Source organism: Ceratotherium simum, chromosome 18, assembly GCF_057802395.1.
Source record: "Ceratotherium simum simum isolate JZ-2026a chromosome 18, ASM5780239v1, whole genome shotgun sequence".
Taxonomy (NCBI): domain Eukaryota; kingdom Metazoa; phylum Chordata; class Mammalia; order Perissodactyla; family Rhinocerotidae; genus Ceratotherium; species Ceratotherium simum.
In genome coordinates, this window is record NC_141917.1 from 35578334 (window position 1) to 35722512 (window position 144179).

At 40.7% G+C, this 144179-nt stretch overlaps 3 protein-coding genes and 1 long non-coding RNA gene across 11 annotated transcripts in view; 2 read left to right on the forward strand and 2 right to left on the reverse strand.

Annotated features, from left to right (window-relative positions):
- Nucleotides 1–19528: 19528 nt before the first annotated feature.
- ZBTB35 (zinc finger and BTB domain containing 35) lies at nucleotides 19529–49265 on the forward strand. Of its 6 annotated transcripts, XM_014781611.2 has the most exons (8): nucleotides 19838–20099; nucleotides 20621–20759; nucleotides 21791–21892; nucleotides 28909–29053; nucleotides 39576–39936; nucleotides 40039–40261; nucleotides 46615–46745; nucleotides 47401–49265. In XM_014781611.2, the coding sequence occupies exons 1-8, from the start codon at nucleotides 20037–20039 to the stop codon at nucleotides 48085–48087; spliced, it is 1851 nt and encodes a 616-aa protein (XP_014637097.1). In that variant the 5' UTR covers nucleotides 19838–20036; the 3' UTR covers nucleotides 48088–49265. The 6 variants fall into 6 exon arrangements, with proteins under 6 accessions (XP_014637096.1, XP_014637094.1, XP_004422837.2 ...); XM_014781610.2 differs by lacking the exon at nucleotides 19838–20099 and adding an exon at nucleotides 19529–19711 and having other exon boundaries at nucleotides 39576–40261; XM_014781608.2 differs by having other exon boundaries at nucleotides 19837–20139; nucleotides 39576–40261.
- A 9374-nt stretch (nucleotides 49266–58639) lies between these two features.
- Nucleotides 58640–118448, forward strand: NIM1K (NIM1 serine/threonine protein kinase). The gene is made up of 4 exons (XM_014781614.2): nucleotides 58640–58764; nucleotides 100451–101485; nucleotides 115228–115496; nucleotides 117586–118448. Exons 2-4 carry the CDS (start codon nucleotides 101194–101196, stop codon nucleotides 118333–118335), a joined length of 1311 nt encoding a protein of 436 aa, XP_014637100.1. The 5' UTR covers nucleotides 58640–58764; nucleotides 100451–101193; the 3' UTR covers nucleotides 118336–118448.
- LOC147914615 (uncharacterized) lies at nucleotides 101660–113330 on the reverse strand. Of its 2 annotated transcripts, none has more exons than XR_015555104.1 (2): nucleotides 108775–113330; nucleotides 101660–103221 (listed from the first exon to the last, which is right to left on the reverse strand). It is a non-coding gene; the product is annotated as an uncharacterized LOC147914615 (long non-coding RNA). The 2 variants fall into 2 exon arrangements; XR_015555103.1 differs by having other exon boundaries at nucleotides 105023–113330.
- A 7868-nt stretch (nucleotides 118449–126316) lies between the features above and the next one.
- The window catches only part of HMGCS1 (3-hydroxy-3-methylglutaryl-CoA synthase 1), a 19779-nt gene continuing 1916 nt past the window's right edge, over nucleotides 126317–144179 (reverse strand). The window contains exons 2-11 of one of the 2 annotated variants that reach the window (XM_004422784.2): nucleotides 140394–140454; nucleotides 134431–134888; nucleotides 133973–134098; nucleotides 133262–133426; nucleotides 131995–132160; nucleotides 131003–131173; nucleotides 130429–130535; nucleotides 129445–129570; nucleotides 129052–129215; nucleotides 126317–128096 (exon numbers count right to left, since the gene is read on the reverse strand). In XM_004422784.2, the coding sequence (XP_004422841.1) occupies nucleotides 128007–128096; nucleotides 129052–129215; nucleotides 129445–129570; nucleotides 130429–130535; nucleotides 131003–131173; nucleotides 131995–132160; nucleotides 133262–133426; nucleotides 133973–134098; nucleotides 134431–134878 (1563 nt within the window). In that variant the 5' untranslated portion in view covers nucleotides 134879–134888; nucleotides 140394–140454 and the 3' untranslated portion in view covers nucleotides 126317–128006. Of the gene's footprint in view, nucleotides 128097–128139; nucleotides 128545–129051; nucleotides 129216–129444; nucleotides 129571–130428; nucleotides 130536–131002; nucleotides 131174–131994; nucleotides 132161–133261; nucleotides 133427–133972; nucleotides 134099–134430; nucleotides 134889–140393; nucleotides 140455–144179 lie in introns of those variants that run through there. The other variant, XM_087443244.1, reaches the window with a different exon arrangement.

Here is a 144179-nt window from a genome sequence, read left to right on the forward strand (position 1 = left end):
AAAAAAAGTAGGTGTTGCCATACTTATATCAGACAAAGCAGATTTCAAGAGGAAAAAGACAATGAGAGACAAAGAGGGGCAGTATATAACGATAAAAGAGACATTCCACCAAGAAGACATAACACTTATCAATATATATGCACTTAACACAGGAGCACCAAAATATATAAAGCAACTGTTAACAGACCTAAAGGGAGAAATTGACATCAACATAATAAGAGTAGGGAATCTTAATACCCCACTTATGTCAATGGATGGATCATCCAGACAGAAAGTCAACAGGCAAACAGTGGCCTTAAATGAAACACTATACCAGATGGACTTAATAAATATATATAGAACATTCCATCCAAAAACAGCAGAATGCACATTCTTCTCAAGTGCACATGGAACATTCTCAAAGATAGACCATATGTTGGGAAACAAGGCAAGCCTCAATAAATTTAAGAAGACTGAAATCACATCAGCATCTTTTCCGACCACAATTCTGTGAAATTAGAAATCAACTACAAGAAAAAAGCTGCGAAAGTCATAAATATGTGGAGACTAAACAACATGCTACTGAACAACCATTGGGTCAATGAAGAAAGCAAAGGAGAAATCAAAAAATACCTGGAGACAAATGAAAATGAAAATACACCATACCAACCCTTATGGGATGCAGCAAAAGTGGTACTAAGAAGAAAATTAATAACAATATAGGCCTACTTCAACAATCAAGAAAAATATCAAATAAACAAACTTACCCTATACCTAACAACTAGAAAAAGAACAAACAATGCTCAAAGTCAGTAGAGGGAAGGAAATAACAAAAAATCAGAGCAGAAATAAACGAAATAGAGACTAAAAAGAACAACACAAAGGATCAATGAAACTAAGAGCTGGTTCTTTGAGAAGATAAACAAAATTGACAAACCCTTAGCCAGACTCACTAAGAAAAAGGAGAGGAGACTCAAATGAATTAAATCAGAAATGAAAGCAGAAATTACAATGGACACCACAAAAATACAAAGGATTATAAGAGAATACTATGAAAAGCTATACGCCAACAAACTGGCTAACCTAGAAGAAATGGAGAAATTCTTAGACTCATACAACCTCCCAAAACTGAATCAAGAAGAAATAGAGAATCTGAATAGACCAATCACAACCAAAGAGATTGAAACAGTAATCAAAAACCTCCCAAAAAACAAAAGTCCGGGACGACCAGATGGCTTCCCCAGTGAGTTCTACCAAACATTCAAAGATGACTTAATACCTATCCTTCTCAAACTCTTCCAAAAACTTGAAGAGGAGGGAAAGCTTACAAACCCATTCTATGAAGCCAACATTACCCTGATACCAAAACCAGACAAGGACAACATAAAAAAAGAAAATTACAGGCCAATATCACTGATGAACATATATGCAAAAATCCTCAACAAATATTGGCAAATCAAAATCAAGAATACATTAAAGGGGCCAGCCCCGTGGCATAGCAGTTAAGTGCGCACGCTCTGCTGTTGGCGGCCTGGGGTTCGGATCCTGGTCGTGCACCGACGTGTCATGCTGTGGCTGTGGCAGCATCCCACATAAAGTAGAGGAAGACCGGCACGGATGTTAGCTCAGGGCCAGTCTTCCTCAGCAAAAAGAGGAGGATTGGCATGGATGTTAGCTCAGGGTGATCTTCCTCACAAAAAAAAAAAGAATACGTTAAAAGGATCATACACCATGATCAAGTGGGATTTGTTCCAGGGATGCAGAGACGGTTCAACATCCACAAATCAAACAACCTGATACACCACATTAACAAAATGAGGAATAAAAATCACACAATCATCTCAATAGATGCAGAGAAAGCATTTGACAAGATCCAACATCCATGTATGATAAAAACTCTTAATAAAATGGATATAAAAGTTTCCTTCTATACCTCAATATAATAAAGGTCTTATATGACAAACCCACAGCCAACATCATACTCAGTAAGAAAAACTGAGAGCTATTCCTCTGAAAAAAAGGAACAAAACCAAGATGCCCATTCTCACCACTCTTATTCAACATGTTACTGGAAGTTTTAGCCAGAGCAATTAGGCAAGAAAAAAGAAATAAAAGGGATCCAAATTAGAAAGGAAGATGTGAAACTCTCACTATTTGCAGATGACATGATTCTACATACAGAAAACCCTAAAGAATCCACCAAAAAACTATTAGAAATAGTCAACAAATATAGTAAAGTTGCAGGCTACAAAATCAACATAGAAAAATCAATTGCACCTTTATGCACTAATAACAAACTAGCAGACAGTGAATTCAAGAATACAATCCGAATTACAATTGTGAGAAAAAGTATAAAATATCTAGGAATAAATTTAACCAAGGAGGTGAAAGACTTAAACAATAAAAACTATAAGACATTATTGAAAGAAATCAAAGAAGACATAAAGAAATGGAAAGATATTCCGTGCTCATGGATTAGAAGAATAAACATAGTTAAAATGTCCATACTACCTAAAGCAATCTATAGATTCAGTGCAATCCCAATCAGAATCCCAATGACAATTTTCACAGAAATAGAACAAAGAATCCTAAAATTTATATGGAAGAACAAATGACCTTGAATAGCCAAAATAATCCTGAGAAAAAAAGAACAAAGTTCAAGGTATCACACTCCCTGAAACTAATTATACTACAAAGATATAGTAATCAAAACAGTATGGTACTGACAGAAAAACAGACACACAGATCAACAGAACAGAATTGAGAATGCAGAAATAAAACCACACGTCTGTGGACAGCTGATCTTTGACAAAGGAGCCAAGAACATACAATGGAGAAAGGAAAGTCTCTTCAATAAACGGTGTTGGAAAAATTGGACAGCCACATAAAAAAGAATGAAAGTAGACCATCATCTTACACCACACAAAAATTAACTCAAAATGGATTAAAGACTTGAATATAAGACCTGAAACTGTAAAACTCCTAGAAGAAAATATAGGCAGTGCACTCTTTGACATCTATCTTAGCAGTATCTTTTCGACTACCATGTCTACTCAGGCAAGGGAAACAAAAGAAAAAATAAACAAATGGGACTTCATCAGACTAAAGAGCTTCTGGAAGGTAAAGGAAACCATCAAAAAAATGAAAAGACAACCCATCAACTGGGGAGAAAATATTTGCAAATCACATATCCAACAAGGGGTTAATTTCCAAAATATATAAACAACCCATACAACTCAACAACAAAAAAATGAACATCAGATCAAAAAATGGGCAGAGGATATGCACGTTTTTCCAAAGATATACAGATGGCCATCAGGTACATGAAAAGATGTTCAACATCACTAATTATTAGGGAAATGCAAATCAAAACTATAATAAGATATCACCTTACACCCATAAGAATGGCTACAACTAACAAGACAAGAAATAACAAGTGTTGGAGAGGATGTGGAGAAAAAGGACCCTCATACACTGCTGGTGGGAATGTAAACTGGTGCAGCCTCTATGAAAAACAGTATGGAGAGTTCTCAAACAATTAAAAATAGAAATAACATATGATTCAGCTATCCCCCTACAGGGTATTTATCCAAAGAACATGAAATCAACAATTCAAAGAGATTTATGCACTTATTATGTTCATCACAACATTATTCACAATAGCCAAGACGTGGAAGCAAACCATGTGCCCAACAATGGATGAATGGATAAAGAAGATGTGGTATACATATACAATGGAATACTAATCAGCCATAAAAAAAGACAAAATTGTGCCATTTGTGACAACATGGATAGATCTTGAGGGTATTATGCTAAGGGAAATAAGTCAGACAGAGAAAGACAAATAGTGCATGATTTCACTGATGTGTGGAAAGAGAAGCTCATAGATAAGGAGAAGAGATTAGTGGTCACTAGAGGAGGAGGGGGTAGATGGAAGACGAAAGGGATAAAGAGGCATGTAGGTATGGTAACTGACAAAAACAGCCTGTTGGTGGTGTACACAATGTAGTCTATACAGAAACTGAAATATGATAATGGATACCTCATATTTACACAATGTTATAAGCCAGTATGACCTCAATAAAAAAAAAAAAGTGAGAGGGAAGGAAACCTTGAGTCAGGAAGCAAAAAGACCTGTAGAATTGAGAGGCAACCACACTCTGTTTGTCCCTAGAGACACTTCCCCCATCACCAGAAGGTCACCTAAATTCATTCGCAAAAAAAAAAAAAAAAGATAGTTCTTCCCTAAGTCCCTGCTGGAAGATTCACTCTGTCCTCTTCCCACATTGCTTCGTTTTGCATCCTTGCAAGCAAAGGAATGGCGCTGACGAGGACAAGCGCTCAGATACCTCACCTGAGTTGAGAAACCACACCTCAGCCCGCCCTCCCAGCGCTGGGCCTAACGATTCCTCCTGCCTGACTCGACTATTTCAGGAGGTTTGAGGGGAGGAGATGAACGGTGGCTGGTTTCAATAGCCCAGCCAATTTGGGTGTTTGATAATCTCCTGGCTGGAAGTTTGGGGCCCCTTCAGGTTGGGAGAAAAGCGGTGGGTCCTGCGCCAGCCGAATCACCACTAGGGGGCAGCAGCAGGCCGGTCTCTAGCGTGACATTGGGGTTCAGTGGCGAACCTGCACCTTGCGGTGGCCAAACGTTGCACGCTGGGTCCTGAGAGGACTGATCAACGTTGCTATTCTCAATTCAGCCACTAGAAGGCGGTGCTGCTTTCCCCAAAAAAATGGAAGTGAAAACTTTTTGTTTTTGCTGGGTTCCTTCCATCTTTATTGAGATACAACTGATATACAATATTGTGTAAGTTTAAGGTGTACAACATGTTGATTTGATACACTTTTGTATTGCAAAATGATTGTCCACCATAGCATTGGCTACTTTTCATCTACTTTATATCACCTTACATAATTACCATTTCTTTTTTGTAGTGAGAACATTGAAGATTTACTCTCAGCAACTTTCAAGTATACAAAACATTTTTGTTAACTATAGTCACCATGCTGTACATTAGATCCCCAGAACTTATGCATTTTCTAACTAGAAGTTTGTACCCTTTGACTGACATCTCTCCATTCTCCCCACCCCAGCACCCCCCCAGCCCCTGGCAACCGTTCTACTCTCTGTTTCTATGAGTTCAGCTTTTTTAGATTCCATGTGTAAGTAGAACCATACAGTATCTGTCTTTCCCTGTCTGACTTATTTCACTTAGGATAATGCCCTCAAGGTTCATCTGTGTTGTTGCAAATGGCAGGATTTCCTTCTTTCTTATGGCTGAATAGAATTCCATTGTGTGTGTGTGTGTATATATATTCATCCATCGATGGACCCTTAGGTTGTTTCCATATCTCAGCTATTGTGAATAATGCTGCAATAAACGTGGGAGTGCAGATATCTCTTCAAGATCTTGATTTCATTTCATTTGGATATATACCCAGAAGTGGGATTGACAGATCATACAATAATTCTATTTTTAATTTTTTGAGGAGTCTTCATACTATTTTCCACAGTGGCTGCACCAATTTACATTCCTACCAACAGTGCACAGCCACATCCTCACAAACACTTGAAGTCTCTTGTCTTTTTGATGATAGCCATTCAAACAGGTGTGAAGTGATATCTCACTATGGTTTTGGTTTGCATTTCCCTGATTGTTAGTGATGTTGAGTATCTGTTCATATACCTGTTGGCCATTTGTATGTCTTCTTAGAAAAAATGTTCTAAACAATGTTCCTCTGACCATTTTATAATGGGGTTGTTGGTTTTCTAGTTTTGTTTTGGTTTTACTATTATGTTGTATGAACTCTTCATATATTTGGATATTAGTCCCTTATAAGACATATGATTTGAACATATTTTCTCACCTTCTGTGGGTTATCTTCTCATTTGTTGACTGTTTCTTTGCTGTGCAGAATTTTTTATTTGATATGGTCTCACTTAATTTTTGCTTTTGTTGCTTGAACTTTTTTTCTTTTTTTTTTTTTTTTTTGTGAGGAAGATCAGCCCTGAGCTAACATCCATGCTAATCCTCCTCTTTTTGCTGAGGAAGACCACCTCTGGCCTAACATCTATTGCCAATTCTCCTCCTTTTTTTTCCCCAAAGGCCCAGTAGATAGTTGTACGTCATAGTTGCACATCCTTCTAGTTGCTGTATGTGGGACGCGGCCTCAGCATGGCCAGACAAGCGGTGCGTCGGTGTGCACCCAGGATCCAAACCCGGGCCAACAGCAGCGGAGCGCGTGCACCCAACCACTAAGCCACGGGGCCGGCCCCATGTGGCTTGCACTTTTGATGTCATATCCAAAAAATCTTTGGCAAGACCAATACCAAGGAGTTTTTCCCCTATGTTTTGTTCTAGGAGTTTTAAGGTTTCAAATCTTACATTTAATCCATTTCAAGTTAATTGTTGTGAGTAGCGTAACATAGGGATCCAATTTCATTTTTCTGAATGTGGCTATCCAGTTTTCCCAGTACCATTTATTGAAAAGACTATCCTTTCTCCATTGAGGATTCTGGACTTCCTTATCAAACATTAGTTGACTATAGAAGCTTGAGTTTATTTCTGGGCTCTCAATTCTGTTCCATTGGTCTATTTTTATGCAAGTACTATACTGTTTTGATTCCTATATCTTTGTAGTATAATTTCAAATCAGGAAGTGTAATGCCTCCAGCTTTGTTTTTCTTTCTCAGGACTGCTTTGGCTATTTAGGAGTCTTTTGTGTTTCCATACAAATTTTAGGATTGTTTTTCTATTTCTGTGAAAAATGCCATTGGAATTTTGATAGAGATTGCATTGAATCTATAGAAGACTTTGGGTAGTATGGACATTTTATCAACATTAATTCTTCTGATCCATGAACATGGGATATCTTTTCATTTATTTGTGTCTTTTTCTTTTTCTGTTTTTTTTTTTTTTTTTTTTTGGTGAGGAAGATTGCCCCTGAGCTAACATCTGTGCCAATCTTCCTTTATTTTGTATATGGGATGCCACTACAGCATGGCTTGATGGGCATGCAGGTCCACGCCTGGGATCTGAACCCAAGAACCCCAGGCCGCCGAAGCGGAGCGTGCAAACTTAACCACTACACCACTGGGCCAGCCCTTTTTCAATTTCTATCATCAACGTTTTATAGTTTTCATTGTACAGAATCTTTCATCTCCTTCATTAAATTTACACCTCAATATTTTATTGTTTTTAATGCTATTGTGAGTAAGGTTGTTTTCTTTATTTCTTTTTCAGATAGTTTATTGTTAGTGTATAGAAATACAACTGATATCTGTATGTCGATTTTGTAAATTTACTGAATTTGTAGATTAGTTCTAACAGTTTTTTGGTGGAGTCTTTAGGATTTTATATATGTAAGATCATATCCTCTGCAAACAAGGACAATTTTACTTCTTCCTTTCCTATTTGGATGCCTTTTCTTTCTTTCTTTTCTTTTTCTTTCTTTTTTTTTTGTGAGGAAGATTGGCCCTGAGCTAACATCTGTTGCCAATCTTCCTCTTTTTTTTTCTTTTTTCTCCCCAAAGCCCCAGTACATAGTTGTGTATCATAGTCATAGAGTTGTAGCTCTTCTATGTGGGATGCTGCCTCAGCACGCCTTGATGAGCAGTGAGTAGGACCACACCCAGAATGCGAACCGATGAAGCCCGGGCCGCTGAAGCGGAATGCACAAACTTAACCGCTACATCACTGGGTCGGCAACAACATTTTATTTCTTTTTCTTGCCTAATTGCTGTGGCTAGGACTCCCAGTACTATGCTGTAGGAGTGATGAGAGTAGACACCCTTGTCTTGTAGCTGATCTTACAGAAAAAGCTTTCAAACTTTCATCGTTGAGTATGATGTTAGCATAGCTTGTCATACATGGTCTCTATTATGTTGAGATATGTTCATTCTATACCCAATTTGTTCAAAGTTTTTATCATGAAAAGATGTTGTCTTTTGTTGATTGCTTTTTCTGAATCTATTAAGATGATTTAACGACTTTTATCTTTCATTCTATTAATGTGGTGTATCACTTTTATTGATTTCTGTATGTTGAACCATCCTTGTATCCCAAGGATAAATCCTACTTGATCATGGTGTATGATCCTTTTAACACGATGTTGAATTCAGTTTGCTAGGATTTTGTTGATAATTTTTGCAACTATATTCATAAGGAATATTGGCTTGTAGTTTTCTTTTCTTGTAGTGTCCTTATCTGTCTTTGGTATCAGAGTAATACTGACTTCATAAAATGAGTTCAGGAATGTTCCCTCCTCTTCAATTTTTTGGAAGAGTTTGAGGAGGATTTGTATTAATTCTTCTTTAAATATTTGGTAGAATTCACTAGTGAAGCCATCCAATCTTGGGCTTTTCTTTGTTGGAGATTTCTGATTACTGATTCCATCTCTTTATCCATTATTGGTCTGTTCATATTTTCTATTTCTTCATGATTCAGTTTGGATAGGTCGTATGTTTCTAGGAATTTATTCATTTCTTCTGTTATCCAATTTGTTGGTGTCCAACTATGTATAGTAGTCTTTCACAATCCTTTATATTTCTGTGATATCAGTTGTAATATCTCCTCTTTCATTTCTGACTTTATTTACTTGAGTCTTCTCTCTTTTTTTCTTAGTTAGGCTAAAACATTTAGCTGTTTTCTAGCTGTTTCTTTACCTTTTCAAAAAACCAGCTCCTAGTTTCCTTGATCTTTTCTACTGTTTTTCTGGTCTCTATTTCATAGTTTCTGCTCTGTTCTTTGTTATTTCCTTTCTTTGCTAACTTTGGGCCTAGTTTGTTCTTTTTCTAGTTCCTTAAGATGTAAAGTAAGATTGCTTATTTGAGATCTTTCTTTTTTCTTAATGTAGGCATTTGTCACTATAAACTTCTCTCTTAGAATGTTTTTGCTGCATCCTGTAAGTTTTGGTATGTTGTGTTTCCATTTTTGTTTGTTTCAAGATTTTTTAAATTTCTCTTTTGACTTCTTTGACCCATCAATTGTTCACTAGTATGCTGTTTAATTTCCACGTATTTGTTAATTTTCTAGCTTCATCCCATTATTGATTTCTAGTTTCTGGATACCATTGTGATCAGGAAAGATACTTGGTATGATTTCAATCTTCTTAATTTTCTAAGTCTTGTTTTGTGACCTATCATATGATCTATTTTGGAAAATGTCCCATGTGTGCTTGAGAAGAATGTGTTGGATGTAATGTACTGTATGTGTTTGTTAGGACTATTTGGTCTAAAGTATAGTTCAAGTCTAATGTTTCCTTGCTGATTTTCTGTCTGGATGATCTCTCCATTGTTGAAAGTGGAGTATTGAAGTCCTCTACTGTTACTGAATTGTTGTCTATTTCTCCCCTCAGATCTGTTAGTATTTGATTAACATATTTAGGTACTCCAATATTGGGGAGATATATATATACACACACAATTGTTATATCTTCTTGATGAATCGACCCCTTCATGATTATATAATGACACTCTTTGTCTTTTGTTACCATTTTTGGCTTAAAATCTATTTTGTCTGATATAAGTATAGCTAGCCCTGCTCTCTTTTGGTTTCCACTTGTATGGAATATTTTTTTCCATCCTTCACTTGAGCTTACGTGTGTCCGTAAAACTGAAGTGAGTCTATTGTAGGCAGCATATAGTTAGGTCTTGCTTTTTTATCCATCCAGCCACTCTATGCCTTTTGATTAGAGAATTCAATCTGTTTACCTATAGAGTAATTATTGATAGGTAAGGACTTACTAATGCAATATTATTAGTTGTTTTCTAGCTGTTTTATTGTTCCCTTGTTCCTTTCTTCCTCTCTTGCTGCCTTCCCTTGTGAATTTGTGATTTTCTATAGTGGTATGCTTTGATTCCCTTGTCTTTATCTTTTGTGACTCTATGTAGGTTTTTGCTTTGTGGTTACCATGAGGCTTACATAAAACATCTTATAGATATAACAGTATTTTATGCTGATAACAACTTAATTTTGATCGCATACAAAAACTACCCTTTTACTTCCCCTTTTTATGTTTTTGATATCACAATTTACCTCTTTTTATACTATGTATTCATTAACAAATTATTGTAGCTATAATTTTTAATACTCTTGTCTTTTAACCTTTATACTAGAGTTAAGTGGTTAACACACCAACATATTACGATATTAGTGTATTCCGAATTTGACTACATACTTACTTTTACCATTGTGTTGTATATTGTTATATGTTTTCACGTCACTCCTTGATTTTTCATGTTCCTTGAAGTTTCACATTGCTGCCTTCTCATTTGAAATAGCAGTTACCTCCACCAGTCTTGACTAACTGCCTTTGGGAGAGAGACGCCTCCTGTCAGCTCTGGTATTGATTCTGAGGCTATCTCAGACCTTCTATAGGTACACCCGCTCCGCGCTTCTTGCTCCCTCTTGCACCTCTTGTGGCAGAATTCTTTTAAACTTGTACGCATGCCTTCTCTGCATCCTGCAATGAACCTCGCCTAGCGCTGACAGCCTCTCTTTGGTTTTCCGAAAGGTGGCGCTGAAGCTCAAGTTTGTGGTTTCTCTCTCCGGCTCGCAGATTTGGGCGGGCTTTCTGCGCATGCTCGGTAGCCATCTGCCAAACTCGCTCTTGCTGCCGCAGCCGAGAGAATGCCTCTTTGTCAGGATCCCGCACAGCTGGGGAAGTGGTGCTCACTCACACACCCTCACTCCCCCACAACCCCTCCCCCCGCTGCCACCCACCCTCACCTCCATCCCCACTTTCCCCCTCGCAAAAGAGAAATCCCCGGCTGAGAAGATCTCTCTTGGCCCTAAGCTGTGCTGCCTTGGGGGAGGGGTGATGCAGGTAAAGTCAAGTTGTTTTTACCTTCTCTGACACATCCAAACTCATATTTTTTGCTCCAACGGTGTGCTAGAACTTCTCTTCTGGAAATCTGGACTTCCACAAAGGCTCTTCTCATCCGTTGGCGATTGTCTAAGACAGTGTTTTTTCCAGGGGCTCCGGACCACAGCCGAGAGGGGCTGGAGCTGGTTCATGGGCCACTGCAGGGTCCACAGCCAGGACCGAGGTCTATATGCCTATTACCTGATGCACAAGTGGGCAAGACTTCTCCCCGGCCCTTGGCATATGGTGCTGGATCCCACAGCTCCCACAAAGGCACTTTTGTCTGTGGCCGGATGCTGAATTAACGTTGTTGAGAAGGCAGACAAAAACCAGGGACGTCTTATTCCACCATGATGATGACGTCACTTCTATGAAAACTCATTTTGTACCAGTCTGCCTAGCAATGTCTGCTGGGGAAGGTGAAAGGAAAGAATAGAGGACAAATTTTTGTAAGGTCGGGCAGAAAAAAAATCAAGAGCCAGGGACGACTTCTGCAGGCATGGCCACTGCTGACCATTTTAGCCATAGGTGGTCTAAAGGAAGAGATGAAGATTGTATTAAAATAAGACACAATCCAGGAAGAGGAAGAAATGGAATTTTAATACATTTGTTCCTTTTCATATTATTTTTTACATTATATTCATTCATTCAACAAATATTTATTAAGCACCTACTATATGTAGACACTGTTCTGGGTACTTCAAATACATAAGTGAACAAAAAAATATATCTATCTTCATGGACCTCACATTTAATGATAGCACTTGCTTGGTGCAAAACATGTAGAAAATACTGAACCTTTTAAGGAAGAAAAGAAAAACATTCTACCACTCCACCATTGAAAAACAGTCAGTGTTAACATTTTGTTTCATTTTTTTGCTCACCTTTTGCTGTGCCTATACTCACACATCTATACAGTTTAAAAATTGGGGATTTTATTGTACAGTTAGTTTACATAATGCTATACAATTTGTGAAAGGATACGAAATTGTCAAACCCTCTTCATAAAAATTGCCAGACGGCTTTCCAGAAATATTGTTAGTCAGTGGTCTAAGAGTTATTAGGGGTTTAAAATCAATAGGAATTGGTAATATATTGATTAGGTGTATGTGTGTGTGAGGGAGGGAAAAGTAGGAGAGAAAAAGAAAAGGAATGCTTCTCAGATATGACTTGTTCTACTAACGGGTAGATATAGGTATCAATAACCAAGAATATAATTTCAATAAAAGGAGTAAATTTGATGTGCAGAAGATGTGGTTTTGAGGTACCCTAGGGGTATCCCAACAAAGCCACCAGCCTGGAGCTGAACATCAGTGTCTAAGCTGGAGATATAGGTCTAGACTGTATATCAAGCAAGACCAAGGGTGAGATCACCTAGCTAGAGTGTGAGAGGATAGAAGCTGAGTTCCAGGGAACTCCCAGACTTGGACTTCCCAGTCTGGGGGAGTCTGGGATGGCTAGGATGTTTCTAGGACATTCTAGAGTTTTCATCTACTCTAGCATGCACCTAAGATGGCTCTAGAGTTCCCTGATTGAGTCAGCCCTTGGGTTTATCCCTAATAAAATGGTTCATGGGGTCAGAAGTTGAGGAATAGATTTTCTGTGTTTACTTCCTCCCCTCCCCTTCTACTCACACATACATCCCATGAATTTAGCTTAGATTTTTCCATTTAAGAATTTTGAATCATGCTAGGAACACATGAAGGAAAATAATGCACTAGAAGTTTAGTAACAGCACTGCAAAGTCTCAAAAGTACGTGTAGAATAGAATTGTAGGAGTCCTAGCAATGGAATAGAAAACTTATATTCTGGTATCTTGACTTTCAGAAGTCAAATGAATCATTCTTAAAAGAGTTTAGTTTAAAAACAGACATCAACAAACATTTGTTGAATATCTGCTATGAACCAACCACTGTGCTAGGTTCATGGTACAAAGATGAATAAGACCAGGGCCAATGGAAGAGTGGGGCCCAGAGGAGGCAGGAGGCCCATCTGAATCAAGGTATCATATACCTGAAAGGCCTCAAATACAGAGCTACAGTGGCAAGAATGAAAGATGGTAATTCTACAACCTTAAATTTTTGTCCCTGTTTGGCACTATAAATATCATTTTTTTAAAAAAATCCTGTCATTTATCTTGGAGAATAACCATATTGTATTATATTTTAATTTGTAAAAAAGCAGAAATTTGTTAAATAGAATATTTAAAATAGGCCACAATTTTTGGAAGCTTATTTTGGGATTTCTTGATTTTTTAATATACCAGGAACCTCCAAATATGAAAGTGGCCATTTGCTGTTGACCTCTGAGAGACCACAGACAAGACATAATCTCAATCCTCAAGAAACTTCCAGTCCAGGAGAGAGAAAGACACATTAACAAGCTGTTTCAGTATTGTGTGCACCTTAAGCTTTCTTAAGCCCTATGCATGAATCTTTCAAGACAAACCAATACAACAACAACAACGATTTGGCCAGAAACAGATAACAAATTGCAGTGCTTAGTGCTGAGGGGGGAAATGCTGAATTTTATTATCATCTAGTCTTTATTTTTCACTAATCCCATGTCCCATTCTGCCGTTGCCATCATTTTATTTCAATTAAGTTTCAAAATGTATCACAACAGTTACTTTGCCTCTTTCCTTCTAATGAATATCATCTTATGAGGTGAGATTATGAGTCATCTCTATTTCAGAAAAAGACAAATTATTTGGTGAGAGGTATATCCAAATTAAGGGTCTGCACTAAAACCATCCTAGATCTCATCCCCACCACAGGTTATAAACACACTGTTCACACAACACAATCCCCAATGTCTCTATCTACAGTCACCATAACGTTATTTTTTTGGACTAACATCAACTGCAGGACTCTATTTGCCTGGTCCCCAGAGAAAACAATAGGAGCTTAAAGGACTCAGAAGAACCCAGTGAACATATAAGAAAGTGCTATCTTTGTCACTAAAAATAAAGTTCTGGACTCTAAATTTTACACAAAAGGGGATACTTCCTGGTGGTGAGAGAGGGAGCCTCACACTAAACCCACAAGCCCTCACTCTGTCTCTGTGGTTTTCACCTAGCCTTGTGAAATAGAATTGTTTATTCTCATTTATTACTATCACTATCAAGTTAGCCTGGGCATGGGCACTGCTTCCACCTTAACTCTGTCTGGCCCAAGTAAGGACAAAATATTGGGTACCAGTTTAGACAATTAAGAAATATTTAAGGGAGTCTTTGGTGGTAACATCCCAGAAATAAACAACAAGAATAAATCCAAACAATCTTAACAAAGAGGAGGCCTTGGATGTGGGTTAAGAACCTACACCCTAGGAATAAAGGAGAACTAAAAACAGATTGGCCTTCAAAGAGGAAGAAATCAATTTTTAAATCATTTCTATTTCTGAAGTTGTATAAGGGTATCTCAATTACCAATGCCCCTAGCTGCCTGCCAAAGGCAAAAATAAATCCTTTATGGAGGAAGATAAAATCGCCCTAGGCCTCAAATTATTTCTAAAATTTTTCACACATAATATCCAGCAGTCAATAAAAAATAATTAAGCAAATAAGGAGATAAAACAATATGATGAAAAACCAAGAGAAGCAAAAAAGACCCAGAGTCTCCAGATAATGAGACATAGACTGTAAAATAACACTCTTAATATGTACAAGAAAATTAAAGACAAGATTGAGAAACTCATTAGAAAATTAGAAATTATAACAAAGAGGCAAAATGAACTAAAATATATGGGAGCCTAATTAGGAACTCAATATATGAGTTTAACAGAAGATTAGACACAGCTGAAGAGAGAATTAATGAACTAGAAGAATGATCAGAAGAAAATGTCCATGAGAAAGCAAAGAGAAAGGCAAGAGATGGAAAATACATAAAGAATACAGCTAGAAAGTCTAATATACAGGTATTTGGAATCTCAATGGATTCTCTGTCTCAAAGGAGATAGAGAATGGAGCAGAAAAAATATTGTGCCACTTCTTTCTGACCTTCATGTTTTCTGATGAGAAATTTGCTGTCATTCAAATTGTTTTTCCCCCATAGGTAAGGTTTTGATTTTTTTTCTGACTGCTTTCAATCATTTTTCTTTGTCTTTAGTTTTCATACGTTTAATTATGATGTATCTTGATACTGATTTTTCTTGGCTTATCCTGATTGGAGTTTGCTCAGCATCTTGAATCCATAGGTTTATGTCTCTTATCAAATTTAGGACTTTTCAGCCATTATTTGTTGGAGTACTTTTTCAGCTTCACTCTTTCCTTTTTCCTTCTGGGTCCTGAAGACGTGAATGTTAAATCTTTTGTTACAGTCTCACAGATTCCTGAGGCTCTGTTCTTTTTTTTTTCCTAGTCTATTTTCTCTCTGTCCTTAAAATTTGGTTATTTTGATTCTTCTATCTTCCAGATCACTGATTCTTTCCTTTGTACCCTCCATTATTTTGTTGAACCCATCCATAGAGCTTTTTATTTCAGTTATTGATTTTTTAGTTCTCAAATTTCCATTTGGTTCTTCTTATATATCTTCTATTACTTTGCTGAGGCTTTGTATTTTTTTGTTTCAAGCATATTCATAGTTACTCCTTGAAGCATTTTTATTATGGCTAATAATCTTTGTCTACTAATTCTAGTATCTCTGTCATCTTGGTGTTGGCATCCATTGATCAAAAATAGTTTGAGATCTTCCTGGTTCTTCCTTGGTAGGATGAGTGATATTTTTTAGGATGATTTTTTTATTGAAACTTGGATATTTCACGTTATGAGACTCAATTTTATTTAAACTTTCTGTTTTAACTTTTTTAACTGACACAAAATCTGCACCACAGAGAACTGTGTTTTAACACTAACTTCATTCTTACATCACCTATCCTTGTAGGTACCTGATTAATGAATGCTCCCAGAGGAAATCACAATGTCCGGGAGACCTGCTATCATATAAATTCCTGGTTACCAACTTCTAGCAGATCCTGTTGATGCTACTGTGATATTACTATGTTCAAGATCCATTTCAAATCTTTTCCATTCCATTCTGTGGTAGGCAGCTTCTAAGATTGCTCCCAATGATCATGCCTCCTAGTATTTTGTACCTTTGACTGTGAGCTGTGCCTGGTGACTTGCTTCTAACAATAGGATACAGCAAAAGTGATGAAATGTCAATTCTGAGATTAGGTTACAAAAGGACTTTGGCTTCTGTCTTGCTCACTCTCTTACTCTCTCCGATGGAATCTAGCTGTCAGTCACTATAGTGAGCCCCAAATGGAGGAAGGTTTTTCAAAGAACTGAAGTCTTCAGTCTAGTAGCCCAGAGGAACTGAATTCTGTCAACAACCACTTAAGTGTCCTTGGAAGCAGATCCTCCCCCAGCCAAGTCTTGAGATGATAGCAGCCCCAGCCGACATCTTGATTGGAACCTTGTGAGAGATACTGAAAACTCAGGTCCTAGACCCTGACCCACGGGAACTGTGAAATACTAATATTGTTTTAAGCCACTACATTTGGGGGCAATTTGTTACACAGCCTTAAATAACTAATATATCTTCTGATCTCAAACTTCTTCTCCCCAACACACACATACCCTTCTTCTCCTAATCTTGGCTTTTAGTAGATGACCTGGTCACTTATTTCATGGAGAAAACAGAAGTTTTCAGTTAGATACGAATTTTCTTAATTTCTTTAAAGCAAATCTACACTCCTAACAGCATCTAATCCATTAATCCTTTCAGTGATAATAGAAGAGATGTCCTTCCTCCTATGTAAGGCTGATTTGCTCACCTATCCTCTCAACTTCACCTTCTTCAGTCTCTTCTTCTCTTGCACAATTAACCCCTTTTCCTCCTGTATTTTTATCATCTTCCTCTGAAGGATCCTTCCCCATCAGCATTTAAATTGCTTAAGTCTCTCCCATCCCAAAACACAAAAACTAAAACTGACTTGACCCATCACCCTCTACAGGTACTCCTTTCTCTCCTCCCTCATTTTTAGTGAGAGTTCTATCACTGTCATCTCAATTTCTTTTCCTAATTATTCCTTAACCTACTTAGATATAGACTTCTCACCCCCCTGCCCCACCTCCCACAGAACTTAACTAAAACTGTTCTTGCTAAGGTCTTCTACCAAAGACATTCATGACGCTAAATCTAATGGACCATTCTTTTTTTTTTAAATCAATTTTATTATGATAAAATTTACATATAACACACTGCACCCATTTCAAGTGTACAATTCAGTGAGTTTTGACAAATGTGTACACCGTGTAACCACTGCACCCATTTCAAGTGTACAATTCAGTGAGTTTTGACAAATGTGTACACCATGTAACCACCACACAATCAAGATACAGAATGTTTCCATCATCCTCAGAAGTTCCCTCGGGCCCCTTTGTAGTCTCTCCTCCCCTTTGTACCTGGCCACGGCAACACTGACGTGTTTCCTGTGACTTTTGGTTAGTTTGCTCTTTCTAGAATTTCGTACAAATAGAATCATACAATATGCTTTCTTTTGTGCCTGGCTTCTTTTATTCAGCAATGTTTTTGAGATTTATCCATGGTGTTGCATTTCAGTAGTCCATTCCATTTTATGGCTAATGGTATTCCATTGGATATATCACTTAGCTTGACCATTTGGCAGCATTTGGCATTGCTGACCACACCCTTTCTTTTGAAATGTTGACCTCCTTGATGTCATACTCCTCTGTTTTCCTCCTTTCTCCAGCTGCCATATTGTCCTTTCAGGTTCTTCCTTTCCTACTCAACCCATAAACATTGATACGTCTCAGGGATAAAGTCCTACACCCTCTTCCATTCTGACCCTATAGACCAAGAGTCCAAACTTAAATGCTTTAGGAACAAGGCAAGTAAAACTGAACGATGTGAGGGGCCGGCCTGGTGGTGAAGTGGTTAAGTTTACGTGCTGCACTTCAGCGGCCTGGGGTTCACAGTTTCGGATCCTGGGCACAGACCTACATATCACTCATCAGGCCATGATGTGGCGGCTCCCACATACAAACTAGAGAAAGACTGGCACAGATGTTAGCACAGCGACAATCTTCCTCAAGCAACAACAGGAAGATTGGCAACAGATATTAGCTCAGGGCCAATCTGCCTCATCAAAAGAAAAAAAAAAAAAAAAAGAATGATGTGAGCTGAGTCTAAGACATTAGAAAGTGATTGGGACTGTGCTGAACTGGATAGCTCAAATCCCATATAGAAAGGGCAGTCTTAATCCAATTGTTGGCTTAATCCAATTGTTGTTGCATAGGAAAGTAGCCTTATATACTGGAATTTCCAAAAAGCCTATTTCTATGAGCAGTTTCTTCATCTTAAAAAACGCTATGTGAATGATGATGATGATGATAATATTAAAACATCAATAGTCCAATTCAACCTACAAACCGCTAGTCTATTAACCCCCCAGATTCTCCTTAAATAATCTCATTTATTTTCATGGCTCAATATCAACTTTATGCTAAAAATTTTCAAATCTCTAAGGTTAGTTTTCTCCCCTAAGCTCTATACAGATCCATATATAAAGTGCCTTGTGGACATAATCTCCATTTAGTTATCTCCTTAAAATTATCCCTCCCCTCCCCATCCTCTATCCCCAAACAGTTCCTCCAGTTGTATTCCCTATTTTGGTAAATGGTACCAATAATCCACCAGCTCAAGCTGGAAATCTAGGAGACATCCTTGACTGTTCTCTTTTGTCATGAATACATCCAACATTATTTATTTAGTACCTATAATATGCTTTCCAGTCAATGTTGATTCTATCTCTAGATTCCATCCAGTTCTCTAATCCCACTTGCCACCACGGTTTCATCTAGATTACTAACGGTCTCCATTTAATCTATTTTCCATATCAGGGCTAGAATTCTGTTTATAAAAGTAAACCTTACATGTCACTATCCTGCTCAACCTTCAAGGCTTCCCTTTGCAATTATAAGAAAATATAACATCTTTAACATTGTTTTCAAGTGCCCTGTGGGTCTGTCCCAGCAACATTCTTTCAGTTCCCGGAATGCTATAATCTTGCTGCCTCTGCACGTGCTGTACCCTCGGCTAAGAATGCTCAGACGTCATATTGCTTCTTATAGGTCACTAGTTTTCCTTGACCCACAGATTACCTTGTTCTTCACATCTCATAACACTCAGCAGTCAGCACCCAGGCAATTACCTGTCCAAAATGTGTATTTACTCTATCAGACTAAGATTTGGAAGGCAGAATCCACAAATGCTTTGTTCACCGCTGGACTTCCCAGTCCCTTAAACAGTGCCTAGCACAGCTCTCAATAAACATCTGTTGAAATAATGATCACATTCACCCTTGCATATAGCTATTTGAATCCTTCCCTCCCCACTCTCTTTATCTCAAGTTAATCTCGACCATCTCATTATCCTCAAAACACATTTTTTTCGGATGAATGAAGGACCCAGTCACGGAAGGCTGATTATGGGTCACTGGCCTTTTTAAGCGCGGGGCGGTTGGGAGTGGAGAGCTGTAGTACTGTAATAGCATCACGTGTAAATAATCGGAGCAGATCCAGGTCCCGAGTCTGGCAAACACGTGCTGCTCGCCCAGCACGGAGAGGGCGGGCACCCAGGAGGAAGATCCCAGGCGGCCGGAACGTGCTCGCGCCCGTGGCCTCGGCAGCCCGCGCCGCGGCCGGCCGGGTCTCGGAGCGAGCGCAGGTGTGCCGGCCGGACCCGAGCAGAGGGAGCGCCCCGGCACTCGCGAGGAAATGGAGGGCGAGGCGCTGTTTAGGGGTAGGGAAAGGTGTGGGGCGAGCTACGCCCTGGGAGGGGAGAGCAAGGAAGGAAAGACTTTGATGGACGGAAAGGAGAGAGGGAGGCTCACGAGCTAGGTAAGGCGGGCCGACTGAGGGCTTGGGAGGAAAGGGGGCGGGGCGGGGCGGAGCCGGAGGAGCCCCGGAATAAAAGCACACCAGGAACGGCTTGCGAGTTTATTCTGAGGGCCAGGTCGGAAGTGCTCACACCTGTAGTCAGGTGGGGGCGAGTGGAAGGTGGAAGAGCGGTGACTTAGGATCCCCGGCACAGCCAGGCCCTGAACTGGCCCAATCCCACCACGGCCTGATTTCCTCCTGTCGCGCGCGGCCTCGCCATCGCTGAGCGCCAAATCCCCTGGGTTGGCTCCGCCCCGCCACTGGGGGGCGGGGCCCGTCCCCTCCGATGTCTGGGCTCGGTAGGCGTCTGCGTCAGCCGGAGCCTGGCGCGGTGACGCAGTACGTCGACGTAAGTGACGCGCAGGCCCGGGCCGCTCCTCCTTCCCTGAGTGAGTGCCGGGCCGGTCGGGGCGGGGGAGAAGAGGGAGGGCGGGGGAGGGAGAGGCGACTGGACCCTGGAGTCGTTGTGGGCCGCGGGCCGGACCGGGTCCCAGGGCGGCGGGAGCCAAGGCCGGGCAGAGGGCTTGGCGGGCCGTTAGAGGGCCGCCGCGGCTGGCGGGCCCCCTCCCCTGCCGGACTTGCGCGCCCAGGCGTCCGGAGCCTCCGGCGCTGTGCCCACCCCGCTCCAGCTCGCGTCTCCCGGCTCCAATTAGGTCAGGCTCGGAGTCCCGCGGCCGCGGCTCCGGCCCCCGACGCGCGGCGGCCACCCGGCTCGCCTTTCTTTCTTCCTCGCCTTCCTCTCCTCTTGCCGCACCCTCCCCCCATTCTTTTCACGTTGCTGGGGTTTTGTTTTTTGTTGTTTTATGTTTTAGGGGTTTTGTTACTCAGCCCGAGCTCATGGGTGTACATTATCATGCTCCTCTTTTATAGAGCAACCCGAAGGCCATGGAGGCCGAAGAGACGATGGAATGCCTCCAGGAGTTCCCTGAACATCATAAGATGATTCTGGACCGATTGAATGAACAGCGAGAGCAGGACCGGTTTACTGACATCACCCTGATTGTCGACGGTGGGTAGGGTGCTGGGCAGAGGAGCGAATTTGTGGCTTCACTTCTTACCTCCCCTTCCTCCACCCGCCTTTTTTACCCACCCTCTCGGGACTCCCTATCACAAGCCTGAGGAGGGTGTGCGCTGGGACCTGAGAGCAGTTGTCAGTGCTCACTCGCATAGACCATGCTGCAGAAGGCTAGTTGGCCAGTCATGCTTTCAACATAATCATCGAATTTTAAGTACTCTTGCAGCCTTTTGAGTTTTCCCATTGCACACTTGAGTGCAAGATGATGGCATGGGGGTAGGGAGGATGTCTCTAAATGTTTGGTTAATAGCCTTCTGTTGCTAAGGTACTTTGAGGAGTCTCTGACAGGAGTCATTTGGGAAGTGTTGATTCTTCCTGGTTTGTCAAATGGTCTGGGAAGGAGAATGTGAGAGGTTCCTTTGCGGCACTGGTACCCCCTTTGAGAACTCCCAAAATAAAATGGGGTCTTTACCAGTCTTCGGAGTTCTCCTTGTAATGAAGGCAAACCCAGCTTAGGTGTCTTTTTTATTTATTGAAAATAGGCTTCTCAAGGCAAACTGTTCTTATTATAGGACTGCTGTAGGTTGAGTTTCTAAATACTAGGCATATTAAAATGTTTCCCATAGCAAATACTTCCAGCTTCCTGTTTGTTCTATGGCTTTTTCTTCTTTCTTTCCAAATGATGTATAACCTTTTGGGTTGTGTTTATGTTTAGCAGTTTCAACTGAATAGGATATGCCTTTCACTCTTTAAGTGGTAGGAGGCTCCTTACCTCCTGAACTGTTGTAAACTGACATTTATAAAACTGACCTAATGAGGTCTTTGAGGTAAAGATCTGGCTTGCTGTCTAATTGAGATTAAAATTTGTTAAGATAGCTGCCAAGAATATTCTGACTTGAGTTCAGTAATTTATATAGTTTTATAATTATGAAGAAAGATTTATTTTATATAATTTTGTAATTTGTTTTATTGTTTTATGTTTGATTTTTGTGAATGTGTATGATTTTATTTTCTTTTTTATCTAGGACACCATTTTAAGGCCCACAAGGCTGTTTTGGCTGCTTGCAGTAAGTTCTTCTACAAGTTCTTTCAAGAGTTTACTCAGGAACCTTTGGTGGAGATAGAAGGTAAGTGCTTGTTTTAACCTAGCAAACATTATAATTGATGAAGTTTTAGACAGTTAATTTAGCAAGATATCATGGGAAACAGGCATCAATGGTTCCTATTAGGTGACTTGATAAATTGTTCTTTTGACACCTGAGAATTCTTACTTGCATTAAAGTGCTTGGTAAAATGATCTGCCGGGAAAAGCTCTTACTTTAGATGGTAGATGTTGGTCTCTTAAAGGAGTCTTTTCCATTGCTAAAACCAGTGGTCACTGTCTTTTGAAAACATGTACAAAAAGTGAATTCCTGTCTTTGTTCAGTGACCTTATGTTTCAGACTGGTGGGAATGCTGCAGGTTGCAGTAGAGGCCTCTGTACCAGCAGAGGTGCAGGTGACGTGTCCGTTGTGAAGTGGGCTGCCATCATATGGAAAAGGCTAGGAAAGATGAACTGAAGTAGCATTCAGAAGAAGTTCTAGTGGCTGTAGAAGGTCTGGGATGGAAGGGGTCATACGGTAGATATTGCCTTAAAGTAGAAAGTGATTTTTATATTTGCTTGATTTTTGTGATAATAGCCTGCCAAGTGCCAGGTATTGTGCTGTGTAGTTTATATGCATTTTCTGAGGTTTACAGCAGTCCTTTGAAGTAAGCGGTATTTTTTCCAGTTTATATGTCAGGGAACAGGCTCTGAAAGGTAACTTTCCCAAGATTGCCCAGCTGGCAAGAGGTTTACTTTGTGCCCTTAATTACCATGCTTTTTTTTTTTTTTTTTAATTGATGTTTTAATGGTTTCTAACATTGTGAAATTTTGGGTTGTACATTTTTGTTTGTCCATCACCACATATATGACTCCCTTCACCCCTTGTGCCCACCCCCACCCCCACCCCCACCCCCACTGCCCTGGTAACCACAGTCCAGTTTTCTCTGTCCATGTGTTGGTTTATATTCCACATATGAGTGAGATCATACAGTGTTTGTCTTTCTCTTTCTGGCTTATTTCACTTAACATAATACGCTCCAGGCCCATCCATGTTGTTGCAAATGGGACGATTTTGTCTTTTTTTATGACTGAGTAGTATTCCATTGTATATATATACCACATTTTCTTAATCCAGTCGTCAGTCGAGGGACACTTAGGTTGCTTCCACTTCTTGGCTATGGTGAATAATGCTGCAATGAACATAGGGGTGCATAAGCCTCTTTGCATTGTTGATTTCAGGTGGGTCTTAATTACCATGCTTTTGTCTTCTGCTACAATACCTACGATGCCCCCTCCTCCATCCAAAAGTAAAAAGTAAATCAACTTACCTACAGAAATACAGAATTTTAGCTACTTTCAGGGTTCTTGAGTTTTGGTTTTGTATCTTTTTCACTGTGTATATATTCTTTGTTATGAATGGGTTGCCTAGAAACACTATTCCCTTGGAAAAGTTTGGTGCCCTGGGGAGTAAGGAAAAGATAGAGAGTCAAGAATATCCTTTTTTTGGGTACATTTCAGTTTATCTAGCATTCTAGCTGATATGTCCATAGATAGTTTACCTTTTGATTATCTGTGATGGACAGAGCACAGGCTTAATGGAAATACACAAAACTTACTAAAATGAGAATCTAGTTGCCTAAATGGTATGGGTTTCTGTTACAAGGCAAGATTTCATTCATTTATTCACCTGAGGTACTGCGTGACCTCAGGCAGGTTACTTTACCTTAATTGAGTATTTGCCCACTCATCTGAAAAATGGGTTTATAGGCTTGTAATAATTAATTGAAATAACATGTAGAGTGCCTAGCATAGTGTTTGGTGCATTGTCAAAGCTTAATAAATTGGGGCTATTTATAGAATTGAATACCTATTACATATTATGTGCTGTGCTAGACCCAGGAAATGAAGAATTGATGAATAAGACAGCCCTTAAAGAATTTGCAGATTTAATCACGAAGAAGCAACAAGTAAAGAAATGAGTGGAAAAAAGTCTTGCGGAGACTTTTATTGGGAAATAGTGTCACTGAGGAGGGAGAATGAGTGGTTTAGTCTGCCTTAGAGAGAGAGGAAAGATTTCGAAGAGGAATTGACTTCAGAGCAGAATCTTAAAAAGTCAAAAGAACAAGTGGCCTAGGCTAGGCTATGCATTGCTGGTGGAGCAAGGAGTACTGAACTTCCTGGAGAAGTAGAGTTTTCTCTTCTGGAGACTGATCAGCTGAGTGTTGTCTCTTGTACCTCTGACTGCTATGTCCATTATACTACAGCACACACAAGCCTTCAGTATTTAAAGTACAGACAGATAAGAAAGTAAAATGTAAGAACACTGTTTTTGTTATTTGCCAGATTCAGGTTTAAAGGATCAATTTGCGTCAGTGTCTTCTTAAGCCTTTAAATTTGGGATTGCTGTACTATCTGGCCAGGTCCCTGGCTGTAGAGAAAACCCTGGGCATGTGATTAGAAAACCTGAGTTGTAGTCCTGGCTTTACTGTTTCAGTAGTGTAACATTGGATATCTTGGCTTCCTTTTTTTTTAATCTGTGAAATATGTCAAGTTATTTTGGATTATGTCATGGACATTTTGAATATTATGTTACGACACTCTGGGTGCTGTTAAAATCCTGTGGAGAATGCTTTTGTTGTTTGGTTTTGATTTTGGTTTGTTTTGTTTTAGCAGGCAGTCAACCTGGTTAGGTTCAGACTGCCTTATGTGGGTTGTGGATCCACTTCCAATTTAGTTTTCAAAACCTTGGTTGTGCTATTCGGGTCCCAGGTGTGCCGACCTGGGTAGTAGTCCAGGCCATAGTGCAGTTCTCAGAGCCTTTGCTGTGCCGCTTGAGGTCAGTTCCACACGTGTGCCCCTCGGTGCTGAGCTCAAGACTGCATACACAGATTTAGAGGATCTTTCTGCAGCTCCCTCTTCTGATTTCCTCTGCATTTTAGCTCCCAGGAGCTCCTTTTCCTGGTCCTCTGGCTAGAAAACTAGGGTTTTAGCCTCCCTGTACTGTCGTATACTTCCCACAATAGGATCCATTTCCTGGACAAAGTGGTGAGAGAAAAATAATAACAAGAATTCTCTGCATGTTCTTCAGATCGTAGTCTCTTTCCTAGTTCTCTGTCAGAGAGAAGAACTTGCTCTTAGAGTTTAGGTGCCTCTTTGGTGGCCACCAGCTGCAGGTATGCAGCATCAGAACTGGGGCTTGCCTTGAGGCAGGGCTGAGAGGAATAAAAAAGTATTCCCCTCCCCACCACCACCACACACACTCTCCGTCCTCTTTCCTGGTTCTCTAGCCAGAATGAGTTTGTCTTGGAGCTTTTTTTGTCTGTACCTGCTGCACAGTTATGGGATTTGGGCTGTCCTCAAGTCTAAGCTGGGATACGTGGGAGGAAAAATAAAAACCAGAAAACTCACTGCTGTTTGGGTTTTGATTTCTCTCCCCAGTCTACTTGCTTCTATTTATTTTTCAGAGTCCTTGTATATTTGCTTTATGTATTCTGTCCAGGATTTTTAGTTGTAATCAGTGGACAAGAGAGAGTGCAGTTATGCTGTCTCCATTTTAGCTAGACCGGGAACCCCCATCTGTAAAATATGAATAATGACCTGTAGTGATGGTTCTCATTCTTAGCTGCACAGTAGAAACACCAGAGGAGCTTTTGCAAGTACCAGTGCCCAGGCTGTATCTCCAGATCAGTTAAATCAGTCTTTGAGGGGTGGGATCCAAGCATCTGTATTTTAAAAGTTCTCTAGGTCATTGTTATCCAGGATGTGGTCTGAGGACCAGTGATGCATGGGCAACACCTGGGAGCTTGTTAGACTGTAGACCCTCAGGCTCCACCCTAGATCTACTGAATCAGAACAAGATCCTCAGATGATTTCTATGCATAGCAAAGTTAGGGCAGAACTGCCCTAGGATGATTCCAGTGTGCAGCCAGTGTTGAGAACCTCTGCCCTAGGGTTTTGTAAAATAGTATGTATGTAAAATAAGATTAAATTGTAATACACTCTGTGAGTATAAACTGTCATTGGATGCAAGCTGAGCTAGCGCTATCCCTGTTTGTTAGGTCCCTGGTGAAATACGTTACCTTTAATTAGAAGCAAAGGTTGGTTCACCTTTGGCTTCAAATCAGAATTGTCTGTAAAGCCAATTGCATCCTAGCTTAGCTTTGTGACTTGGATTCACACCACATAAAATCTTCAACAGACGTTCATTCCCTTGTTCAGAACACGCAGCCTTCTCATAACCTGAGCCTCCAATTTTCTAAATCCATTCTTTGTCTACTCCTCCTGAAACCACAGATCCATAAGCACCTAGTTTCTCTCTCATAGCAGGTCTACTGTTGTGTCCAGAATTTTAGCACTTACTATCAAGGACAAAACATCCAAGTGTGTGTTCTTAACATCCTTTTTGAGTAGGAGTTTGTTACCAGTTAGGGGAATTCCCTAAGACTAGAGAAATTCTAGAATGCTGCCCCCTTTTGCTTCTTCGTAAGCAAAAAAAGAAGACTCAGGATGTGTTCATATTAACGTTTTCCTTAGATACTTACTTAGAAAAATCGTATTCTCCTGCACACTTCTATTCTGAAAGGAGTAAGGGACTGGTGAGAAAATGGGCTGAGATTTGAAAATTACCAAACTAATCCTGATAGAGAACAAAGTATTTTTGCAGCCATACATCATCTGCCACCTCTTTGCCTACCTGGGCGGGTGTTATCAGTTTGGTTCATGTAAGCTAATTAGTCAGGTCACTGGTTTATTCCTAGGACCAATGTCAGACTAGCCACAAAAGAAGCACCTGGGGTGCTTATAAAAAAAAAAAGCTCCTTATCCTATTTGATTCTGGTGATCATGGGCCCATGTGCTTATTAAGTACATAGGTGATTCTTATTAATCAAGATTGGAAACAGTCCACACAATTCCTTATGCAAATCCTTGGAGGCCAGATGTTTCTTGAAATTACAAATTTTTAGAATTTTCTAAAGATAATACAGTACATGTATTATATAATACTCCCAGTGGGGTCTAGGGCAACATCTGTAACCAAATAATATTTCAGCAGCGTAGTGTATTAATATTTAAGTGGGATAAAGACTAAAATAGCCTCACGTCAGTTCAAATCGCATTTTGCTGCCAAATTTATAGGAAAATTTCTGGTTTTAAGAGATTTGAGGGACTTGGGAATTATAAATAAGAGATTGTGGGCCTGTAATGAATGAGAGACCATGGGTTTTCAAACTCTTCCAAGCAGGAGTGTTTCCTGCCATCATCTTATTTAAAAATCTTTATCGTGGACTTTGGAGTCGGGCCATCTGGGTTTGATCCTAGTTTTATCACTTAATAACTATGTGACTTTGGCAAGTTATTTAACATCTCTGTGCCTCAATTTGGTCATCTGTAAAATGGGGATTATAATAGTACTTCATAGGGTTGTTTTGAGAATTAAATGATTTGGTACTTGTAAAGTGTTTTAGAGTTGTGTCTGATACATATAGTAAGCATTTTATATGTGTGTTTGATTAAAAATTAACATCTCGTTCCACTTCAGGAAAAATTTACACATTGTTTTTGGAAGGGACTTTTGTCCTTTTAAACTTTTGGTCAGAACTCCTTAAAAAAAAAAAACAGCAAAATCTAGTCTGTTCCTCAGACAACTCTCGTATAATAAAGAATAACATGGGCAAAAGACAACCAGGAGAAAAAAGATTTAGGGGACCCAAATAAAATTAGCCTTCAGTGGATCCAGTTATTTTTAGTTTGTTTATTTGGTAGCATGTAATTTGATCATATTACATTATATTTTATGGTATTTCTCAATATTTAAATTATTTTCAGACATTTTGAAGATGGATCTGCTGTGGCTCAGAGGTTCTGATTTGCCCAAAATCATACAGGTCATGGAGAGCTGGGACTAAAACTTGAAAGTTCTGACTCCCTGAATATCTTTTCTTTACACAAATCGAGGATGGTGGGTATTCCACCAGTATTCTTATTACTGTCCTGAGGGCCACATTCAGGTGTTTAAAGTGTATGGGAACAACATAAATATATTTTTGTATTTGTAGTTGTGGATATTGTGTGCAGTTTGGACTTGGACATTTCTTAGCATAAAAAATTTATGTTAAAAGTAGTTTTCTCTTTGTTCCCACCAATAGCTTTTTGTAGCCTTGCATTAACAGACTGGAACAATAATATATAACATTGAAGTGCACAAAGAAATAGAGTATCGTTTTCGGCCAAAATTTAAACACAAAACTTGTAAAGAAAAGTTGGAATCAGGGCAGCTTAATTTTGAAAGTTTCTTTAGCCTTTATTCATTTATTCCTACTTCGTGTGCCTGGATTTTAGGAAGCATTGTGTTAGGCACTGTAAGGTGAGTGTACAGAGACAAAATCACTTCCCTTAAGTAGCTTACAGTCAAGAGATGTCTGTGAATTGTGATTACCAGAACAGGTACACAGTTCAGCCTGGGGAATGTATTAAAGAAGGTTTCATTACAGATGTGGCATTAGAATTGGGCCCTCAAGGTTGGCAGGATTGGTACAATCAGAATCAAAGTGACTCCTAAGGCAGGGAAGCTCTTAATGAACGGTTTCTTTGAAGATTAGTATATAGTGTGGGTTTGATATAGTTTAAAATTTGGAAGAGAAAATAGTGGTAAATAGGACAATAATGTGAAGGACCTTGAAATAAAGACAGAGTGATACTGAACTTTATTTGCTAAGCTGTGGAAAGCTATTGAAGATTTTGAAGCTGAGTTGACGCAGACCTCCCTGGCAGGAAACAGCATGTCTGACATGTAATAGTTAGCCAACTCGTATATTTGAGTGATAGATTTTACTGTTCTGTAAGAGCCTTAGGAAATCTTTAGGAAAGATCTTATTTTGCTAGTTATTGCTGGAACTTGGCTACAGTATTACTTAACTGTTAATGAGACTTCTGCCAGGAAATAATCTTAAAAAATAACAAATACTAATCAAGTTTTAAACACTGGGCTTTTTTTTTGCTTTACTATATTATAAGATTTGGATCAACGTAAATACATGCTAATGCACATCTCTTTTACAGGTGTTAGTAAAATGGCCTTTCGTCATTTAATTGAGTTCACGTATACAGCAAAATTAATGATACAAGGAGAAGAAGAAGCCAATGATGTATGGAAAGCAGCAGAGTTTCTACAAATGCTAGAAGCTATCAAAGCCCTTGAAGTCAGGTAATTACTTATTTCTGTAATGAGATGCAGATTGTTATATTCAGTCATGTTCACCCTGTTAGTCAAGAATTTATTGTCTGTGTCATGCCATAAAGAAATGACATTTTGAAATTAAGAATATTTAAGGATCTATAAAATTCTTCTGGATATCGATTGTTCTTTCCCTCACACTTGATTTCTTGTCCTTATGTAAAAACTGTGCTACAGTTTACTACAGTAGTGTTGTTTTATATAATAAAATAAGGAGGACTAGGCAACTTTTAAGGAGTTCTCTGGGTCCTTGTAAACTGTTTTGTTGGATTCAAGTTGTTAATTATTTGTACCAGGACTTACTCTAAAAAGGGCTTGTCTTACAAAGATTAACATAGTACTGTGTAGAAATAAGTGAGGAAATTGGTGAAGATAAAATTAATAGGCCAAGTGAGGACGATAGTCAGTGAAATTAGAAATGTGGTGGCCAAAATGCATGCCATTTAATTCTATATACTTACTAGATGGGCTAAATCTAGCTCTGAAGCACCTAGTGCAACGAAAAAGGAAAAAAAATACTCAGTTACGTTATTCGTGGTTATAAGATGAGAACAGATCAGTTACTTAGGAGCCACTCCTATGCAGATAAACACAAAATTTCTCAAAGAAGGTATTTAAAAAAATGTTAAATGATATAATGAAGGAAGACTTCAACATCTTACGTAATGAATAGTGGGCAGTGTAATATAGTGACTAAGAACAAGAGCTCTGGAGTCAGGCTGCCTGGGTAATAACCCAGCTCTAGCATTATGTGGCCTTAGTGAAGTTACTCAGCCTCCACTCAGCAGCTCAGTTTCCTTATCTGTCAAATGGGGACAATAATGATACTTTGTGTATAGGATTAGTTGTGAGAGTTAAATGAATTAGTGCATGTAAAGTGCTTAGCATATGTCTGGCACATAGGACTTTAAATTGTGAACTGCTATTATTGTTATCTCCAGGCTCTGTTACTTATGATCCTCAATATAGGTCATTGACATAATACTGAAGTGCAATTTGGTAAAATCAGTTTCACAGGGGGCAAAATGATTTAGTCCAACTCACTGGTGTGGTTTAGTTGAAAGACATAATTTAGAATAACTCTAAGAACTAATTGGACTGTAATCATCCATAAATACATTTCTCCTAATGAGCTTTTAATTAGTTTGATGACAGAGTTCAAGATTAAACTTTCCTGACGAGGTGGGTGTGTATATATTATTTGATGCCTAGTGTCGGGCACATAGGAGTGCAGTAAACATTCGTGAATGGATGGATGGGTTCATGTCACTTAAAACCAGGTCTCAGTACTCTGCTGCAGAGAGAGATGTGACATGGGTAGCAAAATAGAGGTGTGTTGAGGATATATACCTGATAAGATCATACCTTCTCAAAATGGAGGTAGACTCAGGGGAATATGTATGGATGGGGCTTTATCATATTTTGTGGTTAAATCCTGGATGAGAACCTTCTGAAAAAATGTTCTGTCTGTGTGGTCCCTTTGCTGCTATGGTAGTGAGTAGTATCTCACTGTGAGGAAAGTCCTTGGCAACAGAGCAGTAGAACATATTCTATAACAGTGGCGTAGGTTGGATTTAGGACGCATTTAATTGAGTTCTTGTGTATAGTCATTGGGAGGTGAAGGTAAGAATAAGTGAGTACAACTGTTTTCCGAATCTTATAAAGGATTTATTATTATAAGACTGGCATCCTTGTAGTAATTACAACCATCGGTGCTTTTCAATATAAGTACAGTAACATATTAAATTATTCCTTGAACCAATCAGACATGCAGTATATTCTGAAGAGCTCTCTGAAAACAAGACAGCAATATTACATGTTGGCTATTTATAATAATACAATTTATGAATAAAAAGTAATTTAGGTGTTAAATTGACTGCTTAAGGCAACTCGATGTTGAAGATTATTATATAACTATCTTACAGGTACAGAAGGTGAATAAGGTCCTCTTTCACATTTGCAGTATGAAAGTATTTTTGAAATATAGTGTAAACTTTTTGAATGACACTAAAAAAAAATACTAGGACTTTATTTGCTTTGCTGCAGTTGCATTGTGTATTTAAAACTGTACGTGAAGGTTCCTGTTATTTGTTAGGCAGCAGCAATAGCCATATAGAATTTTCCTCCCCAGCCTAATGAGGTGTAATTTTCATATAATACAGTTCACCCATTTTAGTGTAGAGTTTGAATTTTGGTAATTGTATACAATGGTGTAACCACCACCACAATCAAGACATAGGAACATTTCCATCACCCTAAGTTTTCTCATGACTCTCTAGTCGACCCTGATCTCCAGCCCCAGGCAACCACTGATCTGATTTTTATCACTGTAGTTTTATCTTACTTAGAATGTCATGTAAATGGACTCCTACAATGTGTAGTCTTGCGTGTTTGACTTTTTTCACTTAGCATTATGCTTTAGAGATTTGTGTTGTTGTGGGTATTGCTATTTCATTCCTTTTTATTGCTTAGTAGTGTTCCATTATATGGATATACCACCTGTTGGTGGATATTTAGGTTGTTTCCAGTTTTGGGCTATTTCAAATAAAATGGCTCTGAATATTTGTATACAGGTCTTTGCACTTATGGTTTCATTTCTCTCAGTAAATACCTAGGAATGGAATACCTGGGTTGTATGGTAGATGTGTTTAATTTTTTTAAGAAACTGCCAAACTGTTTTCCAAGGTGGTGTGCCATTTTACGTTCCAACCTACAGTATATGAGAGTTCCAGCTGCTCCACAGCCTAGCTAATACTTGGTATGATCAGGCTTTTTCATTTTAGCCGTGCTAGTAGGCACATAGTGGTTTTAATTTGCATTTCCCCAATGACTAATAATGTTGAACATTTTTTTATGTGCTTTTTTGCCTTCTGTTTATCTTCTTTGGTGAGGTGTCTGTCCAAACCTTTTGCCCATTTTTAAAATTAGGTTATTGTCAAGAACTGTAAAAGGTCTGAGATTTTATCCTGTTTGCAAGCTAACGTGTTGGCCTGCCACAGTTTTAGGGATGCTGGCAGAAGACATGAGACTCCTGAGTCAGAGAGAAAGGATTTTATTTCTCTCACGGTGTAAGGAGCAACATGAGCTTCATGTTCATCTCAGTTTTTCTTGCCTCCCCTGCCCCACAAAGTTCCACGAGGGTGACATTGTGGCCTAGGTGTGTGCTGTGCTCACAGTGGTTTGCGTCAGTATTGAGGAACCCTGAGCTTTAGGAAACCCAAATCTTTTATAATAAGCTACAAGCAAACCTCCCTGATCTTTGCCCCAGAGGGGCCATTGTCTTTATTATACTGGACAATAAATGAACCTGCCCTCCACTCTGGAGGAAGACAGACTATCTTTGAAGGCTATTTGCTATACAGACAACCTTGGAAAGATAGTCCAGAACAAAAGACTGTCAAGTGTCTTTGTGTACAAGACATGCAGAAACATGAGAGCACCATGGAGTGTTGTCTCCCAACAATATCCTTGTTTCTATATTATTTTAGCTTCTGGTGAATTTTCCCATGAGTATACCACTATGTGACCACTGATTAATCAGACCAATAGGGACTGGGACCTAATCCATTTTGTTTTTCTCACACTGGATTTAATTAAGGCAGCTCTCAACAGAACTCCCAGCAGCAGGATGTGCCCACCCTGCAGTGCTGAGCTTAACTGTGCACCCACTCTCCTAAGGTCCTGGACTCAACCAACTGAACAAATCCATAGAAATCCGGATGGCTTTCTCCTTTAGTTTCTGTCTTGACTTTTCCACTTAGCCCTGTGCATTAATCTAAGTATAATAAGATGTTTTAGCAATTGCTCAGTCTCTGCGTTGGCCCACAGGGAGGAAGTCTAGGGCAAGTCTATCATCCGTAATAACCGTGGCTGGTGATTTGAGGCCAACATGGATGCCTTCCAGAGCCCAAGTGGTGTCAGTGATCACATTGGCTTAAGTCGGGCACAAATTTTGTACCCCCTTTTTATATGGATGACTCCCATTGTAGGAAAAACTGCATAGCACACATGTAAGTAACAAGTTAGTTATTCCTCTAGGAAGCTCCCCCAAGTAACCAAGTGTAGCCTTGTTTTGGAGACATCTCCACAGTCATCTGAGAACTAAACTGATCTACCAGTGGTGTTTCCTTAAACACTGGATGGTGTCTTCTGCCTACCCCTGAGGTGCAAGTCATCATATTTTGGGAGGGAAGGAAGTTAGTACCTGGCTTCCACACAAGAAGTACAGTCCCAGAGGCACTTGGAAAGTGCCTTGGAAAGAAAGTATTGTTTACAATTGTTTGTGCTCGCCAAGTGTGACCTTCATTAGTCAGGGGCACAGGTTGACATGGCCTCCAATGTGGCCTCCCCCTTTCCTAATTCAGTTAGAATGATTGAGCCTAGTCTTTGCTTTTGGCGGGCCTGAGGGCAGTTAGTTCAATCTGTCCTGTTTGTCATGAGCACCTGAATGCCAGGTGAGTGGCAATCATCCAGTTCACAAACTGAGCCTCACCTTTGGGAGTGGTAGTGGAACAAACATCTGGTGTTTTGCATGGGACATGCAGAAGCTTGGCCATCCCCTGCTGCTTTCAGAAGACTACTTGGTAGAATAAGAGAGATGGTGATCAAATCGTGGTCGGAGCCACCTAGCAGGAGATGACAGAACCAGCAGTCAATTTAAAGTTGCTAACAACAGTTGAGGAGAGCTGCATCAGAGCATTTTCTTACCTGGGGAAGGTGCCGGGGGTGGTTTTGAGGGGCAAAGATCATTAATGTCTCTTCCTCTCCCATACCTCCTGGAGTCTAAGATGTTCTCTCCGCAAGTGCCAGGGAACTTTCCCTCCACCTCCACAAAATCAGTGTATCCCATTTTAGTAGCTATAGCTTCACCTCTTTTCCAGTCATCCCCTCCTCTTACCGAGACCTTTCATCCAGAATGATCAGGGACGAGGGCATTTTATAAAACTTAGAGACCCATTGTGTCTCTCACTGTGGCTCACAGGGGCCACTGTAAGTATACTTGGCAAGCAGACTATTCAACCAAGTGGTCATTATTCTTAGGATCTAAGATGATGTCAGTTCAACGAGAGAATCCGGATAGCTGAACTAGACTTCAGTTTGAATCTGGTAGGCCCATTTTTAACCAGCTGTCACCTGGAAGAGATACCAACCAGGCTGTCCCAGGGTTGCCGTTAGGGGGAAAGAAAAGGATCATGTCTTAAGAATGTTCAGGCAGAATCCTAAATTTCCAATTAGGTTTATATAACTTCCTACCCCTTTTGTCTTGATCATTACCCAGGGAGCAGCCGAGAAGAGATGATCCCTTTCTGGGGACAGCTGGGTTCGATGACCAAACTGCCTTACTCAGATTTTTGGACAAGGAGGAGGTGAGGGAAGTAGAGTCAGAAATCTTTTTGATCACTGTTTGAGGAGGCTATTGCATTGCTCTCATGTCAGTATCTGGATGGTAGGGAGCTTGAAAGGTCCATCAGTACCTTGACTATCAGCCAATTATTGAGTAGCTTTTGGCGCACCATTATCACACTGCAGATAGTTCAGAAAGCTAAACATATGACACAGATTAGTCTCAAGGGCCACAGTGGTTTGGCCAGAACCAGCTGATCAGACTGGAACAGAAACAGTGTAACCTGAAAAAACTGTCATCAGTAGTGAGGCACCACTAATACCCTGAGAAGGAGTCAATGGTCCGGTGTAGTCAGTCTGCCAGGAACAGTCGGAGACGACACTACGTGATGTTGTCTCCTTCACTATGAGATAAACAGGCCAACTTTTGGCAGGTGTCGCAAGCCTGGCATGCAGTGGCAACTTCTGCATCAGAAATATGGGGTCCTTTCTGCTCAGTCTGTGATGGTGGATGTGTCACCATGTTCAGAATGTTGGATCTAGGTGTCAGTGATGAAAGTCTGGGCAGTGCAGGCTTGATTCCACTTGGTGTCATCAAAGAACAGGCCATTACCCTGGGCATCAGCATCAGTGATCCAGACAATTTGATCAACAGCTGTTATTTGTTTCTATAGTTGTGACTCCAAAGATGGATGTCTTTAATCTACTGAGATTTTCAAGTCTTCCAAACAGCTAGGCCATTGGCGACAGCCTGAGTCAGTAAAAATAAAACAAGGTTTATCATGGAGAATATTATCCAGAGCTATGAAGACAGACTTGAGTTCTGCCCTCTGAGCAGAGCAACCACGTCCGCTTTTGGTTTTGCATAGTTGGTGCTAAGGCTGAGCATCTGCAGCAGCCCAGTGAACACTTTCAGCTTAGCCAAACCATCAGTGAATCAAAGACCTCTCATTGATGTAGTGGCTTTCTTTGAGCAACAGAGTGGAGGAGCTACTACTTTTTTATGTAAAGCCAAGGGGCCAACTGCTTTCTTGACTATACTATTTCTGTTTGACAAGTGAAACTTGTTGGGCACCTCTTATCTTGCTCATCATGAAGTCTTAGTTGCCACATTCCCAAATGGTAATATCAGGCTAGAGAGCCTCAAAGCCTCCAGGGATCAGGCATCAGTTGCAGCAAGAGCCCAACAGCAAGCTAATTCTTAGTTCTCAAAGGGAGCATACCTTTTAGCTATGTCAGAGAATTGACAAGTCCAAAACCCAAGGAATACCTTTGAGTAGAGGCTGCCTCCCTTTGCCAGAAGCTCCAATCTGCAAAAGCATCAGTCTCAGAGATTTGTAGCTCAAAGGGGTCATAAGGTTTGGGGACCCAAAGACAGAGAATATGCCACAGTTTAATGCAGCCTCTTAGTTGGACCCCTACTTAAAAGATGCTGATTTGCAGATTAGCTGATCTAAAGAAGAACGTAGAATACCTAAGTGAGGCACGTACTCTCTCCAGTACCCAAAAGGTCCAATAACGTGCTAGGCCCCATTTTTGGTAGGAAGAGGGAGGAGGTGAGGCAATAGTAGTTTTTCTTTTGCCACTGGAGGGATAGAGTTTTGTGAATCCACCTGCATGGTCCCAAGAAACTTGACTTGGTGAGCAGGCCCCTGAATTTTGTAGGGGTTTATCAGCAACCACTGCTGGTGGAGGTGTGGTAACACTGCAGTCACAACCTTTGAGACTGAGACTTCTGGCTTGCTAGTCAACAGGATATCATCAATATAGTGTCAACTTTAGACGTAATAAGATAGAGACACTTGAGCTAAATCCTGACCCAGCTACTGGTGGCAAATGTCAGGAGGATTTGTTCCAGTAGCTCTTCTCTTATCTCTGGTACTTATGGGATGGGGAAGTATGAATGCCATACCAATTCCTGCTGTACATTCAGATGTCAAAGCAGCAACAGTATATAGAATCAGCCCCACCCATGGAGTCAGGACAGCCTCCCTTTCCTGCTGTGAACCTTGCCCAGACCCCCTCAGTTGAAAGCAAGTGCCTTCTCTCTCCATGGTGGGATGGTGAGTTGGACACCTGAATCTAACAGAATCATGCAAGTTTGCATCCCACCCATTCCTGAGTTTCTTTCAGCATAACTTGGATGGGTAGATAGTGTCTTCAGTATATACCCTTGGGAACAGGGAGACCTCGGCTCCACCCCTAATTGTCCTTCTCTAAGCTGGTGAAGTCAAGATAGAGGGGAAGGGAAGGTAGAAGAGGAAGAGATGTGAAGGGAGAAAGTGATTGTGCCAGTGAGCGAGGCACATTTACTTTTGGTTTCAAACAGCACGAGAGCTGCATGTGGATCAACTATATAAACCTCCAGTGTTTTCAGCCCACCCAAAGCCCTCTATCAGGCAGCAGGGTTATCATTACTGACACCATCTGTTTCACTGGGGACCTTTTGATTAACAACCTTGTCCACATTGCTTTCCACTTGAGGCCATGAGGTCTATGCCTTTTGGCTGACTCATACTTGACTTGCATGGTGATGGCTTTTTTTTAATCCTGAACATTTGCTGCCCTGTTGTCATGATAACATCTCTTAGGCTTTTGACTGGTTTAACACAAAGGTTAGAGGGGTCAGCAGGCCTGACCACAGAATTATATTGTTTTGGATTCTTTTCTCATTCCTAAAGTGACTCATGTTCATCAGCATTTTAAACCCAATTGGGCAGGAAGACTCTTACTCGTCAATGTTTCGTCATAGGAGTTTGTCTCAGAGAAATCTCCCCAAGAGCACCAAAGCACCCTTATGGCAGCCAGGACCTGCTGCAAAAAAACTCAGACCTTTTACAGTCATCTCCAAGTGGATCTAAGGTGGATATGACAGACTGCACGAGGGCCTGAGCCCTGAGATGTAGCCCAGGTGTTGCCATTCTTCCTTAACAAACATTATGCTGCCGCCTCATTTCCATAAGCCAAAGTTCTGATGGCTCAACTCGGTTCTGTTAGTAGCAGTTGCGAATTTCCCTCCTATCACACTTGGTTTAGGTGCATGTTGCAGTAACTTGTCTGTAAAAGGGTGGCACCTTCTTTCTCCACCCCCTTCACCCACCATGAATCTTAGTGTTAGTTGGTAAGATGGGACAGACTTCAGGCTGACCACCAGATGAGCAGAGAAGACACCTGCCTGCCCCCCAGGGAAGTTTGCAACAACCAGGGCACTGTTCTAGCAGCTGTTGTTGAACTTAACTGCCCAGTATTCATCCTGCAACCACATTCCCAGTTGTTCCTCATTAATAGATGTTTTCATTTCCTGGGGGTGCCATAATAAAGTACCACAAACTGAGTGGCTTAAGACAACAGAAATTTATTGTCTTATAGTTCTGGAAGCTAGAAGTACTAAATCAAGGTGTTGGCAAGGCCATGTTCCCTCATAAGCCTCTAGAGGAGGATCGTTCCTTGCCTCTTCTAGCTTCTGGTAGCCCCAGGCATTCCATGGGTTGTAGCAGCATAACTCCAGACTCTGCGTCCGTCTTTACATTGCCATCTTCCCTCTATGTCTTTGTATGGCTTTCTCCTCTTTATGTGTGTCCAAATGTCCCTCTTATCAGGACATGGTTGTAATAGACTAGGGCCCAGTCTAATAACCACATCTTAATTTGATTACATCTGCAAAGACTTATTTCCAAATAAGGTCACATTCGCAGGTATTGGGGTCAGGACTTCAGCGTATCTTTTTGGGGAACACAGTTCAGCCCTCAGCAATAGGCAATTAAGTGGAGGACCATTTACTGCCCAGTTGACCATACACTTTGGTCAACATGTTTGCTGCCAGCTCCAGTGGACTTCCTCAGATCCCGTTAATTGCTCTGGGAGGCCTCATCCTTCCTCTTCCAGAAAGCGTGGTCTTTTTCAGTATCCTGTCCTTGTTGCCAAAACCTGGCAAGAACTGTGAGGGATCTGAGAGTTTACCCTACTTGCAAGCCAACAGGTTATCATGCTGCAATTTCATGGATGCTAATAGAAGATATGGGACTCTTAGGTCAGAAATAAAAGACTTGATTACTTTCTGCACAGCAAGTAGCATGAGTTCTATATTTGTGCCAGTTTACCTTTCTCCCCTAAGTCCCACAGGGCTGACATAGAGTGGCCCAGGTGATTGCTGTGCATGTGGTTGGTTTACATCACAGCTGAAGAATCTCTAGCTTAGAAACCCAAATCTTTTATAATGGGCTGCAAGCAAACCTACCCGACCTTTGTCCCAGAGGAGGACGTTATCATAATGGACAGTAAGCAAAGCTGCCGTCTGTTTCAGAGGGAGACACACTCTCTATCTTCCCAGGCTGCTGGCTCTGCTGCAGACATCCTTGAAAAGATAGTCCGGAACAAAAGCTGTCAGTTCACAAGATGTGCAAAAACACAAGAGACTCATGGAGAATTGTCTACCAATACTTGTCTTCTCTTATTTAGTGTATTGAATTGTGAGAATTCTTTCTATAGTCTCTGTACAAGACCTTTGACAGAGAGATGTTTGCAAATATTTTCTCCCAGTCTGTGACTTGCCTTTTTGTTAACTGTGTATTTCAAAAGGCAAAAGTTTTTCATTTTGATGAAATCCATTTTATCAGTTTTTGCTGTTAAGGTTTCTGCTTTTTTGTGTGCTATTTAAGAAAAATTTCAGTACCCCACTGTTATAAAGGTTTTCTCCTGTTTTCTTCTAGAAGTTTGGTAGTTTTAGTTCTTATGTTTAAGTTTATGATCTATTTTGAATTAATTTTTTGTGTGTGATAATGAGAGTAAGGGTCAAGGTTTATATTTCCCATATAGATACGAGTTGTTCCAGCACCACTGTTAAAAATTCTTTTCTCCATTGAATTACCTTGAAACTTTTTTTCAAAAATCAATTGACTATATAAGAGTGGGTCTATTTCTGGACTTTATTCTGTTCCATTATTCTTTACATCTGTCCTTTCACCAATATCACATTTTCGTAATTTACTGAAGCTTTACAATAAGTCTTGAACCCAGGTAGTATAAGTCCTGCAGTCTTGTTTTCTGCCTTTCCATATAAATTCTATCATCAGCTATCAATTTCATCCAAAAAGCCTGTTAGGATTTTGATAGATCTTATAGACTTTAATTCATACATTATGTATTTCAGGAACAAAGAAAACTCAGCTCCACTAGAGGAAAATGCCACAGGAAAAAGTGAGGCAAAAAAAAGAAAGATTGCAGAAACTTCAAATGTTATCACTGAGTCGTTGCCATCTGCAGAATCAGAACCTGTTGAAATTGAGGTGGAGATTGCCGAAGGCACAATTGAAGTGGAAGATGAAGGCATCGAAACATTAGAGGAAGTGGCTTCTGCCAAGCAGTCCATAAAGTACATTCAGAGCACAGGTTCCTCTGATGATTCTGCTCTGGCACTGTTGGCGGATATTACCAGCAAGTACCGTCAAGGTGATAGAAAAGGGCAGATTAAAGAAGAAGATGGCTGTGCATCTGACCCCACAAGCAAACAGGTAGAAGGTATTGAAATTGTGGAACTTCAGCTGTCACATGTGAAGGACTTGTTCCATTGTGAGAAATGTAACCGTTCATTTAAATTGTTTTACCATTTTAAGGAACACATGAAATCACACTCCACTGAGAGTTTCAAGTGTGAAATATGCAATAAAAGGTATCTTCGGGAGAGCGCATGGAAACAGCACCTCAATTGTTACCACCTCGAAGAAGGTGGAGTCAGTAAGAAGCAAAGAACTGGGAAAAAAATTCACATATGTCAGTACTGTGAGAAACAGTTTGACCACTTTGGACATTTTAAAGAACATCTTCGAAAACATACAGGTAATTAGTAAATAATTTATGTTAAAAGTATATTTTTTCACATCACTTCAAGTCTAAGTGTCTGAATCCTTTTTTTTTTTTTAGCTAGTACCACAGAAACCATCTGCTCTGTTTTCTAATGAGCAAGCTGAGTTCACACTGTATTTGTAATATTAGTTTGAAATATTGATGCTTTAAAAGCAAAATCAATATCAACTTCACAATTGTCACACTTACACCTTGCCAAATTTTATATTTTTAAAAGAAATAACGTAAAACACAGTTTGTCATTATTTATTAAGAGTAATAAATTATGAAATCCTAATTATAGTGAAACTTCACTGTTATTATTTTTACATTTCCTGTCTCTTGTTAATACATTACATAGATGAGTACATTTACAAACAATCCCTGATGTGTTTATACCTTTGTGTGTGTTTGGTCATCTGTTTTGACCTGGTAGCTAGGTAAGTAGTATATGTCCATTTCCCCTCACCTCTCTAAGGGCAAACATGTCAGGACTGGTGGACAGCCAGGGAGATGAGAAGGGTAAAGTCTTTATACTGTCCTTCTGGGTGCCATCCCAGGCATGAGGGAGATGTCCCAGGGAGTCTACCGTAGAGCCTCTGGCTGTTAGTTCTGCATCCATCCCCTGTGCCTATTTTTTCCTTGACAGATTCCCTGTCCTTGCTCCCACTTCCTAAGCATTCTTTGCTAGGTCTCCTGTGCCACACACAGGAGCTACCACCAATTACTTGAATCTTGGGAAGTCCCTAAACCCACTATAATAAGGGTGTGGGGAGAGCAGTTGCTATGGTATGTTAAGTGTCAGACTTCTGGACACTTATTCCCAAGTTCTTTTTTTTTTTTTTAATTGGTTTATAACATTGTAAAAATTTCAGGTGTACATCATTGTACTTCTATTTCTGCATAGATTACATCATGTTCACCACCAAAATACTAATTACAACCCATCACCACACACATGTACCGAATTATCCCTTTCACCCTCCTCCCTCCCCCCTTCCCCTCTCGTAACCACCAATCCAATCTCTGTCCCTATGTGTTTGTTTATTGTTGTTATTATCTACTACTTAATGAAGGAAATCATACGGTATTTGACCTTCTCCCTCTGACTTATTTCACTTTGCATTATACCCTCAATGTCCTTATTATGTGTGGTGGTTAAGGTTGTTTAGACTGTTAATACAGTAATTATAACATAGGTATCACACACTGTTCAGAATCTTTCTCTTTGCAGAGTTTGGAGAACTGTGGATGAAATTTTTTCATAGATCCCCTGCTGTCCAAAGTCACTCACTACACACTACTTGAAATTGAGAAACTGGATAGATTCAGATAATATGGTATCCCTCACTGTCCTAATGCTTGATATCAATACTCAGGTCCTGAATAAATGCTTAGTGTCAATACTCAGTGGTTGCATGAGTAGCAAGAGAATCTCATACTTTTCTTAAATCTCAGTGTGGATTTAAAAGGCTTTAAAGTACTAGTTTAGCTAACTAGGTGTTTATGAAATCTTTTGGGAAAATACTTTCCGATTTTCTTTTTTTTTTTATTTTGTGAGGAAGATCAGCCCTGAACTAACATCCAATGCCAATCCTCCCCTTTTTGCCGAGGAAGATTGGCAGTGGGCTGACATCCGCACTCATCTTCCTCTACTTTATACGGGACGCCGCCACAGCCTGGCTTGACAAGCGGTTCGTCAGTGCGCACCCAGGATCTGAATCTGCGAACCCTGGGCTGCCGAAGCAGAGCGTGCACGCTTAACTGCTGTGCCACCGGGCCAGCCCCTACTTTCGGATTTTCATACATTGTATACCTGCTGTATATTTGGAAACTGCCCATAGTTATAGTTTTTGGTCCTTAGAAAACAAATATTCATCTATTTTAATGGTCTTTTGATGAACATTTTGTGGTAACTGTGGATTAGTTTTGCAAAAGGATTGATTGACCAGCCGCACGTTAAATTAGTAAATAGACATTAACTTGGTAACTAGCACACTTTGATAGTGGTTTCCAGTACCTCAACAGATAATTAGTCACTTTTATATTATTTCCTAGCAATGTGAAAATAGAAGCAATTGTCTCTTTTATCCAAAACTAGTGACTTACCTATTTGAAAATAGGACAACACAGACCATTTTGAAAGTTTTAAAATGTCCTTTCCAAGTCCTGCACTTTGTGTTTTGGATTAAACAGCAGAATATACAGCCAAAGTACAATGTGTTGTATGTCTTTGTCTTTCCCTTCAAAATGATGTGAGGTAATGTAAGTAACTTAATTAACTTAAGTAGTTATAAATTATAGAACCAGATGCCCACTGGACGAACATTTGAGCACATAAAGCAAACTGAACTTTCGTTGTCTTTTTTAATCTCAATTATTGTACTAGTAATTAGTGACAAAATAGTTGCAGGTGTGATCAATGACTTAGTGAATTCAAGAGAAGCATAAGTAGTTTTAAATTGTGTTTACGTTAACAAAGGATGGATTGTTTTTTACTTATAACAGTTTCATATTTTGCATACTTTTATTTAGTGATTTGGTTTCTTGTATGTTCTTAAAGCATACACTGTAATCTATGGCTTGATTTGCAAAATTTGGCTGTTACTTGTCCTCTGGAATTATTTTGTTTCCATTTGGAAAATAGTAATAATAATGCCAACCTGCTAGGTCATGGAGATAAAGCAATTTTAGAGTCCCTGCCATCAAGGAGCTCAAAGTTATGGTGGGGAGACAAACAGGCACAATCACAGTGTGACAGGCTAGGTTCTGATAGAGGTAAGCACAGAGACTTATGGGAATGCCTGCCTGGGCTGTTTGTTTATGATGGAAAAGGCAAGGATTGCTTCCTAGACGGTTTACCCTATGATGACTCCCAAAGGTAAAGGAGTTAGCCAGAAGATGAGCATTCCAGGCAAAAGAAATGAATCGTACACAGGCAAAGAGGAAAGAGAGGAAGTAACTCATATGGAGCACTGCTAGTAGGTTATTATGGCTCAAGGGTTCGGTCCAAGTAGAGGAATGCCAGGAGATGCAGCTGAAGAGTTAGGAAGGGCTGACCATGTGGCATGCGCTTAGGCATCATGAACAAACTACCGGTGATTCAAGGGCAAGAGAGAGAAAGTGATGATGGGAGATGAGGGCAAGATCATGTAGTTAGTTTCATAAGTGCTGTAAATGAATTCAGAAAAATATAGAAGGGTAAGCACTTTGGGGGTGGGGGGATATATCAGACATACTGACAGAGACACCGAGTATGAAAGAGAACCTAAAGGTGACCTTTAACCATGTTTTCAAATAATTATTCCCTAGTTTCCCAGAGAGGTAGTGTGGAATCATGGAAAGAATGTGGGTCCAGAAATAAGAATTAGATTCTGGCTCTAGTTCTTACGTTTGCCAGCATGATAAACTTGACTGGTAACTTTATCTTCGGGTCTCTTTCCTTGTCGGTATAAATATGAATAATGATACCTACTTTACAGAGTTGTGACAAGAGAAGATGGTAAAAGCATTTTGAAGACTGTGCTTTCCATACATCTAAAGTATAATTAATCTGTTGCTATTTCTGGATTTTATTGGGCTTGTTAAACTAATTTTTTAAATAACAAAAGCTCAAACGATATACAGTGAAAAGTGGATCTCTTTCCTACTTCAGTAGATCTCTCCAGAAACAGCTACTGCCATCATTTTCTTATTTATCCTTCTGGAGGATTTGCATTTTCAAGTAATCACAGAGAGACACACAGAGGTTTTGAGAAAACAAACAGGAACATTCAGTACAGTGTTGTGCTATTTAATTTATCTTGAACTGTTTTTAATGTATGGAACATGCATGAATCTACTTAATTTTTTTCACTGTGGCTGCATATTTCAGTGTATGGGTATGACAATTTACTTAACCACTCCTGTTGATCCACATTTAGGTTGTTGCTAGTCTTTTGCTATACTATAAACTATACTGCAATAAGCATACTTGTACATAGCTTTGTGTACATATTTGAGTAATTTAATTTTTAAGAGCAGAATTGCCAAGTCAAAGAATATGTGCATTTTAAATCTTGGCAGATATTATCAAATTGCTCTTTAAAGAGGCTATGCCAATTTATATTTGTAGGTTTCATTTATATTGAAAAATTACATACTACCAAAATCCAAAACTTAACCGTTTTATTTAACAATAACTCCCAACATTTGGGGATACCAACACTAATTCTAGGTGATTAGGTCTTCTCTATCAAATTAATTTTTTCATCTCATGAAAATTACACAAAAAATAAGCTGTAGTTTTGTCAGGGAAAAAAAAACAGCTCAAAGTTACTTGACTGTGTCTGTTCTGCCTAAGGATGAGAGTCACAACTAGGACCTCATCATCAGTGGGGCCCATTCTCTACAAGCGTCATCCTGTGTCTTGAATTCTCTCTCCTTTCCTTACTCTGACTGTCGGGCTCTGCCTCATTTAGCCTTCCAGTCTTTCCATATCCCATGCCACCTAGCTTATTGCCCCATTTCTGACTTCTCTGTCTTGTCTTGTCCTCATTGTAAACAACTTGAGTCACTTTTTCTTGTACTCTAAGCACATTCCCTTGGCTTCTGAAGTCACTTACTCTAAAAAAACCCTCCATCGTGGAATTATTGCAGTCATTTACTCCTAATCCCTACTGAGCACTGCTGGAAAAAATTCCTGTCAGACTTAAGTCTAACTTAAGGTTAGACCTTTTGGTATCTGATTTATATCTTTGTTTTCCTAATTTCTATTCTAGACCTTCAGTGCAGCACTCAAGACCCCTGCCCCTACTCCACCCCAGCAAATGACATAGCTGTCTTCCTATCCCTAACTTAGCTGTGGGGTAAACTTCGTCTTTGTCTCCTCCTCTCTTATTACAGAGAAAGATATTTCCCTTTTCTTTTTCAAGGCCTGTCCTGGATCCCACACCTTGATGTCTCCTCCAAGACTGTGCTTCCTGTGTCATTCCCACTCCTCCTCTCTTCCTCCACTGGCTTCCCCCTGAGCAAAAAAATAAGTAATGAATCTCTTCTGGCTTAAAGAATCTCTTAATGACTTGTCCCCCTCTAGCCATCTCTCCTCTTTACTTCCAAGCCTTCCTGAAAGAATTTCTGTACTGACTGTTTGCAGTGACTTGCCTCTCACTCACTCTCCCTCATCCCACTGTAGTCTGACTTTTGGTCCCACCACACCACTCGCACTGTTCTTGCTGGAGTTGTTACAGTCCCTTTGTTATCCTGTGTGACATCTCTTTCAGTTTGGCACTGTTTACTACCCTCATCTTCCTGAAATTTCTTCTTTAATTTCCCTCAGTGTCTTTTCCTTCTACTTCTGGCTGTTGTTTCCATTTCCTTTGCTGCTTCATCTACCTGCTGATTTAACTTGGTGTTTGATTGGGTTCTGGCCTTCATTGTGTTATCACATAACATCCTGGGAGTTTTATCCACATTAAAGGTTTTTATTACCACCTAAAATAACTTCTAATCTATATATCAGTCCACCCTCTATTTGTCTCCAGATTTGTCTATACGACTGTCTACCAGAATTTTCCACTTTGCTCTTGAACTCAGCAGACACAAAACTGAATTTATAATCTTTCCCAGCACACCCCACTACAAACCTACTTGGACTTCTGTGTTCTTTATTCTGGTTGGTATTCTAAGCCAGAGAGCTGGGAGTCATTATTGATGTCTCCCTCGTTACTCCTACTCACCGTACTGTTTTACACTCTGTGCCTCTTCCTAGAATAAACTTCTTTCCATTCCTTCTCTCATTCCATTCCAGGCAAAATTAATCACTCTCCTCCTTTGTGCTGCTGTAGTACATTTTCCATGGCCCTCTTTTCTGTAACAGGCCTTCTATACTGTATTGCATTTGTTTATTTTTATGTATTTTACCTTCCTGAAATACCATGGCCTGTGATACGAAGGTTTTAAAAAGAAGGACAGTTTATTTATCTTAGTCACCTAGCACATGGTCTGGTACACAGTAAGTGCTCAAAAAATGCTTACAGAATGGATAGTGATGCATTTCCCTGAAGTAGAGATTGATCTTGATTTTTATCTGAGGGAGAATATACAATTTTTTAAGAAATGCAAAAACATGGGATAGAACTCAGATCTAAATTTTATTTTTTTGTCAGAGCACACGTACAATTATAATAATCACTAAAAACTCATTTCCACTTCTAGAACAATCTTTTGGATGTGGTAGAAACATCTGAATTATAAATTCTTATCTTCCTTTCAAGAAGGTGCTATTAGAATTAACCAAAAACAAAAAAACTTTATTTGCTTTTTCTATTTTTCTTAATTTGTCAATATAATTTTTTCTATTCTAATAGGTGAAAAACCTTTTGAATGTCCAAATTGTCATGAACGATTTGCTAGAAATAGCACACTCAAATGTCACCTGACTGCGTGCCAAACTGGAGTGGGGGCAAAAAAGGGAAGAAAGAAGCTTTATGAATGTCAGGTATGTGTGGGTGTATTCATACCAAAGGCATCTGTGTTTGAAACCGTTAAGAGTGAAGGGTATCAGAGTCTAGAGCAAAGGTACAGAGCTGACCATTTGGAAAGAAATGAGGGCAAAGAACATCATTGTCTTGATTTTATAAGGGGGATTAGAGTAGTGTTTTTTTTACCCAACCTTAGGTGACACCAATGTTAGTAAAATTATGTCCTAAATAACAGGCAGTCTGAGACTATGGTTATTCTTAACCATAGAGCAGTCATTAGAATTCACAAGTGAGGCAGCAGGAGGCCAACCAGCTGTAATTGACTCTTGTTCCATGATTAGTGTTATATTGATCCCAAATAATGTAATCGTTCTAAATGTTGATATTGTGGGAGAAATTATAATATTGCTACTTGACATTCCTAGAATTCATATGACATTTTAAACAATGAAGGCAATATGAAAATGTTTCCCAAAATGTATTTAAGTTGTTAGCTACATCAGCTAAATGACCAAATAAAAGAATAGGAAATCTCTTGGACCAGATTACAAATATCATATTCATGACATTTTCAGAAAAATCTTCAACTTTTTCTTTACAGAGAATAAAGCATACATATTTCCTTTAGTGTGAATATAAGTATTGTTAATACCATATGTTTGGTTATTTTAGGTCTGTAACAGTGTGTTTAACAGCTGGGACCAGTTCAAAGATCACTTGGTAATACACACTGGAGATAAACCCAACCATTGTACTTTATGTGACTTGTGGTTTATGCAAGGAAATGAATTGAGGAGGCATCTCAGTGATACTCATAATATTTCAGAGCGTCTAGTAACCGAAGAAGTTCTTTCAGTAGAAACACGTGTGCAAACTGAACCTGTGACATCAATGACTATTATAGAACAAGTTGGGAAGGTGCATGTGTTACCATTGCTTCAGGTTCAGGTGGATTCAGCACAAGTGACTGTGGAACAGGTCCATCCAGATCTGCTTCAAGACAGCCAAGTGCACGATTCACACATAAGTGAGCTTCCAGAGCAGGTCCAGGTGAGTTATCTAGAAGTGGGTCGAATTCAGACGGAAGAAGGTACCGAAGTACATGTAGAGGAACTGCACGTTGAACGGGTAAATCAGATGCCAATAGAAGTACAAACTGAGCTTCTAGAAGCAGACTTGGATCAAGTGACCCCTGAGATCATGAACCAGGAAGAGAGAGACCCTAGCCAAGCAGATGCTGCTGAGGCTGCCAGAGAAGATCACGAAGATGCTGAGGGTTTAGAGACCAAACCAACAATGGATTCCCAAGCTGAAGGGTCAGGGAATGAGAACAGAACACCTGTGCCGGTTCTAGAATGAAATAACGAATGAATATATTTTTAAATTTATGTGTTGGGTTTTTGAACTGATGGTGGGCAGTGTGACTGTCCTTAAGCTAACAGACAAGTGGACCAAAGTTAAACTTTTTCCTGTTGTGCTGAACTGTTTCTATTGAAACAAACCGATTTCCCCCCACTTAATGCCACAGAGGAGGGATCTTTCCCATAAATGAATGGGAAACTTTGAGAAGTATATTTCTGGAAGCTTAAATGGATTATATTCTTATTATATAGTTGGGTACGAATGTATCTATTTTCATTGTGGCAAGGGTTCTCCCTTCTCTCTTTCCTAGGTCACGTCCTTCCTCAGATTTTTTCCGTATTGTAAAATCAAACAAATTCATTAGAATACAAGGTTATGTATTCTAATGCATGTTAGAAAATTGAGTATATAGGAAACACAAGGCTGCATGAAGAAAAGTGCATTGTTACTGTGCAGTTAAATTTTGGCTTCTGGCTTTCTTTAGTTTGAACAACATTCTTGTCTATCCCAGTAGTCATGGATGTCATCTCTGCAACAGAAACAGAATGGTGGTGGCAAAATTTCTAGAATGTAAAAAAAAAAAAATCCACACCCATGTGCCTTTTCAAAACCAACTAAACTTCTGTAAAGCATCTCTGGTTCTTTCAAAGTTTGTGTTGTAAGGAGTGATGTAGGTGATGCTATAGTACTTTATATTTTTGCTTATAATGACAACTACCCAATTCTTTTCCACTTAAGTTGAGAAATTTCATTTAATGGCAGCTGAAGGGCCATTTTCAATTGGGAAAATTCATTTATATCTGTGGTAAACTTTATTTTGATGAGAAGTTGCACTAGTATTTTACCATCAGATGAAAAAAAGATGAGCATCATTTAAAAATTAATGTATTTAAAATAAAGTACAGAGGAAAAACTTGTATATAATATATCAGGCTTTGTTTTGAATGAATCTTTTTCCCCGATCCTTAATGTAAAGATCTTGTGCTATAACTTTTAAAGCCATACAAATAAGAGTGCTAAACTGTGGACTTAAAAGTAGGTGTGTAAATATTTTTAATCAGTATTACTTGGAAAATAAAATATAACAACCACATAAAATAAACCAATATGCTATTTTCTTTACCTGTTAAATATTGGGAAATATTTACATTTTTAAAGTAAACTTTAAAATTATGTGTTCATGACTCTTCTTTTTTTTTTTTTTTTTTTAACCAGTGTGGAAGTTGATTTGTGGTCAAAGATGTTTTCTCATCTGTATTAACATGATTTTATGTTACCTGTATTAACATGACTGATACACGATATAAATATAGAAGATATAAAATTCTCAGTACACACTTCCAATCCCCAAACAGTTCAAAAGAAGGGAAGGAGGAAGAGGTGGTTATTTGCAGTTCTTACATGGTAGGGCACAACAGCCAATGGCATTTTTTTGGTAAAGCCTATTTTAAAAATACTTTCTCCACTTATTAGTGTGTTAGATTTAAAAGATCAATTTATCCCCCTTTGGTAATCCTGCTGTTAAATGGTATCACATTTATGAAATATACTGAAGAGAAAGGCTTCCCACAACTGGAGAAATCGCAGATTTAGAGATAATAGAAATAGGAGGTTGTGTTTATTTTGAGATCAAAAAAGCATATGAGCATTTCCAAGTCTGTTGTGTTTGGCAGTTTGGGTACCTACTGCAAAGCTTATTTACTTATATATATGTATTTTTTTTCCTTTGAAGTCAGAAAATGCTGATGGAATTATATCACATTGAATTTTGTTTTCCTTAAGATGTCCAGCTTCCAGAGTTAGTTGTAGTTTAAAAAAAAAAAAACCTGACAAATAGTGGTCTCAAGTATGTAAATTACTAGTTAGTATCTAGTGAATTTTGAATGCTGAAAATAGCTCATGCTGTGCCCTTAAGCCAAAGTATGAAACAGGATTTATTTTTAAACATAATCTTTCAAGAGCTATGACCACAAGGTAGAGATCAGGGACAAAGGCTCAACCAAGTGTTAAAAATGATCATTTGAGTTTGCAGATTGGCAAGGCCTTTCAAGACAGGTTTGAGGGGCAGGTATAGTTCATTTTACTTTTCCCAAAAGATGAAAAGGCTGTATCGTTATGCTCCAAATGCCAGTTAATTTAATTGCAGAAGGAGAGGAAAGCTACCCACTGGTGATAAACCTTATGTTAACTAGCAGTTTGCAAAGCATTTTACATATAACATAAAACAGCTGTTAAGGGCCGGTGCCATGGCTTAGCGGTTAAGTGCGCGCGCTCCGCTGCTGGCGGCCGGGGTTCGGATCCCGGGCACGCACCGACGCACCGCTTCTCCAGCCATGTTGAGGCCGCGTCCCACATACAGCAACTAGAAGGATGTGCGGCTATGAAGTACAACTATCTACTGTGGCTTTGGGGGAAAAAATAAAATTAAAAAAAGCTGTTAAAAACCATGATGTATATTTACTTAAAGTACTGAAGTGTGAATATTTTGTTCCCCCCACTTTACTCCTGCTCGGGTTTTTAGCTAGGTCTACAGTGTGACAGCTGGCCAGTAGAGTGACCGACATTGGTCGTCACAGGAATCCCAGGTCACTGGAAATGATAGGAGAGCCTCTTCTGTCTCCCCTGTTCTAACAGCACTTCTTAATTCGCCGACACCAACTGGGTGTCCAAACAGTTCACTTCACTTGTAACACTACCCAGAGTTAGCATGCAGTCCACAAGTTAAGTGATCAGTACCACAAGACTGCTCCCACTTCAGATACCAGCCAAAAATGGAGTCCCCAGGATACCCGCACTTCTCCCCAGCCAGCTACAGATTAGGGCAGTTTCAATAATGCACTAGAATGACTCACAGAACTCAGGAAAGCACTGTACTTATGAGTATAGTTTTATTATAAAAGATACAACCCAGGAACAGCCAAATGGAAGAGATGCATAGGGCAAGGAGGTGGTGGGGGAGAGGTGGGCAGAGCTTCCACGCCTTCTGGTGTTCCATCCTCCCAGCACATGGTTGTGTTTACCAAACTGGAATCTCCCTTAACCTTGTTTACTAAAGTTTCATTACCTAGATGTGGTTGATTACGTCATTGGCCATTGATTATTGAACTTACTCTCCAGCCCTTCCTCCTTCCCTGGAGATCTTGGCATGAGGCTGATAGTTCTAGCCCTCTGATCATCTGGTTGGTTCCTCTGGTGACTAGTGCCAAGAGTCACCTTATTAGCATAAACTCAGGCATGGGAAAAAGAGGCTTGTTAATGAGTAACAAAAAACATCACTTAGGAAATTCCAAGGGTTTTAGGAGCTTTGTGCCAGGAACCAGGGACAAAGACCGAATACATATTTTTAATTATACCACACCTACCATCTGAGATTCAAAGGAAAACTGAACCTTAATGTTAGTGTAACCCAGAAAACTTGTGAATGGCTCTTTATCTTACTAGTTTAAAAAGGCTGCCATCCTCATACACTATTGAAAGTAGGAATATTTTTGTGGAAATGTAAATGTTTCTGCTCCCACTACATTCAGTTTGGAATTAAAGGCTTCAGGATTAGAAGGGTCCATGAAGGTCTTCTAGACTAGTTACGCACTTTATACTTTGAGTAAGCCAACAGATTGACTGAGGCCTAAATGTGTAGTCTCCACCAGCAAATCAAGTGGATTTTAATGAACATCTTCAATTTAACACGGGTTGTTTTAGACAGCTGATCAGACGGTCATTAAGGTTTTCACATGCAAATAGTGTTTTTTAACTGTATCATGCAAAATTACAAGTAAATGCTTGACCTTCAAAGTTTAGCCTGATTTTGCTGGAGAAATGTAATAGCTTTGGATTCTCTAGGTTTACACTGACCGTGTTACTTAAATCAGGAGAAGGAAACCTAGGCTGAATGTTTTTGAATGTGCTGAGTTGTGCTGTAGCTCTTGCAGAATTTTGTCATAAAAGATTCAAATAAGAAGCAGCAGGAATTAAAACTATCAGATTCTCACCACCAACACCAATTAATGAGATTCTTTATAGTTGGAGGCCTAGAAGGGTATTGTTGTAAAACTAAATGCAGAGGCTGTCATTATCATAAATGTATTCTGAACTTACAGGATATGTTAAAATTACTCCTTGTTCTATAAACATTACTTCATTAGTCCTGTTCACATGGTAAGAGGGAAGGCAGCATGTGCATTCAGTATTTTTTCTTCTCGACTTTCCTACAACCTAACATGACATTGCAAATGTGACATGGTTATTCAACTGAAGCAATGCTCACCTTGATGTTTGTATCAAAATATAGCCTAGGAAAGAAAAATCTCATTGTAACGTAATAGCATTTTATGAATCAGTTATTATATGCCAAGCACTTTACATTTAATCATCTCGACCCCATGAGGTAACTATATTATTAGCTATCATTTTATAAATGGAGGAAACTAAAAGAAGGAGGAGATGAGAAACAGTTGGTAGAAAGTGGAGTCAGTATTTGAAACCAGGGGCTTGACTCCACAGACTATACTCTTGAGCGCTTCAATACAGGTCCTGTATATAAGATCTCTTTGTAGTTGACAACACTGAATTGCACAAAGCATAGGCTAAACACCCATTTTCTTTTTGGAATCCACATCAGCTCTTGGTGGGGTTGTGGGTGGAGGGAACAGGAGATCAGAAAACCTGGCAAGATACATACAGCAAATTGCCTTGTGATATTTCCTTACCATGAGACTACATCACTAGGTAATGGTTCTCCAACTTTAGCATGCATCAGAATCTTGTTAAAAACACACATTGCTGGACCCCACACCCAGAGTTGCTGATTCAGTTGGTTTGGGTTAGGGCCTGAGAATGTGCATTTCTAACAAGTTCCCAGGCAGTACATTGTTAGTCCTGGAACCACACATGGACAACAACTGACACAGAGTACTTCAAGGAAGCACAGATGACTAGCCAGTGGCATGAACTTTTTTGATGGTCTCTTTTTTTTTATAGTGTAGCCAGGTGCTTTTCTAAAAATATCTTGTTACCTGTTGTCCATGTTTACCATTCATGTAATGGAATGGACTAAGACAACATTCTTGAGTTTTTTCATATCAAGCAACAACATTCTACTTATTCTTAGTAACTAACTGCTTTAGAATGCTTCTGAAATGAAAATGCCAGACATGAAATGTTAGAGAACAATAAGAAATTAAAACCCAGAAAATCAGGGGCTGGCCCCGTGGCATAGTAGTTAAGGTTCCTTGTGCTCTGCTTTGGTGGCCTGGGTTCAGGGGTTCAGATCCTGGGCCCAGACCTGCTCCACTTGTCAGCCATGCTGTGGCAGTGACCCACATACAAAATAGAGGAGGATTGGCACAGATGTTAGCTCAGGGCTAATCTTTCTCAAGCAAAAAAAGAGGAAGACTGGCAGCGGATGTTAGCTCAGGACGAATTCGTCCTTAGCAAAAAAGAAAAAAAAAGAAGAAAAAATCAGAATAATTGACTAGGAATACTTTTGCTTCCTCTGGGTAACTCAAGTATACTTTAGACACACAATGTTAGCTAATATCTGCTGAGAAGCAAATGTCAGTGTATGAATTCCCTTAAGAGAATAGCTGATCATTACCTGTGGTTTGGAGGCCTGGTAACCACCTATGTGTCCTGTGAAATAATAGTTATCTAGGAAGTACTATGGAGGGAATAACAGGGGTTCAGAACCCTAGTCCAATGGAAATGGTGCTCATTAAATACTAAAACAAAGGTAACGATTCAAATTTGATTTATATGACTTTTCATAAGAGATGATTTTGCTAAAGTATCAATGGGCCCAGAGCCTTGAACTGCACAGTATCCAATTGTAAATAATACCCAAGTGCCAATTATAAGAAAATAACATATTAATTGCTATACTTGGCTACATATTCAAGAAAAATTTGGAGTATAGTTGCTACTATAGTAAGAATCGCAGGAACTCAAATTTTATAATGAAAATTATTTTTATAATGAAAATTTCTCAAGATCACAACTTTTTTTTCTCTTTTGTATTTTACCTTTGGGGAGAAAATTCAATACTGAACATTAATAACTAAATGATCAGACAGGAGGGGCCGACCCCGTGGCGTAGCAGTTAAGTGCATGCGGCTTCTGCTGCTGGCAGGCCGGGTTCGGATCCCGGGCGCGCACCGAGGCACCGCTTGTGAGGCCATGCTGTGGCGGTGTCCCATAAAAAGTGGAGGAAGATGGGCACGAATGTTAGCCCAGGGCCAGTCTTCCTCAGCAAAAAGAGGAGGATTGGCATGGATGTTAGCTCAGGGCTGATCTTCCTCAAAAAAACAAAAAAAAAAAAAATGATGAGACAGGAAAATCTATAGTGAATTAAATAAGGTACCCAGAATATCAATAGAACTTAAGCTGACTGGCAGAAGGAGAGGTGGTGGCTCCTCACTTAACCACTGAAATTTGCAGCCACCTTCCTTTTTCATTTGTTGTTAAATTACACCTGCTCAAGTAAAAGATACACACATTTTAGAAAAATAAGTGAAAAACCACTCCAAGACCCATTAATCAGAAGTAACTATTGTTAACCTTACATGAATATCTATCTCTACACACACACCCACAGACATGCACGAGAGGGAACTTTTAAAAACAGAATTGCCATGCTAGTTTTAATTCTTTTAGTTTAATTTTGTTTCAATTTAACAGAAATAAGAAGGAAAGTAGAATAAACTGGTAAACCTCATATAAATGTTTCTTTACTACAAGAAATATTAGTTCTTAAAAGGTTCCTATAAAGTGAAGGAAAAAAGGATTTTAATAAATGCTAATTGTTTTAAGTGATTCAATTTGATTTATTAATTATATTAGCATTGTCAAGGTTTATAAAGTTAATGTGCAGGTTAAATAGCTAATTAATTACAGCACAAGGGAGAATTAGTGAAATAGAAGATAGATCTGAAGACACTACCCAGAATGTAAACAGAAGGTAAAAATCAGGAAAACATGAGAAAAGACCTGAGATAGAATGAGAAGGTCTGACATGCGTAATGTCCAATTGGAATTTCTGAAGGAAAGATAAAACATGGGATATGGAGTCATATTCAAAGAGAGATTATCTGAGAATTTTTGTGGATTGTTGAAAGACATGAATTCTTAGATTCAGGTAGCACACAAATCCTAAAGAGAATAAAAAAAATAAATTTTCCTGGAACAGGATATGCCTTTTTGCATTGCAGATTCAACTCGACAGCAATATGCAGTCCTAGGAAACTTTTGTTCTGCATCCTCTCCCAAGATTTGTCAAATATCCCTACCAGAGGGAAGGAGAAAGGAGAATGGAAGGAGGAAAACTCCATGGGTAGCCCATGTTCACATTGAATAGGGAAGCAGTGTACCAGGTAACTTGACCAGAAAATGAGAGTAGAATGTCCCTATATGCCCTAGAACAGCACCAAATGTGGAAGGACACCTCAGAACTTACATTAATAATAATAGCTACCACTTATTCAACACTTATTAGAGGAGGTTCTGGTCGCCTTTGGGCTACAACTACTTAGAGATTGTGATGAAAGGAGTATACTTTAACACATTTTCAGTGGGGTATCCTGCCAACCACCCCAAGCCCATGGACTCCAGATTAAGAAATCCTAGTTTACTATTTGCCAGAAACTTTATCTGATTAATTCTCACAACTCCCAGATTACAGATGAGGAAACTGAAGCTAGAAGATGCTGGAAGCCAAAGAGTGTCATACAGCTAGTATGTAGCAGAGCTAGGAGTCCAAGTGTAACTTTATGACTCAAAAGTCTAAACTTGTAGCCACTGTCAATGTTGCTCAAAGTGTAAAACAAGTACCTCCCACATTAGGATCATCTGCATTTGTTTCTAAGAATGTATTTGACTTCTTTCCTGCCAACACAAGGGAACAGGATTGAGAGAACTAAATTGTGATGAGCTCCCCAATAACCATGATACTACCTACACTGTCTTTATAGATCTCACAGTTTCATCAATTCTTTTGATGAAAAATAATAATCTTTTTCTGACATTAAAATACTTTTCTGACACACTCATTGTAGAAAATGCAAAAAATACTGGCACTTATTAAGATCATTTAAATCACCTGTGATTCCACCATGTAATGAAAAACATTTCTAATGTTTGGTGTATTTCCTTCTAATCATACATATCACAAATTGGTATCATTTTGTAACTTTTGCTTTCACGTAATATGTTGAAACAATTTCCCCATACTATTCAAAATAAGAATTTTTAACCTCTCTATACTGTTACTTTGTAATCAACCTATTATTGAATGACCCTTTCTAGGAGAAAAACAACTCTTTTTTCAAGTGAAGAGAATTGAATGGAAAGTCAGACCTGTATGGGCGGGGGGGGGGGGGGGGCGAGGGGGGGGGAGTGAATCCCAGGACTCCCTCCCAAGGGAAGCGAAGGCATGAAGGAAGGGTTCTGATTTGAAAGGGAGCAGGACCTAGCAGCATGGCTGCGAGAGAAACGGGAGTGCAGGGGGGCTACTGGAATGGGATCTGGCCAGTGGACTTGAGGAGAAGTGGTTTCTGAGGCTGAGTTTTAAGTTTTCCTTTTCTGTGATAGCCTCAAGTCCAGTAACATTTTAAGCCTCTAGAATCTGGCATCAGCTTTGCTCTCTGGTGATCTGTGGGGGCAGGATGGGAGGGTCTATGAGAGAGTCTATGTCAGGTTGGGAGTTTGAAGCTCTTGGTTTCTAGACAGTTTCCTCATGAAATCCTATCCTGTGTATTGTCATGTTGTAGGATTCAAGGAGTATTTTGTATATATATTCATTGTGTGTGCGTGAGGAAGATCAGCCCTGAGCTAACACCCGTGCTAATCCTCTTTTTGCTGAGGAAGACCAGCTCTGAGCTAACATCTATGGCCCACCCTCCTCCTTTTTTTCCCTTTTTCTCCCCAAAGCCCCAGTAGATAGTTGTATGTCATAGTTGTACTATATATTTTTTAAATATGCAATGTTTTATCCTGTATTTTATTGCCTTAGAGAGAAGACAAACTGATGGCATGTACTATTTTAAAGATTATTTTTTTAAAAAAATCCACTTGTCTTTCGAGGAGAGGATCTCTAAAGACAAACCTTTCTCACAGAGAACCTTTATCCTACACAAGTAGACAACCACTCTCATCAACAAAGGAAGCAAAGGAAGGTTCTTTTGTTTTTCTTGCCAGTCCAATGGTCAGTCCGTGGAGCTGTCCAAGGTTTTATTTCTTGACCTTCCTGTTCCTGGCCTCTTTAATCATCATACAAATAGGCAGCAGAGGGTGGTAAGAAAGAGCACCAACTCTGGAGTCAGGCTGCCTGGGTTTAAATCCCAGCACCAGCACTGGACAGTGTGACCTTGAGCTAGTGAAATAACCTTTCTGAGCCTCAGTTTCCTCATCTGTGAAAACGGGGATGGTAATAAGAGTATCTAACTTATAAGGTTATTGTGCGGATTTAATCAGTTACTCTTTGTGAAAGCACTTGTAACAGTGTCCGGCAAATAGCGAAAAAAAAAAAAAGGAATCTTTGGGTTCCCTAATTTCTACCATAAAAGGATTTTAAACTTGGGTTATTTTCCTCCTCAGCACTTTTGCTTTTGTAAATATTGCCCTGGCAATGGTGAATCCGGAAGCATGAGGAGATGGAAAGAGTGCTCACAGGGCTGTGACTTAGGGCGCCTGGTCTTGGCTCTGCCATTAACCAGCCCTGTGACTTTTGCTAAATTAATTGACTTCTCTGACCTCAGTTTCTTCCTCTGTAAAATGAAGGACTTGAACTTCAATCAATAACCTCTATGCTTTAGTATTCTGTGAACCGCATTCCTGGCTCTACACTCAATTCAGTGACTTGGCTTCCTTGTTTGTAAACTGGAAAATATTTGGCACCTATCTTCAGCGGGAGGGTCATAGATGGCGAGTAAGCAGGAGATTAGGGGGGATCCGCTGTTTCAGGGGCACCAAAGGAAGCGGGCCAAATGTACACGAGGAATCCGGGCAGAGGGTGGCATTAGCACTTCTTTCCGCAGAGCCTAAACCCAGCCAGACTCAACCGAAGGAGCTGTCACGGTGGTTTGCCGGAATCCCCTGTTTTGTTGGGAGGATTACTGGGTCGCAGTCTCCCAAGGACACGGAAACCTTTGACCAAGAGGCTGGAGCGGCTCGGTACTAGGGGTGAATTGATGCGAGCTGTGACAACCCTCTTTCGGCCGTGTCGCCACTTCCCACCCGTGCTCTAGGAGGGGTCCTCTCTGCGGCAGGGCCAAACCCCCCTCCTCGAGTGTCTGCGATGGGTGTCCCCGCGCCGCGCGTCCCTCTTCCTACTGCCCCTCCCTCCTGGCTGCCATAGAAACCGGCCTACCAGGTCCAGGCCCGAGTCCCGGTGCCCGACCGGCCCCCGGTTCCCCCTCCCCCGGGCCTGCCCCCCGCTCCGGATTGGTCCCTCGGGAAACGCTGCGGGGCGCCTCGGTCCCCGCGGCGGAGCCCGGGCAGGGGCTGGCGGGCGGGGTTTGCCGGGGCAGCTGTCGGTCAGGTCGGCCGCCCTGACAGCTCCGCGAGCCTCCCGCGCGGCCGCGGTGCCCGGGCACCCACATCCCGCCGGCGCCCCCTCCAGCGCCGACCACCCGAGCGCCCCGCGGGGCGCCTGCAGCCGAGCTCCGAGCCGGGCTCGCGACCAAGGTAAGCGAGGGCCGCGGGGCTCGCAGCCAGCACCCCCACCCCGCCCGCCCTGTCCTCCGCCAGGCTGCAGACCTGGTGGCTGAGGAGAAACGCCTTTCCTCCCCGCGACACGAGGGGGAAAGGGAGACACAACTCTCCGGCGGTGAACTGGGCTCAGGAGGTTAGGCACTCGTTGGGGACGGCCCCCTCCCAGGCCCATCCGCGCGCGGGAGGAGGGGGCGTTGGAGCCGGAGCGAGGGTGTGCGCCAGGCCAGCGGCGTGTGCGCCGCCCGCGCGTATGTGCGCGCGTGTGTCCCGGAGCCCGGGTCTGGTGCGGGCACCCGTGTCCGGATGCGCGCCCACACGCGAGCCGAGGGGGCCGCTTAGCGCCTCGCCCGGCGCGCACCGGGTGCGCGGGAGCAGAGCCCCGAGTCCGGATAGTTTGTAACAAGGGCGAGGACCCGCGTGACCCGGCCTGGCAGTGGAGGGAACTGACAGCGAACGGCTTTAGTCCAGGGGATGAAATCTCCCACCACACCCCATACCACGACATTCCCCAAAGAAAGGTGCTTCTTTTGAAAGACTGTACAAGGAAGGAAGAACCTCGTCTCCTCTTCTCGAATGTCCCTTCAGGAATATTAGGAGCTCCAGGACTCGGCGACACGACCAGGAAAGGATTGCAACAGCGTCTTTAAAATGCCGTTTCTGACCAGCTTTTGGATGCCTGACACAATATCTGGGCAGATGGAGAAGTCAAGGCAACAGATAAAAAGTGCTCTTAGCCCGAATAAGGGCAGCGAGGATTCAGCCATCTGCACTTCTTTTTTCCCTTCTCTCCCTCCCTCCTCCTCCCGCCCTTCCTGCCTCTCCCCTACCTACCCCCACCCCGTCCCGTTTTCGTCCTCCAGAGTTTAGTAGACAAGAAGGCTCTCTGTTAGACCCACCCTCCCCCACCCATTCCTCATCCTGGTTCAAAATGAGAGCGAATGAACCACATTCTAAGCTCTTACCGGTGCAATTCAGACCAGTTTGGAAATTAAACAAATAGCGTTTGCACTCGAGGCCGCGGGAATCCAAAAGGGAAACAAACAAAACCAGCCCGAAAAATCTATTCCAAGTTAAGATTTCAAAGAGGAATCTAAAACGAGTATTTGTTTATGGCAGTATGGTGTTTTTTTTAATGTTTGAAAAATATGTATCACTCAAGCTTGCATCATCAGTATTCAATGTGATTCGCAGAAGCGCTTCAAAAGATGGTTTCTGTTTAGTGTTGCAAAAGCACTTCTAATTTGGGTTGCCATGGTAACTGAAGAAGTCGCCCAGCACTGTTGAGACGCTGCCTGGCTGGAACCAGGAACAGTTCTTGAGGAGATCTCTTCATGTCCCCTCATGTCACTATGGTAATAATAATAGAGCTTGTAAGATACTTGTTTCTTTTCCTTAAAGTACTAAAAGCTCAAGGCATGTTGGTTTTTAAAAAATTTTACCTTCTCAGAGTTTGTAATTTTGTGAAACAGATCTTCCCTCTCAGACAAACTGAGAGTAAACACTGCCCTCCAGCCAATCAGTCCTGCTGGCCCAGCTCTCTTCCCACAGCTCACTGCACTAGAGGAAGAGGAGGGAGGAGCCTGTTTGATGTTAAAGGAATCCTGGCCTGCGACCAGATCTCACTCCCCTTTTAGCGTTGAAATTTGGAATCCTAATTAGCTTTCTAACTAGGAAATGGAGGAATGTGTGGGTGGGGCTCCCAGAAAGAAGCTAATGGAGAAAAAGCTAAGTCCGTCTCTCCGTGGACTAGTGTTTTGTGTGCTGTTGAATTTGCCTAGGGAAGCCCTCGTGGGTTTATTTTTGGCTTGACCGCTGTTAAGTGGTAAGCCTGGAAAAACCTTCAGAGAGGCCTCCTGTGTCAGGAAAAAATGTGGCTTGGATATTTAGTTTGAGGTGTGTGCTTTTTTCTAATAACTAAACTGCATTTAAAATAAAGGCAGGTTTGTATGAAATCTAAATTTCCCAGTAACGACTACAGATATGTCATAGAGCCCTCTATGCTCTTGGTTTTGCCTTAGGTTTTCAGTTAAGATGGATTAATTTTGGGGGAGCAGTGGTACCATTCAAATACTTTCATTAGCAAATGTTGGTGTCTTTAAAGAACCATTCTTTACTATCCACAGTTCCTGAGCAATGAATCCTATAAATCAGTTTTACACACTGATAGCATATGATTGGAAAATTTGCAAGTCCCTAGACTTAACAGTTTTAAAAGCAGAAAAGATTTTTGTCTTTTTTTTTTCTAACTTTATTTATTTTTCCCCCCAAAGCCCCAGTAGATAGTTGTATGTCATAGTTGCACAGCCTTCTAGTTGCTGTATGTGGGTCTCGGCCCCAGCATGGCCGGAGAAGCGGTGCCTGCCTGGACCCAACCGGCCGCCAGCCGCAGAGCATGCGCACTCAACCGCTAAGCCATGGGGCCGGCCCAAGATTTTTGTCTTAGTAGGTAAATGTTTTTAGCCAAATATACCGTTTCATTTTGAGAAAATTAAAAATTAAGTGTGAAATCCAATTTCATTCTTTGAACCTCATTACAGTATTTCTCTAGGGACTAAAGAACCTTAATTCACCGGGTGATTTTCTTTCAGTCATTCAAAGAACAAACTGTTTATAAAATTAGTTTCACAATAGACCACAATTTTAATTCGGCAGATCACAGTTCTGAAATTACTTTCAAGAACGTCAAAGATAGCTCAATGATTATTATACAGCATCCTGAGGAATATTAACCCGTTTTACAGAAGGGCAAGTTGTGTTAAAAAAAACTGAAGTCGTTTCAGCTGATCACTTGGAAAGTTAAGAGACAAAAATACACGCGTATCAGCCATGACTTGGAGAAATCGAGGTAAGAGAGAGACAGGGTGGGGACTGCAGGAAGAATTTAAGATTAGAGAGAAAAGTAAAACTGTAGGGAAAAAGAGTCTTAAGTGAGGAGAAAACTCACAGATTAAGGGAAAAGGTGTAAAAGAGAAAAAGTCGAGTGTGAAGAGAGTCTCACAGAAAAAAAAGTTGGAGAACAGGAAGCTAAAAAGAACTCTACTCTTCATCTTCCATGGAGAACAGAGAACTTGATGCTTTTCCAGAAAGCCCCAGGTATCCCATTTAGCAAAAGCCTCTGACTTAGAGAAACTCTGGGGGGCCTGAGTGGCAGATGGAAATGCCCCTGGAGTACTGCTATTGCAGTGGTGAGGGCTGGGGCAGCTCTCCCATCTCCATGTCTGCCAGACTAGCTGCTCACTACACCTTCTTCTTCCCAATCCTTCAGCCACTAAGAAAGCGTTGGACATCTCCATTTCTTGGGATCATTTAGTTGGGATAATTTGTAGATACACTTGATTGTGTAATTGCAATTTAAAGTAAAAAAAAATTGCTTAAGTTGTTATCAAAATAATGCATTCATCTAATTTTACGAATTAGAGCATATTAAAAGATTCTAACAGAAACAACAGTCCCCCTTCTAGGATACAAACACTCTTGGGCTGGCCCCGTGGCTTAGAGGTTAAGTGCACACGCTCCGCCGCTGCTGGCAGCCCTGGTTTGGATCCTGGGCGCGCACTGACCCACCGCTTCTCCGGCCATGCTGAGGCCGCGTCCCACATACAGCAACTAGAAGGATGTGCAGCTATGACATACAACTATCTACTGGGGGTTTTGGGGAGAAAAAAAGGAGGAGGATTGGCAATAGATGTTAGCTCACGGCTTGTCTTCCTCAGCAAAAAGAGGAGGATTGGCATGGATGTTAGCTCAGGGCTGATCTTCCTCACAAAACAAAACAAAACAAAACAAACACTCTCTGCTCTTAGCTGTTTGCTCACGTTCCTCACTATGTCCAAATAATTTGCTTATGTGGCTGGTCCTTGGTTTATCGATTTCAGACAGAATCTATGTATTTTTTCTTATTATAGGGGAGAATATAGCTCTCTTACTACACCCCTTCCAACTTCTCTTTCTCCATTTTTGCAACATGGTTGGTGGAAGGAAATCAGCTAGAGCACCATTAGCATAACCCTTATTTGAAAATGCCAGGCATGGGAAAGCTCCTAAGAGCATCTGGCTTTGGAGAGACAGGCACAATGTTTCCTAGGACTTTAGCCAGAGCAGCCAAAGTTCAGATAGTTTCAGAAATAGTTGGCCAAAGCTTTTGGAAGAGGGAGGAATTGTCCTTGCAGATTACAGCCGTTGTTTGGGTAATTTGGATTTTATACGGGGGAATGGGAAGGAAGAGTCAGGGGCTAAAAGTCTTGTGCTGGTGAGGGGGAAAGAGTGCAAGGCATGAGAGCTTGTACACACCTCAGTGGAAAATTCTGTCCTAAGTGCCTCTCACAAGTAATATCACAATTTTATTTTATTTATTATTATTTGTGTGTGTGTGTGTGTGTGTGTGTGTCAGGAAGATGAGCCCTGAGCTAACATCCATGCCAATCCTCCTCTTTTTGCTGAGGAAGACCGGCCCTGAGCTAACATCCATTGCCAATTCTCCTCCTTTTTTTTTTTTTCCTTTTTTCTTCCCAAGGCCCCAGTAGACAGTTGTATGTCATAGCTGCACATCCTTCTAGTTGCTGTATGTGGGACGCCACCTCAGCAGGGCCAGAGAAGCGGTGTGCCGGTGCGCGCCCGGGATCCAAACCCAGGCTGCCAGTAACAGAGCACATGCACTTAACTGCTAAGCCACGGGGCCGGCCCCTGTAATATCACAATTTTAGTTAAATCAACATTGAGTTTGCATTATCATGACTGTTATCATGACTGTGTAATGACTGTTTACTGCAGAGCCGGGTTGTGAACTATGATTGTATTTCTTGTTCTGTACAATTTTTTTGGAGAAAATAATTATTTTTTCATTTGTATAATTTTTAGGAACCTACAGCTATTTCTTCCTAAATATTCTAATAGCTCTGTAAAACACCTCTCCTTGGCATTTTCCACACAGTGAAATGCATCAGACAGTAGTTAGTTCCTTCCTAGCCTCACCTCAAACCTCCAAAATGGAGCCCTCCATTCCCCAGTCTGAACCAGTTCTTTTCAGCCCTAACACACTCCAGCATTCTGAGATTTCCCCTCACTTCCCTTCTGTGCAGATTCCCTTTCTCCCTGTTCTCTTCTTTTCCTCTTTCTTGGTTTACTCCTTCATTTTATGTAGTGTCTCCTTTGGTAGCTTCTTAAGAAAGGATTAAGGGAAATAAAGTTTTGAGACATTGCGTGTCTGAAAATGTCTTTATTTTACTCTCACACTTAATTTATGGTTTGCCTAGGTATCAGATTCTATGCTGAAAATTAATTCCTGCAAACTTCTGAAGGCATTGGTTCATTGCCTTTTTTTTTTAAAGGTTTTCATTTTATTTATTTATTTATTTATTTATTTATTTATTTATTTATTTCCCCAAAGCCCCAGTAGATAGTTGTATGTCATAGCTGCACATCCTTCTAGTTGCTGTATGTGGGACGTGGCCTCAGCATGGCCACAGAAGCGGCGCGTCGTTGCGTGCCCAGGATCCGAACCCAGGCCACCAGCAGCGGAGCGTGCGCACTTAACCGCTAAGCCACCGGGCCAGCCCTGGTTCATTGCTTTTAGCTTCCAGTGTTGCTGAAAGTTCAATGCCATTCTGATTCTTGATTCTTGGCATGAAATTTATTTTTTCTCTCTGGAAACTTGTAGGATTCTCTCATTATTTTATGAAATGTCGCTAAGTGTGGATTCACTTTCTGTGCATGATGTTCATCTACCTAGTGGGCCCGAGAAACTTGTGTCCTGGGCTTCTGGGGAATTGAAGTAGGCCCACTTGGAAAATTATTCCATTTTATTGATTACTTTTCTTCATCACTTATTGATTATTGTTGATTGTGTCAATTCAGGACTTATAGCTTTGAATAACTTGATTGCTGCCCTTTGGAATCATGCATGCTGCCAGACCATTTTGCATTCCATTTCTGTTTTCTCACCACTTTTTGTCTTTTAAAAAATGATCTTTACTCTCATTCATATAGGAATCACACTCTTAGCTTTACTACTGGTTTTGATACTCTGGGCATTTACTTTATGGGATGTGTTGGTTTTAAAATGTAAATCAAAGCACAAAGACAGCAAATTTGCTATAGACTGATCAATGCTGTGATGGCCAAGTCTAAAATGATGATACATCTCTCATGACCTTTCATGCTGACTATCAGTAACCTGCAGAGTAAATATATTTCTCTAGAATAGAGACTTGTTCACCTCTCATTTTACAGTTGAGGAAACAAATCCAGAGATGTTAAGCGTGGGGTCATTTCTCCTGACTCCCTTTTCAACACTCATTCTTTCACCCTGCCACCTCTCTCTCTTTGGCTACCTTGTCTTATATTTCTTTTCTTTTCTTAAATCCTTTTTTCTTGGGGCCGGTCCCATGGCTCAGCAGTTAAGTGCGCCTGCTCCGCTACTGGCGGCCTGGGTTCGGATCCCGGGGGCGCACCGACGCACCGCTTCTCCGGCCACGCTGAGGTGGCATCCCACATACAGCAACTAGAAGGATGTGCAACTACGACATACAACTATCTACTGGGGCTTTGGGGAGAAAAAGGGAAAAAAAAAAAAAGGAGGAGGATTGGCAATAGATGTTAGCTCAGGGCCAGTTTTCCTCAGCAAAAAAAAGAGGAGGATTGGCATGGATGTTAGCTCAGGGCTGATCTTCCTCAAAAAAAAAAAAATCCTTTTTTCTTTATTATAAATAAATATAATATTTCTTTTCTTTTTTAATCCTTTTTTCTTTATAGTAAAGAAATATAATATTTCCTTATTATGAAATGTGTTATAAAACAGTACATATTCCAGTGGTAGCAAGAAGTAGTGGTTAAGTCTTAATTCTGGAAATAGCTTGCTGAGTTTGAATCCTGGCTTTGTGACTCACCTATTATGTGACCTTGGGCACGTAGTTGGACCTCTTTGTGCCTCAACGTTCTTGGGCATAATAATAGCACCTGCCTTCTAGCATTGTTGTGAGAATTAAATGAGTTGATTCACGTAAAGCTGTTAGAACAATTCCTGGCATGCAATAAATGTCATTGTTGCTAATATTATTGTCAAAAATGCAGAAATAAATGTTAAAATGAAAGAAATAATCATCTATAATTCTATCTCTGATCTCACCTAGAGAGATTACCATGGTTAACATTTCAGAGGGTTCTATTTTGGTAGTTAAAAACAAAGCCAAAAAATTGGGATATTTTACATACAGTTTTGTTTGTTGCTTCTTCCACTTGCCTTTATATTGTGAGCTTTTCTCCATGCTAGTGACTAGTCAATATTTTTCTGTATGGTGTATTTGTTTTCTGTATTGATCCTAACACAGAGCCTTAGAAATTAGGTTCTCAATAAGTACTAATTGACTGGGAAGCTACCTCTTCCTTTTGGACCCTTTGGGCTTGGGACAGGTGTAAAGAGAGGTCCTTTCATCATGAATTTGAGAAGCACCCCCCACACCTAAGATAGATCTTATCTTTCTCTGTACAATAAAAGCATTCTAGAGATGCAACTGAAAAGTATGGATTACAACTGATGAGGAAGTACTCGTGGGAAAAGCTGATGGAGGAGTATGAGGGAGGCATGGGTGAGGACCAGAATGTAAGCAGTGGAGCACGACTCAGTGGGGCCACCAAGCCTGGAGGTGCGCGTCTCCCCACCTGCAGAGACCAAATGAAATGTGGGTTTGATGTTTTGGCTTTTTCTTGGAACCTCAGAGATTAGGGGAGGCTGGGAAGCCGATGAGAAGGCTTCTGTGTGCAGACACTCCCTGAAAGCTGGCCTGCTGTGATCTCCCCAATCTCCTTCTGGGAGATCTGACGCGATTTGGCTCTTCCACAATACATGACAGTCACCAGTCTACTTCACTCATGCAGGACATGTGTGGCCAGAAACAGCCACTTAGCAATGTTTTCAGGGTTTTGGAATTTAGCCTTGAGCAGCCCCAGTGAAGATTCATGCCTCTTGAGGGCACTGCATATTACCTGGAGACAAATTTGTGTTAGTGGGTTTGTGTTCTGTCATGTTGCACGTGCAAGAGAATTATTGTCTTCCCCGGAAGCAGAGAAGCTCTTCAGAGGAGTGTGGGCTGGGTGGCTGGCCTTGGATGGAGAGATTTAGAAGATGATTTAGAAGGTGAAGAAGAATACTTCTGTCTTGCCTAAACTCAGGTTTCCTTAAGAGTCACTCTCTCTGTAGAGCACATCACATCCATGTGAGAACCACTCTGTGTGACTTGGTGACTACTGTCTGCCAAGAAAAGTAAAAAAGATTTACCAAAGCTCTAAAACAATTGAGTTGGTTAATATTGATACAAAACAGGATGCAACATTTTTAAAGGTTACTATATAGCAGTGGTAGGTAAGTAGACTCCTGGCTTAAACCTGTTTGTCTCATCGCTAGAATATTCAGTGAGAGTTGCAAATTGGTGACTTAAACCTTTTCGTTCAATGCTAGGTTATTTGGTGAAAGTTGCCCATCACAGCAGAGACAAAGATTCAAATATAGAATATTAGTTCCATTCTTGGCTAATAAAATACACTGTGATCATGTTTAATCATTAAGAGTCTTTTACAAAGCCTTTGAAACTTTGCTGAGCTGCTAGTTTAGGCAAATACCCCATTGGACACAATCAACAGCACCCGTTCTTGAGCTCCCATAGAAGACAATGAGGTACAGATTTTCCTAGCCTTTATATTGCCTCAAATTCAGTAGTACATTGAGAAAATCCAGATTTCACTTTTTGTTTCCCTAAACTGCATTTCTGTATCTTAGTACTTGCTCAATCACACGGGCAAATTCCTTCACACCTCATCTCCTTCAGGAGCTTTACCCTGAATGTTCATGATACCTGAGGTATTTTCTGGTGCCCACCCTCCTGTGCACTCCTCTAGCCTAGTGCTTTGTACGTTATATTTAAATTATCTGTTTATGTGTCTACTTTGCTCCACTTACTGATGATTTAGTCATATCTGCATGGCTCTTGGGGAGCACCTCCGACCATTGGCATAAAATAGGCAGGCTCTTAAAAATAATTTTTGCTGAAGTGGACATTCCATCTTGATATTGGAGAAGTATTTCATAGTGGAGTGAGAGGGTAGCAACCTCACATTGCTTAGTGTGGGAGTGAGGGCAAGAAAGTAGTAGGGAAGAATGATCTCTCTCTCTCTTTTTTTTTTTTTTTGGTGAGGAAGATTAGCACTGAGCTAACATCTGTTGCCAGTCCTCCTCTTTTTTCTGAGGAAGGTTGGCCCTGGGCTAACATCCGTGACCATCTTCCTCTACTTTATATGTGGGACGCCGCCACAGCATGGCTTGATAAGCAGTGCATAGGGCTGCGCCCAGGATCCGAACCTGCGAACCTCGGGCTGCCGAAGCAGAGCTCGCAAACTTAACCACTATGCCACCAGGCAAGCCCCAAGAATGATCTCTTTTCATCCTCCTCCTTTCTAGCAACATCAGTTCAGTGGGCATTGCCTGTGACGTGCACAGCTCCTGCTCGTGAGACCAGGTAAAGGAGCAGCATCTGCTGTGTGAAGCATACGCTCTGAGATCTGACAGGCCTGGGCTGGAGATCAAACTGATATTTATTACCTGTACAACTTTTGACAAGTCACCGAGTCCTTCTGAAGTTTAATTGCTTCCTCTGAAAAATGAGGATAATTGTAGGCACCTTTCAGGGCTGTTGTCAGGATTAAAGAAAATATGTATAAACTAATTGGAAGAAAACAATGATGGCTATTATAAGTTAGAATACTTTTGGCTGCAAGTAATAAAAGAACTTTTCTACTTAGCTAAAAGAAGTTTATTTTCTTGCAGAAGAAGAGATCTAGACTGGTATATTCATCAGTTCAGGCTGCCAGCACAAAATACCATAGACTGAGAGGCTTAAACCACAGAAATTACTTTTCTCACAGTTCTGGAGGCTGGCAGTCTGAGATCGGGTTGCCAGCATGGTCTGATTCTGATGAGAGCTCTCTTCCTGGCATATAGATAGCCACCTTCTTACTGTTCTCACGTGGCAGGGAGAGAGAGAGAGCGCACGCTCTGATCTATTCCATAAAGACACTAATCCCATCATGAGTTCCCCACCCTCATGACCTCTCCTAAACCTAAACCCCATCTCCAAATACCATCACATTGGGGGTTAGAGCTTCAACATATGAGGAGGGGGACACAATTCATATATAGCAATAGGTAATTGATAGCTTTGTTTTAGCTGCCATCAGAGACCTAGTTTATTCCTCTTTCTGCTCTGCCTTCCTTCCTTTTGCTCTCATATTTATCACTTCATGGTCTTCAGCTGGCTACTACAATCCCAGACAAGGTTCACATAGGAAAAAAAAGAGAAAGAAGCCGTGCTACTTGCAACTATCCCAATTTATCAGGAAGCACAAGTTATCAGAAACTCCTCACAAAGGTCTCATTGGTCAGAACTGTGTCTCCTGGCCGACCCTAGCTGTGAGGGGGAAAGAGAAATTGGGCTCTCCAGCCTCTATAGCAGAAGAAGGCAAGGAAGGGAGAGGAGAGTAAAGATGTTGAGTGAGCCAGCCTACAATGTCTGCCACACTGTCACTTATTGATAGGGTGACCATATGTCCCAGCTTGTCAAGGACAGCCCTGGTTTACACCTGTTGTCGCAGTGTGATTATTAATAGCACTCCCCTCTACTCTCAAAAGTGTCCTGGTTTGAATGACAAATTCTATGTTCACCTTACTTATTGAGCACTTGCTATTTATTGCAGGCTCTCATTAAATAATAGTTATTATGAAGGAAGATAGAATGCAATCATAAGATAAATAGCAAGCCAAGATCACATGTGGTGAATGCCTGTGTGGTAAAGGCAGCAGATTTGCTGGGTTTACAGGAGAGAGAAATGAGTATTGACTAATGAATTGACTAATAAGTTGGGTGAGCTGGTTTGGATGGAGATGAAGTATAGGGCGTAGATGTAACACCAAGGCATGAAAAATAAATGGATTGGGCACAGTTTGAAAGATGGAAAAGTACACAGTTTATAGGCCAGGGATTTTTCTTTGAAAAGATTAACAAACAAGTTTTAATGCTGCTTTTGTTTGAGTGATAAACACTTGTAATATGGGGTACAATGCTAAGATATGTTTTGACCTAAGAGCATTTTAAGGACTCATGGCACAAAATAAAAAGCCATTTATATTTATTAAGCCAAATATACGTTTTTGCCATCACAAAACTTATCGCAAAAATTTTGCATGTGAGAAGAAAAATGATTTTCTAAATTATTCTTTTGTGGAGCAGGTAGCAGAGCATGACCTTGAGCTCTTTAGTAATAAAGTCCTCCTTGATCAAAAGAAAATATTTGCATCTTCCAAATTTTCTTTTGTGTTGATCTCAAATGAAAATATTTACTTAACTGTTGATTTTTTTCCCTTAGCTTGGTTTTTAAATCCCAACAATTTGTTTTAAATATTCTTTCATTCTATTGGGCTGGTTGGTGGGCTGACATAGTAGAAAGAGACAAAGTAAAGAAATTTGGATCTAGTCTCGTCCCTGCCACTAACTAGCAAGTCTCTTTACCACTCTGGATCTGTTTTTCAAATACAAAATGAGAGATTAAATAACTCTGCAGTACAAAGTGGAGCTTTGTACTCCTAAAAATTAATGAGTGAGCTTGAGTTTTAAGGGAAACCATGAAACAGCCAAGCTGTGTGCAGCCTCAGATTGGTTTGGCTTAGGGATGTGTTCAAAGGGAAGACTGCAGAGGAAAACTGAGATGAAACCATGAATCAACTGAATGCCCAGCTAAGCAACTTGCCATTCGTTTTTGGCAGAGGGAAGGCTTTTCCTAAACAGTATGGAAGATCAGTGTGAAAAAATGGTGTGCTGGATAGGTTGGAGGGAAAAAGACTCACAAGGAAGGAAAAGACTTGCTCTATTCCAAGTTCTGTGCTGTTTTACAGTATTCAATGACCTAATGGCATATCTGGTCCAAAGAGCCAAGTGACAACGAGGCTTAGCTCACCTGTTGCTGGGTTTGTGTCCTGAGATGTTCTACCAGCACTTCACAAGTCTAATCATTTGACACCATCTAATGTTGGTGGTTCTTCAACTCCACCCCACCCAGTCCCGTTTTCACTGTTACCTCCTTTCTAAAGGACATCTCCTATGTTTTGCAGCTTTATTTTCCTATCACTTTACTTTTTGAAATGAAAGACTTAGAATCTAGATCATGTGCATGTTCAGTCATCCCGACCAGTTTTTGTTTAGATTTTTCCTTGGTAAATAATGTTATCAAGTAGCTGAAGATATTAGCATTTCAATGTCATACTGCCACTTTAAGGAGTAACCATGCCATGGATTTTGATATTTAAGTTGCCTATTGAAATGGAGATACTGACTGATGTCTTCAAGGTGTTAAAAGAGCCTATTCCTGACCCATTCCGAGACCCCATCCCTGACCACCCTTAATGTGGTTTGGAATTATTTTGGAATTTTTTCTTTCCTGCAAGTTCTCATCTATACCTTCTCTGCTAGCTTATCTTCCTCATTCCTAAAAACTCATTTATTTTCATGAAATCTTCCTCAGGTAAGATTTTGATTTCCTCAACTTTTCGCTTGTCAGAAGATAGAATCTTCTGCTGAGCACTTCTTGCTTTAGCTAATTGATAGAAATGTTGAAAAAAATTCCTCCCAGTTTCACGCCCAGGACAACTCATTGTCTTGCTTAAAGTTGCTTAAACCTGTACACTTCTGTGGCTGTTCTGAATGACTCGTATGTAAGTTTTGCTCATACCTCTTTTAGAAGTTATGAAGATGTTTGCAAGTCTGAAATTTAGAGATGAGAGTAGATGTACCAATCCACAGATTTTTCGTACGTGTGTGTTATGGAATACAAGACTAAATATACCATTTTAAGCATACCCACACACAAAAACAAAAAACAGTTGAGATTTCAAATGAAATTCACTAAGTTTATAGATTCATTTGGGGAAGAGTTTACATCTTTATGATAGTGAGTAGTCCGTTATTAGACATGCTTTGTTTTTCCATTTAGTAGATCTTCTTTTATGTTCCCCAATAAGCTTTCATAATTTTCATCATTTATGTCTCTCTCAACTCCTTTGTTAGATTTATTCTAAGATATCTCATGAATTTTGTTACTACTCTTGTGAATGGAATATGTTTTATTGTTACATTTCCTTATCATTACTGGATTATTGGTGAATACGAATGTTACTGAATTTGCACTAATCTTCTCTCCAGCAACACTGTTAAACTTACTTATTAGTTCTAATAGTTTATGAGTAGAGTCTCTAGGATTTTCTGTGTTTAAAATCTTTGTCTGCAAATAAGAGCAATATTATTTCTTCCTCTTCAATATTTAGTTCTAGTTCTTCGATATCTAGTTCTTTAATTGTCTAGAGGCTCCAATAAATATCAAATAGAAGCAGTGTTAGCAGGCCTCCCAGCTTCTTCCTGACTTTGTAGAGAATGCTTCCAATATTTCACCATTTAAAAAGATGTTTGCTGGGCCGGCCCCGTGGCTTAGCGGTTAAGTGCGCGAGCTCCACTGCTGGCGGCCCGGGTTCGGATCCCGGGCTCGCACCGACACACCGCTTCTCCAGCCACGCTGAGGCCACGTCCCACATACAGCAACTGGAAGGATGTGCAGCTATGACATACAACTATCTAATGGGGCTTTGGGGGGAAAAATAAATAAATAAAATCTTTAAAAAAAAAAAAAAGATGTTTGCTATAGATTTTTGTAGATAGCCTTAACTTGGTTGAGCAAGTTCTCCTCTGTACCTTGTTTGATAATATTTTTATTAATAATGAGTGTACAGTTTTATCAAATGCTTTTTCTGCATCTGCTGAGATGTCCTTTTATTTTTCTCCTTTAATTGATTTATGTGTTAAGTTAAATTCACACATCTTTTATTATTAAGCCATGCTTACATTCTTGGGAGAAATTTTACGTGGTCATACTTTTATAAAACATTCTGCTAGATTTGATTTAGTGCTATTTTATTTTACATTTTTGAGATCTATGTTAGGGAGTGAAATTGCTTATAATTTCACTTTCTTATACAGTCTGCTAAACTTTCAACAGGTATTCTATTCCCAGATGGCCTGAGTTGTGGTTCTAGCTTAAAGTATAGCTGGTTTCTTCTCTGGTGTGTACATATACAGCAAGTATTGCTGAGTATTCTTATTTATTTATAACTTCTATTGAAGCATTTGGACTCGTTTAGCAATAATGACAATAATCAGGAACCATTTTGGACTTTCTCTGTATAGGTTGTCATCCAATAGCAGAGGGTTATCTAGAGTTTCATCAAGTCAGTTTGGATGCTTGCAATGGGGGATAATGAGTCCATTACAAAGTTGGGACTAAAGGATAATTTAATTTGTGTATTTACTATCACTGATATTCATCAGGCCCAATGGTTTATTAAGAAACAAAGCACTTTAAAGAATCTTCCTTTCTGATTTTCCTGTCTGGCCTTACCACTATCGCCGATTCGTGCCGTGCCCAACCTTGGACTTCATGGTGGTGGCCTGTTCCTTAGAGCATTGTGTTCCACTGTAGGATACACCAGATCGAGGAGCAGGTGAAATCAGGTAGGCCTGGATCCCGTGTTGGCCCTGACCCTCACTAGCTCTTTGAATCTGGGCAAATTCCTCAATGTCTCCAAACTTTAGTTATTTCATCAGTGCAATGGGAATTTTAATATCTGTCTTACAGGGTTTATTACAATGATTAAATCAATGATATAAAAGATCACAGTGTCTGGTGTATAGTAAATACTTAATAAAAGTAGCTTTTAGTATACTTTCACTGTTATATTGAATAAAATGCTAATAGTGCTATGCTAACACCAACCTAAAGTATGCCTGCTTCCAAATGTCCTTTGAAAGGTGCTATTAGTTTGTGGTGTATAGGTTTATACTATGGCAGCTTTCAGATATTATGTTTTAATTTTTTTTAACAAATATTTATCTGCGGCCTACCGTATCCTAGGACTAGATGGTGGGGAATATTGACAATATGAGATAAATAAGCCACAGAGGTCAGTCTAGAGACAGCAGACATAATTAGAATATGAACTGATAGAATGTGAGATATGAGACCTCAAGATAGAATATCAAGATAAGATAGGAGAATATCAAGATATAAGTTCAGTGGGAGCACAGAAGATGCAGCAACAAACTCTGTCTGGGTGAGTAGAGAGAAAAAAACGTTAAGTGACGTTTCGGTAGGATCTTGAAGGCAGACTAAGACAAGGAGCAAGTGTGTTCCAGTCAGGGCAAGCTGGGTGTGTAAAGCTACCGGACATGAAAGGATATTTTATGATAGGGAAGGTAAAAGTTTAGGAATAAATTACATAATTGATTCAGGTCTCAGAACTTTCCTTCAGGGCTGGATATTTAACTGTGAGTCTTTGAGCTTGGGGGAAAGGAACTCGGGGTGCCTTGGAATCCTGGGTAATCACTGACTCTCTCATGTCCTAGTGGTGGGATTTAATTCTCTGCTAATTAGTGTTGATTTTGGCTCCCCTGGGGAAGTGTAAACATAAAAAAAGCAAGGAGTAGGGAGAAGGGCAAGGGCATTTCACGGATGCGTGTATTTGCAGAACTCTTTGGAGGAACTGAGAAGTGCAGAGAAGGTCTTGAAAATAGAGCAGGGATTATTATTTCTCATGCTTCAAAATAAAGCAAATTCTGCTGGAGGCTACTAACATATCACACCCTAAAAATAAAAACAGAGAGAAATGGAGCCTTTTTTACTCTCACTATGATCATTTTAACCTTGGTAGCCTTCCAAAGGGAAGCCATAATCAGGTTGTTTTTATTGTCTGTGGGCTGGAGCAAATGCTGCTCTGTGAACATTCTGATGCTTCCAACTCAAATAGCCTTCTTAGGAATGTCTACCCACATTTGAGCTGTGCTTCACTGGGAACCTTAGAATGGTGTACAAAAGCAGTGGGGCATCTCGTCAAACCCACAGTGTTTCAGAAATTTTCCAGCCAGAGGTGCTCTGCTTAGGGGCACTTGTAACAATCCTGCCCTTGTTTCAGGAGAGAACTTGAAAGAGTTTTGTTTCTCTATTTGGTTGGGTTTTTTAAATTTTTGCCTTTTCTTCTTCATCATAGAACAGTTGTTTGTAGTGGTTTTTTGTGTTTTTTTTTTTTTTTCAGCCAGAGAAGGATGTTTACGAGAGAAATATCTATCTCTGTATCTTCTGGGATCCACACTATCTTTTCAAATATCCGTACAATTCAAGTCAATTCCGCCAGCATTTATGCACTCTTCCTGGGTACTGGGTGCCCAGAATCCTGAAATTAATAAGACCGAGGACCTGCCCCATAGAAACTCACATTCCAGTAGGGAAGACAAATATGTACACAAGTAACTCAAACACCAGACAGGATTTGCAGATGTTGAAGGAAAACACAAAGTTCATGGGGGGAAATACCAGAGGAAGAGCTGAATTCTGCTTGGAGTATAAGGAAGAGAAGAGAAGAGACAGAAGATAAGGGAAGGGAAGAGAAGGGAAGGGAATGGAATTTAAGCTAAATTTGAATAATAGGTAGAATTTCAACCATTAGATGATTGACATAAGAAGGAATTAATCTGTTGTAAAGCAAGAATTTAAAATAATTTTTGTGCTTACCAAAAAAATAAGCCTGTTTTAATTCATTTTTTCATTCATCTCTTCCACAAACATATATTGAGTACTATGATGTACCAGGCACTGTTTATTTTTTATTTTTTTATTTTTTTAATAATTTTATTTATTTATTTTTCCCCCAAAGCCCCAGTAGATAGTTGTATGTCGTAGTTGCACATCCTTCTAGTTGCTGTACGTGGGACATGGCCTCAGCATGGCCGGAGAAGCGGTGCGTCGGTGCGCGCCCAGGATCCGAACCTGGGCCACCAGCAGCAGAGGGCGCACACTTAACCACTAAGCCACAGGGCCGGCCCCCCAGGCACTGTTTAGAGACAGAGATGAATAGAACATCCTCCCTGTCCTCGGTACCCTCATTGTCTAGACAGGTAGAGAGATGTGCATATAAACAATGATACCACAGAGAGAAGAATATCAACAGAGGGGTGCATGAAATACTCTGAGAGCACCACAGACTTAAGGGAGTCAAGGAAGACTTCACAGAGGGATAGAGTTCTGAAGGTTCAATGGGGAACGGGTGGAGGAAAACAGTCCATGTAGAGGGAATGTCATGTACAAAGGCATAGAACCGTGAAACAACATGAGATGTTTATGGGTCCTAAGTATTTTGATATGTCTCAAATATTGGGTTGTAGGGGAAGAAAAAGTTTTCCTCCATCCTCTTAGGGTCGCTGGCTGGGCCTGAAAATTAAACTGACAAAACCAGATTAATAGGAGAAAAGCATACACATTTATTTAATGTAAGTTTTATGTGACATGGGAGCCTTCATAAGGAAATGAAGACCCAAAGAAACAGTTAACCTGAGTATTATATGCTAGATTTGATGAAGAGTGGACAGTCGTGGAGGAATACGATAGGTTAAGGAGTATGAGGTCAGTGTAACAAACTGGGGGAAAGTTAGCAAGGCCTGTTGTTAGGATTCTTCTTGGTGTCCTTTTGCCTTCAGAGCTAAGGATGCTCCTTTCCTCCAGGTATAGGGAAGGCATCTCTTACATGAGGGTTTTATGACCTGTTTCAGGGAAGAAGGGTAAGGGCGGAAGGAAGTCAGAGTGGCCCTCCTGCTTAAAATATTCAAAATACCAAGGTACCATATTTTAAGGTATCAAGTCCTGAACCCCATCAGAGTATACGGAAGGGGGCAAGTGGGAGCAGAGGAGATGAGAAAGGAGGCTAGAAACAAAATCAAGAACCAGATCTTACAGAGCTTTCTAGACCAGGCAATGGAGATTGAATTTTATCCTATAGTCATGTTAACGAAGGATTTTAAGCAGGGCAGTAATCTCTGCATTTTAGAAAGATCCTGCAGGTGATTTCCTGGAGAAGAAAGTTGAACTGGGTAAGACAGGAAGTAGGAAGGCCTGTTAAGAGGCTGTTTCAGCCAACCAGGTCCAGGGTGGGGTTAAAACCTTTAGAGGCCATCACCCCTCGTCATCCTCCACATGCAATGCAGAATTTAAGCAGAGCCAACCATAAAATAAGCCTAATAAGACCCAAGTTCTGATTTTTTTTATGATGATTTTTAGATGCATTGAAAAAATATATCAAATATCAAAATATTTTAAGACTTTTATTGCCTCCTCTCTTTGGTGCCCTTGATTTGCTGGAGCCTAAAGCGTGTGCATCTCTACCTATTGTGGGATCCAACCCTGCCCAGGAGAGTTGGCGACCAGGCTGATGGGTAAAAGGATTGGGGGGATACTGAAGCGGGAGGATCACAGGACTGGGTGAGGGGAAGAGAGAAGCCTAGGATGGCGCCTAGATTTCTGACTTGGCTGACAGGGTAGTGGCTGTGCACCGCTTTTAGATTTCTACTTCTCATCATTCCTGACACTTGGCAGAGGCCCCCTCCCAGGCAGGCATGCCTCTAACATCTGTTCCCCCTGCAGAGTCCCTCCATCCTTTGCACTTAGTCCAGGATCCAATTGGTATTTTAAAATGCCCTCATCTGAGGGCCCCAAATAAATCCCTCACAGACTATAAAATCCTCAGGCCAGATTCAGCCTCTGACATAACCACCGTTTCAGCACAGCTCTGTCCTGAAGCTCCTGACACAACCTTGGCTCAGGATAGGAGGGCTCAGCAGGGCCCCCCTTCTTTTCTCCCATCTCTCGTCCTCTCCCTGGTTAGTGGCTCCTCCATGCAAAGGTAACCTGGTCCCCTTACTCACTCTGGGACTGGGGCTCAGAAACAAAAGGAGAAGATGCAGCTTGATGGAAACACGGCTTTATCCCAACGTCATGCATAATTAATCCACTACCAGCCCCCAAATCTGTCTGGGAACAAGGCCCTAGGCAGCAGCTAAATATATCTCTGGGATTTCCTGAATATTCTGAAGCATCAAGGACTCAGTTGGGAAGAGAATTTTCCCCATGATCCTGGGCCTAGTGTTCATCACACTATTTTCTTCAGGATTCCTAAAGCCCTGACTTCAAAAGAAACAAACAAAAACAAATTTAGAGTGCATACTAAATATATTCTCAATTAGAGCTTAGCTCCCTCTCCATGTTCTTCCAGGCCCAGGATAGGACACAGGCGCCCGTAAGTGCCATTTATTGTTTCTCATCACCAATATTTGAGCATCCGCTTCTGCTTGGGGGTGTATTCTATAGTCAATTGGTAACTATGTCACCATTTCAACCACCTGACATATGGTGCCAGATTTCATTTCTTTCTAAGTCATCCTATTGCTGGATTCAAAACTTTGGAAGATCTCAGCTTTGGAGTGCTGGACTAAACCATCTCAGGAAGGTGGGCCAGTTTATTTTATCTGGGATGGGTCACTTTTACACTCGTGGTCATCAGAGACAGGCCATATTCCCCAGACATTGGTGGAGATAAAGGTATATTTTTAGTCCTTAAGCCAAGAAAATCTCTGTTGTAATTACAAACAGTCAAAATAACAACAACAACAACAAAAGCACCCACAGGAGCATCCAGGATATATTTCTTGAATTCTCCACCTCCACCGCAATTTCACTTCCCTCCTCCCTGTCAACAATTGTGTACTCGTGCATCCAGAACTTTTCCTGCACTTTGCAGATATCTTTCCTTATACGTGCATAGATCTTCCTTAAATGAATAGTGACTATTATCTCAGAAGTGTGCCCATTTCATGGACCTCATTGTGGTTCCCCTACATACCTCTTTCTTTACAGTGATAAATAATTCATAAAATTCAAACTAACACAGACGGGGCAGGGTGGTGCGGAGTGTGGGCTGAGAATCACAGCAGAAACCTTCTTGATGCATACTTGTGAGTCTTTTCATGTTCAGTCTGTGACCTTTTCGCAGTTGTACGTATTTAAATAATATCTAGTCTCTAGAGCTCAGGCTTTGCTCTTGAGCTGCCCTGTGAGATCAGAGATCTTCATTATCTACTTTTGCCTGCCTCCTTGGGGAAATTTTTTCAGCCAGAAATACCAGGTCAACTAGCAAGCACCATGGAATAGTGTGTAATTCTCAGACCTGCTCCGAAAGCCTCCTGGCTCCCTGGTGGGCAGCACTTAAACTGCCTCTCCAGCAACGTGTAATCACTTCTTCTTCAATCAGCCCCAAATCCGTTCCCACTCTGGGAAGAGTGTCTCTAATTACATTTGCCTTTCTCTTCCTCGGTCGTGAAGGTCCTCTGTGCAGACGCCTGTGCCCAGCAGTTCTCGCAGCGGTAAAGGCACAGCCAGACACGGGAATGTCCTCCCTCTCCTTTAGAGAGCAGTTTATTTTGTTTTTCGGAGCGGGGCAGCCCTACGTGACCTTTGACGTCATAACTCACGTTCTTTAATGGTGTACCTCATTACATACTAGGCTCCCTTCAGAGGGAAGGCCAGTTTGGTTTTGATGTATTTTCTCTTCACGTAAAGTCCAGAATGACTGCTTGTACCTACATGATTTATGAATTTCCTGCCTCCCTAGAGGTTTTTCTGTTTCCCATCAAGATGAATATTTATTTGACTAAAAAAAGCAAAGTAATCTTTGATCCTGGTATACCTGTAGGTATAAACGTGTAAATAAAGGTAACTACAGGGGGCCGACCCATGGCTTAGCGGTTAAGTGCGCGTGCTCTACTACTGGCGCCCCGGGGTTCGGATCCTGGGCGCACACAGATGCACCACTTGTCCCCCCATGCTGAGGCTGCGACCCACATACAGCAACGAGCAGGATGTGCAACTATAATGTGGGAGATCAAGATTTGGCCACCCTGAAATATATCTCTTTACCTTGATTGTTTTCTCTGAAGGACATTTGACCTCCCCCACTAACTGCCTAAAGAATTTGACATGGTGGCTCCTTCCTGGAACAGATCTTCTATCATGATGGCTGTAAAGATAATGTAGGATAGAGATTACAATAGCAAAGGCACCAAGCCTCTTTTATCAAAAACTCTGTCTCTCCCTGACCACATTATCTATAGATGACCCCGAAAAGAATTGTCCTCCTGCCCTCTGAAGTCCCAGGCCACTACCCACCCCCAACACGCTCCTCGCCTTTAGCTGCAATACTTAAGCAAGCAGCTTAGACAGAGGGACGAGTTGCTCATTTCTGAGTTTCTCCCATGTATACATGTTATTAAACTTGGTATTATTTTCTCCTGCTAACCTGTCTTGTTAATTATTTGGCCAGCCAGAAGAACCTTAAGGGAAAGGGCAGAGGGAGATTCTCCTTCTTCCCCCGACAATAACATACAGCTATCTGCTGGGGCTTTGGAGAGAACAAAGGGAAAAAAAAGGAGGAGGATTGGCAATAGATGTTAGCTCAGGGCCAGTCTTCCTCACCCCCATCCCCACCCCAAAAATGTAAATAAAATTTGTTACCATTTTCTTTCCTGAGAGCATTTGAAAATGTAGAGTTGCTGTATTTTCTATGGACTGATTGCTCTCTTCTGAAGACCTTAGGAATGGTTTCCTGTGAGGTGAGTGGAGGGAATGTCCTTTATGGAAACCAGGCAGGGAGTTTGTCCCTGTGTTTGCTCCTGGCTGGTCTGAAGCCAGCCTCCTATGAATTTTGAATTGTTGCTCGTGACAACAGAAGAAGGGAAAGCTGCAGCAGCTGAGACATCAGATATAGTGGTCATGGCCATAAAAGGACTGCTTTATACCCTCTGGGATGCAAGACTCGAGGTTAAATGTGAATGATGTCTTGAGTTCAATGCATTTGATACCTTTCTGTAGTGCAATAAAGAAAGTTGTTAGAGACTGGGCAGAAAGGGAAGGAAATGTTGGCACTTAATCAATGAAGGCTTTTTGGACGAGGTGAACAAGGACAAATCATTTTGGGAACCACGGACAAGTCATGTAACCTCTCTGGGCCTTTGTCTCCTAATCCATAAAGTGAAGAGGTGGGAGGAGAGGAGCACTGAGGTGTCTTCCATTTCTAACATTCCACGGTTCTGTAATTCTTTGTTCTAGTCATTTTGGACAGTTTGGGCAAAGACCAGTAGGCAAGATCTAAATAAAAGTCTGAAAGGGATGCGAGCTGGAGTGGAAGATGTGAGCAGAGATGTGAATGGCAGAAAAGGATCATGAATAGTCTGGAATCAGAAGGTTATATTTAATCCAAAAACATGATCAAGGTAGTAGGAAAAGATTTAGAGGTAGCTGGCTGGAAAAGATTTAGAGGCAGCTGGCTGGGTAGTTTGCATGAATATTTTCTAGTGTAGCATTTTAATTCCTTTAATTATTTTAAATGTATTTTAACAGCTTTATTGAGATATAATTCAAATATCATAAAATTTACTCAAAGTATGCAATTCAATGGCTTTTAGTATAGTCACAGAGTTGTGCGTACATCAGCACAATCAATTTTAGAATATTTTCATTACCCTAAAAACAATTGCTGCTCTGCTTAGCCAGCATTCCCAATTCCTCCCCCAAAACCCTAGTCAACCACTAATCTACTCTCTGTTTCTATATATTTGCCTATTCTGAACATTTTATGTAAAGGGAATCATACAATATATAGTACTTTGTGACTGGTTTCTTTCACTTAGCATAATGTTTTCAACATTTGTCCATTTGTAGCATATATATCAGTAATTCACTTCTTTTTATTGATGAATAATATTCTGTTGTATGGGCATAATACATTTTATTTATCCACTACTTGATAGATATTGGAGTTGTTTCCACTTTTTAGCTATTATAAATAATGCTGCTATGAACATTCATATAAAAGTTTTTGTGTGGACATATGTTTTCATTTCTCTTGGGTATATACCTAGGAGTGGAATTGCTGGGTTATATGATAACTCTGTATTTTAAACTGTTTAAAAAACTAACAAAGGGTTCCAATTTCTCCAACACTTGTTATTAGTTGTCTTTTTGATTCTAGCCATCCTAGTGGGTATGAAGTCATATCTCATTGTAGTTTTGCATTCCCTGGTAGCTAGTGATGTTGAGCATCTTTTCATATGCTTATTGTCCATTTGCATATCTTCTTTAGAGAAATGTCTATTCATATCCTTTGCCCATTTTTTAATTGGGTTATTTATCTTTTTATTATTGAGTTGTGCTATTTATAGATTCTAGATATATACAAGTCCCTTATTAGACACATGATTTGCAAAATTTTTTCACACTCTGTAGATTGTCTTTTCACATGCTTTTTTTTTTTTTAATTTTTTGTTTATTGCAATAACATTGGTTTATAACATTGTATAAATTTCAGGTGTACATCATTATACTTCTATTTCTGCATAGATTACATCATGTTCACCACCCAAATACTAATTACAACCCATCACCACACACATGTGCCGAATTATCCCTTTCACCCTCCTCCCTCCCCCCTTCCCCTCTGGTAACCACCAATCCAATCTCTGTCTCTATGTGTTTGTTTATTGTTGTTATTATCTACTACTTAATGAAGGAAATCATACGGTATTTGACCTTCTCCCTCTGACTTATTTCACTTTGCATAATGCCCTCAATGTCCATCCATGTTGTCACAAATGGCTGGATTTCATCGTTTCTTATGGCTGAGTAGTATTCCATTGTGTATATATACCACATCTTCTTTATCCATTCGTCCCTTGATGAGCACTTAGGTTGCTTCCAAGTCTTGGCTATTGTGAATAGCGCTGCAATGAACACAGGGGTGCATGTATCTTTATGCATTGGTGTTTTCAAGTTCTTTGGATAAATACCCAGCAGTGGAATAGCTGGATCATATGGTAGTTCTATCCTTGATTTTTTGAGGAATCTCCATACTGTTTTCCATAGTGGATGCACCAGTTTGCACTCCCACCAGCAGTGTATGAGAGTTCCCTTCTCTCCACATCCTCTCCAACACAAGTTGTTTCCTGTCTTGTTAATTATAGCCATTCTGATGGGAGTGAGGTGATATCTCATAGTAGTTTTAATTTGCATTTCCCTGATAGTTAATGATGTTGAACATCTTCTCATGTGTCTGTTGGCCATCTGTATATCTTCTTTGGAGAAATGTCTGCTCAGGTCTTTTGCCCATTTTTTAATTGGGTTGTTAGTTTTTTTGTTGTTGAGATGCATGAGTTCTTTATATATTTTGGAGATTAAGCCCTTATCAGATGTATGGTTTGCAAATATCTTCTCCCAATTCTTAGGTTGTCTTTTCGTTTTGTTGATGGATTCCTTTGTTGTGCAGAAGCTTTTTAGTTTGATGTAGTCCCATTTGTTTGTTTTTTCTATTGTTTCTCTTGCCCGGTCAGACATGGTGCTTGAAAAGATGTTGCTAAGACCGATGTCGAAGAGTGTACTGCCTATGTTTTCTTCTAGAAGTTTCATAGTTTCAGGACTTACATTCAAGTCTTTAATCCATTTGGAGTTAATTTTTGTGTATGGTGTAAGGTAAGGGTCTACTTTCATTTTTTTGCATGTGGCTATCCAGTTTTCCCAACACCATTTGTTGAAGAGACTTTCTTTTCTCCATTGTATGTTCTTGGCTCCTTTGTCAAAGATTAGCTGTCCATAGATGTGTGGGTTTATTTCTGGGCTTTCGATTCTATTCCATTGATCTGTGTGTCTGTTTTTGTGCCAGTACCATGCTGTTTTGGTTACTATAGCTTTGTAGTATATTTTGAAATCAGGGAGTGTGATACCTCCAGCTTTGTTCTTTTTTCTCAGGATTCCCTTACCTATTCGGGGCCTTTTGTTGTTTCATATAAATTTTAGGATTCTTTGCTCTATTTCTGTGAAAAATGTTGTTGGAACTTTGATAGGGATTGCGTTGAATCTATAGATGGCTTTAGGAAGTATGGACATCTTAACTATGCTAATTCTTCCAATCCAAGAGCACAGAATATCTTTCCATTTCTTTGTGTCTTCTTCAATTTCTTTCAGCAATGTTTTATAGTTTTCCGTGTACAGCTCTTTCACCTTTTTGGTTAAGTGTATTCCTAGGTATTTTATTCTTTTTGTTGCAATTGTAAATGGGATGGTATTCTTAATTTCTCTTTCTGCTACTTCGTTGTTAGTGTATAGAAATGCAACTGATTTTTTTACGTTGATTTTGTATCCTGCAACTTTTCCATATTCGTTTATTACTTCTAAAAGTTTTCTGGTGGATTCTTTAGGGTTTTCTATATATAAAATCATGTCATCTGCAAATAGTGACAGTTTCACTTCTTCCTTTCCAATGTGGATCCCGTTTATTTCTTTCTCTTGCCTGATTGCTCTGGCTAGGACTTCCAGTACTATGTTAAATAGGAGTGGTGACAGTGGGCATCCTTGTCTGGTTCCTGTTCTTAGAGGGATAGGTCTCAGTTTTTCACCTTGATGGTAGCCTTTGAAGCATAAGTTTTTAATTTGATGATGTCCAGTTTATCTATATTCTCTTTTGTTGCTTGTACGTTTAGTGTCACATCTAAGAAATCATTGCATAATCCAAGGTCATGAAAATTTGTGCCTATATTTTTATCTAATAGTTTTATAGTTTTAGCTCTTACACTTGGATCTTTGATGCATTTTGAGTTAACTTTTGTTTATGGTGTGAGATAGGGATCTATTTTCATTCTTTTGCATGTGGATAGCCCTTTAATTATTTTTTGACTATGTATTTCTACTTATTTTCTGAGTGGTTGCTCTAGGGCTCACATTACACTTTTCTTTCTTTTTTTATTGTTTTTTTATTTTTATTTTTTTTTAAGATTTTATTTATTTATTTATTTTCCCCCCGAAGCCCCAGTAGATAGTTGTATGTCATAGCTGCACATCCTTCTAGTTGCTGTATGTGGGACGCGGCCTCAGCATGGCTGGAGAAGCAGTGTGTCGGTGCATGCCCGGGATCTGAACCCCGGGCCGCCAGCAGCGGAGCACGCGCACTTAACCGCTAAGCCACAGGGCCAGCCCTTTCTTTCTTTTTTCAGATGAGGAAAATTGGCCCTGAGCTAACCTGTTGCCAATCTTCCTCTTTTTGCTTGAGGAAGATTGCAGCTGAGCTAACGTCTGTATCAGAACCTAGTTTAGATTATACTAACTTAATTCCAGTGAGATTTAGAAACTTTACTCCTTACAGCTCCATTCCTCCTCCCCTTTGTTGTGGTATTACTGTTATACATATTACATCTTTAAATATACGACAACATATTGTTATAATTATTACTTTATAGAATCTTATGTATTTTAAAGAAGCTAAGAGAAGAAAGAATAGCAAGTTATCAATAGACTTGGGGATTATTATAAGTCCTTTGTGTCCAGAAATGCTTTCTGCTTTGCTCATTATCATATCCTCTGCACCCAGAACAGTATCTGTCACATAATAGGTGCTCACTTAATATATAAGTGAACGAATAATGATCTTCATGCAGATAATAAATGAACTCCCCGAGAAATTCTCAATAAGAAGTGGAGATGAATAACGAAGAGATTAAGAGAATAAGGTTACATGAGTTGTGGTGATGTTGGGGGAGAGGTAATAATCATAGTGAAATGTAGGAAGAGAGTGTCTTTCTCAATTCAATGTCTTATGTATCTGATGCCTTGCACAGTGTTGGCATATAGTAGATGCTCAATAAATGTTGAATGACTGAGTCAAGCATCCTATGGCTGGTGCAGATCTTGGAGGATGAGGCAAGAGAGTTTCAGTCGTAGAAGTCCCTATGCTCCCCAAAGGAACACAATCCTTGCCTCTTCTCAGTGTCCATGGCTCTACACTGGTGCTTATTCTGGGGTCCTCGCCTCATGTCCCACTTCCCCACTGGACTGTCAGCTCCCTTTGTGTATTCTGAGCAGGATGTCCAATCACTAAAGGATGAGAAGTACAAGCCTGTTGGTTAGGACTGAGCAGAGGGAGGATAGGATAAATTTATCATTAACCAAGTTGGTGGGGTGGGAGGTGGGCAGTGAGAAGAGGGAGAAGGAAACTATTGGTGATAGATTGAGGCATCTGAGAGAAAACCAGTGATATTCCACTTTTATTTACTCATTCATTCACCCATGACATTTACTGAAAGCCTGCTTTGTACCAGGCAGAGATGCATATAACAAAGTGTTCAACTTTCCTTTCCTTAAATCCTGGACATGAGAAAGAATTACTTTGTTGTTGTAAAAACACTCTGGAAATAACTATACAGCACGCTGTAGTGGTTAGAACCCCAAGACTGGATCCTCCCTGCCCGGGCTTGAATCCCAGCTGGGTGGAGTTGCCTGACTTTGCTGTGCTGACTAAAGCTGCCTCTTCTGTAAAACTGACGTATTAGTACCTCCCTCCCAAAATTCTTCTAAGGTTTAAATGGTTCATACACATAAAGCACCTAGAAGAGTACCTACCACATGGTATGTACTATATACGAGCTAGCTATTATTTTTGATATAATAATTATTATTAAACAAAGACCAGAATAGTTAGCTAATTGAGATTATCCAGTAAATTTCAATAAAATTTTAGATTTCCCATTTTCCATGCTACCTAGCTACCTAGGCATCTTTTTAGTAGCAGCCGTTTCTGTGCATATGTATTTATTTATTTATTTTATAGCTTGAGTCATTAAGAAGCAACAACTCTCTTCTTATACATGTTTGTCTCATTTTGTTAAGTGATTCACCGTGGCAAAGAGCTGTTTTCTACCTTTGAAAAACCAGCTCCACTCTGGAGGTTACCAGAACAGAGGGGAGCCCCCTGGATGGATAATTCACAGAGCAGGAAAGCAGTTGCTTTTCTTTCAAATTAGGTCAATCTGAATGAATTCCTGCTTGAGATTTCAAAGCTGTGGCAGATCAATGGGCTCAGGAATCAAAGGCACCGAAGGTGATGTTTCTGGTGTAAATGTATGAGCCATTCAAAACACTAATTAAAGACTCTTCCTAGTTGGTTTTATCGTGTAAAAGAGCAGCATCATGAAAGATTCTTTTTGAGGCTTAAAAAAATTTTAGATTAGAAAGATACAGTAGAAAGGTTGAATGTTTATTTCTATCACTGAATACAAGAACCTCCCCCATACCCCGCCCCCAACCAAAGTGTTCTATAACCCACTTGCATTGCCTGGACCCCTGAAGTACAATTCACTTGGACAATTAAGATTTGTCTTACTCTAGACCTGCGGGTCCCTTCTAGTCGATTTTCTTAGTAGAACGTGCTTCAAACATTGAACATTGGTACCTGATGTTCTTATCTCAGCAGCAGATCGCCTATTTTAAGTCTTGCACAGACAGTGAGTGTCCAGGACATTGAGTCCTCAAAAAACTCATCATTGGGAGAGGGAGCTGATGGCATGTAATAGGTGTTTAATAAATGTTTGTTAAATGAATGAATGATGGTAAACCAAAAATAAATTGGTTGTAAATAGAAATCTCATCTAGATTTTTGTTGTTGTTGTTGTTGAGGAAGATTAGCCCTGAGCTACCATCCATTGTCACTCCTCCTCTTTTTGCTGAGGAAGATTGGCCCTGGGCTAACATCCGTGCCCATCTTCTTCTACTTTATATGGGACGCTGCCACAGCATGGCTTGACAAGCGGTGCATCAGTGGGCGCTCCCGATCAGAACCTGCAAACCTTGGGCCGCCAAAGCGGAGCATGCAAACTTAACCACTACACCACTGGGCCCGCCCCACATCTAGATTTTTCACCCTGAATTGTCCCAGACAAATCTTTTAACTGGATCATTCCATACCTCAGTTTCCATGTCTTTAAAAGAGAATATTGGGTAAAATATAATTGGTGGTTTTAGGAGTAAAATAGGACTATGTTAATTCAAAATAATTACATTGAAGATTCCCACTGCCCAACTCACCTGGTTACAGCCAGGAGCAGGGAAGTAATCAAAACACCAGGTTGTACAGTTGCTCAACCCAATCTTAAACCGTCATCAGGAGCATGAGCACTCGCTCTTTCTTGGCCTGAGGTTCCTTCCAGGGAGTGAGGCTTACGGGTAAAACAAATAGCACAACGGATATGCAACTACGTGATTATTTATCCTCACTGACTGTCCAAGGTAAGAAGAAACAACACATATAAGTAGGATGATACATTATATATCATCCAGACAAGGACACATCTGAGAGTAAAAAGGGAGCTAATAATAATTACATTGGGAAACGCTTGGACAGTCAGAAACGCTTGGACAGGCTTAGGCAAACCAGAATGTCCGGTCAGTCTGGGTCTATGCCAGCCACAGAAGCAGTCTCAAGTGTGCAGGATCAGTTTAATCTTTTTTACCTAATTAAACTTTTTCCCTTCCTGACTCCATCCTTTGTGATAAAACTCCTCTCAACTCCTCTTAAGATCTAGGTAGACCACTTATAGCTTCACCTTCGTTTGCTAGTTACAGCATCGACACGTGTATTTTTCTCATTATAAAATCATTGACATTACTGGGGCAACTGAGAATTAGGTATATGCCTTCTGCTCCACTTGGTGAAATTCCCTCTGTGTTTTTAGCTAATCTACTTATGTGAATGTTTTACAGTTACCTACTCCTTATTTTGTCTGATTCTCTACAGCTCCTGGTGACAGGTAAACAGTCTCCTGAGTTTGCTGACTTATCACTTTTTGTTTCTACTAACAATCCTTAATACCTTTCCTTCTTTCAATACAATAGATTTCCTTTCAACTAGCACTGCCTACTCAACAGTCACAGAATGTTGACATCTCTGCTGGTTGTACCCATTAGAATAACTGGATGTTGTGGTGGAAAAGAGCCAGGTCTTTTATACATTTGTTCAATGAATATTTAATTGAGCACTTATTATGTGCCAGATACTATTTATGGCCCTGAGTATATAATCTAGTCTGTGATTTGTTTATTGGTTTTCTGAATGGTATCTTTTGATACCCAGAAATTTTTAATTCTGATGTAGTCCAACATCAGTTTTTTTTTCCCTTTTATGGTTTTTGCTTTTTTGTATCCAGTACAAAAAACTTGATCTACTTCAAGGTCCTGGAGATATTTTCCTATGTATATTTCTAGAAACTTTACAGTCCTAGGTTTTATGTGTAAGTTAATGATCCATTTCAAATTAATTTTTGTGTATGGTGTGAGACGAAGTTCGAGGTTCAGCTTTTATTCACACAGATATCCAGTTAATCCAGCACCATTTGTTAAGAAAACACTTCCCTTTCTCCACTGAATTGGCTTAGTGCCTTGTGGAAAATCAGTTGACCATATATGTGTAGGTCAATTTCCGGACTATTTTGATCTATTGGTCTATCCTTACACACTGTCTTGATTACTATAGCTCCTGGGAATATAGTCTAAATAGATCAAACATGATCATTTCCATTAAGGAGCTTACAATCTGATGAGAGGCAGTCTGACATAGAAGTCATAATTGTGTCAAGAGGTGGAGAAAATCACAGTGCTAGCCACAGATGTTGGAAGTACAAAAGAGAACTCCACCTGATTTATGTTAGTTGGGTGGGGAAGCTTCCTGAAAGAGGTAACGCTTAAAATGATCCTTAAGGGATCAATAGGAGTTTGCAGAAGGTGGAAGCAGGCCTAGTGCCCTCAAGGAAGAGTGAGGAGACCAGTGTGGCTGGAGTGGAGTGAGTGAGAGGGAGATTGGAGGAGATGACATCAAAGATGAAGGGGACCACATTGGGCAGAGCCTTGAAGACCATTTTAAGGGTTTTGGCTTTTACTCTGAATGAGATGGGAAGTCATCAAAGAGTTTTGAGTAGAGAAGTGACATGATCTGACACCTTTTAGAAGGATCTCCCTCTGTTTGAAACAGGCTATGTTGGGGGTGGTGGGGGGCAGGTAAGGACAGAAGCTCTGAAATCAGCTCTAGAGACTGTAACGATAATCCAATCAAAACCTGATGGTGGCTTGGACTCAATGGGATGATTGTGAGTGGATAATAATGGGATAAAGAGGTCGTGTTCTGGATATATGTTGAAAGCAGAGCCAATAGGATTTGCTGACAGATTGAACATGAGATATAAGATGAAAAAGAGGAGCCAAGGGGCTGGCCTGGTGGCGTAGTAGTTAAGTTCATGCACTCTGCTTCAGCTGCCCTGGGGTTCTCGGGTTGGCGGGTTCGCCTGGACCTATGCGCCGCTCATCAAGCCATGCTGTGGAAGCGTCCCATATATAAAGTAGAGGAAGATTGGCACAGATGTTAGCTCAGGGACAATCTTCCTCAAGCAAAAAGAGGAGACTTGGTAACAGATGTTGGCTCAGGGCCAATCTTCCTCACCTCCCCCCCCCCCCCAAAAAAATGAGGAGTCAAGGTTTTAGCTTTCAGCTGGAAAGATATGTTGCCATTTATCAAGATATGAGAGGAACAAGTCTGGAGAAGAAAATCAGAGGTTTTTCTACTTTAGGGTAAATATGAGAGATTACTACCCAGAGTACAGGTAATTTCCCCTAAAGAGGAACCAGGTGGAGGACGTGGGTAAAGACAAAGTCCCCTTGTGAGTTGTTGAGCCTGATGTGAGCAGCCCTATTCTAGGTGATGGGGGAATGTAGGGGAATGGACATGATGCCCCATACATGGACCAGCTCTCAAGGAGAGCTTCTGAGGAGGCTTGACTCACACAAATGAAATAGAAAAAATATGAAGTCAGTGACCAGATTATGGGATACAGATCTCAAGTGCCACAGAATAGTAGCAGTGTGGTCAGGAGTAGTCAAAGAATGCTTCTCGAGGGAAATGGGAAAGGAGCCATCTTCACAGGATGCGGAAGACTTAGAGAGGAAAAAGGACAAAATCGCGGGAATAAGCAGGAGCCACTCAGGACACAGATATTCTAGGCCTGGCTGGAAGAGTTGTCGGGAGGATTCAAAAAAATTGGTTCCTGGCAATAGTAGGCACTTGATAAAAGGCAGCCAATAACATTTATTATATTAGGGGAATAGATGGAGATAATCTTGAGTCCAGCCCCACCCCTAAGTCAGCACCTACTCCTTGATGCCCTTTACCCTTTCTTCTTTCCTGGGCTGTCTTCTAATACTTATGTTAGAAAATCTCCAAATCTAGCTTTCTAACTTGTTTGTGAGGAGGGAAAGGAATTGGGCTATAATATTCCAGCATGTTCATGTAGGCTTATGGGTTTTTAATAATCTCATCCATGTGAATCCTACAAAGGTCCAGAAGGGGGCGGTGTGACACATGGAGCTTTTTTTTCCACAAATGTTTTGGAATCCACCCACTATTGTTAAAACCCAGAATCTCAGAAGGTCAGGGCTGGAATGATCTGTAGACGTCATGGGGTCCAACACTCTCACTTGCCAGTAAAGACACTGAAGCCCAGAGGGAAAGGGACTTACTTAAGGTCACACAGGCATTTAGTGGGAAAGTCAAGACCCTAACCTCATTTGACCCTGAGTCAGTGCTTATTCCAAGACCCCATTTGGTTGTTTGATTTGGGAGAATCTTCCTCAAAAGCAGAGTTTCTCAAACTTGTGTCATGTACCAATAACTTCTAAAGGAATAAAATTCTCACAACTCCCTGGATGGATGGGGCTTAAATTATTTTATCATGGATAAATATAAATAGAAATTCTACATTAAAGATACTGAAAAATGTACAAATACAAAACTCCCTTTAAATTCTTTTGCCTTACAGCTTGTATACAACTATAAAGAAAAACAAATTTTACCAAGTTAAAAACAAACAAAACTAAAACTTCAAACCAATGAAATTCAGATTAAAAATATTACTTGAAAAGTATGGATGGTATTGTTCTGTTGAAATTAATTTGTTATTCATAAGTAAATATAGTACTTTTCAAAAGTACTATAATATGTATAAAAGTACTTTCAAAAGTACTATAAAAAATAATATGATATTATTCATATCACCTTGGTTTCTTTCATATGACCAGTCCTCAATAAATATTTGTGAATTTGTTTTATGTGAAGGTATAAATAATTTGAAGTATTTTGAGATATCAGAAAACCAAAATCTGAAGTCTTGAAATTGTTGTTCTATCCCTAACCATGCACTTTCTTCTCTCTCTCTCTCTCTCTATCATCTATCTATCTATCATCTGTATCTATCTATCCATCTATTTTTAATTTTAAAGTAATTATACATGTTATAAGACATTCAAGCAATACAGAAACATATGAGGTGAGAAAGGAAACAAATTAATTATGTAAACATTAGAAACATTGTATAACATTAGGTTGTATAAATATTAGGTTGCTGTAACAAAAGTCAAAACAACAGCGGCTTTCAGAAGGTAGAATCTTATTTCTCTCACATCATAGTCTACACGTAAGCAATCCAGGGCTCACGGGGACCATGCAGTGATGGGGGCCCAGGTTCCTCCTCTCTTGTGGCTCTGCCATTCTCAATTCCTGGCTTCCATCTTGGTCTAAGATGGCTTTTCCCATTTACACCACCATGTCCATATTCCAACCAGCAAGAAGAAGGAAAGAAAGAAGGGGAGGAGAGCATGCTTCTTTCCTTTTAAGGGCACAACCTCGAAGTTGTATTTCTCACTTTTGCCCAGAGCCCATGACCAGAACTCAGACACGTGGCCAAACCTGACTAGAAGGGAGACTGGGAAATACATCAGTTGGATAGCAATGTGCAAAGCTAAAACTTTTATGTTACAGAATAGTGGTTTTCAAATCTGGCCATACCACAGAATCACCTGGGAAACTTAAAAACAAACAGACAAAAAACCATGCCCTCTCCCAAGACCAGTTAAATCAGAATCTATGGGGGCAAGGCCTGGGCTTCTGCATTTTAAAAAATACTCTGTGGTGATTTTGATGCAAGTCAAGGCTGAGAACCACTGCTAAAGAAGAAAGAAGGAACAGGTGTGTGTGTGTGTGAGGGGGGTAACTAACAGCCCCTACCATATACCCCCGTCACTACTGCCAATTTTGAACCCCCCACCCCAGTTGTTATCTACTAGTTGCATCTGCGTTCTCCCATACCTTTTTCTATGAATATACAAATAAACACTACCCAAGAGTGACTCCAGAATTCCTATGTGGATGGGTCTTGGGATAGTAATATTACTAGAGAAGGCATGAGCCTCTGTGTTTGCATGGCACTTTACATTAATTTAAGAAAATTTGAAGAATCTGTATTCAGGAACGGGAGGATCTGATGGAGAATGTGAGGTGGTAGGAGAGCTAAAGCTCACCTAAGCCGCCTCTTGGTTCACTTCCTGCAAGTGTCATATATTGAATCATTTTTCTTTGCCATTGATTTGAAATGCCATCTCTATTAACAAATTAAATTTCCATATCTATGAAGATCTTTTTTTAAAAACATTCTCTGTTCTGTTAGTTCAGATTGCTATTGCATGCTGACACTTCTTCACTTTGTTATATTTAATAACTTCTCTCCTGTCCCCTGCCACCACCACCCCTCACTTACCTCCACCGCTGGGTAAACATTTAAGAATTCTCAGACGTGTTGCTTATACTGTGTGAAGGGATCACTTCTCAGGTGTGAGAGGCTCTTAATAAAGGTTTCAAATCGACGTGAACTTTTTGTGATGGTAAAAGTAAGAGCTTTTTTTCTGTATCATTGCTTTCTCCCTCCATGCCCTCAGCCCTCCAGCCACTTGCCGTGATAGACTCTCTTGAATTCTGCTCAAACAGGAAAGGAGAACGTTTTTTTCCTAACATCCCCTTAGGCCGTCACTCTGTCTTCCCTGCTTCTTATTGAACACACTACAGTAGAGTTGAAGAAAGTTATAAGGCAGCGAAAGAGCAGTTTCTGCTTTGACTTGCAAATATTTTTAATCCTCTAAAAATAAGCCATGAGCTGCAAATAGGCATGAGTGTTCCCGCACGGTTTCTTGAGTTAGTTGTTTCTGAGGAGATAAAGAGTACATTTTGTTTTTCTGCTCAGGGCCACCTGCTTATGATTCAATCCATGATTCCGTTCTGTATCTTAAAGCCATTTCTTATTTGTTTGGAGGCAGGTATCCTCCCTCAGAGAAGATGGGAAGATTGTGTTTTGGAAATGAATTATAAATGAGATTACAGTCTTCATGGGGAAGGGCCTGAGTTTCTGCCATGTCTCTGTTGGAACACGAGTCCATTCTCTTCCTCATGTGTTTGAAACTCCTGGTTTCACACATGTAACGTTTACTTACAACAGTCTCCACCCTCGTGGAGCTAATAGTCGAGACACCAAGGGCAACTTAATTTTAGTCAGCCTTAGTTTTGTTTTTTGTCTTAATCGGTGAAAAGGGAACAACAATACCTCACCTCACAGAGTTGTCATGTCGTATCATGTCATTCATTCATTCATTCCTTCATCAGGCACTGTTGCCTGTTGTAAAACACCTAGCATTTTAAAATTACAAATATTCTATATTTTGATCTAGTAAATTTTAACAATCATTGTTAATTGCCTTATAGAAAATTTTAAACATACACAAAAATGGTGCAAAGAACATTATAAACCTCCATGTGCTCGTTTCATTTAAATTCCCATCATTCCCTCCACTCCTGATTATTTTGAAGCAAATTCCAGACATGTCATTTCATCTAACAATTTTAAAGATTAATGTTTGATCCCATTTAAAACTTAATTAAATCCTTTTAAGCATTTTAAACTGCATTTATAATTTAATTTATTTCATTTCCTTTTAAAGTACTTTATTTGATTAACAAAACCTTCCCAAATAGTAATAATTCTCATACATATGATGATTTAAACATTTAAACAGGGTAAACCTTAAGTTCTCTTAAATACATTCCACTGCTATTTATACACAATAAGATTTCAACTTAAAACTACAAGTCTAAATCAATTATTCAATTCTTCATTTTAAATTAGAATCACACACTATTTTGTTACTTTATTATGCCAAATTTTCTTCACATTACAAGTACATAAAATACCAATTTCGTACGGGCTCATCAAAACAAAAATATTAATACTATGGGATTTGAGTCTCTTAAACATTTCTGTTTTTAATGCTAAATCTTCCCAAGGTTAAAAGATACTTAATCACTAAGAAAAATACTATGTCGTGGTCCTAGACCTCACAGAGGTGGGTGCTCCCACCCAGTTGGCTACATTTGTGGAATAAACAACCTATTTGTTTTCCGTTTCATTCTATACTGAATTGTTTTCATAATCTTCCTCTTGGGACCCAAATTCTTACAGATCTTTAATTGACAGTTAATTGAGTATTTTATAGCTTTGTCTATCTCTGAGGTCCAAGTTTTAGGGCAAATACCAGTGACAAAAATGTGTTCTGTGAAGATGAATGAGATGGTTAAATAAACTTAGAGAACACTGAATTAAACAAACAGATTTTGGTTGTGTGTGTGTTTTAAATACCACAAGACTGTAAGGTACTAATGCAAATATCTAAGAGGAGTATAGTATGCACCATTCCCAAATGTATTTGACAATGGACCACCCTCCCCCTTTTTTCTGATGTTCCTATAAAACCTAGAACAAAGACTGCAAATTGGCAACCTGAAGGCCAAACTTGGCCTGAGGATTCAGTTTCAGTTGGCCACACAATGTTTTTAAAACATTTAATCTACCATTTAAAAATTGAGAGAGTTCACCAAAAATTTCTTGATTTCCAATTGCTTTTAAATTAAAAGGCCCGGCAAAAGTAAGCCTGTATGCCAGCATGGCTACCCTCGCTGGAGCTGACTGTGGGCTGCCTTGAGCATCATGCTGGCATGGTTGCTGCACTAAGCTCCGTAGAACACCTGCACGACCCTCCTAGGCATTGAGTGTGTGACCCTGATGGTCAAGGGAACCTTAAGTGTGGTAGAACTCAGTGTGCGGGGAGCTGATGTAAGGCCATCAGACTGAGTGGACTGGCCTTGGACGATGAGTGTCAATGGAATGAGGGAGACCTGGGCCAAGTGTCAGGAAAGCAGCCTGTGAGATCAAGTGGGACAAGAGGTAGTATTGTAACCATGGGTCCTCCAGGACCAGTTCAACTGACACCATCTCTTATCAACAGAGTGATTAAGAATTGTCTTTCAGAAAAACTGCAAAGTCACATAGCCAGAGCATGTGCAAAAGAAGAAATGATGACCTGAAACAACCTCAGAACCAAAGGTCTTCCTCCCCATGGAACCCAAGGACTGGGACATGAAAGTCAGACTCTTATGAGAAGCAAAGGGTCCCTTGTTCTGGAAGATCCAGTGTTAAAGTTCCTTCCCCACCTCCTCAAAAATGTTTAGAACCCCATCATAAATGTTTAGAACTCTTTCATAAATGTTTAAAACCTTACCATAAATGCTTGAAGCCCACCAATGAAAGCCAGTCCCACCAGCGTTTCCATGTGCCAGCCTGTTCTCCCTAACTTCTTAAATTTTGCCCCAAATCCTGAATCGGGTAGACAGATCTGAGGGCACATGCCCCCTGTCTCCCTGCAGATCGATCTTGCAGAATAAAAGCTGATTTCTGCCCGAAAAGGCTGATGCTATAGTTAATTGGCTTGTTTATGTGCATTGGGCAGAGAACTCCAGTTTTGTGCCGTACAGTGTCAAGGGGCAGTGCTCTTCAGCACTAGAGCACAACCAATTCACATTAATTTTCCATTTGCTTCAAAATTCCCCAACTGTCCCCCCATGGGGATCTTGACATGCGTATTGAGAAATAAAGAGCTAAGGCCAAAAGCTGAGATGGTACAAATGATTTTTAAGTGGTAAAATAGATTTTCAAATGAAGCATGTGAGCTAATGATTCCCCCGAGGGTGCACCATCCATGAGGATTACAGTGGGGCTATCATTGCATCCTGCTGCCACACAGAGAGAAAACTGAGCTTTTCCTCTAAGCAAACCAGTGCCTGGCCTTGCCAACCAAGGAAGAGGTTGTCTGAGAGCCTTGACCAGAAGTTTTGTAATTTAAACTTAGACAAAGAGAACAAAGGCAAGATAGTTTTCTTTGATATTATTTTCACAGTGGGTCGCAAGTCAAGAAAATAAATTACCAAGTAAGCTTTGCTTTCTTTAATCTTATTTAATGCATTGCTATGCAGCAACAGTAAGCTAATAATTCAGGACCATTCCACCTCCCCCAGAGACTTTGATCTTCAGTGACATAACTCCATATTTTTGGCTGGTTGGGTTTCTAAGCTCTCATTAGGGTCCATAAAAATTGGTCAAAATGAAAAGGGCAAAAGGTAAAATGACAACAAACCCCACTTGCATCTAAGAAAAGACAGGATTTCATCTGCATTAGGTGTGTCATAATTTCCATTATTTGCTTACTTTTCAACATGATGGTAACTATGTTTTGGCACATTACTAAAAAGTAATCAAAATATAAACTATTTATATCAATCCCATAATCTGTAATCAGGATTTCTGTTTCCAGACATCTAAGAAAAAGTCTTTAGAAAAAAATCCTGCAAAATAAAAATGAGTATTCATATCCAAACAGGATTTATGTTTCCTGTTAGATTTTTTCTTCTCCCTTTATATTCTATTGAAATATGTGAGAATCCAGAGTTTTTCCTCATTCATTACTATTCATGTCAACTATTCATGTTGACAATTCAAGCACAATAGAAACCATATGTTTTACTTTATTGGGAATGCAATAGGGTGACTCTGAAAATTCTAATAATTAGATGGACTTTCTGAATAGATTACCCAGTTTTCTTATCTTTTTTCTATTGTTCATCTCTTCTAGATTTTTTTTTACAACTCTTCAATTGAATTCTTTAATTTCAATTTCCAAGAGAACTCTTTCTTGTTGTTGTTTTTTTTTTTAGCATTTTGTTCTGGTTTTATGTATACAATATATCTTTTATCTTCTGCTTCCTGCATTGCTCTCTGTTTCCCTCAAATTCCTTTTGGTTGTTATTGTTTTGGTTGAGTATGGTTTCCTTTTTTCATTTTGGATTCTTTGCTCAGGTGTCTGGTGCTTCTTGCCTGGACGTTCATTCCAAGCGGAAGGCACTAAAATCTGACAGGAAGCTCTCTGCATGTGAGTGAGCCCGGCCCTGGAGGACTGCACGGTGGGTGGTCAGGCGGTTTCTGTGTTGGAAAACCTCCAAATATCAGTTTCAGGAGGTCTTTTCTCTTGAGCTCTTTAGTTTATCCAAAAGCGGAATCCCCTGCCTGGAAGATTATATGCGTGTTTCCCTCCATTCTGGAAACTCAGAGTGCAGAGGTGCAGGGAGAAGGAGGGAACGGGGGCTCCTGTAACCCAGAGTCTGACCTAAGGGGCTGTCCTGTGCCATGTGTTCCTGAGCTGGGCTGGGAGTGGCAGAGAGAGGGACAACCTGGCTTTGAGGAGGGAAAGGTCTGAGACTCTTACTACTCCACATTCAAACAGTTCCCATGTGTTCAGTCTGCTTCATTCCTCCAAACTTTGAGGTACTTGCTTTCTTATAGTTTGAAGACTTTTGAGCCTTCAGAAAGGTGAATCTCACTGGAATGCACAAGCAGGGGTCGTAAAGTCTACAGAGCAGGTAGGTCTCCTGGAGGGTGCAGATCCAGCTGGGTTAGTTTGCCAGAGGTCATTCAAAGTTACGATAGGGTTTCTTTTCTACAATATGGCTTCCCTCATGTCAACCTTGTCTTGAGCCGGTATCAATTACATATTTTAATTGTTTTTTTTAAGGTAAGTACATGTATGTGGAAAAAATATATAGATCATATAAAAGAGTAAATAGTGAAAAGTACACCTTTCTCTCACTCCAATTCTCAGTTCAACAGTTCCCTCCCCAGATGTCATAACCATTGCCAAGTTCTTAGGCATACCTTCCTCTTTCTCATAATTCTGAGATCACATCAGATACACTCTTCTGACCTCTTAACAATATATCTTTGATTTTGCAATGTTCTTTTTCACAAGGGCATAGTAATCCATTATATATATGTATAGTAATTTATTCAGCTGGTTCCCTACTGATGGGCATTTGAACAATTTCTAGTTCTTTGCTACAAAATAATGCAGCAGTGAATATCTATCCATCTATCTTTATATTAGAAATAGAGATATCTTTGTGCTCGTGTATGTTAGATAAATTCGAGAACTGGAATTGCTGAGGCAAAAGATATGTACGTTTTTACTTTAATAGCTGTAGTCAAAATTGCCCTCCAAACAATTGCACCAATTTATACTCTCGATAACAATGAATGAGAGTTCCTGCTTCCCCAAGCCGTCTCTCACCAGTGCATTATCAAAAATTTTTGTAGTTTCCACATTTAATATGTAAAATCTAATTTCAGTGTAGTTTTTCTGTGTATTTCTTTGGTTGTAAGTGAGGTTGAGCATCTTTTTTATGGATTATAGAGCCATTTGTATTTTCTGTGAAGTGTCTGCTCATGTTCTTTATCATTTTTCTTTCGGGATATTGGTATTTTTCTTATCAATTTGTAAAAATTCTTTCTTTATCCAGAAAATTCGCCCTTTGTTTATCATATATGTTGGAAAGTTTTCCCTACCAGTGTATCATTTAATTTGTTTTGTCTGTTTATACTTTTTGGCACATAGAAAGTTATAATTTTATGAAGTCAAATTTAATGTTTTCTTTTATGGGACTTCCCTGAGATCATAAAAAAGTTTTCTGACTTTTTTCTAGTATTTTATGGTTTCATTTATTTTACATTTACTTAGTTGATCTATTTGAAATTTATTTTGGAGTAGGAGTGAGATAGGGGTTCAATTTTTCTTTCCAGTTGGCTTACTAGCTCTCCTAGCAAGTTGCAATTCATCCTCAATACAAACCCACAGCAACATTTGCAAAACTGTAAAAACTTCTTTATCTGACCTAAACAGAAGTTCAATGGTCTCCCTGGCCATTAGGGCAAGACAATTGGTTCAAGGCCATTGTGCAAGAAACTTTATTTTCCAATGTTGGGTATGTAATCCGATCCATGCTGAGGGAGAGAGGAGGGGAACAGGACATACAGATGAATTAAATCCAGTCCCCACCTTCACAGAGATGAGACATTTTGGAAAATGTACAGAGTGCTGTGGGCATTCAGAGAGGAAGTGATTATTTCTTAATGGAGGGTGCAAGAAAAAAGTCATGAAGACATTCTAGCTGAGCGGTATTTCTTATCACTGAGGATGCCATAGACTTTTACCCTTCAGTAACATTACCCTCTGCTTCTGCACCTTCAAAATAAGCTGCTGGGCCTGGAGACTGACACTTGATCAGAAATACCAAGAAAATAAGCTTAGGAGAAAAATTAGCCTTTGTCATAGAATGACATAGAAAGGAGTGGGAAGCCAGTATAGGAACAATTGTACAAGAACATACAATGTAAAGGACATATAACACATTGTTATTTGAATCAATGTAAGAACTTTTGAAAACTGATATTAATAGGGAGTCTTTATAATCATTACTATCATACTATTTAAAAAATCTGGCTTTAAAGCAACCGAAGGCAGCATGCATATTTTCCCAAACATCAAGAAATAGAAAAATTGTTTTGCTAGAAATATTTACAGGCTGTGAGAGCTTTTCTGAAATGTAGATTGAGGAGTGCGTGTGTACATTTTCTTCTTACTAAATCATATATAATCAAGCATTTACTACTGAGATGAGTCATAACTTAAATTTGTGTAGTGCTTTTAGATCAATGCTTACAAAGCAGTTTCACGTTCATTATAAATCCTGTACGATACATTAGATGGGCTAATACATTTTCTTACTCTCTGTGCTTAGGAATGACCCAGCACCTGCCAAATTTTTGAGACAGCTCACAGCTTAGAGGAAGGCTCATCTAAATAAAGGCCAGCTAAAGTGACATTGCAAGGATTTAATCCTTCTCTGGCTGCCCATGTGACCAGAAGGCTGATTTGCAAGTTTCTTCTTTCCTGTGGTCCAGATTATTAGGTCTCCGGGGCCCTGTAATTTGACAGGAAGACAAGTGGAAAATGAAGGTCAGAGATGAGCACGAGCAGCGGGGACTTGGGGGCCTCTGTGGGGCTAATACACAGCAGAGTGAAAGATTCACTGGCCATCAAAAGAAATAGCAAACTGAAGCCTTTGTCCTGGGACACAGCTGCCTACCACAGAGCATCGGACTGCACGGCCAGCCGGAGAGTTCCTGGAGCTTGCTCAGGGAAGTGGCAGTGGTAACTGGATGTGTGTCTGATTGTGCGGTTAGAGCTGGGAAGTTCAACGTGAAGGAAGGTGTGAAACGCCTCCAGTGAGGTGGGCAGCTTTTGGCTTGGCTGGGTGCGCTCTGCTGGCCCATTTGCCTCTGCCCTTCTCTGATTGAAGCCAAGAAGAGGGTTGCTCACCAAGGAGTCTTTGCCCAGCTCTGCAGGCCAGCTCTCACAGACACAGGGCTCTGGCCATCCTTAACTCCTATCTCACACCCACTGGGCCTCTTCCACTCCTCTCCAACCTGCCCTTGATCTGTGCCCCTTTGCTGAGATGGAGATGTGAGCCCGCGGTGGACAATGACTGCAGTGTATGTGAATGGAGGCAGCCTGCTGAACCCCCATTATGCCAGGTGGGATCGGCGGGATAGCGTGGAAAGTGGCTGTCAGACGGAGTGCAGCAAGGAGGATGAGGAGGGACAGCCTCGCCAGCTGACCCCCTTTGAGAAGCTGACACAGGACATGTCCCAAGATGAGAAGGTGGTGAGAGAGATCACATTGGGGAAACGGATTGGCTTCTACCGAATCCGAGGGGAAATTGGAAGTGGGAACTTTTCCCAAGTCAAGCTCGGGATTCACTCCCTAACCAAAGGTAGGATCTGACCTCCCAAGGGTCATCCCCATGGTATTGGGACCTAGTGTGGAGGTGGGTTAGGATTCCAGGGCCAAGGAAGCAATGGAGGTGACCTCACTGAGCCCTGCTAGGCAGAAGCCCCGTGCCAGCCGCCATCCATTGTTGTCTCAGTTAATTTTCACAGTGAAGGTATGAGGTCAATATTTTTATTTCCATTTTACGGATAGAGAAACTAAGATCCAAAGAAGTTAAATGTGGCTTCAGCAGTTCCATCTTAGATGATTTTGACTCCAAAAGCTCTCCCACTGTACCATGTGGATGAACTCACTCAAACATTGAGGGGAATCTGTGCTCTCCAATTAGACCTTGGAACAGTGGAGTGGAGTGTGGCTTGGTTCCAAGGCAACTCATATTCCAAATCCTTATTTATAACTTTAGTTTGTATTTGTGTGTCAATACCAATGGCATAGAATGGCGCAGGAGACCTCCCAGATCGCCACCGTCAGGGGATGGCAGGGTCCTGTTTCCTATCCTTATCCGAAGCTGCTACTTCCATTATATTTGGAGAAAAGAGATTTATCTCAGGACCTTCTCTCCTTCAGTCTGCTCTGTACTAGTTCTCCTTATTGCTTGGCTCCTTGCCGTCCACCAAAGACCCACGCCTGCTTGGCTAGCAGGCACGCTGGATTCTAGACCAGCAGTGCCCAGCACTCTGGCCTCAGGGAGAAACAGTGTGGAGAGCCCAGCAGCCCTATGCTGCCCTAACCCAGTGTGGGCACTTCCCCAATTTATCTCTACTTGGCTGAAGCATGGAGATTACCAGAAGGGAGTTACAAGACAGAAAAATAATGCTTGCAACTCAGTACAGTTTGCCAACTTTTTCTAAAGCCCATGGGCTCTGCCCTCTCCCTGAGAGTCTCGTACTGACATTTTCTCTCCTTGGATGCAGCCTGCAGCCATGTCTCCAAGGCTGCTCTTTTCTTATATTAGAGTTGTCTTTTCTTCTCTTTTCTCCTCCAACCCCCAATCCCATGCCCTTCCCATCACTATGTTTGGTCCCTATAGAAAAAGCACGACAGACCCCACATGCATATACACTCACACACATGCATGCACACACACACTCCCAAGCCACTGGAGCTCCAGGTCCCCTCCATCTTGCTCTGAGCCCGAGTGTATGGGTTCATGTCTTCATGTCGGCTACTCACCTTACTCACCTGGGTAAATTACAGCCCTCCTGTGAGCCTCAGATTAAATTCCTCACTTATAAACTGCAACCAGTAGCAGTGCTTACTTTACTCAGAAAAGTAGATCTAGCGCTGTAACTCAAATCTAATTGAGGCAAATGTTGCTTTTCAATGGTCTAGAGCAAGAATGAAAGACAAAAGATAAAACGTATGGTGAGATGAGGGGCCAGAAAATGAGACAGAAGCCATGATTAGGAAGGAGAGAGAAGGTGGATAAAGGCAAAGCAGGAGAGGATTTCAGGAAGGAGAGAGTGTCCAATGCGGCAGAGAGGCCACGGCAGCGAAAGTCTGCACAAAGGCTACTGGAGTGGCCAAGTTCGAGCTGTTTCCTGAGTGTGGGTCCAGATGTTAGATTCTGGTGGAGAGGAAGCAGTGTGGGCCAGAGGAAAGAACGTGGACTTCAGAAGCAGACAAATGTGCTTTAAATCCTTCAAATCTGTTTGGTCACTTTCTAGGCATCTGACTTCTTGCATCTTACTTAGCATCCTTGGTCCTCAGTCTCTTCACCTGTAAAACAGAGACAACAATTCTTGTCTTAGATGTGCTGGGAAAATTAGAAATAACACAAGTGAAGTACATGGCACCTAGTAGCCCCTCAATAAATGGTAGCTATCATTGATACAACTCTATTTTTTACTTAAACTTATTTCAAAAGGAAATGTAATATTATTAAAATAGTGAAAACCCAACATCACTCGCTATGAATAGAAGATAATGGTAAAAATAAACATAATGCACACAAATTTAAAATTTTTATTATTTATTTTTCCAGCTTTATTTAGATATAATAGACATATAATATTGTATGAGTTTAAGGTGTACAATGTAGTGATTTTATATATGTATATATTGCAAAATGATTACCACAATAAGGTTAGTTAACACATCCATCACCTCACATAGAATTTTTTGTGTGGGGTGAGACCTTTTAAAATCTACTCTCTTAGCAACTTTCAAAAAATTTTAAAGGAAAATTACCAAGTAATAGAAAGTAATTTACAACACGCCAACAACCGATCTGAGACTTTCCCTTTGCCTTAATTAGGAGAACGGAAGGACTGAAACGGGAATAGCGTTTTGATGCCGTGAATCGGTGCTATTTAAGGCTGTTTCCGTGCACTAGAATCATGTCGCCCCGTGAGTGTTAAAAGTTCCACTTTGGGAAACACTGATCTCATCTAGACCTCCTGCATTTTACTAATGAGGAAACGAAGGCCAGAAGTGGCTGTCCCGAGGTCACGGCAGAGACAGGTTTAGAACTCAGCTTTCTTTTTGCTCCACCAAGCCACTTCAGGATGTTGGTGCAGGGTGGAGGAGACAACTCTTTCACACTGTGCCCTGGACCAGTTAGAAAAATGGGTACCACTGCCTCCTGCAACACCAGACTCCAGCCAGACCCCAGCCTGCTAACAGACCATCCTTCTCCTTCATGGCAATACTCGCAAGGAGTGGTCCTGCCCTCAAAATGCCTGCAGAAAGGCAAAGGAAACAGGAAACAACAGGGGGCAATGGAGTATATAACCAAGAATCAGGGAAGCAGCATAGGTTCTTCTCACAGCCTACTTCCTGCCTGGCATTCTGCCTGTTCAGACAGTGGATAAGAGAGAGCTGCAGCCGGGTCTTTACGTGGCAGAAGACAGTGCAATATTGTGGAAAGATGTTGGCTTTGGAGTCAGCCAGACCTGGATGGAATTCCAATTCTTTTTTCTCTAGCTATTTGACCCTGGACAAGTTATTTTACCATTCTGTGCCTTGATTTCCTCATGTATAAATGAGGAAAATATATCAGCTGCAAAGGATTCCTGGGAGGAGCAAATTTTAAAAATATAATATGTTGAACATCTACCATGTGCCTAGACAGAACACATAGTAAGTATTCATTAAATGCTATTATTTGTCTGCTTTCAAAAAAGTCTAGGTCCTTTAGGCCTGTTTGAATCACACATCACTCAGTTCATGGATGAGAAGCCTGCTGAAATGAGCTCACATTGAAAGGGGTGAATCGTGTACAGGGGACTTCTGTGGCCCCACAGCAAGGAAGCAAATCCAGATTTCGAGATATTACTCTCTCCATCTCCACTTTCTCTGGGGCCACGTGGTTTCTCATTTCTACTTCCCTTGATGAAAGTGTTCCACCTTCATACTTCTTTCTACAGAGTGGCTTTCTCTCTTAATTATCAGAAGGCACGTGGCCAACAGTGGTTATTGGCAGTCTCAATCTCTCAGCTCTATTGCCTATCTCCATCTCACTCATCTCATTCTATTCCAGATTAAATTTTAAAGAGAGAGAATATGACTGCTCACTGACCAGGCAGTGATGGGCCACCGCTGTGCCAAGGGCATGCCTGTGTCAAGTCAGCTGCAGTCCTTAGGGTCACATGGCCCACGACTCCCTCAGTAGAGCCTGAGATCCAAAGAAATGTCTGTGAGAAGGGAGAGTAGACAGCGAGGCAAATTAATGGACATTTCCACCATAGAAACAATAACCAGCTATGCAGAGAAATCACCACAAGCCAGGAAAAAGTGTCTAATCCTGTAGACAGGCTATTATGTGAAGAGGACAGAAGAAAGAGGAGTAACAACAACAATTGGTATTTATATAGTGACTTTCCTCTTGAATGCCAAAGCTTCTTGTCTGTTATATTACAAAATTAACTTAATTCTAGTCCCTTGAGTTTCAGAGAACATGGCATTTTCCTGTGGCCTCACTGACATGCTCCCCTCACTCCTAACCTGCCACAGAGTAGCCCTATTGTCAAAGGTATAGTGTCGCTTCTGGTTGTGCGACATACCTTCTGGTATGTACGAAAGTGGAGGTCGGGGGGGGAGCCAAAAGCATGGGCAGTGGAAAAATCAGTCAAGAAGCAAGTTTAAACAAGCCAGAGAACGTAATGGCAGGTAAGTGAGCACATTAGACAGATGCAACAGAAAAATGAATCCCAGACTTCACCTCCTGACTTGCAGGTCCATCCTGTAATGGCCTAGTCCTAGTACCATCTTCATCCCTCTTCTGGGCTTCTACCCCTCAGTAAGCCCTTAGTCAAGGAAAGAATAGAAAGGTGAGAATAAAAGGAACTGAGAAGTGTGAAGGAGGAGAAAACCCAGATGCAAATCAATATGAGGGGATGAAGAAAGTGAACAGCAGTTCAGGTGTTGGGAAATGGAATCTTGGGGAGGATGACAGAGTCAAGACTAAGAGACTGTGAAAAGGAGAGAGGACATCTGGCTACCCTGAGTGGACTGGAGTGGAAAGAAAGAAGGACCATTCCTCTAAAATCTTTACCTCTGAAAGAGGAAGGAGATTTATTGTGAGTGGTTTAGAAAACCTCTCTGGGAATTTCAAGAACCTCATCCCATTGTTGGGCCATGTCAGATTATATAGTGGGGACCGTGATTTGTACAAATATGGTCCCCATACAAAGCCAACTTGCCCTGAATTGTTGTCAGGTTTTCTAGGAAATGTGGACAGTCTGGGTAAGATAATGGAGGAGATTCCCAGGAAAGCAGAGGGTTTCAGTACCAGGGGCAGCTCCTAGGACAGTAGTTTTTGAAAAGGCACCAGCTGCTCCGCATCTCTGGAAAGAAGGCTCCAATAAAGGCCCCTGCTGGCTGGAGTTTATTTTTGAGCTAACAGCTCAGATTCCCTTGGGCCTTGCAAGCTGATACAGCAGGCTGAAGCCGTCATGAGTCCCCTTTTAGGCTGATTAGAAATTTCTCAAAAGAGATGATGCACTCGGCTTCTAAATATTTTATGTCCCATCTGTTGTCACAAACAAAAGTAAAAGAGGCCGAAGATGCCTGTGCCTTTCTCTGTTGCTGCCCTTCCTGACCCTTCTTCCCTGGTCTTTCTCTCTGTTACTCTAGTCTCATGTTTCTAGAACCCTTTATTCTTTTCTTTCAATTTATTTATTCATCGGTTCATTCATTCCCTCTTTTTTTTAATACAATAAACTCTCCTGTGCCCATACTTTGCCCTGGGCCTTACAGGGATGAATACGCTACAGTTCTTGCCTGATAGGAATTCACAGTAGGTAATGGAGACAGACAGGAAACAAATGATAAGTGCTGTCACAGAGTAAGGCCCAAAGGGCATGCTCAGCTGTGCCCAAGGGTGTCAAGAAAGGGTCTGTTAACCAGGAAGTCTTGCATTAGGTCTCGAGATTTGAGAAGAAGTTATACAGGTCACAGGTGATAGGGAATTCCAGACAGAGAGAGAGGATGTAAAGTGCATGGAGGTATGAGCCAGTGTGGGGGGTATTTGGAGATTTAAAAGTAATACAGGGCCGGCTGTGTGGTGTAGTGGTTAAGTTCTCACACTCTGCTTTGGCGGCCCAGGGTTTGCAGGTTCAAATCCCCGGCGCAGACCGATGTGCTGCTCACCAAGCCATACTGTGGTGGTGTCCCACATACAAAATGGAGGAGGATAGGCACAGATGTTAGCTCAGGGCCAATCTTCCTCAGCAAAAAAGAGGAAGATTGGCAACGGATGTTAGCTCAGGGCCAGTCTTTAGCAAGGCTGGGGCACAGAATGCACCCAGAGAGTAGTGGGAGATATGATGGGTGACGTAGGCAGGAGCTAGATCATGGAGAATCTTGCATATCTGGATTTTTGTCATTTAGGTATCAGGAGCCATTGAAGAGCTTTAAGCAAGCAATTAATACAGGTGATTAATATGATTTGATTTCAGTGAGGAAAGTGAATTGAAGTTGGGGCATGACAAGAGTCAGAGAAGTTAGAATAAAATATTAGTCTGATGGTCCAGATGAGTGATGATGTCCATCTCAACTAAGGAAGTGACAGTGAGGATGGAGAGAAGGGGATGAATTTGAAAAATATTTTAGAATATTGAAAAACCATATGGCCAATTTCATGGAGGACTGCAGGAGGGCACAGGAAGAGGAAGAATTGAAGACCACTCCCACGTTTCCAGCTTTAATGACTTAGCAGGGAAGAGTGAATACAGGAGAAGAAATGGAATTGAAAGTAAAGATTTCGAACACTGACTTGGAGGTACACAGAGGTCATGAAGTAAATGAGCCCAACAGCCATCTTGGAGCTCAAGATAAAGTATGAATGAGATATAAAGATTAGGAGCTTAACAAATCAGGGTATAGTGAAAGTCATGGGTGTCCTGGTTACAAGCTCCTTGATGTCAGACATTGTATCATATTGATCCTTTGAGTTCCCCTATGTGCATTATAAATAATAAACATTCAACAAATACTTGGTGAATTAAGTTAGTATACTAATTTCTCATGAAAATCCAGTAGTGGTGGGGAAGAGGTATTAGAGGGAGCAATGCATGGTGATACTGATGGGTTCTCTGTGCTATAATCTCCTCGGAGAACAGGACTGAGGAACTCAGTCTCTGGTAAAGCTTAATAGAGAAGGCTCACTGATTTTAAAAATTGATCCCTCCTTTTAAACATATTCATTAAAACAGCAATTAAAAATTGCTTTCTTATTTTAAAAATGGTTAGTTAGTGGCTTTGGTGAATCCATCTTAAAAATAAGTCCAGGGCCGGCCCCATGGCTTAGCGGTTAAGTGCGCACTCTCCACTGCTGGCGGCCCGGGTTCGGATCCCGGGTACGCATTGACACACCACTTCTCCGGCCACGCTGAGGCCGCGTCCCACATACAGCAACTAGAAGGATGCGCAGCTATGACATACAACTGTCTACTGGGGCTTTGGGGGGAAAAAATAAATAAATAAAATCGTAAAAAAGAAAAAATAAGTCCAATATTAGAAATAGTATAACCAAAAAATGTTCATTGTGGCATTATTTATAGTGCACAGGACTAGAAATAATTTATGAGATTCAACAGTATAGGAATGGTCAAGTGAATTAAAGCATATGCACTGGATGGAAGGTTACACAGCCATTAAAAAACATGACTATGAAGAGTTTGTGGTAACATGGAAGGTGCCTGGGACACGGTAGTCCGTGAAAAAGCCAGGTGCAAAATTGAGTGTACACTGCAATCATAATACTTATCCTGGGTTCTTGTGAGGAGTAACTGAGATCATTCATTCAAAAAATATTTGTTGAACACCTACTGTATAACAGGCACTCTTCTAGGGACTGGAGATACAGCACTGAACCCAACAGACAACAACTTCTGTCCTGTGGAACTTATAGTCTAGTGGGGAGAGACAGACAAAACTAAGTCAGTAAAATATTCACTATGTTATGTAGTGATAAGAAGGAAAATAGAGCAGGAGGGGGATAGGCAGCAGTGAGGGCTGCAGCTTTAGATAAGTTGGCCAGGGACAGCCTTACTGAGGAGGTGATAATTGAACTGAAAGAAATAAGGGGGCTGGCCATGTGTGCATATGGGGAAAGCGGCCAGGCACAGGAGCTGCAAGCATACAAGCGCCAAGGTGAGAGTGGGCCTGGAGTACTCCAGACACGACTGAGAGGGATGAGGGCAGAGAGCAGCAGGGCCCAGATCATGTTGGGCCAATATGTCATAGTAAGGACTTTGGCTTTTCCTATGAGTGAAACTGGAGCCCTTGGAGGGAGCAGAGAAGTGACACGATCTGGCTTATGCTCTAATAGGATCACCCTGGCTGCTCTGTTGAAAATAGACTGCAAGGGGTCAAAGGCAGAAAAGGAGAGATCAGGTAGGAGCCTATTGCAATAATCCAGATGAGAGATGATGGTGGCTTGGACCAGGAAGGAAGCCATGGAATGCTGAGAAGTGGCTGGCTTCTGGCTATATTTAGAAGCTAGAGATAACAGGATTTGCTGACAGTTTTAAAGTGGGGTACAAAAGAGAAGAGTCAAATACTCAAGGTTTTTGGTCTGGACAACGGCAAGAATAGAGTTTCCATCTCCTGAAGTTACGAAGACTGTAGGAGGAGCAGGTTTGGGGTGGGGGAGATCAAGAGCATAGTATTGAACATGTTATGTTGGACATGCCTGTGGCACATCCGTTACACATACATGGCAGATGCTGCTGGTGCCTCACTCATGTCCCCTTGGGCCTTCCATTTCAGTGCATGCAGGTCTGGCCTTCAAATGCCAGTCTCTCCATCTCTTTGCTTCTGGGTTTTCTCTAGCTGCTGGAGCCTGCTCTTCCTGCACGCACGGGACGCCAGAAATACAGGGGAATTAACATCCTCCAGGAGCAGCCAACAACCACTTACTGGCAGTAGTTGATGTATAAATACCCCGGCTCTCTCACTCTTCTCAGGATAAAACAGGCATGATAGCTCGTGGCGGGATTAACTGGTAACTTGCTTAGTAACACACACTTTATTGGCCACCTTCTGTTTCCTATCTCACTTCCTCATTCTTCTACCACTATTTCCTGGGGTCACCTCCCTCACAAACTACTTGCACTTGAATCCCTGCCTCAGGATGTGCTTCTGGCAGAACCCAAACTAGGATAACCAAGTGGAGAGGTCATGTAGGCAGGTGTATTTATGCATCTGGAACCACTAAGGAAATGACCATAGAGAAGAAGTCCACGGACTAAGCCTTCAGGTATCCAACATTTAGAGGCTACAAAGACGAAAAGCACACAGCAAAGGAGCCATAGAAGAAGTGGCAAGAGGTAGGAGAACAACCAGGAGTGTGTGTTGTCCTAGAAACCAAGTGATAAAGGTGTTTCAAGGAGGAGGGATGAAGCCTAGGAACTGACCACTGGTTTTAGCAACTTGGAGGTCATTGGTGACCTTGAGTGGTCTCCTAAGTAGGGTGCACATACCCTAGGCACTGCCCAAGATGATTCACTGGGATAAGGGAAGGAAATATTAGCATTTCCATTTATATTTATTTATAATTATATCTTTTTAGTTTCTATGATTATGTATATTGAAAATGTGTATGTTATTAGCACATGCATATAATTTATAAATAAATATACATAAAGTAGTGCTCAAAGCTATTTTATTGATAAAGGAAGCCAATCAAAAAAGTATATAGACCAAGGGGCTGGCCCCATGGCACAGCAGTTAAGTGCGGGCGCTCCGATGCTGGCATTCCGGGTTCGGATCCTGGGCGTGCACCGACACACCACTTGTCAGGCCATGCTGTGGTGGCGTCCCATATAAAAAAGTAGAAGAAAATGGGCATGGATGTTAGCCCAGGGCCAGTCTTCCTCAGCAAAAAGAGGAGGATTGGCAGATGTTAGCTCAGGGCTGATCTTCCTCACACACACACAAAAAAGTGTATAGACCAATGACCTAAGGTATTAGGATCTTTCCTGCCTCAAGATCTTCTCTTCTACACACCCCTACTATTAGAACCTCTCCTTATTGCCTCTCCCCTACTTGCCTCTAGCTAACAGACTCCAGGGGAAGTGTTAAAAATCTTCCCTCATCCCCAGACTAGGGGTACATCCCCTTGTTTTATGCCCCTATTGCATCCCACACTCTTAGCTTCCAAGCCCGCTGTGCTGAATGTCTTCTGTCTGCCCCTCCAGATCCAGTCTTCATTCAGTTCTCTGCCCCAGACTACATGAATTCTTAGTCCTCTGGGGTCCAGTTGGCTTTGGTCTGTAGGGAGCCCTTGCAGGGGATCAAAGGAAGGAGAGGGAGGGCCTGATATCTCTTCCCCTAGCCCCTCACTGTGAGGTTGACTCAGGCTGGCTGCATGTCTAGAAGGAAGGCCTCAGCTCTCTCAAGGCAGCTTTCTCTATATAACACTCTCTAGGTTCCAATATCTGCTTCCTCCCTTTGTCCCTTTGGTCCTGCAGACATATTTTGCTTGGTTCACTCTAGGTTTAAATATTTGAATTAGTTGCTGACACTTCATAATTGGAAGATTTGCATAAAAATTCAGATGTCTGGCATTTCTTGAAAAAAAATCAGATTTGACCACACTGAGCCTACGTTCCAAGCAGTACCAATTGTCTGGGGTTGAGTAGCAGTTGCCCCTGTGCATTGGAGCACATACTCCTCAGGACTCCATAGGCCCCATTACTTCCTATTGCCTTACAATAAGCTTGCCACCCGATTACCACCCTGGCCTCTAGAGACATTTGACTCTGTAAGTCCTGGTTTAAGGAATGTGTTGCCCACTAGGTAGGACCTGTGTCAGACTCTTCATCAGATTTGCCAAAAGGGAGGGTTTACCTCTTAAATCTGTCTACTTCTCTCTTTCTCCTCTGGCATTACCAAGAGAGTCCTCTCTCTGGGATTGCTATAATCTTTTAGCAATTCTCTGGGGCTTGCTCCTCTTCTATCCATTTCCCACACTGCAGCCAAAGCACTCATTCTAAAATGGAAATCAGATTATGACACTCTCCCTCAAAACCTTGTAATATCTTCCCACTGCCCTAAAGAGAAAGGCTACATTTCTTAAAACAACTTCCAAGGCTCTGGACTCTCTGATCCCTGCCTACCACTCCAGGCTGCTTTGGGACCATTTCCCCTCATTCTCTGTGCCCAGCATAGTGGGCTCCTCTCAGGTCCTCAAACACAAATGTTATGTCTCGCCCAGGCCCGGCACACATGCCATTCCCCCAGCCAAGTGTTGGGCCTCCCTCCTCATCTCTTGGTCACAACTTAAGTGTCCTCTCCCAGGGAGGCTTTTCCGTTCTCCCATTTGTACCCCTTCCTAACATGAGCCACACTTGTAATAAGGGCTTTTTTCAAAGTATTTCTCTCTCACTGGACTGTGGGAACAGTGTCTGTCTTTTTCAATGCCTGGTACACAGGAGGTACTCACTGAATATCTATTGAACAAGTGGATTCGGAGACCTGCTTCTTCATAGGACAGCAGTTTCTACCACTTAGTGACAATCTGGAATACGAATGCTTTTTAAACGTTTTATATGATTATACATTTCTGTTATGAGGCATGGCTATAATCTGATTTAACACAAAGTGGAGGAAACAGGTTGGGGCTAGAGTGAGGCCATCAAGCCACGTGGGGTGCAGAATCTAACTAAGGAAGTGCTCCCTCTCACCATGCCTCTCCTGCCTCACTCTGGGCCAGGCCCTGGGAGGGCAGCCACTCAAATATAAAATAAAGAAAAAATAAAATAAAACTAGGATGTCCTAAAGGGAGGTTTGTGACAGCAGCCTGAAATGCAACACAACCTGATTCTTGGGTGCTCACAACGTGGGGAATAGTGTGAGCAGCTGCTGCGGGTCAGAGAGGGCAGCAGAGAGGGACTTGCACCTTAACAGAAGTCTGGGTCAGCGCTGGAGGGGGACCGAGGAGGAGCAGGGTCCTCTGCTGCAGGCAGTCTGCCAGAGTAAAGGACGGAATTCATTATTCTAGCTCTTAAAATAACAGCTCACCCAATGGGCTACACAAAACCAGAAGTTTGTGTGTCAGGTAAGCAGCTGAAGGGAATCTTCATCCTAAAGACTGAACATAGAAAAGACGCCACCAGGGAAGAAGAATGCCCCAAGGGTGGGCGGTGGAGGTCCATCCGCTGGGCCCTGAGGGTTCTGCCCCCTTATAGCTTGCTTCCTCCTTCCCCAACACTGCCGCCACCAGAGCAAGTGGGGCCTCTGCAGACACCAGCTAACCCTGCCTCCTTCCATTCCAGAAGCCCTAATGGACCTGCTTTAATATACCGGTAACACTCCTAATTTTTTTTATTAATGTCTTAATAGTTTACAACATTGTGAAATTTTGGTGGTACATTTTTGTTTGTCCATCACCATATACGTCTCCCTTCACCCCTTAACACTCCTACTTTAAACTAGCGGCATCTATTTTCACGCGGGCAATCACGAAGTCAAAGTTCTTCAAAGCAGCTGTTTTAAAAGTAGGTCGAACAGCTGCCCTGCAATCTGCTCTGCCCATTTACTCTCCTGGTAAATTCTTCCTTATCTAATAGAAAGTCTGGTCCAGTTTGAACCAAAAAATGAATGAAGTTTTATTTTTGAGTAGAGATTCATTCATTTTCAAACATTAACTATTTTTTATTACACAATTGATATTAATTGTATAATTAGATTGTATAACTAATTTAGGAAAATTAGAAAATACAGACAAGGAAGAAAAATTTAAAAGAAAGCCATCCATGATCCCCCTATTAATAAACTAACTATTCTAAACATTTTGGTGAATATCTTACCAGATCTTTTTCCTTTTTTTTCCTTTTTTTGGTGAAGAAGATTGGCTCTGAGCTAACATCTGTTGCCGGTCCTCCTCTTTTTGCTGAGGAAGATCAGCCCTGAGCTAACATCTCTGCCCATCTTTCTCTATTTTATATGTGGGACGCCACCACACACAGCTTGATGAGCGGTGCATTATGTCCACGCCCGGGATCTGAACCTGAGAACCCTGGGCTGCCAAAGCAGAGCACGCAAACTTAACCACTACGCCCCAGGCCAGCCAGCAGATTTTTTTTTTCTATGCAAATGTATGTTTGTATTTTTCTCACTTGTTTTATATTGGACATATTTTTATGTCAATAAATAAAGATCAACATCATTATTTTGATAGCTGCATGGTGTGCCATTATTGAGAGAGATGAACTACACTTTATTTTAACCATCTCTCTTGCTGGATGCTGAAGCTGTTCCCACTATCACAGAGGTCTTCTTACGGATGCCATCTTGTACGTGGGCGAGATTTTTCTTAAAGATTAATTGCTGAAAGTGAAATGGCTGGGTCAAAGGGCGGGACCATTTTTAGGGCTCTCAATACATAATACCAAACAGTCCAGAATCACTGTACCAACTAATCCTCCCAGCAGCACATTGCAGTACTGGGCTCCTCATGCCCTCACCAACACTTCACACACCCTGAGTACCAGCGTGTCCTGTACTCTTACATTATGCCCCAGGCATTGACAAAATCAGTAAAACAAAGCCCATGCAGGGAAGAGGATAGGAGGAGGAGACAGACGAGGTGTCAACATCTACAGGCCACTGTGCTGAGATCAGAATACAGAGAATATACAGAATCTGGACATCACGATCTTCCTGGGACAGATGTCATAGAAGGCTTCCTGCAAGAGGTTGGTTCTGAGGCTATCCTTGAGGGATCATCTGGCATTAACTGAGTAAAGAACATGGAATGAGTGATGAGCCAGATAGAAGAAATGATCCAGGTATATCCAGGTAGAAGGAAGGTCCCAGGCATGAATGTTCAGTCCCTTTTCAGAGAACCACAAAAAGTTCTGTAACAGTCAGACTGAAGGATGCATGGGGAGGTGGGGACCGGGAACAGGAGGGATGGATGATGAGGCTGAAGAGGTGGGTTGGGCCTGATCAAGAAGGGCTCTCGCAGCTAAGTAAACGAAGTTTAACTTTATCCAGAAAACTGGATAAAGATCATTAAACTGAAACCTCCTTGGGAGGCAGGAGCTGGCAGCAAAACCTGTGCATGGTAGACTCAGACTGATCCAAGGGACCAGCACTGATGTTAACCTCAAGGATTGCCCTCTGTCATACCCACTGATGAGCTCTCTGAGCTTGGAAACAGCCATGTAACCTCTGAGTCTAGTAAAATAAAGGGGCCAATCTAGGTCCCTTCCAGTTCTAAATATCTATGCCCCTATGAACTCTGGCACATCCTTTCACTTTTTTTTTTTCCAGAAAAGGTGGCCATTAAGATCCTGGACAAGACCAAGTTAGACCAGAAAACCCAAAGACTACTATCGCGCGAAATCTCCAGCATGGAAAAACTGCACCATCCCAACATCATCCGCCTTTACGAAGTCGTGGAGACCTTATCTAAGCTTCACCTGGTGATGGAGTATGCAGGGGGTGGGGAGCTCTTTGGGAAAATTAGCACCGAAGGGAAGTTCTCAGAACCAGAAAGCAAGCTCATCTTCTCCCAGATTGTGTCTGCCGTGAAGCACATGGTGAGCGGAGACAGAGTGAGAGTCTTGCTCCCCCTCTACCCACAGTAGGAGCACAGGGCTTTAGTTTACCATCATCTAAGCATTCCACAGTGCTTTAGTCCTACAAAGGCTGACAGTAGTCTCTTCTGTGAGAGTCAGAAGTCTGGCTAGGATTGTGCTCCTTGCCTCGGAAGGAATGCCCAGAGATCTCCAGTTACATGGCAGCCTCCTGGCTTCTGCAGAAGTTGGCAGGAGTCACTGTGAGCAGCAGGATGACCATCAGTCACTCCCTGGCCACACCCATTTCTCCACCCCGTCTTCCACTCCCCAGAGAGCTGGCTTCTTGCTGCTTCTTGGCTTTGCCTTCCTAAATCTGTATCTAGGATGCCCTTTCCCCTCTTGTCTTGCGTCACATTTCAAATGCTATCCACAGTTCATGACCCTGCTCAGGTCTGTCTCTGTCTGAAACTGTCTGCAATCTCACATCAGCTCACAGCCATTGGTAGACTCCTCTATCTCTTGCTGCCTCTGTGCTCAGCAGATTAATAGTGGATTATGTCACTCTTATTTTAGTTCTCTGGTTATTTCTTTAGATAAATCTGGACTCCTAAAGCACTCACTGGTTCCTCCAAGAATTGGTTCTTCTGTGCCCTCTCTAGTGTTGGTTGTATTGCTGGGCACACAGGAGGAACTTGACTTGCAGACCTGACTACCAATTTACTACTGTGTTAGTGCAAAGGTTAAGGCCACCCTCTTTATCCAGATCTCTGTCCAGCTGGCAGAAAAAGAGACGTTTTTCTGGGGTCCATATTAGTCGAGAGGCTGTTTCTAGTTCGCTTCTCTGCCTGGATGTTGTGAGGCAAGAACTGGGATCAGTGGCCTCTTAGCCAAATTATTAGCAGAGGAATTAGTGACCTTGGGGGCCCAAGATAGCAGTTGGTTAGGGAGACAGGGAGGAAATAGATGTGAACAAGAGAGAAGAACCTGATTGTAATGTTGGTGGGTGTTTCAGACCTGTGGTACCACTAGTTGTCAGTTAAGTGGCCCTGTGCTCTGCTGTCCTTTACGAGGGCCAGGGAATAAACCAGACCCATACCAAGCAACAGAACAGATGGGCAAAGAGTCTTCCACATTGTGCTTAGAAAAGAAATCTGGTGGGAGAGCAGAAGAGAATCCAGCAGGAAAGGGTGCCAGCTGAGTCCTCTGAAGCTCTACGCTCTGACATTTCTCCTAGTTTTTTGGTCTCTGAAAAGAGGATGGGTGAATCATAGACATAGATCCTAATTTTACTGAGCGTCTTCACTATGTGCCAGACCCATGCTGAGCACTGCAGATACAGCATCACATACAGTTCTCACAACAGCCTTAGGAGGTGGTCATCAGTATCCTATTTTACAAGGAAGGAAACTGACACACACCTTACACAGCTGGTATAGTTGGACCTAGAATTAACCAAGCTGTCAGGCTCCAAAGCTTGGAATCTTACCCCAGGAAGCCCATCAGGAAAAGTAACATTAAACCATTTCCCAAGAGCCTTTGGGGCTGAAGAAGTCAAGGGTCCTCAAGAATGTCTGGATCAGGAATGCAAGGGTTGGGGGTGGGGCATGTGCTCACAACCCTCAGCGGGACCTGCTACTGGAACCTTGCCAAACATAGCCTTCTTCCTTCTACTAAATGCTATGAAGTCAAAGGAGCCCACCCAAAGGAGCATGGCTGGAAAGTTGGGAGAGGGCTCCATGCCTTCTCAGTGTTGGCCATAGTCAAGAGATTGCTCAACCAGAAAGACCCATATATGGCCTCAAAAACCAAGGATTCATGTTTCATTGCATAGTTTCATAAGATCTGGCTCTTATTTCTGGCATTAATTCCTGAGTCCACATGTGTGGAAGAGACTTCAACCCTCACCCCTTTGGTCTGTTTAGGGGGTGTGGGTTGTGTTTGGCTAAATGTTAGGACAGGGCGGCTCTCGAGGTTGGCTGACATGATTTAGTTGATATCCACTGAATTTCTGTTTTTACGGCATCATCACCCCGCCGTTTCAGAGCAACTGATGCATTTCTTATGTTGGTATTTTACTTTGAAAATGATTTTTCCCTGTCTTCTTTCACAGCATGAAAACCAAATTATTCATAGAGATCTGAAAGCTGAAAATGTATTCTATACCAGTAATACTTGCGTGAAAGTGGGCGATTTTGGATTCAGCACAGTTAGTAAAAAAGGTGAAATGCTGAACACCTTCTGTGGGTCTCCTCCCTACGCTGCACCCGAACTTTTCCGAGACGAGCACTACGTCGGCGTCTATGTGGATATCTGGGCCTTGGGGGTGCTTCTGTACTTCATGGTGACTGGCACCATGCCATTTCGGGCGGAGACGGTGGCTAAACTGAAGAAGAGCATCCTGGAGGGCACGTACAGCGTGCCGCCGCACGTGTCGGCGCCCTGCCTCCGCCTCATCCGGGGCGTCCTGCAGCCCACGCCCACCGAGAGGTACGGGATCGACTCCATCATGAACAATGAATGGATGCAAGGGGTGCCATACCCCACCCCTTTGGAACCTTTCCAGCTGGACCCCAAACACTTGTCAGAAACCAGCACCCTCAAAGAAGAAGAAAATGAGGTCAAAAGCACTTTAGAACATTTGGGTATTACAGAAGAGCATATTCGGAATAACCAAGGGAGAGATGCCCGAAGCTCCATCACAGGGGTCTATCGCATCATTTTACACAGAGTCCAAAGGAAAAAGGCTTTGGAAAGTGTCCCAATAATGATACTACCAGACCCTAAAGAAAGGGACCTAAAGAAAGGGTTCCGTGTCTACAGAGGCATAAGACACACATCTAAATTTTGTTCAATTTTATAAATTGCATTAGACTGCTGGTAATTAACCAAGATCATTGTTGCTGCTTTTAAACTTTTTCACAGACAACTTGGGTGGAGACATTTTTCTAATTTTTAAATAAATTTAAATTTAAGATATGCATTTTTCCCCAAAAAAGTCTGTTAGCTCAGATTCTGGCTTGGTTTGCTATCTTGTTCACAAACTATAGCATTCATTCATTCAATCAAGAAATATCTATTTAGTGTCTACTATATGCCAGGCACTGTGTAAGGTGCCAGGGAAAGAACAAAGAATGAAATAGTCCGGGTCCTTCCTCCTCTGAGCAGGATATTTTAGTGCTGGATGAAGACACTAACAAAAAAACATTTTTTTTAAAGAAAAATATCAGATAATGATAGATGCTATGCAGAGACTGAGTGATCTGGTATTAGAGGTTTGCTACTTTGGATTAGATCATTAGAGAAAGCTACTTCGTGTAGATGACAATCTGAGATCTGAATGAGTGACTCTTGAAAAGAGTCCTGAAAAGGCAGCCAAGAGCCTTCTAGGCAGCTTTTTTTTTTTTCTAAAACCCCTTTTTTCCAGGGGTTTTAGACTGGGTTCCTCCCAAACAGAGACTAAGACAAAGGCTCCCTATAGAGTAGTTTACTGGGGAAGTGATCCTAGGGAGCAGGAGTGAGGGCCAGGGGAGAGAAACAAGGAAAGCCAACACCAGTTAGTCAATGCTACAGGAGACTGGCACTCAGTCCTGTGGGATCCCCTGAGGAACCTTATGAGACACATCTCAGGTGTCTGCCCAGGGGACAAAGGGGAAAACATTTATCTGTCAGCTCCTGTTCACCATTGGTCAAGAGTGGCCCCACGGTGTCACCTGCCCTGCACTTCCAGATTATGCTGTGTGAGTGCCAGATGGGTTCCCTGTGCCTCCCATGCCTTAGTGTCAGAGAAGCCCTGGAGCGGGAAGTAAGAGGGACACAGCATTGGCCTGAGACAAGATGCGGTCAAGTAGGACCTGCATGAAGCTGTCCAAATTTACACAGAAAGGGTCACTGCATCAGGGCTGGAGGAAGAAATGTGGCTAAAAGGATCTGAGGTGGTGCACAAGAGCCGTCTGACACAGCCCACCCCCACCCCAGGGTCTACTCAGATTTGCCATCTGTTAAATCCAATCCATTGCAGAGTCATGTCCTTGAGGGTTGGGACCTGGAAAGACTTAATGCAGCAGGATTAGTTCTCAAGTTCTAGTGCATCAGAACCACCTGGAGGGCTTGTTAAAACAGAGACTGAGTTTTTGATTCAGTACATCTGGGGTGGGGCCCAAGAATATGCATTTCTAACAAGTTCCCAGGTGATGCTGCTGCTGCTGGTCAGAGACCACACTTTGAAAATGGCTGAGCTATAGTCATTACTGCAGCTGGTTCTGAGGCTATAACTGGACTCACCCCTCCCACCTCCATCACCCATTCTAAATTCCCCTCACCTTTGGCCAGCATTTCCAACTGCTCTAGGTTGGATAGTATGACCCAGACCTTGATCATCAAAGGATCAGAGCCGCTAGTTGCCTTGCCCTTGTCAGGCCATGTCTGTGCAATTGCCCGTTCACCATTATCATGAGGCCCCAAAGTGACACTCTAGTGAATCTCTTGGATTCCAGACATACTCCTCTTTAGCTCCTTAATCATAAGGGTCAATAATCTCCACCAGTATAATAGCTCCTTTCTTTGCCTGCTTGTCCACTGGTATTGAGATGCCAAAGTGACCATGTGATAGTCGTAGATTCCAACTCACCGGACCCTCACTGAGTCCCTTGGTGAAAGCATCCCCCTCCCCCGAGAACCAAAACCTCTAATCTAGCTGAGCCTAGGTTGTGGGATAAAGAAGTACAAATTCTTCAAGTGGGTCATTGATTGTGATGGTGAGAGAAGTCAATCCTACTTCTACTCATTGGTTCCCAGACCAGTGTATTTTGACAATCGGGGACACATATCTGTCAGCCATTGTTAAAGCACAGAGATTGAATCCTGGAGGACAGCACCTCAACTCTGCAGGGTACTGTCCTATAGCTGGTGCCTTAGCTAACCACTCCATTTTTCTATTTATGCTAGCTGCTTCAGTGTTACTATATACCTTCAGAGGTATATAGTAAGATGAGTAGATACCGTGGTCAAGTGCCCATTCGCCCACTGCCTTTGCCGAAAAAGTCGTCCTTGAGGTAATGTTATGTGAGATACCATGACGATGGATCAGATAGTCTCTATATCTTAGCATGATTGTATTGGAGGATACACTGCAGGCAGGAAAGGCAAACCCATATCCTGAGTAGATGTCAGTTCCAATAAGGATGAATCACTGCTGTGCCCGTCTGAATTTATGACTCTGTGGATCTGATAATGCCCAGCTTATGAGGAGACAGCTCCATTTTCTTGGTCCCTTAGTGTCCTATAATCAGGTGCTCAGTCTCTACTAGGGCCCAGTAGCACGCCAGGAGCCTGAGTAGTTCTGCTGCAGAAAGCATGGCCTCATTCCTGGACCCTACAGGGCTCTACTGTAACCTAGTTCTACTGGGTTTGCCAGAGACTCCACACAGTATTCTTAACTTCCACATATACAGCCAGAGTAGCAATGCAGTTTGCACCGAAGCCTGAAACTGGATCTTTCTGTGTGTGGGATCCACTTGAAACTGGTAGCCCTGATAAATGGGTTGGAGGAATATACCAAGTATAATGTATGTGCTCCTCAAACACAGAGAGGCCTACTAAACCCTGTGCCTCTGTTTCAGTGCTAGGCGGTACAAGGTGCAACAAGTTGTCCTTTACCACAGAAGGAATATGTAGGCATGCCCCAGGTCATTGGTCTTCTAAATACTTCACCAGTGTGGCAGGCCCCTGATTCTTCATGGAGTTTATCACCCACACTGTGGCACACATAAGTCTTGCTAGGGCATCTGGAGTACTTGCCACTTTCTGATGCCAAATCCACCTAGCATGTTGTCACAATACAGTGGACTAGCATGATGTTCTGCAGAATGTCAAGATGATCAAGGTCCTTTTAGACTAGATTGTGACATAGAGCAGATTTAACATCACCTAGGGGCAATAGAGTAAATGAGAATCACTGCCCCCCCCCCCAGAGGAATGTGAACAGCTTTTGATCCTCCTTTCTGATGGAAATTGAGAAGAATGCATTTTCCAAAGCAATAGCTGCATATCAATGCCAGAGGCTTCCAGTAAAGATATCACATCCAGCATGGCAGCTACAACAGCAATCCACCATCATCCTCTATTATCCATCTGCTCTTTTTAGGAGTCTGATGGATAAGGTAAGTTAAACAAGATTATGATGGTGCCCATAACCCTTGTGTCCTTTAAAATTTTTGATGGTGATACTGATGGCTTCATTTCCTCATGTGATTGCTCATGATTTACTAACATGGCCAGGGAGAAGGTACAGTTTCAGAGGTTTCCATGTGGCTCTTCCTCCCCTAGTGGCTCTTACCCCACAGGTCAGGGGTCTAAATATATTTATCCCAAATATATACTTGGAGATTGGGGAAAGAACCCCAAGACAGGACTCATTGTGAGACCGACTTTGGCCAGAACTCCACTCATCACCTGGTTTCCAAAGGCCCCTATCCACACATAGGGCCATACTGGTATTTAGGGTTCCCTGATATCCATTTCAGTTTAGACTTGTTATCCAACAGTCTTTAAAAATTCTAGGACTGAATATCGTATATATTAGTGGCAGCAGGACTTTTCCTCAAGGAGAACTGGCCTCCCCCTCACTGTGCACTGGATTTGTAAATTAACTTAGATATGGGACCATGATTTTCTCATTGTGGCGGGCTACACCAGCCTCTGCTCACCAGCTTTCCTTTTTTTTTTTCTGGTTCTACAAGTCAAATAACACTAGCTAGCTGTCACTCAGAACTCTGTGATCTATTAGCCATTGTCCCAAAGCCATGTAGATCAAGGCACCCTGATTTCCACTCCAGCCTTACTGTCCATTATATCATGTCCATCTCACCTGTGATATTTAAGTAATAATTCATGGTCTCTGCGATTCTAGAATCCCACCATCCCCACTGATAATAGCATGCCCGGTTCCATGGCAGCATTTCCTACTGTCAACCTCCCATGGCAGTGGGCAACCATCACTGGGCTTTTCATAGGTGCTGGTACACCCCTCCCCAGTGCATTCTTTATTGCCTTAGTGAAGGCAGTGCCCTCCTGGGGAACATAGCTAGATGGTTCTTCAGTCTCACATAATGAATCCATTCTAACAGTCACACCTCCTGGAACTTTCCAACCCTTTCCTTAGTACTATGCCACCACAGTTCCACCATCTCCACCTCATTTACTGTATGCCACACTCATGTCCAAGCCTTACTAGCCATCCCAGCAGCATATTAGGACCAGCTTCAGGTATCCTTCACTCCAAGTCATGGGTTAATGTTCCCACAATAAACTCTCCCTTATCCTGCCTAATATTCTCCTCTCAACCTCCACCCTGGCCCAATACCCTCAAGATCCACTCACACACAATTTCCCCTGGTTCCTGACAGTACTTATTAGCCAGGTTATGCAACTCCTTGTGTCTAAGCTATTTCCTCCCTGACAGAGGTTGCACTTCTCTGCTCAGGCTGTGTCGAGACCTGACCTGGTTCTTGGTTTGGAGAATGATAGAGGTATTGCAAGAGGATGTCAAGGAGGTGAAGCATCATCTTGCAGGCATCTGCCTTACTAGAGGCCTTGGCAGGGTCTTCAGGCAGGTAAAATGAGCTGCTCCTACCAGCCTCGCATGCGGGGAATCTGGTTTTTGACATTTTCAGGCTCATCCACACCATTGTTACTAACTCAGGCCCCAGTGTCCCACTCTCTTCCTATCAAGGCTCTGACTTTGATAAAGGAGAATTGTCAAGACTGAGTATTTTATTTCCTTTGCAGCTCAGCCAAGCTTACAATTAGATCCTGGGCGGGCCGGCCCTGTGGCTTGGTGGTTAAGTGCGCGCGCTGCGATGCTGGCGGCCCGGGTTCGGATCCCGGGTGCGCATCGAGGCACCACTTCTCCGTTCATCCTGAGGCCGAGTCCCGCATACAGCAACTAGAAGGATGTGCAGCTACGGCATACAACTATCCACTGGGGCTTTGGGGGGAAAAATAAAATAAATAAAATAAAAAAAAAAAAAAAAACAATTAGATCCTGGGCCTGTTTTAGGTAGTTTGCCCTCAGGGCCTTAACGCTTGCTTCAAAGGCCCTCAGGCTTTCAGTGTGTCTTGAGCTGAGAGTTGGCTGACTTGAGCCTGTTATTTTTTTCCCCAGGCTTCCAAAGCAGTTAATAAAACCCGGCCAAATCCAGTCTTGATCTTTGCCCCCACACTGTTCATGAGCCACAGGTACCACATGGTGCAAGCCTTCACCTTCCCCCTACACCTAGAGATGACAGTCTTGGTAGTAATTGGCTGCTCCTGTATTCCAGGGGTTGTCAGCACCCTGCTTCCCAACAGTGCATTAGTGGTCCATTGATGTAACAAATTACCACAAATACAGTGGCTTAAAACAACACAAATTTATCAACTGACAGTTCAGTGAGATAAAAGTCCATCATGGGTCTCACTGGGCTAAAATCAAGGTGGCGTCAGGGCTGGGTTCCTTTCTGGAGGCTCTAGAGGAGAACCCATTTCCTTGCTTTTTCTGTTTCTAGAGGCAGCCCACATTCCTTGGCTGTGGTCCCCTTCCTCCATCTTCAAGGCCAGCAATGTTGCATCTCTCCGACTACTCTTCTATAGTCACATCCTCCCTCTAACCACAGCCCAGAAAGGTTCTCTGCTTTTAAGACCCACATGATTAGGCTGGGCCTATCCAGACCATCTAGGATACTCTCCCCACCTCAAGGTCCTTAACCACAATCACATCTGCTTTTGTCATCTAAGGTAACATGTTCACAGGTTCCAGAGATGGTCATTTTTGGGCAGGGCAGGGGGGACCATTCTGCCTACTACAAACAGCAACGGGGTGATTGCCATGACTGGTGAGCAAACCAGCTCCAACCTCCTATCCTGAGGGTCTGCTTTACAGGGCCATTCTGGGTACCAATTGTCTTAACCTGGATTCTCAATTGAAAAAACGGTGAAAGGTATGTGGTAGGAATCCAAAGAGAGGTGCTATCATATTCTCTGAGATCCTGGTCAAAGACTGCAGGGAAGCAATTGCTCCATTGTGGCTGAAGAAAGCAGGGCAGAGAAGGTCTGATGTGGGGCCCAAGGTTTCTGGTGCATAGATCAAAGGCTCTAAGTCTGGAACAAACTTGGCATATTTGAGGAACGGAGGAGAAGGCAGGGGAGATGAAAACATAGTAAATGAGTGTGGTACTGAGTTGAAGTAGGTAGGGAACAGATCCCATAAGAGTTTGCAAGCTTGAATAAGGAAGTTGATACTTAGGGTGGAAAGTGCTTACTACTGAGTAAGGTAGTCCAGGCAGCCTACAGGGAGAAAGCTACTCTTGAGATGAAACCCCGAAGATCAACAAGGTTTTGCTAAGACGGGTTGGAAGTGCTAGTTTAAGAGCATGTGAAAGACCTAGAGGCAAGGGAAAGCTTTTGCAACATTAGTTTAATAAAACTTTTATGATTTATTTTTTCTATAGATGCCTGCACAATGATAAAATAAGACAAAGTAAAAGATGAATTCCTTGTTTTTTTTACTTCTAAACATTTAAAATGAAAATGCATTTTTCATTACTATAAACTAGAGCCCTGATGATATATAAATTTGCTGAGCACTGGTATTCATAATCGTCAGCACCAAATTACTGCCTTTATAATAATTTGGGGGAAAAAAAAAATCACAGGTCAACTATTTTTTTCCACCACCAATCAGGAAAAAAATGATGAACCTATGACTTAACTAAGAGCAGTTGCTAGAAATTTTAAAGAAGTGTTGACCTATATGTTAAGGTTACACAGCTCTAAATTATTTAAAGATCCTGTTACATTCCTTTTGTAGTCACTTCCACTTTAGTGTTTTTTTCAGGACATTTCAAATAGCAGACAAGAGATGAAGTGTTTCAACTAAGCCACAGGAGGATCAAAAGTAGCCGTCTGCATCTGTTTGAGTTCCGTCTAGTGTTAATCTTAAACCTACTCATTAGTGTTCATAAAATAAAAAACCCAGAAGGTGAAAAGAAAAAGTTAGGTGCACAAATTTTATACAGGAGAATGGGAAGGACAGAACTCGTAAAGCTGTGTGAATTCAGATCCGAAAATTTGTAGACTTGACCTTTGAGAACATTGGCCTCATTTTCTAAATGACCCAGAGGGATAGGAGACCGGCCCAAAAAATAAAAAAGAAATTATTACTAAGCACTGAATCTAGACATGACATGATAAAACATGAGCTGATTGGTGTTAGAAAATAATCTGGTTTATTCCTAATTCATACAATCCTAAGAGTCGACAGGGCTCTTAGAGATTATCTAGTCCAAAATTACTGCTGATGCAAAAATTCTCTCTATAGAACCCCTGGGCACCAGCAACATGTGACCCTTTGGCTGGAGGCTCTACCTGGTAGTAGGCAGTTCTGTATTGGCTATAAAATTTGCTTTTACTCTTTAATTGCCCACCCTTAATTTTAGGTTGTTTTAAGGAAAACATAGTAACTCTCTTCATAAATATTTATAGCAAAGTTTATACATGCTACCACCCAATTTGCAAGTTAATTTCTTTGTTTGAAGTCTAAGAATAATAAATTATTAGTATAAATTTCTCTATAACAGACAAATATCTCCTTGAAGGCAAGACCATATATCTTAGAAATCTTTATTTCTGACTTAAGCAGAGTGCCTTGCTTATATCAGGTTTTAAAATGTTTGTGGAATGATGAATGAATGAATTAGCCAATGAATGAACTGAGATGAATGCCCATATTTAAAAATAGCAAATTAGCTGATTTCTTGCCTTAACTGTTAGTTCAGGAGGGAAAAAGAATACTCAAATATCTGAAATATTTCTCTAAAACTTTATTCAAAGTTATTCACCTCACTGTTAATAAGGTGTACAGTTAATGCTCTGTGCCAGTAATACTAGGCCTGCCCATTGCCGGCAATGGACTTTGAGAAAACCCATTTCCTGACACCCAAAAGTTAAATTACTCTTTTCAAAACATACCGAACTCCCAATACTTGCAAAAGTATTACATGCACCTTTTTCCCATCAATCTTTAAATCTGAACTTACATTATTAATCTACATCAGTGGATGTTAAAAGTCATTTTAACAAATTATGACTGTACAAATCAAAATACCACTAGTTAATATTAGACAAGAGTATTTTACAAACACTACATTACATATTACCTTGCAATTTGAAACATTACATATTTGTATAAGTTTATTTTAGATAACTGAAACTTCACAGAATTTAACAGCAAATAAATTTTAAAAAATTTAATTCTGTACATTAGTTCCAACTATCCCTATTTTACAATCTATAAGGCTCATGTCATAGTTCAGCACCAAAGAGATCTACAAAACTGTCTAACCAGTCTTCTTATTCATCTCTTCTGATAGTTTTTGTTGTTGTTTTAAAGGTGAAAGTCTGAGACAACGCTTTATAAAATCCTACTTCCAGACCCTGAAGTGGAATACTCTTTTTGGCTGGTCATACTATGTAAAAACTTGGGTTGTACCTTTTTGTTTTCATTGAACAGATATGAAAAAAAGAAAAGGAAAAGAATACTTACACCATGAATTTAGCCTGTCAGTCTTTAAGTTGAATTTATAACACTGAAGCATCAGAAGTAAACTAACAATGCCCTGCCCCATCTGTCTTTTTTGTTTTAAAAGGCAGCCAGAAAAATGTTCTATTTTATTCTTCAAAATAAGGTGCAAAGAAGGATTGCAACAATAAACTTCCTCATACACATCTCCAAAAACATCTCAATGTTGTTGAGCATCATCCACTTTGAACTGATTCAGGAGCAGACCTAGAGCTACTTCCATAGCTCCCAAATGTACCACCTTGTCTACAGCAGATGGCTGCTCAAGGCTAGCATCTCTGTTCACAGAGGTCATTACAGTAACTCGTCACTGCTGGCCTGGATATAAAGCAACATTCCAGTTTCCAGAACCAGTGTTACCATCCCAACTCTTCTTACCCTTGAGGATTTATAAATTTTAGAAAAAGAGCATGTTTGTCTTGCTGTTTTCAAACAGGGTTTGTGTAGATCACATTTTAAGACCACATTCCCTAAACTAGAAACTTTTTTCAAAAACCACAAGTACTTTCAGTAATCTTGTTTGTTCAAAGTATAAAATTCTTCCATGTTTAAAAAAATTAAAATTGGAGACTAGTACCTCTGCTTTCTTTGCCAGAAGCACACGATTCATCATACTACATTTAAAAACTAAGCTTCATGCATACAAATGGCCAGAGGTCTGAAGTGTTACAGAGCCCTTAACATCATCCGAGTACAATAAGCGTTGGCTAGGCCACAAGAGGAAGCACGGTACCAAACTGAGCAAAGAAACTTTCCCAAGAACACAACAGTTTTCCAGGCTCTGTGTCAGTCACATAAAAATTTAAGAAACATGTAATCCTTTAAAATTGTCCCCTAGACATCCCATTCCCTCAACCATTCCCATACATACCCCCTGCCCTAACCCACCCTGAAGTCTTCCACCTCACAGCAGTGTCTTAATGCTCCCCGTTACTGATGACAGCTGCCTCAGGGTCTGCTGCTGTTGTAGGGAGTCTTGGCACTTTCTTAGCAGGACTTGGAATATGCTAAAATAAAGGAAAAAAGATGTTGACTCTTACATTTTTTAAAAGAGTCATAGGGCTAATTAAAGTTCCAATAGAAAAACTGATAAAGGACAACTTTGGAGAGGTTTATGCTAGATATATATTCCGTATAACTTTTCATGGAGGAATGAAACAGCCATTCTTTACTTGCTGGTGAATTTATTATACAGTTACTCATATAGCAAGAGAGAGAGGAAGGCCACCAGGATCCACCACACACAGTCTTTTACTCGTTACAACCTGGCATTCACAACTCAAACACTAGTGGCTTGACTTGCTACCTAATTTGTTTCATAGCAAGAAGCAAGACTATGCAGTCACCAAATTTGTGATGAACAGATAAAATAAACAACTTCACGGTTATAGAGTCCTCAGTTTGAAGCGTGGCTATGGTCCTGGGCAAGTCATTTAACTTCTTGCAGCCTCATTTCTAAAATGGGGATAGTATCATTTACCTCAAGGTGCTTTTTATAAGGATTAAATTAGAAAATGTAAATAAAGTGCCTAGCATATAATAGGAATTCAAATCACTGCTATTATTGTTACATCTTGACAATTTGAGGATAGATTTGACAACAGCCTGAGAGAAGAGATGCGAGGGGCTCAGCACCCTGTGCCTACTTCATCTCTCACCAGACATTTCCACAAATGAGCCTTCTGTCTACATCAGTCTTCCTTTACATGCTGCTATTATTAATAAAACCTAGTATTTACTGTGCACTTTTAAAATGCTAATAATTTAAGTGCAAAGTACTCTCTACAACTGGAAAATGGCACAGCCAGAATCCCATCCCAGAGCCCTTGCTCTGAAGTACTCTGCTTTATTGATATTCCTTTAAGTTGCTAACTCTGTTAGGTCCCCTTAGCCCTGAGATCTGGGGATGGAAATTTCTGACCCTGTCAAAGCCCAAGACAAAACACAATGAGCTTTCTTTACCTCAGCAGCTGTGCTTGAGTGCACAAGTCCTACTCCTTCATCCAAAGTGTCGTCATTTGGAAAGGGGCGCCGAGCATACGTTCTTCTGTGCTTTTCATCCACTCTCACTAGGTACCATGTTCCTTCAAAGAGCGAATCTATGGAACTCTGGGGAATATAGTTGACTAAAGGAGAGGCAGAGAATATGAAACATTAGTTATGACATATAATTCATCAGGTAACAAAACTAGAGATAAGTTGTGTATTTCCCTACAATTCTCACTGACATCAGATTAGTACTGAATAAAGCCTAGATATCCTTATTTTCTATGTAACACGTTTAATATTATTATAGCCCTCCAGTACGCTTTTGAGTGTATATTTATATGTTTAAAGACAATTTAATATTTTTACCCAAGTGATGAGTGTCCTCTCTGAGCTTCATGTTTTCAGCAAAGACATCTGGTGCCACACAAGTTCTTGAGTCAAGCCTTGATTTAAGATCACATAAACTTGCTGTTATTTTATCTAGAGCAGACCCTAAAACAGTAAATAATTCCAACATTAAAAGACTAAAAATAGCATGCCCAAAAGCCTGAACACAATGTCGCCAAATGGAAAAAAAAATTTTTCATTTCTTGTAGAACTACTGGCTATTGTTTAGTTAAAAGCTAAGATGGTATCTATTTGGCAGAACTTCCTATGACCTCTGACTAGACATTTGTTCAGTATCAGCCAGTTGACAAGTCAGGAAATAGGTGGGATTTGAAACTATAACTTGTCTATAGTCAATCTATGACACAGGGTTAGAGTAATGACAAGTCTTCCACCAGTTTTTCTCCATGTTTTGCTCCTTTCTGCTCAGGGAAGGCACAAAAGTTTCCTTACATATAGCCAAGACCATAAACCTATAAAAATTAGAACTTAGCATAAAACCACACCAAAAAGAAACGATTTGGTATTATTCACTCATATGCTCAGACTCAATCACTAGTGTGAAGACTCAAAAGCTGCCTGCATTAAACAGATATGCTTCCCTTTCCCTACCTACATCCCCTGGCTACATACACTTACAAAATGACATAAAAGATAAAATTATATGCCAAAGAAGGAAAAATCAAACATTATGCCATAAAAATAATTTTTAAGCTGATTACATGTTTTTTCTGACTTGAAGGAAAGAAGATATTCTGACTCAGACATAGCCTTGCCCTTTACCCAGTTAAGGCAGATTTTTAGAGTAGAGAGTAAAAATCTGGCTATGTTGAAAGAAGTAAAGAGGATTAAAATGCCTAATGATCCATGGGATAGATTCAAGCGCTTGCTTGAGAAGCCTGCTGAATCAGCCTTACCACAGTAGGTTCTCAATACATTCTTGTTGAAAGACTCAGCATTTACCTGGCGTGGCATCTTGTGTAACTTTAAGGGAGTACAGGGTCGCAGCCAAACCAGAACCATAAGAGAACACGCCAATCCTCTTTCCTGCCAGCTGCTGAGGCGAGTACCTGTGTAGGGGGGTAAAAAGTTTCACTGATCCAGAACTACAATGTGTAGGAAGCCATAAGTTGGAATAAAAATTCATCCCATAGCCTTACAGACCTAAGCTAAAGCTTTACCTATTACAATAAGCACACTGAAAACAAGCATTTCACCTCTTTGAGAATGATGGAGCTTATGAAAGGTATTGTACCATAAAATAAGTTACTCTGTCAACCAGGGATTGATGGGTCCACTGTAGGTCAAGAATAGTAAGACCATGAGAATAGTAACCAGGAAAGCCAGTAAAAAAGTAAATATTCTGGAATAACTGTAGCCTCACCCCATATATCCTTCAAATCAATGGACAATAGGTTAGAGAGCCTGGAAATTAAATATTCTGTGACCTGCCACCAACATGCCTGACACCAGATTTGGTCGTAGAAATCTAACATCCCCAAATGAGGGGAGTTAAGCAGCTGAAATTTATACTTACTGTGCTAGAACAGAAGCAAGGGAACCATACACGGAAGATGTGTACATATTTCCGTTTTGATTTGATACAAGCAAAGATGCCTTTGTTTTCTGATTGAAGAGTTCAGAACTAGCCTTCATAAATGCCTTTTCCACATCTCTATCAAAGTAGGTATCTTCTAATTTAACATCCCTGAAAGATTTAGAAAAAAGACAATTTTACAATGTTCAAAGACTACATTTTTATTATATTAGTGGAGCTAACTAATATTTTAATCTGTAAGTGTGTATGATTCTGTTTTCCCGTTTATGAAAAACCAAGCAGCAGCATGCTAATTGCTAGGGAAGACATAACATTGTACACAAATGGTCCTTTTGCTCAAAGCTTTTTATAATCAAGATAAGATACCTTGATTCTATTAGGTTAATAAACCTACTAAAGTTTTGTTGTCACCAAACAGAATATACTATTTCAAGTCCATAATAATGTCTGTTTAATTAGAAAAGTCATGATATTTCAGGAGCCTCTAAAAAGTTGAGTAGAATTTTATCAGATGGAGAAGGGACACAGGCAAGAAGAAATAGAATGAGTTTAACAGGCATAGCATGCTAGGGAGCCTTGAAAGTGGGGAAAATGTGACAGGAGTATTAAAATAGACTTCAATAGAGGCAGGGTGCAGGATGGATATGGGGCACAGGGACTAGAGAGGCAGAGACAAGAGCTAAGAGGCTACTGAAGTAAATATAGGCACCTGTGGGGCTATATTATTGCGGGAACAATGAGAAGGAGGCTAAAAGGAGAAAATCAGAAAATATGAGTAGAAATGACTAAAGAATTCATGTAGGTAAGCTACCACCTCTGAGACTCAGTTTCTTCATTAATGACATAAATAGGTTAGACTAGATGACATCTAAGATCCTTTGACTCTAAAGTTTTCAGGTCTTATTTATGGTTTAGCAGATATAAAAATGCTCTCATATAGAAGGAAAAAAAAAAATCACAACTCCTCTTACCCAAAGGCTTCCAGACCACTATAGATACTATTTTTATCTCTGTTCTGGTCATTAAGGAAGTCATTCAGCAACATCCGAGCTAGAGATTTCTGAACCAGTTTGCAATAGGGTGAGTGGAAGATCATGAAGCCAAAATCATTCAAGGTAAAATCTCTATCATTTCCCTCTGAAAGAGAAATCCAAAGAAATTAGAAAATTCATATGAACCACTAAAACTTTTGAAGTTTGATTTTAGAACAGGGCTGGGATGTTTCTGTATATTTAGACAGCAACCAAAAATATACTGTATAACGAAATATCTCTATGGTTTAAAATACATATCAAAAAGACACCGAGAGATAGACCAATACACATCACTATTTTTCAGACTTAAGAGTCACAACTCATTAATAGGTTGTGTAATCAATTTAGTGGATCAGGGCTAGTATTTTTTTGTTATCTTAATAAATTAGAGCATTTGTTAAATGGAATAGAGTATAAAACAGCAAACTGCATAACTTGCACCATGGGAAAGTAATTTCATGACACTTTTGTTTGATTTTAGCACACACATACAATGTAAAGTGTACTTCTTACTGTGGGTCCTAATAAAAAGTTAGAAAATCACTGTACTGTTAAACAGTATGACATTTTACAGACGGCAAGAATGTTTTTTATCCAGAGGTACTATGTTTCTTAACATCTGTTATTGAACATTATTTTTAACTCTTTCTCATAACCCCTATAAAGCAAAGTTGAACTACGGAAAAAGCATACTTTATATGATACTGTGTGTCATAATAGCATTAATTCAAATACTATCCTTTTCGGTACCTCAATAACTTCCTCAGGGTTAAAGATGGAGATTAATGATGACACGAAAAAGCAAGTATGAATTCCTAAGTCAACTGCAAACAGACTAGTGGCGGAGGGAGATCACTTCAGTAATTTATTTTTATTAGAGTTTTCTCTGGATCAGTTACAAACTAAAATCTTGTGAAAATATCTCTCTCAAAATATTAACAAAATTCATGTTACTTTCTTTTACCCTATTTTTGACTTTCTTACTAAGTATCTTTGCAGAGATATACCTCATTCCCAAAGCTTACCTCTTTTCCTAAATTTACATTCCCAGAAACTATGGGAAAATGCTATTTGGTGAGTGAGGAAGAAATGGTTAAAGGACACTAATGAAGGATGCCCACAAAGCAGTTTGTCACTAAAGACACCCAGCACATTACACTGTCCTCAACAGATACCAAAACCAAGGAAAATGGATAAAACTCACCTTTCTGCCACTGGGCACGGATCTTTTTGCGGTAGACAGAATAGCAGCGGTCTAAGGCACTGAGGTAGCACTGTATGGAGAGTTTTCCATCTACTATAGGATATTCAGAAAGCATATCAGGCTTGTAAAAGTCATAGGCATGTTGCATATGTGTCCCACGAAGTCCTATTAGAACCAAAAAGGAAGATGTCCATGTATTTCTGCTTCTTCATGTCTCTATGTTAGTAAGTGCATTGCATTATCTGGGGACCTTCCATAATATCTATTCAACTCGCCACTTGCAGTAGAGAAATCATAAGGTGCAAGCAATATGTAACTGAAATGAAATATAACAGTATCCACGGACAGGCCTAAGGCTGCTTTGATATACAACATTTTATGCAAGTTTCATTAATCTAACTGGGAGATCACAATTGCTCTACTGAACTGAAAACAGATTAAACTTGCCACTGACTGTGTGACAATGGGCAAGTTACTCCTTCCAGTTATTGAACTTTACTTAAATCCATTTTACTTCTCTGTAAAGTGGGAATGGCATCACTTACTTCATACAATTGCTATGAAGATTAAATATGATAACACATATAAAACACTTAGCAAGTAGTGCCTACATTTAATGAACACTTAGTAAATACTAGCTTCTATTTCTATTTTCAAATTTCTCAGCATATTGTGCTAATTAAAAAAAAAAAAGCTTTTCCAAACACTTACCTCGCTCAAAAATTAATGGAGCATTTGGCCCAATTAGCAGAGCAACAGCTCCAACTCCACCTGTAGGTCTAGCATTTCCTGTAGCATATACAGCAATGTCTCCTGCAACTACCAGGGCATATCGTCCTGAAAAATACTTTTTTGTTAGTAAAACAAAAAGGTGATCAACATTATAAATATCATACATGTAAACTGAAGTGTTATATTTTCCCCAGAATATGCTTTCCCCATCTTTGGTAAAGAAAGAAATGTTCTGGCTAAATTTTGATGGATAATTTTGTGCTACATGATAAAGATAAGCAATTTATAATTCAGATAAGCTGAAAGTCATAGCTATCTTTCTGATAGATTCAAAGAAGTGTAACTGGTAAACGTTTGCATATGGCATTAATTAAAAGGTCATTTGGGCCTATTCAACCTCAAGGAGAGTTTCTTTGGAATAGAGGCACATAACATACCATCCCAAGAGCTGGACTCAATCCAGTTAACAGCATTGAAGACCGCAGCTGTGCCTCCATAGCATGCATTAGTTGTGTCTATTCCTTCTATGTCTGTATTCCCAGACTCCTCAAAGAGCTGCATCAAATTAGTCTTCACTGATTTTGATTTGTCGATGATTGTCTCTGTTCCAACTTCTAGCCGCCCAATGCAATCATAGGAAAGGCTATTTCTCTCCATAAGATTCTGAACCACAGTCATGCAAAGAGAGTTGATATCTTCTCTATCTGTGCAGAAGCCCATCTTGGCCTGGCCCAAGCCAATAGTATACTTTCCAGCATCTACACCATCGTATTTTTCCAACTCTGCTTGATCAACATATTGAGAAGGAAAATAGATCTCAAGGGCAACAATTCCCACATCTTTTGGCCAGCAGGCTTCTGCATTCAAAGGAAGTGACCCAGGCATGGTGAAAGAGCTTTAGAAAGAAAAACAAAAAAAAACAGTTTTAGGTCATAAGTTGCAGATTTTCAAATTCAAACTTGAGAAACAGATAATAAGAGTTCAACTATCACCTGAAACATTAGTTTAGTTTCTAAGTTTAGTATATTTTACTCAGGGCAGTCAATTTTGAAAATGTGGAATTAGCAAGTATAGTATAAATGGAATATTACTATTTAAAATTATCATCTTTTAGAAAGGCGTTTTATTCAAAACTAGACAACTTTAGACTTAAAACATGATTATTAGAGGCAAAGAAAACTCAAGATTCTTCTATGTTGAAAAGAACTAGAAGATACAATACAATGACAATTTAGTAGGATGGCCGACAAATCAGAATTAAGTACCTGATCTATTCCTGGCCACCCAAAAAAGTTTAAATAAGTCATTCATTAATCACAGATATATTGATTATTCACAGCTACTGGCTTTATGGGGCTTTAAAAACTCTTAGATCAAACAATATTACATTCTTTATTGATCTAAACAATCCTAGCAAGCAGAGAAACCACAATAAATAAGTCCATCAAGCCAATCTGTATAAGGCCCCTGCTACTATAATCCTACCCTTCCAGAGAATCACCCCCAGCCCAAGAAGCCAAATGATTAAAATTTTAAGCCAAGACACTTCCAGGACCCATCACAGGGTTAAATGCCAATATTCTATAGTTTCTACAGCTAGTGTATAGGGGATAAATGATCATAAAACCACAAGATATTCACTTAGTTTCTAACTCGGGGAAAAAACCAAACTCCAATTCAAATTTGAAAACTGGTAATCCCATATTATTTGTACGGCAACTAACTCTTAAATAACACCTCTTAAAACCACCCCTTCTTTTTAAAAAGAGACACTAAAAAGTTGGACCGTTGCCACACTGTAAATACTTTCAGTAGTGCCTAGATTTACTTACCAATAGTAACAAAGATGTGCTAGCCACTCAAGACCACTGCTGTGTGCGCAAGGGCAATCCACATAACCTATTAGAGCCTCAATTTCCTTAGAGGTTGTATTAATTAGGAAAAGAGAAATTATTCTAGATATTTCAAACAGAGGGGAATTTAATAGAGTGAAATGGTTCCAAACTTGTCAGCCAGGATAGAGGAGCCAAAGGGGAAAGGTGGTTATTCAGATCTCATGAGCGCACACTCTTATGAGGCTGCTGCAGCTACCAGTACCAGCACCTCTGCTGCCGAGCTGGGAGTGAGTGCTGACTCACACTCCCACTGCTGCTGCTGCCACTGACAAAAACAAGATGGCTACTTCTCCCCACTTTCTAATCTCACCTGAGTACTTCCATTGGCAGCCTAACCTGAACACAGCTGGCACAGGAGTCAGAAAAGTGTAGCTGTCAGGCTTTGAAGAGTGGCACAGCCCCTCAGTTTTAGAGAAAGATTTCTTTCCATATCTAAACTTCCACAACTCGATTTCCTTTTCAGGTATCACATAATTCAATGGTGCAGCTTAGGTGGCAAGATTTCAGCTCTTCATCGACCTAAAGGTACTTGGCTTATAAGAGTTACCTGGGTTAAACTGGTTCATTAACCTTCTATAGCATTTGCCAACTCACCACTAATTTGATTCCTAAAAATGAAAAATCGAATCCCGTATTTATGTCATTTGTCCTCTGCCACTCTGCAAACTCTAGTATAGTATTAGTCATAACGAAATTAGAGACCATTGCCACAGTGAGCTGATTACTGAAATCTGGAGAGCATATCTAAAGCAGAAAGGCTGCCTTTAAATCATGAAATCTACCCTTATCCCATAGGTCATCAAGTTATGAATATATTAAAATCTAAAAAATAAGCACCTGAAAATATAATCACAAAATCTTAAGTTAAAGGTCTTAAGGAATACCTTGAATCTTCCTTCTAAATATAAAAATCTTATTCATATTTTTCTCATTCATCCAAACAATGACAACACGTTATAAGCCAAACATCTGGGATAAGTTTAATAGAAGATAATCCTTGCCCTCTCAAATATGCACTGTCTTGTGGGATAGCAAGATACAAACACATCATAATAAACAGGTGAAACAACGGAGACAGGCACACTGTGTTTCGGAGAAGTACCTGACCGAGCCTGGCGGCAGGGGAAGGAGTGGGAAGAAAGGCTTCTTGGTTACTGGTGCCTGACTTGAGTCTTAGGAATGAGCAGGAGTAATCAGTAAGGCTCTGCAGATGCAGATGGTGGCAGAAGATTTTCAACAGGGTGGACAGCATAAACAAAGGCATACTACAAGGAACCCATAAAAAGTGTTATTACTTTATTGAAGTGAAATGTGAGGCCCAGTGAGTAGATCAGGCAAGTCAGGAAAATCAGGTCAGGAGAACTAGATAAGGGTCAGGTCAATAAAGTTCTGGTAGCTGATGTTAGGAAGCTTCAACTTTATCACGAAGACAATAAGAAGCCATCAGAGAGTTTTAAACAGGAATAGCATGGTCATATTAGTGTTCAGATGCATATTTTTCCAACTCTGGAATCAATTTAGTGGATGGCAAACAACATTTTTTTTTAATGAAAAAGAAGAGAAAATATCAGCTTGCATGGCTCATATTAATGTAAGAATTTTTTCATGAAACTTTTGTTTCAATTATTCACATATCTACTCGGTTGCAATATAAAGTGTATTTCTTACTAAGGGTCACCATTGAAAAAGCTTGAGAGTCAGTTTTATACAGTCTCTGGTGCTGTGCGGAGAATGGATCTGGGTTAGGAAGCTGATAACAGCAGTCCAGACAAGACACAGGTCATGAACTAGAGCAATTACTACATGAGGGGTGAAGAAGGAACAGCTTCAAAAGATATGGAAGAAGCAAAAAACTGGCAGACATTGGGATTGAGCAGACATTAGGAAGAGAAGGAAGTATTTAGGGTGACTCCCATATTTCCAGCCTCAACTGTTTCATGGCTGACAGGCTTACTGTCAGCTGCACCGAGTGAGGGGAGAAGCACCTCTCCACTGTTCCACCTTTCCCCTCTCCCATGCAAACTCTGCCATTTTATGATAATCTAAATCTGGCGCCTACTTTGCTGCACTGAAGCTAAAATGAAGACATAAAGGGACTGTCTAGTATGTCACTAGGCAGATTCTAAGTTTACAGTAAAATAAAATTAAGTCCTTGCATAGTCCACAGAAGAGCTCTACAACTAGTGTTAAAAAAAAAATAGACCAGTCCGTATACTTATAAGCAGGAACCCTTCCTATACGCCACCCTCTAAGGTACCAAAGCAGAGGCAGTAGGATTAACCACCTTCCCAGCCTTGCCCACAAGGGTACCCTTTAGATTCTTTCAACTCTTCAAACTGCTCTAAACATGCTGAGGATGGTGTCCTTTTCCCTGCCTGGGCCAACAGCTTACAACGCCTTTGGAAATAAAATGGACAAGTATATGTAATCTTCTGAAGGTATAAACCAGTTTATAAAAAGCCATAACGCAAGGCTTCAAGTCCAGAATTAATCCATATTTACCATAATCTGACTAGCTCTGATCAGTTCTTGTATTAGGGTACCTACAAAATAAGGTATAACTGTTATTCTTGAACCTCTGAGAGATTAAATAAGTGACTTATTTCATTTGGGGAAAAAAAAAGAAAACGTAGCTTAACTAAAACACGCGTCAAGTTGAAAGTGAATCATGACTCTGATCTTGGTGTGGAAAAAATTTTTACATTGTCTAACTCAGTCAATATTGCTCATTCTCTGAGGGTTTTTGACAGCCAAGGTGTTTTCACTTCATTTTTGCTAAAAAGCCACCTACTTTGAAATATTTAGCTTTTGGTCAAAATTGGGAGTGAGATTAAGTAGGAAGAGAGAGGAAAAAATACAGGGAAGTAACTGCTTCCATGGTATTTCAAACAACAAAAAGTTTGATATAGTTTCTGGTCTATAATCTTTAACTATCCTATTAAGTGCATGCTCTTACGTCGTCCTCCCAGATGCTCTCTGAAGTAGGCCAGATATAAATTAGAAAAAGGAAAAAAAAAAAGGCCAGCTAAAGATCTGAGATGTTCACATTATAGTGTTAACGGCATAAAGAATGGGGTATTCTGGTTAACTCACTATTCAAAAAATAACAAATATTTTCTAAATAGAATACAGTTAAAAAATCTGACAGTTAAAAAATTACCTGCATATATTTTTAATCTTTGGCTGAGAAGGTACTTCATTCTCTTTCAGAGCATTGTATTCACAATAAAAAAACTCTTTAAGCAGGATAATGGGGATTCTGTATTTATACTAAAATATGTAAATTTTCTTTTTAAATTTCATCTTTAAAAAGGAAGGGGAAAGTACACTTTTACCACAGAACTCTGTAAACCTTCTAAAACTATCTTCCAACAAGAAAGCACCAACAGAAGACTGAAGTCTTTTCTCCTGAAGTGAAGGCCCACCCTCTCTGGTAGACGAAAGGAGGGCCAGGTTCTATTTCCAGAGTCAGCAAAGCAAGATGATATAGAGGCCTTGTTAATACTTTCTGAGTGCTTCCTGCCTAGGAGGACACAAAAGGGACTAATATGATCCTCTGGTAGTCTTTAAAATCTGTGAATGAAGGAGAATTGGAAAAGAAAAAAAAAAGGTGGCTGAGGATGCTGATGCAAGGGCTGCCCTAACCTAGCTCCTCTGGCTAGTAAGGGGAGGGACCTGGGCATCAGGCCCCAGGAGTCTAATGCCAGCTCCTAAGTGAGCTCTCTACCTCCACTCTCTCCCCTGTCCTAGCCCAATCTTTCTAAGATGCACATGTGACCTTTGTCAAGATGCTATTGAAAACTATTCCAAGTTTCTTCTCGATTGTTTAGGGTCAGTCTCTGTACTAGACAAGGATCTTCTGGAAAGCAGGAATTGTGCCTTGTTCACCTTTGGGTCACATATGCCAGCCCAATACTTGGCATATGCTAGAAGCTGAATGTTGAATAAATGAAATCCTACTAGCCTAATTTAAAATCAGTAACAACAGTAGGAAATCATAATACTGAAGCACACAGACAAAAAGCAGAAGCATAAGAGAGGAGGTCCATGGCAATATGAGAAAGCATGGCTGCAAATAATTAGATTATTGGTTCAAACACATTTGCAATCACTACTGTCCAATCTCACATAATCGGAAACATTCATCCATAGCCCAGATATGTATCTTTTGAAACTATAATTTAAAAGGCACTATTGGCATGTATGCTTACCTGTGATGGTGTCTGATTAAGCAGTTTACCTGGTTACATTATATTATCTAGATTTTTTTCTCTTAAGAGTGAACACTAATTTTTAAAATTAGTTTCAGATTTTAAACATTAGTCTAATAAACACAAAATTAAACAGTCACCTGAGGCAATTATGGCATTAACTAATATTTACAGATAAGGTATAGCCCTGTAAAGGGTTCTAAGGATGTGTTCTTTGCCCTAGGATAAAAATTAAATTTCCCCCTTCCATCAGAGAGGAACACTTTCCTTGAGCAGCAAGAAAGGATGCCGTACCTGTGCGAGGGATAGAGAATTGCAGTCTCCAGGTCTGTCACTCTGTTTCCTTCTTCAGGCACTAGGAATTTCAAATAAGAACTTCTTTTAAAGTCATAAGTCACCACACAAATTCAAATAATATGACTCCAATTCAAAGTCAGTTAAAATAAACATTTCCCTGTCCAATTACATTATGTAAAATGGAATTTGATTTTGCTTAGAAAAAAATGGTACTTAAAGCTTATAAAACTTTTTCCCCCTTATTTTATTAGCTCTTATAGCAGTAAGTTCAGTCCTGGTAATGAACTGACAAATTCATACCACTGATTCAGGCTTTAAACCAAGTATGATGCTGGAAGAGTTGCAGTCTTCTTTACTGAATCTGAGTTTTCAAGAATTGTGAGACAGAAATATAAGTTGTACTAGGCTAGAAATTTCTGGAGTAAAGAGACTTACACATTCAAGAGTTTGCTCTGCACTTAGAAGTTTATGGCTTTAACAACAATTTGTGCCACTTTGAGCCTCAATTTCCTCATCTGTAAAATGGAGCTAATACCTGCCTTCTGGCTCATTGTGAAGGATTGTTGAAAAGATAAAATATATGAATAACACTTTGCAATATAAAGCACCAGTACACTGACTATTATCCTAGTTCTTAGTATTTTTTCAACAAAATACTTTCTAGCAAAACTTAGTTATCTTCATTCATTTAATCTTATGCTCCTATTTTTCAACATGGCCACCTTCAGCTTCTCCAATCTTTTAGAAGTGATTTTCCCTTTAATGCTTGTATTAAAAAGATAAGCATTTGATATATCAAGACAAAGGAGCATTAAGCTTTATCATCATTTAAATTATGTGGAAATAAAATGGGAAGGTGACTTTGGGCATTTTCTTCAGTCCATCTATTTTGAAAGATTGTTACTTGAGACAACAGTTCTTATGTTTAATGTAAACACAATTTCCCTTGCTCTATATTTAATTATTGGCAAATTTAGCTAACCAGAGACTACATTCAGATGTTACTTAGTAAAACTTTACTTTTACATGATTAAATCATTAAGAGCTCTTTACTGTCTTACTTCCTTTTACTTCATTAAGTTTACCCCCCCAAAAATAAATAAATCCTGAGTTTTGTAGGAAAATATAAGACTACTACATTCCAAAAAAACCTTTTTGATTACAGAATTATATATACGCTTTGAGAAAATAACCTATTTTTTGTTCTTTATTATCTCCAATTATGCTTTTGTAATCTGCAAATTAAGTAGACCACAGGGACCAGTTCTCACTGGTGGGGGAAGAACATAATTCCCTCTCTATGTTGAGACTCTTTAAATAACTTAGTAATATTTCTTCTTGAAGCCATGTATGTACACGAATTTGACACTATCTGCATCAAGGAAATTCCCCCTGAACTGCCAGCATTCCCTCTTTCAACTCTGATTATTTTAAATTAGGGAGGGAGGTTAGCTGGGGAGGGAGGGAGAGGGGGAGGTGGGAGGAAGAGAGAGAGAGAGGAAGCGAAAGGGGAAGGAGGAGAGAGAAGGGGAAAAAGAGGTGGAAGATGCGGGGGGCGGAAGAGAGAGAGGGAGTGGCACTAGAGCAAAGAAGAAAGAAATAGAAGGAAAAAGAAGATTAACAGAGGACTGCTGTGCTATACTTAAACTCTCAGGAGAAAGACAGGCCTGGAGACCACAAAAGGAAATGGAGGCAGTAAATGCCACTTTGGGGAAGAGTCCATCAGAAAGGGATCAGGCTTTCCATTCTCTTCTGCAATTGCCAGAAGGGTTCATTGCTATTCTGGCTAAAACAGCACTGCCAAAGTCTCAAGCAGCTCATCAGCTTATTTCTAACAGAAGGTCTTTTGAGGGCAAGTGATAGAGGCAAGCAGCATGGGTCAGGAAGCAGTTAATGAAGTACAAGTGGCTGGGCAGGTTACCACAAACCACATTTGGAGACTCCAGAGCCATAAGATAGGCATTTCGTGAGTTTGGCAAAGATTAAAACTGAAGAATGATGAGACTGCCTAGGGCCAAGCAGGTTCCTGCAATAATGCTTTCTTCTGGGCTTTATGCAGTGTTCTGAATTCCTCCTTCTGGCTCCCTCCTTAGCCTTGATTCAAACAAGTGGTTGGAGAAGTTCATCCAACACACATTTTGAGACATGATAAACTATAACCAGTTACCTGCTGATCTTTTTCACTGTTACAGGAGAGAAATCCAGGAAACTGAGAATGAGCTGGCAACCTTTCCTCCTTAGGAGTAAGCAAGCAAAACTACTGTTAAGAAAGCCTTGCCCACCATATATATATAGTCACGGATAAAAATTAGACTATTGGTGGTGAGCACAAGCAGTCTATACAGAATACTGATAAATAAAAATGTAAACCTGAAATCTCACAATGTTATAAACAATTATGACCTCAATAAAATAATAATAATAAAAAAAAAGCAAGCCTTGCCCACGCTTGTACACTCTGGTCTAGTTCTAAGTAAAAAACATGGACAGCCCTGCCTCCCCTCCAGAGTTACTGGTCTGCTTATCAGAGATTCTGTTCATCTTCCAAGGCCTTGTTCTAAGGAAGGTTTCCAGTAAGGTTTCCTAGAGTTTTGTAATCAGGGCCCTGCCCTCCTACGGCAGGTACGTCTTCATAGTCTACTCTCTATGGAAAACCAGTTATGAGCAGTCCGCTTATCCACACTAGACTCCTCGGCTCCTGTCAGAAGAGGGGCTGTATTTTGATTCTTTTGAAATCCCTTTGAGATCTTGGAGTAAAGGGGCACTCAACTGCTATTTTTTGAGGGGCTGAATTTGCAGTTAGAACAATTAGAGGACTAATCTTTTAGATTCAAGTACTTGGAGTAGCCCTCATTAGTAAGTTATTTTTGCTATCACTTTTAAGATGAGCTGCAGCACCAAACAGTGTTCAGAAGTTTAAGAAAACTGGCCTTCTACTGCTGCTGTTCAAAGCAAATGGTAGGTTTCAATTGTTCCCAGATCCTAACCTGAAAAATGTAAGCAGTCCAGGTGAAATCAGAAGAGAACATTTGTTGATCTTACAATCATTCCCACATGCACACATGCCCAACCATAAACCCTGCAAAGATGAGGACTGTGAGCTTTGAAAGGTTGGCTTCTCCTCTACAGCTCTAACTACACTCAGTTCACAGAGAGCAAAGTGAGCATCACCTTGTGCCAAGCATGAGGATGAATAGATTAAGAATTGAATTGAGTCCCAGCACCCTCCCATTAGATTGGGTAACATGTTTCTCAACCTTTTATTTATTTATTTTTTGTTTTATTATTATTATTATTATTTTTTGAGGAAGATTGGCCCTGCGCTAACATCTGTTGCCAATTTTCCTCTTTTTTTTCTTTTTTCTCCCCAAAGCCCCCAGTACATAGTTGTATATCCTAGTTGTAGGCCCTTCTGGTTCTTCTATGTGGGATGCTACCTCAGCAGGGCCTGATGAGCAGTGAGCAGGTCCACGCCCAGGATCCGAAGCAGCAAACCCCAGGCCGCCAAAACGGAACACGCGAACCTAACCACTATGCCACCGGGCTGGCCCCACAATCTATAAATCTATACTACCTTCTTGAGAAACATAAAATTATCATACCCTTCTAGGATATTTGGGTTTTTAGTAACCCAACATAAAATTATAAGACTCTATATTCCTTTCCAAATGAAACTAAATAGAGATTCTGATATATAGCCCATCAAGCTCCTCCATCCACAACACCAAATGCATCTCCTCACATTCAGTTCCTCTGGATTATGGTTTTAAATAATTCTAGGGT

Bases quoted from the DNA above. Each gene is read 5' to 3' on its own strand.
- ZBTB35 (XM_004422780.3), top strand. From the start codon at position 20,037: ATGTCTGGGCTCGGTAGGCGTCTGCGTCAGCCGGAGCCTGGCGCGGTG. The intron at 40,262-46,614 runs GTAATTAGTAAA...CTATTCTAATAG, and splicing joins ACATCTTCGAAAACATACAG to GTGAAAAACCTTTTGAATGT. The intron at 46,746-47,400 runs GTATGTGTGGGT...TGGTTATTTTAG, and splicing joins AGAAGCTTTATGAATGTCAG to GTCTGTAACAGTGTGTTTAA.
- NIM1K (XM_014781614.2), top strand. From the start codon at position 101,194: ATGACTGCAGTGTATGTGAATGGAGGCAGCCTGCTGAACCCCCATTAT. The intron at 101,486-115,227 runs GTAGGATCTGAC...TTTTTTTTCCAG, and splicing joins GATTCACTCCCTAACCAAAG to AAAAGGTGGCCATTAAGATC. The intron at 115,497-117,585 runs GTGAGCGGAGAC...CTTCTTTCACAG, and splicing joins TGTCTGCCGTGAAGCACATG to CATGAAAACCAAATTATTCA.